Source organism: Dromiciops gliroides, chromosome 3 (genome assembly GCF_019393635.1).
Source record: "Dromiciops gliroides isolate mDroGli1 chromosome 3, mDroGli1.pri, whole genome shotgun sequence".
Taxonomy (NCBI): Eukaryota; Metazoa; Chordata; class Mammalia; order Microbiotheria; family Microbiotheriidae; genus Dromiciops; species Dromiciops gliroides.
In genome coordinates, this window is record NC_057863.1 from 573,400,395 (window position 1) to 573,530,828 (window position 130,434).

The 130,434-nt window shown below is 39.2% G+C and overlaps 2 protein-coding genes across 5 annotated transcripts; both read left to right on the plus strand.

The window, feature by feature from the left end:
• The first annotated feature begins 17,249 nt into the window (after nt 1-17,249).
• On the plus strand, nt 17,250-60,711 carry VPS36 (vacuolar protein sorting 36 homolog). The gene is given in 16 exon segments (XM_043996943.1): nt 17,250-17,559; nt 24,781-24,840; nt 24,842-24,850; nt 26,751-26,821; nt 30,466-30,580; nt 34,115-34,163; nt 34,166-34,203; nt 35,175-35,261; nt 47,667-47,699; nt 47,791-47,868; nt 49,021-49,155; nt 50,151-50,216; nt 52,579-52,643; nt 54,891-54,975; nt 56,228-56,304; nt 58,090-60,711. Coding segments are annotated over 16 exon segments (1,158 nt in total). The 5' UTR covers nt 17,250-17,463; the 3' UTR covers nt 58,184-60,711.
• A 998-nt stretch (nt 60,712-61,709) lies between these two features.
• Nucleotides 61,710-87,129, plus strand: THSD1 (thrombospondin type 1 domain containing 1). 4 transcript variants are annotated; one of them, XM_043995063.1, is made up of 5 exons: nt 61,710-61,989; nt 68,329-68,479; nt 73,189-74,148; nt 78,745-78,903; nt 85,551-87,129. In XM_043995063.1, exons 2-5 carry the CDS (start codon nt 68,422-68,424, stop codon nt 86,930-86,932), a joined length of 2,559 nt encoding a protein of 852 aa, XP_043850998.1. In that variant the 5' UTR covers nt 61,710-61,989; nt 68,329-68,421; the 3' UTR covers nt 86,933-87,129. The 4 variants fall into 4 exon arrangements, with proteins under 4 accessions (XP_043850998.1, XP_043850999.1, XP_043851000.1 ...); XM_043995064.1 differs by lacking the exon at nt 78,745-78,903; XM_043995065.1 differs by lacking the exon at nt 68,329-68,479.
• Nucleotides 87,130-130,434: the final 43,305 nt, after the last annotated feature.

The window sequence follows — 130,434 nt, forward strand, 5'->3', positions numbered from 1 at the left end:
ATTTGAACTCAGGTCCTCCTGACTCCAGGGCCGATGCTCTATCCACTGCGCCATCTAGCTGCCCCGAGAGCTCCCTTCTTGATGGATGAAGAGGGTTTAGAATAGGATCACAGATGTAGAAGGGACGTTAAAGATGTCTAGTCTACTCCAACCCTCTCATTTTCAGGATAAGAAACTTGGGGTCAGGTTCTCTGGCTGCAAACCTAATACTTTTACACTCTACGGTGTCACCTCTAAGGAAGAGATACTTCTTCCCCTCTAATTCCAATATAAAATACACACCAATAACAAGAATGAGGCAGAAGTGAGGCACTTCTTGAATGGGGATGAAAAATATACAAATTTTGGGGCAGCTAGGTGGTGCAGCGGATAGAGGACTGTCCCTGGGAGTCCAGGAGTACCTGAGTTCACATCCTGCCTCAGACACTAGCTGTGTGACCCTGGGCAAGTCATTTAACCCCAATTGCTTCAAGAAAGAAAGGAAAATACATCAAATTGAAGTCTATCACAAATATGTTGTGGGAAAGTCAATTTTGTCTCAAGCTAACAAAGCTCGGATTCAGTCTTTGTCTGGTGCCTTTATTAGATGTCACCAGGCCTGATGCCCTTGTTAAAGAAGGTGCTAGATTGGGTCCCTGTCATCTGAATTTGCAGGATCATTTGCTATTTGTCCAAATTCCTGTGGCATGTCTTTGTTTTTCACCTCCTAAATACTCAAATGGATCTGTGGATTTCACAGATGTGGATGTTCTCTCCAGCCATTCAGTTTGGAACCTATTCATTAGGAATGCCAACCCATTCTGGACTTCTTATTCATGTCATCCAAATTATCATTTAGTTCAGCTCACTTTACTGTCCCTCTCTCTCTCTGTCCTTCTACCTAAAGTCACACCACTCTCTTCACCTCCAGGAATTAACAGAAATTCCCAAACCATAAACACAAAAAATTCAGGTCCAAAGTCTTGTTGTTAATAACTTTCTCTTTTACCTTTTTTGTTCAAAGCACTTTACATTTGCTAATTGACTATTGATTTACTTTAAAGAGGTAGAATCCAGCCTGTTTCAAAATCTTGACTATACAATTAACCCATCCACATTGCAGGGGGGTTAGGATCCCCCCCCCAGTCCAGAAAATCCCTGTAAAAATTTTTTGGCTCTCCTTTCATACCAGAGAAGAAGTCTGAATTTTTCCTTTCTTTTTCTAAAACGGGGCATTTACAGTATTAAAATATAAAATACATTTATTGTACAAAATGACAAATATGGTAATATTTTATGTAATCATACATATAACCCATATCTGATTGTTTGCCACCTCGGGGAGGGGGGAGGGGAGGAAAGGAAAGAGGGATAAAAATTGGAACCCCAAACTATAAATAAAAATGTTCATTATTTAAAAAGATAAAAATAAATTAATATTATATAATACTATACATATATTTTATGCATTTCTAAATTTCTAAACTTTTTCTGTGTCATCTGCTGGCCTTGTGTATTGTTTATGTCTTCTGCAAAACTCTCCCCAAAATTCCCATTTAATTTCTTATGCCGAGCCTGGATATATCAACACTTTTGTTGGGAAAGTCACGATGTGAATTATAGATGTGACTCCACCCCTGCCCCTCTTCATATGTCCACTTCCCTAATTCTCTGGAATCCTCTCTTTATTTTCTATAGACCTGTGACCACCACAATACCTAACAGTCTTTCCCTACCAAAACTCCTTTCCCTGCTACCTACTTCTCATTTTTTCCTTCAAAACCAAAAAGAACATTATTTTATTGGCAAGGAAATCTGTGTCATCTCTTTTTGTATCTAAGCACAGGACTGGGCACATATTAGGTATTTCAATAAATGTTGGTTGATTGGTTGTAGACTAGGAACTTAGATCTTTCCCGGAGGGAGTGTAGGCTGTTTTTCAGGCTGAGGGTATGATATAGGCAAAGTAGCAAAATAACCCCAGGACAGCAACCCTCCCACAAATCAGAGGAAAGAACACTGGAAACTTGGAGTGTTCAACATGGAGTCACAGAACCTAAGTAAGAATCCCCCGCTCACTGCTGGGAAAACTGGAAGAGTAGTATGGCAGAAACTAGGCATAGACCAACATCTTATACCTTATACTAAAATAAGGTCAAAATGGGTACATTGATTTAGACATAAAAGATACTATCATAGGTAATGTAGGAGAGGAAGGAATAATTTACCTCTCAGATCTTTGAAAGAGAACAACAAGAGATAGAGAATATTATGGAAATGAAAAATGGATGATTTTTGATTACATTAAATTAAAAAGGTTTTGTACAAACAGAAGCAATGGCATCCAAATTAGAAGGGAGGCAGAAAGCTGGGAAACAATTTTTATAGCCAGTATTTTTGATAAAGGCCTTATTTCTAAAATATATTGGGAACTAAGTCAAATTTATATAAGAAACCAAGTCATTCCCCAAATTGAGAAATGGTCAAAGGATATGAACAGGCAGTTTTCTGATGAAGAAATCAAGCTATCTATTGCCATATGAAAAAATGCTCTAAATCACTACTGATTAGAGAAATGTAAATTAAAACAACTCTGAGGTACCACCTGACTGACACCTATAAAATTGGCTAATACGACAAAAAAGGAAAATAATAAATGTTGAAGAAGCTGTGGAAAAATTGGAACACTAATTCAATGTTGGTGGAGCTATGAACTGATCCAACCATTCTAGAGAGCAATTTGGAATTATGCCCAAAGGGCGATAAAACTGTGCATACCCTTTGACCCCAGCAATATCACTATTAGGTCTTTTTCCCAAAGAGATCATAAAAAAGGGAAAAGGACCCACATATACAAAAATATTTATATCTACTCTTTTTGTGGTGGCAAGGAATTGGAAATTGAAGAGTTGCCCATCAACTGGAAATGGCTAAACAAGTTGTGGCATATGAATGTAATGGCATACTATTGTGCTGTAAGAAATGAGGAGCAGGAGAATTTCAGAGAAACCTGGAAGGACTTACATGAACTGATACTAAGTGAGATGAGCAGAACCAGGAGAACATTGTACATAGTAACAGCAACACTGTATAATGATCAACTGTGATAGACTTGATTCTTCTCAGCAATGCAATGGTCTAAGATAGTTCCAAAGGACTCATGATGGAAACTGCTTTCCAAATCCAGAAAAAAAAGAACTGTGGAATCTAGATGCAGATTGAACCATACTATTTCTATTGTTTTGATTGTTGTTGTTTTTCTTTTATTAGGTTCTCCCCCTTTTGTTCTGATTCTTCTTTCACCGCATGACTAATGCAGAAATAGTTTAATGTGGTTGCACATATATATACCTATATCAGATACTTGCTGTCTTGGGAAGGGGGAGGGAGGGGAGGGAAAGAGAAAAATTTGAAACTAAAAATCTTATAAAACAAATATTGAAAACTATCTCTACATGTAACTGGAAAATAATAAAATCATTTTATGGAAAAAAAAGAAGTAATGAGCTTATCCTGGGAAAGGCATCTTGTTCCCAATAGTTTAACCAGGTCAGAGACACTGATACAAGTTGGATTAAAAACTCAAGGGATTGGGGCAGCTAGGTGGCACAGTGCATAGAGCACCAGCCCTGGATTCAGGAGAACCTGAGTTCAAAACTGGCCTCAGACACTTAACACTTACTAGCTGTGTGACCCTGGGCAAGTCACTTAACCCCAATTGCCTCACCAAAAAAACAAAACAAACAAAAAAAACTAAAGGATTAAAACTCAAAATACCTTGAAAAAAAAAGAATCCCAATTCAGTCTTTTTATTATTTGACCCTGGGCAAGTGACTTAACATCTCTAGACCTCAGTTTCCACAGCTATAAAATGAGACTAGATAATACATAGCTAGTATTTATATAGCACTTTAAAGTTAGGAAAGTACTTTACATTTATAACCTCTCATTTGATACAACTACTCTGTGCTATCTTATGCCCATTTTACAGATGAGAAAACTGAGGCATAGTGATTCAGTGCCTTGCCGAGGTCACATAACTAGTAAATATCTGAGATATGATTTGAACTCATGACTTCTTACTCAAAATCTTATGTCTTCTGGACAATAGACATTCTTCATGTACTTTGGTTTTTTCTGTGTGGATACTTAGGGTAAACTCTTGAATAATTACAGAAATCAATCAGCACAATGATTACAACCCAGAACCTAACAATATGGTTTGTTTTATAAGAAACATATTTTTAACCATGAGAAGATACACATGGAGTGAAAATAAAGGGCTGGAATAGAATTTATTATGCTTCAACTGGTGAAAAAAAGCAGGGGTAGCAATCATGATCTCAGACAAAGTTAAAGATAAAATAGATTTAATTAAAAGAGATAAGCAGGGAGGCAGCTAGATGGCACAGTGAATAGAGCACTGGCCCTGGATTCAGGAGGACCTGAATTCAAATCTGGCCTCAGACACTTAACACTTACTAGCTGTGTGACCTAGGCAAGTCACTTAACCCCAAACTGCCTCACAAAAAAAAGAGAGAGATAAGCAGGGAAATTACACTATGTTAAAAGGTATCATAGATAATGGAAGTTATATCAATACTAAATATATATGCACCAAAAGCTATTGCATTCAGACTTTTAAAGGAAAGCTAATAAATTACAGGTGGCAATAGAAAGCAAAACTATAATAGTGGTGAACTTCAACCTTCCCCTCTCTGAACTAGATAAATCCAAGCCAAAAAGAAATAAAGGAGATGAATAAAATCTTAGGATAAGCTAGATATATAGACATCTGGAGAGAATTGAATGGAAATAGGAAGGAATATCCCTTGCAGTAGAGGATACCTTTACAAAAAATTGGCCATAATTAGACCATGAAAGCCTTTTGTTTTTTCAGATCATAATGCAATAAAAATTAATGTAATAAATGACCAGAAACACAGATTAAAAATAATGGTAACTGGGGGCAGCTAGGTGGCACAGTGAATAAAGCACTGGCCCTGGATTCAGGAGGACCTCTGAGTTCAATCCGGCCTCAGACACTTGACACTTACTAGCTGTGTGACCCTGGGCAAGTCACTTAACCCCCCTTGCCCTGAAAAAAAATAATAATGGAAACTAATCTAATCTTAAAGAATGTCATGGAAACAATACTTTTATTAAGAGCAAAATGAGACAAAATATCAAAACTTATGGGATACAGTTAAAGTAGCAAGCCGAAGAAAATATATACATATATATATATACATCAGTGCTTACATTAATAAGATAAAGAGCAGATCAATGAATTGGGTATACAATTTTTAAAAACTAGAAAAAGAACAAATTACAAATCTCCAATTAAATACCAAAATGGAAGTCCTAAAGATTAAAGGTGAGATCATAAAAACTAAATGTAAGAAAACTATCAAAGTAATAAAACTAGGGGGAGGAAAACAGGAAACAATGGTCAATGTGATTTATTAAACATAGAAGAAAACCAAATGCTAGTATAAAAAATAAAAAGAGTGAAGATGAAATTAAAGCATTTATTAGGAGTAATTTTGCCAATTATATGCAAATTTGACAATCTAAGTGAAATGGAAAATACTTATAAAAGTATACATAATAATATATATATAATACTTATAAAAGTATAAGCTGGCCCTGTTTAACAGAAAAGGGAATAGAATATCAAAATAAACTCATATTAGAAAAAGAAATTGAACAGGCCATAAATGAGCTTCTTAAAAAAAAAGAGCATCAGGACCAGATGGATTTAAAAGTGAATTCTACCAAATGTTTAAAGATCAATTAATTCCAATATTAAGTAAATTTTTTGGAATAGTAGGCAAAAAAGGAGTCCCTCCAAACTCTTTTTATGAAACAATTATGGTGCTGATACCTAAATCAGGAAAACAGAAAGAAAATCATATACCAACATCAATAATGAATATGGATGAAAACAATCCTAAATAAAATATTAGCTAGAAAACCACAACAATATATCACAAAGATTATATATTGTGACCAAGTGAGATTCATACCAGGAATGCAGGACTGGTTCAATATAAGAAAAAACAACATAATTGATTTTATCAATAACAAAATCAAAAATCATCAATAGATACAGAAAGAGCTTGTGACAAAATACAACACTCATTCCTATTAAAAACACATAGGTATATGGGGGCAGCTAGGTGGCGCAGTGGATAGAGCACTGGCCCTGGAGTCAGGAGTACCTGAGTTCAAATTCGGCCTCAGACACTTAACAATTACTAGCTGTGTGATCCTGGGCAAGTCACTTAACCCCAATTGCCTTACTCAAAAAAAAGGAAAAAGAAAAAAAACCACATAGGTATAAATGAATTTTCCTCAAAATGATAAGAAACATTTACCTAAAACCAACAGCAAAGATTATTTGTAATGAGGATAAGCTAAAATCCTTCCCTGTAAGATCAAGAGTAAAGCAAGGATGCCCATTATCACCACTATTATTAAACATGGTACTAAAAATGTTAGCTATAGCAATGAAAGAAGAAAAAAATTTAAGGAATAAGAATGGGTAATAAAGAAATAAAACTATCTCTTTTTAATAGAAAGAGATTTAATAGAAGATATAATGGTGTACTTGGACAATCTTGGAGAGTCAAATAAAAAATTAGTCAAAGTGATATTTTTAGCAAAGTAGCAAGATATAAAATAACCCCACGTAAATCATCAACATTTTTCAGATATTGCCAACAAAGCTCTGCAAGAAGAGATAGTAAGAGATATTTCATTTGGTGGTTGTCTTTTGTGCTCAGAGAAAACAAAAATGACATCACTATGTTAGGGTCAAGGTGTAGTGTGTTCAACTGTGGCTGATCAGGCCAATGCAAGGTAAAAGGCTCTACCACAAGTTGGGCACAAATTGTTGATATGAACATTTGAAGTGGAGATGTCTCTAAATTTGCACATCTCTTGTTTCTTTTAAGCTACTGCAATTCAGCTTTGCTCATAGAGCACAGTGCCTTTTTTTATGTTGGCCCACTATAGTAGGCAGTCCTATTATAGTGTCTCCTATGTCTCACAATCAATTCCAAAGTTCTTCAGAGAGACCTTGAGAGTATCACTTCTTCTGACCTCCATGTAAGCACTTGCTTTGTGTGAGCTCTCCATAAACTAGTCTTTTAGGCAAACACATTTGACACTTGAACAATGTGGCTAGCCCATTGTAGTCATACTCTTCACAGTAGAGTTTGAATGCTTGGTACTTCAGCTCAAGAAAGTTGTCAGTAGCTCACCTTTCCAGGTGATCTTCAGAATCTTCCTAAGACAATTCAAGTGGAAGGGCTTCCGTTTCTGCCATGGCACCGGTATACTGTCCAAGTTTCACAGGCATACAATGAGGTCAGCACAACTGCTTTATAGACTTTCAGTTTGGTGGTCACCCTAATATCTCTTCTCTCCCACACTTTCCTTCAGAACCTCCCAAATGCTGAACTAACTCTGACAATGACTGTGTCAACCTTCTCATCCACATGTACATACCTGGAAAGTATATTGCCAAGGTAAGTAAGCTTATCCACAGCATTCAGAATTTCTCCATTTGCTGTAACCAGTGGTTCCATGTGTGGCTGGTGTAGTGATGGCTAGTGGAGAAGCTGTTTGTTCTTTCTGAAGTCACACTAGCTCTCAGGTAGATGACCATCTACCAGGATGAAGGATCAGTCTATTAAAGAGCAGTCTGGCAAGAATCTCTTACCAGTAATGACTACAATGACCCTTATGATTGTCACAGGACAACTTATTTCCCTTTCCTTTATAGATATGGATATTGGAGGTAGCCTTGAACTATTGTCTTTGTATGAGCAGTGGACTCACTGCCTTATACATCTCAGTTGGAATAGAATCAGCACTAGACACTTTGCCACATGAGAGGAGTCTAATGATATTAAAAATCTCTTCTTCACTTAGATGTTCTCTAGGATCATGTCCTTATCACTAATCCACGTGGCTCCATCAGCACTGAAGAGTTGAGATGTACCATAAGTATTTAGTCCATAAATAGTCTTCAAGGCATCATAAAAGCACTTTGGATTGTTACTATCAGCATAAAATGGATTTTCTTCTGCCTTCTTACTAAGCCAAGAATCCTGCATCTCTCTAAGCTTCACTTGTACTTTATTTTTGATGGAGTTAAATGCTGCCTTCTTAGAGATGGATAAACTATTCTGTTGGCAAACCCCTTTGGAGTTCTTACTTTCCATTTAAGGAGCTTCTGAGTTTCCCCATCATTTGCAGCAAACCAGTCTCGATGTTTGCAAGTGTTCTGGTCCAAGAAGGTAAATGAGGGGCTGTACATCAAATCTCTGAAAGCTGCCCACTCCTCTTCTGATACACTGTTGCCAGTCATATGTTGGCTCAGCTTTTCCTCTAAGTTAGAAACAAACTGTTCACACAGGGAGAAACGCACTAATCTATAGATAGTAAATCTTGCTTTGGGGGTACTACTTTTGTTGAATATGAATGTTTAGCTTGGAGAGGATAAGTCTGTGAAGACCTTAAGACCCTCATCATCACTGTGCTGAAGGAGGACAAGCTCATGATTCTGGGTGGCCCAGACTATCATACATGTCAGGGAGGCCTTGGGAGAAATGGCATCAGAAACAGCAATGGTGTGTGGAATCATTGTTGCAAAAGTTTTTTGTACTTTTTTGGGTGTGTTTCATTGCAGTGGAAGACTTTGGCATCTTCAAGGTCTAACTATCCTCTAAGCCCTCCATAGTCCCTGCTTAAGCTGACATGATAGCTGATGGAACAAATTGTTTTCATCAGCCCATTCCACCAGGGGATATCTTCACATGCTTGGGATAGACATACCCCTAACTCACCTATGGGTTCGAGGCACCTCAGTTACCTTCAACCTGGTTTAACCTGTTTGCCTAAACAGTTTACTAGAGTGTGCTACAGCTTCTTGAAGCCACAGGTGAGAGTTGGGTGGCAGGTGGGCACCAAAGGTGGAAAATAGTGCTAAAAAGGGTTTGGTAGCCCTCACACCAGAGGTACTAGTCTTCCCTGAATACCTACACACCCCAATAACAAATAAAATAACTATAGACAATGTAGAATACATGGGAGTATGCCTACTGACACAAACCCAGGAACTATATAAACATAGTTATAAAATACTTTTTTTAACAAAGTCATATTTATATAATTGGAGAAATATTAATTATTCATGGTGGGGTGAGCCAATATGATAAAAAGATAATTCTACTTACACTAATCTACTTATTCAGTGCCATCCCAATTAAACTACCAAAAATTTTTTTGAGTTAGAAAATATAACAAAATTCATTTGGAAGAACAAAAGGTCAAAAGTATCAAAGGAATTAATGAAAAAATGTAAACAAAGGAGGTCTAGCAGTACCAGATCTTAAACTGTACTACAAAGCAGTAATTATTAAAACTATTTTATATTGGTTAAGAAATAGAATGGTGGAACAGTAGAATAGAATTAGGAAATATAATACACAGTACTAAATGATTATAGTAACTTTGTTTTTGAAAAAGATAAGGATCTAAGCTTTTGGATAAGAACTTACTATTTAGTAAAAAAAAATTCTGGGAAACTGGAAAGCAGTCTGGAAACAAAAACTAGGTATAGACCAGTAGCTTACACTGTTTACCAAGATAAGGTCAAATACATACATGACATAGACATAAGGAAATTAGAAAAGCATGGAACATTACCTATCAGATTTATGGATAAGAGAAGAATTTTATGAATTAACAAAAGGTAGAAAGCATTGTGGGATATAAATAGATAATTTTGATTAATAAAAAAGGTTTTATTCAATAAAACTAATATATGTAGCCAAGATTAGAAGAAAAGCAGAAAATTTGGGAAAAAAAACACTTTTATACCCAGTTTTCTTTGGGAAAAAAGGCGTCTATCTCTATTACATACAGAACTAAGTCAAGTTCATATGAATAAGTCATTCCCCAATTGATGAATGGTCAGTTGTTTTAATTTACTTCTCTAATCAATAGGTGATTTAAAGCATCTTTTCATATTACATAAGAAAGCTTTAATTTCTTCGTCTGAAAATTGACTGTCCTTAACCTTTGACCACTTATCTTTTAAAATTAGATCTATTTTTGCTTTTGCTTTTTCTGAGATCATGATTGCTATCCCTGCCTGCCTTTTTTTTTTACTTCAGCTGAAGCATAATAGATTTTGCTCCATCCCTGTGTGTGTCCCTCTTCTTCAAGTATAGTTCTTGTAAACAATATATTGTAGGATTCTGGTTTTTACTCCTCTCTACTATTTGCTTTCATTTTATGGGTAAGTTCATCCTATTCACATTTACAGTTATTGTGTATTTCCCTCCATCCTATTTTTCCTCCAGTTTTTTCTTCTTTCTCTTCATTCACCTCTTCAATGTTTTACCTCTGATCGCCATCTACCTCAATCTGCCTTCCCTTCTGTCAGCCCAACCACTTACTCCTTCTCCTACTTCCCTATATGGTAAGATAAATTTCTACACCAACTAATTGTATATATTATTCCCTCTGTGAGCCAATTCCAGTGAGAGTAAGGTTCAAGCAATGCGCATTGCCCAATCTTTCATCTTCTCCTCCACTCTAATAGGTCTTTTGTACCTCTTCATGTAACATACTTTATCCCTTTCTCCCTCTCCCTTCCTTCTGCTCCCAACGTAATCTTCTTTCTCACCCCTTAATTTAAAAAAAAATCATCCCATCACAGTTACCTTATACCCACACCTTCTATTTATGTATACTTCTAACTGTACTAATAGTGATAACAGTTCTTAAGAATTAAAAATAACATTTTCCCATGTAGGGATGCAAATGGATTAGCTTTATTCCCTGGTGTTTTCTTTTTCCTTTTTACCTTCATACTTCTCTTGAGTCTTGTATTTGAGAATCCAATTTTCTATTCTGCTCTGGTCTTTTCATAAGGAAAGCTTGAAAGCCCTCTATTTCATTAAATATCCATTTCCCCCCTGAAGGATTAGACTAAGTTTTGCTGGGTAGGTGATTCTTGTAGCACTTGATCCTTTGCCTTCTGGTATATTATTTCCCATGCCCTGCAACCCTTTAATGTAGAAGCTGCTAAAAATTCTATGTAATCCTGACTGTGGTTCCCAGATATTTGAATTGTATCTTTCTAGCTGCTTACAATATTTTCTCCTTTGATCTGGGAGTTATGGAATTTGGCTGTAATATTTCTAGGAGTTTTCATTCTGGGTCTCTTTCAGAAGGTGATCAATGGATTCATTCGATGTCTATTTTATCCTCTGGTTCTAGTATATCATGGCGGTTTTCTTTGATAATTTCTTAAAGTATGATGTCCACATCCTTTTTTTTTATCATGGCTTTCAGGTAGGTCTGATAATTCTTAAATTATCTCTCCCTATTTTCCAAGGTCCAGCTGCTTTTTCCAGTGAGAATTTCATATTTTCTTCTAATTTTTCATTCTTTTGATTTTGTTTGATTGATTCTTGATGCCTCATGGAGTTATAATAACTTCCATGTGTCCAATTCTAATTTTTAAGAAGTTATTTTGTTCAATTAGCTTTTTTACCTCCTTTTCTATTTGGCCAATTCTACTTTTTAAGGAGTTGTTTTTCTTCAGTAAATTTTTTTATACCATCTTTTTCCATCTTCTAATCAAGCTGTTGACTCTTTTTTCATGATTTCTCTTGCATCACTCTATTTTGTTTCCCCAGTTTTTCTTCTACTTCTCTTATCTGATTTAAACAACCCTTTCTGAGTTCTTCTAGTTATTTTGGGCCTGAGATAAATTCACATTTTTCTTTGAGTCTTTTCATGTAGGCTTTTTGACATTGTCCTCTTTTGAGTTTGTGTTTTGATTTTCACTGTCACCAAAATAACTTTCTATGATTAAATTCTTTTTTTTTTGCTCATCTTTTCCAGCTTATTTATTTGCTTTTAAAGTTGAGCTCTGCTCTTGGGGTAAAAGGGGTACTGCCCCAAGCTTCTTATGCTAAGGCCTGCAGGTCCTAGCTGCTTACTTGGTATTGCACAGGTGCTATGAAGGGCCTGGCAGCTCACCTGATGCTGCATGGGGACTATAGGGGGTCTGGCTGCTTAATTGGTATTGTACTGAGGCCCTGGGGGTGAGGGGTTGGTGCTACATCAGGGCCCAGGGTGGGCCTAGTGCTGTCAACTGACTTGGTTACTTTTCTGGTGCTGCACCCAGATCCACAGAGGTGGCAGGGTGGGGCAGCACTTGTGCTGCACCAGGACTGTGGGGCCTTGGCCACTGACCTGGGCTAAGGTTCAGAGCCTCCTTCTGCCTGCCAGGATGCTGCCTGCCCTGGACTCTGCTCCCCTTTTACCTGAGTGAGACAGACCTTTCTTGCCAACATTCCAAGTCATCTTGGCCTGGAAAATTGCTTCACCTGGTCTTTTTGTTGGTTCTGCTGTTCTAGAATTCACCTTGAGGCATTATTTTTGTAGTTGTTTGGAGGTTAATTTGGGAGAATTCAGGTGATTTCATGCCTATTCTGCCATCTTGGCTCCCAGAAACTAGACTTTCCTTTTCTTGCACTCTGGTCTTTACCCTGGAAGAACTCTTCGTCCCCTATAGCTGTAAGCACCAGCCCTCCTCATGGAGGAACTATGACCAGGGTCCCTCCTCCCTTGTGATTGACCAGAAGTGCTCCTCTCTACCCTGGAACTGTGATCCAGAACTGTGTATGGGCAGTAGAGTTGCCAATCAGTGTTGGCACTGAGTGAATAGAATTTGATAGCATGGGATAAGGTGATGCTCCCTATAGTTAAGGGAATGAATAAACTGCAAGCAATTCAGTCATGTAAGTTTTGTTATAAATCTGCCAAGGACTCTAGTGATCATGTTTTGACCCCAATTTTGGTCTTCATACTATTACAAATTGTAGAAATTAAGGTTTGTCATTGAAAAATCTTCTTCTGATCAGATGATGAATTGGTTTTGCTGAGTAGCTTTAAGTGATGGCTTCTGCCCACCTCCCCTCCCAAAAGGGGTTATTTCTTTATATCCTGTCCTTCCTACTCCTCTTCAACTCCTTCCATCCAGCACACTTTTCATCCACTGTGGCTTCTCTCCTTCATGCGGCTTGTTATGCCAAAATCTGGCTGCTACAAAGTTTGTGTCATTATTGTGGATCAGCTGACTCTCTGGGTAAAAGATTTCCCTAGTTCAAAAGCCACTGCAGTTTTGTAGCTCAAATAATGCTCAAAGAAATTGTCCCCCAGTTTGGCCCTCTAATTTGCATTGACTCAGGGGATCTCATTTCACTCTCACAATCCTCTCCCAAATTTATTCCTGTCTAAGGGTAACTTAAATTTCATACCCCTTGTCATCCCCAGAGTTCTGGTCAAGTTGAACAACATATGAATAAAGAATTTGAGGTGATAATTTGCTAGCTGTGTTCTGAAACACATTTTAAATGGCCTGACATTTAACCCTTTGCATTGTTCCATCTCAGAAGCAGATCCAGAGGGGAATCACGTTTTTTCCTCTTGAAATGCTTTCTGGTTACCCTCCATAAGAAAAACCTTTCATTCCAATATATACACCATTATATTTTATACATTATATATACATTATACTTCTGTTGCCTCTTCCTTCCACACAGGAATTAGGGAACAGACTGAAAGAATCCCATGATACAGGAGCTGCAGGACAAACTGGCCCTTTGGATTTTTCACTGCCTGATTTCCATCCTGGAGATAAAGTCCACATTAAAAATTTCCAATGAACCAGCAGAACTCAGCCTGCCTGGGAAGGCCCATTCCAAAGTGTTGCTGACAACTCCTGCTACAATAAAGATTGGAGAAAAGGACTCTTGGATACACTGTTCTCATGTAAAACCTACTCCTTATTTAGAGTCATAATGCATTTTGTGATTTACTTTATTTTAATTTTGTCACCTGTTGTTTTTAGTTCTCCTGACAATTTTTCTGAGTCTCTTAACTTTTCCAAAGAGATTAGAAAAGCACTAAGCAATGATCTTCCTAGAAAGCCTATATATTTAGTAAGATGGAAGATTTTTGTTTTATCACTTGCTCTGTGCTTCACATTTTTAATCATTTTAGTAGTGACAAGAGGTATTGCTACTCCTTGCTATATTGTTTTGATTTTGATATTTTTTCCTATTGCTCTTTCCTCTCCAGTCAACTCTTCTCAGGAGGGTTTGAGAATGGAGAATCCTGGAAGTAGTCATTTGTCTGCTTCCTGAGAATTTTTGGCATATATAGCAGATTGGATTCTTTTTACCTGGTCTGCAATTGCTTTATGTCTGAGTACTATCATTATCCTATTGTGTAAAATCTAGGTTTTCTTGTAGTTGTTTAGTTTTACTATTATTATCTGTTGTATTCTCCTCCCCATCTACCCCTTCTAGGAAGACAGGAAAAGACTCAATGTTATTACTAAATTACACAGTGAAGGAGGGAAAAACTATATCACTTGAAAGTTATTGGGTGACATGGGTGTTAGGTATGTCATCATGTATACCAAGGGAAGGGGGTGGCTAACTCATCGGAAGCAGTCCCCCCATCACAGAGAATGATACTTTGCCACAGTCAAGATGTAGTTATGCCCCACAACTGATTGAAAGGTTTTCAGTTGTGGCTTTAGCACAGTGTAATTTGTATGCCCCTAATAGGAAGATGCTTAATTAGGCCAACCCCTGATTCATGACCTTTACTGCCCTAGGAAGTGATTACATTTCATTTAAGATCAGGATGGAGAGAGGGACATTAGGGCAGTATAGTAAGACCAGGACTGTCTCTTTTCTGTTATGGTTATTATGCCTGAGATTGTGGTCCCTATACTACCCTTCACTTTGGCAAAGTAATTAATTGTAACCATAGTATTGCCTTCCCTATATAAACAGGGAAGACTTTTTTCATTTGTGCCCAAACTTGTCTTTACAATAACTATGCAGGTTGTAAACCCAAGTACGTTTCCTTGTTGAATCTCACCAGAAACGGCTTAGGTTGGATGAGGTCTGACAACACTTTTGCTGAACAAAGGTTAGCTCCCACCAATCTTATATGGAGTTTAGCATCCCCAGGTCAATTTTTCATCTGTGGAAATAAGGCTTATGCCTCTCTTTTTCCCAAATTATTTTGAAACTTGTAGGATCACCTATTTAGCCCCACCAGTCTCAGTCTTTAAACATACTATTGGATTGGTGGGAAAAAGTGCTTCTAGAAATCTGGGTGCATGGTGGCATGGTTGTGAAAAAAGAGAAACATGAGTGAGTAACCCCGTGAAAGAAAATGAGCTAGGGATGAGGATTCTCTGATCCCTATTCCCATTGATCGCAGTGGCAGCATTAGAGCAGGCCACTTGAAACGTCACTTGAAATTGAGAAACTTGTCCAAGCTACTAGTGAATCTATTTCCTCCCTCCAAGTTGAGGGTGATTCCTTAGTGCCATTAGCCTTACAAAATCGAATGACCCTTGATCTTATTACAGCATCACAAGGAGGGCCTTGTGCTATCATCTATCCATCTTCTTGTTCCTTTATTAATTTTTCAGGTGACACTGTAAACCAGCCTTCATGAAATTCACCAGGTTATAGCAGAAACACAACTTCCTGACCCCAAAGACCCTTGCTGGAATCCCTCTTCTTGGTTTACTTAGTTACAGGGTAATGGGTTATTTGACTCCATATGCAAATGGCTCTTTAAGTTTGATTTTTATTTTTGCCCTCTGCATCAACTGTTGTCCTAAGCTGCGTGAGAGAGCAACACCTAGTGATCTTTTTTGTTACACAATTCTAATTCTGATTCTGAGGATATGATAAACTTGTTTTGATTTGGCTTATAATAAGTGATTAATGGGGGAGTGGGCAGGCCCCTCCCCCTTAATCAAAACAGGGGAATTGATGAGATAAAATAAAGACCAGTACAAAATGGAGTTGGTTTTTGGTGTGGGAATCAAGAGAAACCAATCAGATTCTATCTTATGAACACTGACTCCATCTTGTGTATTCTCTTCCATCTTGTTGTTTTTCTGTTATTCATCTATGGGAAGCTAGATTATATAGGTCATCTATTGTTTCATACATTCAGGTGGATGCAATTAATCAACATCTTTCGATTTGATAAATAGAAGATCCTGAAACCTACTGGTTCCCAACTCTTCCCCCTTCCAATTTAGAAAGCCTCTAAACTTTCCTTCCATTAAAAATTATATTACCTAATTTTGTATCCTGGTTAATTGTTTTTATTATAATTATTTTGTCTTATCTGACTGTTTCTTTTTTCTTTTTATTATTTTTGTGTGTGAGGCATTTGGGGTTAAGTGACTTGCCCAGGGTCACACAGCTAGTAAGTGTCAAGTGTCTGAGCCAGATTTTAACCCAGATCCTCCTGACTCCAAGGCCAGTGCTCTATCCACTGAGCCACCTAGCTACCCCTATTTGACTGTTTCTTATACATAAAATTTTGCTTCACTCTGTATTCAGGGTCTTTGGACTGACTGGGGAATCCACTGACCCATTCGTTCTGCTTGCCTGGCTAAAAAATTTCTTTTGCTCAGATTTTTTTCTTCAGTTATTATTAATTACCCGCCACACTCTCAAAGTTTTGGTTACAATCTCCAGAGTTAAAAACAAGCTTCTTTGTAAGTGAAATTAAGGCTTTGTTAACTATAAGCTATTACTGATATTCCTGCCAGTATCAATAATAGTCCCATGGTCACTTGTTAGAAATGCAACCTACAGAACACAGTATCAGATTTCCTTAATCTGAAAAATAACTGTATCCTGTAGCGGTGTGCACAAGTATTGCAAACTTTAAAGCATTATGTAAATGCCGGTTACTAGAAACCTGGAAGACTTGTATGGACTTGATGCAGAGGGACATGAGCAGAACCACAACAATCTTCACAATAAGAACATATAAAGACAAAGCATTTTGCACAACCTCAATGACCACCCGTGATTCCAGAGAACCAATGATGAAGCAGGTAACCAACCACCTGACATGAAGGTGATGGACTCAGGGTACAGATTTGAGGCATTTTTTGGACATGGCCAATTGGCACATTTTTTGCTTGAATATATATTTTTGGTATGAGAACTTTATTTGTGGGGGGGCGTGGGGTAGGAACTATATTTCTCTTGTGAACAAATAAATTTTAAAATGTCAACATGATTATTCTCCCCCATCCCCCCAAGTCTGCTATATGGAGGAGAACTGCCTTAGACGGGGCAAAGTCACGCAGTGGGCCAGCAGCTGGAGTGGAAGGCTAGCTCCTCCCTACCCCCTCACCTCCGGGACTCCCCGCAGCCAGCCCCGCCCCGTCCTCGGACCGCGGCTCCTGCGGAGCAGCCGGGCCACCAGGGGGCGCCACGCCCTCGCAGTGAGGGAGGCAGCCGGGGCTAGCTGGCGGATCCGCGGCCGGGGAGAGAGAGAGAGAAGGCAGAGGCTGGGCCGGGCCCGGAACTGCGGAGGCAGCGGCAGGTCATGGACCGGTTCGTGTGGACGAATGGCCTCCTGGAGATCAACGAGACGCTGGTGATCCAGCAGCGCGGGGTCCGCATCTACGACGGCGAGGAGAAGGTGAGGGGCGGGCGGGCGGCTCCGAGAGGCCCGGGCGGGCGGCGGGCCGGGGCTTTGCCTGCGGCTCGTCCCGGGGGTCTGCACTGCCGTGCTCACCTAGCTGCCTCGGTGGGAAGTGCTCGGGAAGCCCTGCCCTGCCCCCCCCCTCCCCCTAGCGGAGGAGCGGAGGGGAGGTACCGCCCCGTCCCGAGGTTTCTGGTGATTCCAAGACCCGCGCCCCCTGCGCGCCCCCGGAGTCCCCGGCGGCCCAGCCTGGTTCCGGGTCCTCTGCATCCTGGCTGCCGCTCTTCCGGCTCCAAGCCCCAGCTCCCCTGACCTTCCCCCTGCATGGCCCGTGCGGCCGCCGCTCCCCCCCCCCTTCTTTCTTCCTATTCTTCTTTCCCTGCCTCTCTTCCCCCCTCCTTCCTTTCTCTTTTCCCTTCCCTTTCTTTCTTGTTTCCCTTCCTTCCTTTTCTCCCCCCTCCTTTCTTCCTTCCTCTTCTTCCTTCGACTTCTTTCTTGTTTCCCCTCCTTCCTTTTCTCCCTCCCCTTCTGTCTTCCTTTCTTCTCTCTCCTCCCTTCTCTTTTCTTCCTCCTGCACCTCCTTCTTTTCCTATCCCCTCCTTAATTCTCTTTCCTTTTCTCTCTCCCCCCTTTCCTCCTTTCCCGTTCTTTCCCCTCTTCCCTTCTTTCTTTTCCCCCCTTCCTTTCCTTCCTTCTTTCCACCTCCCCCCCCCTCCCGTCTTATTTACCTCCCTCCCTTCTCCTTCCTTCCAACTCCTCCCATTTTTGCATCTTCTCCACTGGCTCTCCTCTCCAGTTCCCTCTGACTAGAGCAGAGAAGTGGAGATGAGGCTTGAGTGCCAAAGATGTGGTCAGTCATTTCCTTAAGGAGAACACACTTGAGTCTCTGGCTGCTGGTCCTTCCTGTTGCCTCTGGTTAATTACACTTGGGTTAACACACCTTAATATTTATGATTCTTGTGCCTCATCAGCCAAAGCTAGTTTCCTTACCTCTCCCCTTCCTCCTTTTGTTGGAACAAATCGGGTCCTTTAAACTTTTAAGTGCCTACTATGCCCAAGATAAAAAGATTTTTTTTAAAGGGTTCCCAATTCCAAGGAGTTCGTAATCTAGTGAAGGAGGAGGAGAGAAAAGTGCAGCATGTGCAAAAATATACAAGGTAGAATGTTATATGATTGTTTCAAGAAGGTGAGGGAAACGGCTTAATGAGTTTTTTCTGCTCTTTGAATACTTGGAAACATTCATTGGCCCCTGTACCCCACTGCACTTAGAATATTCCCCTAGGGGCTGGTTCTATACTAAAGCAGGTGGTTTTTTAGTGTAGTGTTCTGTTTTCAGCCTCCACTGATTATTGGTGCTTCCCCTCTACCTGGTGCTGCCATTCTTTTAAAATGTCAGTAATAATGGTGACATCATTTCATATACAGTAATTACATAGTAAGCCTATCCCTGTCTGCTTTTTGTTCTTATGAATGAGCAAAGAGTCATTATGGAGTCACCTGACCCAATGATTATTTAAAGTTGAGTTTATGGGGGGCAGCTAGGTGGAGTGAATAGAGCACTGTCCCTGGATTCAGGAGGACCTGAGTTCAAATCCGGCCTCAGACACTTAACACTAGCTGTATGACCCTGGGCACGTCACTTAACCCCAATTGCCTCACTTCAAAACAAACAAACAAAAAGTTGAGTTTATGATGGACTCAATGGATTGTGACTTATCCCTGGGACTATGTTTTTTATTTTAAAAAATTTAAATTTTATTTTTTAATAGTATTCTATTTTTTCCAATTACATGTAAAGACAAATTTTAACATTGATTTAAAATTTTTGAGTTCTAAATTTCACCAGCCCTCGCATCCCACCTCCCTAAAATGGTAAGCAATTTGATACAAGTTATGTGCAAACATGTGTTGTGAAAGAAGAAACAGACCAAAAGGGGGGAAAAACATAAAAAAATAAAGTGAAAGTAGTATGCTTCAATCTGCATTCAGACTCCATTAGTTCTCTGCATGTGAATAGCCTTTTTTCTTTATTAATCCTTTGGAATTGTCTTGAACTATTGTATTGCTGACAATAACTAAGTCATTCATAGTCAATCATCATACAGTGTTGCTATTACTGTGTACAACATTCTTCTGGTTCTGCTCACTTCACTTTGCATCAGTTTGTGTAAGTATAAAGACTGAAATCCACTTGCTCATCATTTCTTATAGCACAGTAGTATTCCATTACATTCATATACCACAAAATATTCAACCATTCCTTAGTTGACAGGCATCTGCTCAATTTCTAGTTCTTTGCCACCACAAAAAAGAGCTACTATAAATATTTTTGTACAAGTAGGTCCTTTCCCTTCTTTTTTGATCTCTTTGATATACAGACCTAGTAGTGGTATTGTTGGAACAAGGTATCACAGTTTGATTGTTCTTTGGGCATAGTTCCAAATTGCTCTCCAGAATGGTAGGATCGATTCACAATTTCACCAACAGTTCATTAGTGCTGGGACTATATTTTTTAAAGCAGAAAAAAAAAAGATTATTTGAAAAATTACTGTAAATCAATCATAAAATATCTACCTAGCTCAATGAAAGAGTGATGATTCACTTATATATTGTACTTTAAGATGTATACATCTCTTTCCTTATGAGTCTTATACCTTGCTAGTGACACTGGCTTCCTGGCTGATCAACAAAGAAGACACTCCCAACTCTCTGTTCTTGGCATTTTCTCTGGTTGTCCCCTATGCCTGGAACATTCTCCCATCTTATCTCCACCTACTGCCTTTCCTGGCTTCCTTTAAGTCTCAACTAATCCTATCTTCAACAGGAAGCCTTTCACAACCCTTCTTAATTCCAATGCCTTACTTCTGTTAATTATTTCCTATTTATCCTCTACATAGTTTTCATGTTTACTTGTTGTTTTCTCCATTAGACTCTGATCTCCTTGAAGGCAGGTACTGTCTTTTTTTTTTTTTTTTTGGTGGGGCAATGAGGGTTAAGTGACTTGCCCAGGGTCACACAGCTAGTATGTGTCAAGTGTCTGAGGCTGAATTTGAAGGTACTGTCTTTTAGCACTTTTTGTATCTCCAGTCCTTAGCACAGCACTTGGCACTTGGAAAGAGCTTAATAAATGTTTATTGACTGACAGGTATAGGTAGTATAGTATCCCCATTTTACGGAAAGGAAAATGAGGCTGAGAAAGATTAAGTGACTAGTCTGTAGTCATATAGCTTGTCAATATCAGAACCAAAATTTAAACCTGGGTTTCTCATTTGAAATCTCATGCTCTTTACACCATAGCAGCAGTTTCCATAAAGGAAGGGGAAGGAACAAGCATTTATAAAATGCTTTTTATGTATAAGATGTTTTTCAAATATCTTATCTGATCCTCACAACAACCCTGTAAAGTAGGTGCTATCATTATTATTTCCATTTTACAGTTGAGGAAACTGAGGCAAACAGAGGTTAGATAATTTCCTGAGGTTCACAAAGCTAGTAAGTGTCTGAGACCAGATTTGAACTTAGGTTCTTCCTGACTCCAGGCCCATTCATTGCTCTTGCCACCATGCTGCTTCATGTTCATTAGAAAATGACCTTTTAAATAGTTTTGCTACTCTTTTAAAGTCTACATTTTTATCATGGCCTCATAGATAGAAAGTCAAGAATAAATGAGTTCAAGTACGGCTTCTGACACTTGCTGACTATTCAGATTCTTGTCACTGTATTTCAGGGAAGTCTCTAACTGCAAATTATAGACAAGTTGCTCTCTGTGTTGGTGGGGGGGAGTTTCATTTGAGTGAAATCCTTAACATAAATTTTTGTTTTCTTAACATAAATTTTAGCATATTGCCATGGCATAAAAAATCTGAGCATGAACTGTAGAGAACCAGAAGCTTAGTTAGTTATATATTCTCAAAATTATCCTGAAATAAAGCCTAGGTAAAGTATTTGAACATTAAAATAAAGGAGTCTGGACAAACAAGGATTCAAACTTTCTGGAGGAAAACAATCTAAAATACGGGATAAATAGGAAATGATTAAGAAAGCACTCTCATTGAGAAGAGTTGGAAACAGCTTCCTGTAGTAGATGGCATTTTAGTTGGGTCTTTAAGGAAGCCAGGGTAGGCTAGAGGTAGAGATGAGACATGGGGGATAGCCAGAGAAAATGCCTGGAGCCTAGAGATGGAGCATCTTGGTTTGGTTTGGGTTTGGTTTTTTGGAAGTGTAACGATTGGAATGACGCCACCTGCTGGAGACTAACTGTAGAAGAGTTTCGCCCATGAAAGGAAGGTCTTTGAGGGCAAGACCAGGGGTCTTTTCTTTGGCGTCAGGAAGTGACTCGCACTAGTGGGAGGAGGGAGGAAGAGACTGGCGCTCACTCTTGCGCTCTTTCCGGAGGACTCTGGTGGAGAAGGGAGCTAGAAATGTGCTCTCCCTTTAATAGATAGGAATCTAGGCCTTTCTCTCTCTCTTTATCAAATTCTTATTCCCCTTAATAAATGCTTAAAAGTCTAACTCTTGCTAAAGCTTATAATTTATTGGCGACCACTCATTAGATGTTTTAGACAGACTAGCTAGAATTTTAGCCCTTAACAGAAGTAATAAATATGTTTATCCCTCCTTCCCTCCCTCCCCTCCCCTCTCCCTGAGGTGGTAAGCAATCAGATGTAGGTTACACATGTATGATTATGGAGCATCTTGTTAATGGATCAGCCAGGAGGAAATGTATAAAAGGCTATTAGCAAGTTTATAGTTATCTGGAAAACATTTTGCTTCCACCATTTTCATTTGTCAGAGTCCTTCCACCCACAAGGAGAGACTCCCTTTTATCAATGATCTCCAAATGACCGTTTCTCAATCTTCATCTTTCTTGAGCTTTCTGCCGCCTTTGACCCTTGATCACCTTTCTCCCTCATACTCTCGGCTGTCTAGATTTTCATGACTGCTCTCCTCTGCCTGGTTCTCTTCTTACCTGTTTGCCACTTCTCAGTCCCCTTTCCTGGTCCGTCATCGTGTCACACCCACTAATTGTGGGTGACCCTCAAGACTTTGTCCTGGGCCCTTTCTTCTTTATTTCTCTGTGTTATTTCACTTTGAGATGCCATCAGATCCCAGGGGTCAGTTGTCATCTCTATGCACATAGTTTCCAGATCTCTGTCTAGAGACCTAGTCTCTTTCTTGACTTCTAGCCCTTATATTACTAGCTGCCTTTGGGATAGTACAAAGTGCATGTCTCATGTACATGTCAAAATCAGCATGTCCAAAGTAATTCATTATCCTCCTCCCTCTCCCGCCCAATCTTCCCTTCTTCCATACTTCCCTATTGCTGTTGGGAGCCTTAGCATCCCTCCCAGTCACCCAGGCCTGCAACTGCAGGGTCATTCTTGCTCTTCCTTACTCCTTACTCTTCCACACTCCATATATTCAATCCATTGCCAAATTCTGTCATTCCTTTCTCCATAAAATCTCATGTCTACGTCCCCTTTCTTCACTTACACAGCCACAACATTATTTCAAGCCCTTCTTTATCACTTCTCCCCTGAACTATTGCTATCGCCTTCTAAGTGGTCACCCTGCCTCAAGTCTCTTCCTATTCTAATCCATCCTCCATGTAGTAGAGAACTTTATATTTGACACAAGAGGTAATAGGGAGTCACTGGAGTTTATTGAGTAGGAGAGTAACATGGGCCTATGTCCAGTTTAGGAAAATCACTTTGGCAGCTACATGGAGGATGGATTTTCCTAAACTGGACATAGGCCCATGTTACTCTCCTACTCAATAAACTCCAGTGACTCCCTATTACCTCTTGTGTCAAATATAAAGTTCTCTACTTGACATGTAAAGCTTATAGGTTACCTCCCCCTTTAGAATGTGAACAGGGACTACTTTTTCCTTTGTTTCTATCCTCATTGCTTATTAGCACAATGCCTAGCAAACAGTAAGGGTTTAATAAATGTGTATGGAATTGAATTATGAACTTTTCTCCAAAGCCTGTTCCTTTTCACTTTACCATTTCCCTCAGTGGCACCATTAGTTACCTAGTTTTCCATGTTTTAATCCTTTCTATTTTCTTTGACTCTTCCTTGTGACTCACTTCTTACCACTTTTAAAGTTCTGTTAGTCTTGCCTCTGTGATATTTCTCACATCCCTCCCCTCCTATACTCCCACAGTCACCACCACCTCAGTTCATACTCTCATCGTCACGAGTCTCAACTATTTTAGTCTATTGCTGGACTACTACTGTTATAATGCCTTTGCAGTACTTCTTGCAGACTTTGCTTTCTTGGTTCTAATCTGGCCTTCACAGTGCTGCCAAACTAATTTTCCTTATATTTAGGTCTGGGGCAGTTCATTGTGCTCTTCAAAAATCTGCCATAGCTTCTTCTTACTTGTTGAATAATGTTCATAGTTATTTAACTGGCACTTGAGTTTCCCCAGACTGGTACCATCCTCCTTCCTAATCATCTCATTCTTCTCTCCTCCATGTACTCTGTGATCCAGTCAAACCAGATTACTCAGTCTAACTAGACTACTCCATATCCTCCATACAGAATCAGTATTTTCCTGCCTCCTATGCACATTCTATTCTTTTTATTTTAAACGCCTCTTCTCTTCCCCCATTTGTCTTACTTGCTGTTGAGCATGTAACAGCATGTGAATCAACAGCACGTAAGCATGTTATTTGAATTACTTTTTAAAACGTTTTTATTGAATTTTGTTTTTGTTTGTTTGGGGGTTTTTTGACACTACAATCACTTTCTATGAAGGGACTTTCCAGTAGTATCTTCCTTTGTTTAAAGAGAAAAAACCCCAAAATTGTCTGATACAGGAATGGTGACTAACAGGAGAGTTTGTGTCTGTATATATGTATAGACATTTTTGTCTTTTTAAAAATCTTACTCCGTGGCTGTTAGTGCTTCCTATGCAGAACTTGTGCTAAAGCACTTACAGTATAGTAATAAAGCATAGTATTAATTCACTTTAATACAGAAATGGATAGCCATGGTCAAAAGTCTGTGGTAGGCACCCATGGTAAATTTTGGGGAGAACCTGGATAAGTGTTGTAGTTGTACAGGATGGGCAGGCATAGAAGGAGAGAACTCCAGAATTGATGAGATGACAGATCCAATTGAGTATTTGAGTATATTTGGGGGTAATTAGGTAGAAGAGAATTTTGAGAATTTTGAATGTCATCAGTGAATATCATGTTTCTCTCTAGATAAAATTTGATGCTGGAGTCCTCCTTCTCAGTACACATAGACTAATCTGGAGAGATCAGAAAAAATCATGTAAGTTACATTTTTTTGCATGTGCTCATATGTGACTTACCTGCCTGAAATTTTTTTTTCCCCAGTAGTTAAAGTATATAGAGATATATTACTATTTATTCATCTTTAACCTGTTGGGATCATATCTCATGTGGCATTCCTAAGGGAGTTGGATTAGAGAGAGGCAGATGCAGAATTTTGTTGCCTGCTCTTACTTCCTTTCATTCAACCCCAGAAGAGTCTGAACTAATTGAATCTTTTGGAGAAACTCGGAAGAATGATGGAAACCCTGCAATTTCTCCTAACTTGTTATAACCCTCTTTGGGAACTGCATTGCCTCTTACCATACATGTGATGAGAATGAGATAGAGAAAATCAGACCTTTCTTATAATAACCTTGAGGGATTGTCAACTGCATTCCTTCCCCCTACTGTAGGGACACCTACTAGTCTTAGAATTAGAATGTCCCTTGAGTTTGAGGTCTAATTCTAGGCCCGGTATAGAGGACGTGCTGAAACAATAGCTGTAGATTGATTGACACTTAACTGATGACAGAGACCAAGTCACTTATCTTCTCTGGCCCTCTGTTCCTTCATTTGTAAAACAATAATAATAGGGTAATTATGAGGAATATACTTAGTAAGCCTTAAAGTACTACATAAATTTGAGTTAACCCAACAAGATATTAAATTTTCCTATTTTTAAAGACTTTTGGACAAGGTGAGTCTGAGTTTTGTTTATGTACTACCTTAATTCTGAGGAGTTGAAAACGCTCCATGGACATTAGGCCCAGTCTTCCTTGTAAGATAAGCTCTTTTGTGGGAATATTACCAAGAATATGATCTTTTAAAGGCCTCTGATGCTATATAATGCTCTGGAATAGAAACAGGTGAGCAAGTACGATTTATGGTTATGGACTTTAAAAATTCTAATATTTTTTCAAACGGCCTTTGCATTCTTTTGGCAGAGAATGGTTTACCAATATCAATTAACCTTAGAGTAGTCTGTGAAGAACTTTGGGAAGCAGGGCTCTTCTATTCAAAGTCAGGATGGTAAGGGTACTTGAAGCCAGGCCACTTGAAAAGTCCACGCCATTTAAAAGAACCTGTTACGATTACCCTGAGGAAGAGAAGACCTAAGGTGGAATTTAAACAAGGGGGACAAATAGGTTGAAGTTAAAAGAGGCAAATTTTGGTTCTTGAGAGGAAAAAAATTCCTAATAATTAGAGTTGTTCTAAAGTTTAGAAGGCTGCTTTGGAGAGTAGGGAGTTTTCTATCAGTCATTCAATCAACAGGTTTTATTAAATATCAGGCACTGATTACAGGAGGCACTGGGGAGATGGATCCAAAGAATTACACTTACTCCCAAGGAGCTTGCAATCTCCCAGGCAGATAGCAATAACAGAAATAAATGTAAAAATAAACAGAAATAAATACCGACTAGTCAACCCAAGGTAGTTTGAGAGGGAAGGTCCTAGTGCTTGGAAAGATCAGGAAAGGCTTCATAGAGAAGACAGTGTTTGAGCTGCTCCTTGAAGGAAAAGAGATTCTGTGAGGCAGTGGTGAGGAGCACATTCCAGGCACAGGGAATGACCAGCGAAGACCAGAGAAGGGAGATGGAGAAGCCTCTATGAGGGACAGGGACAGAAATAAGGGTCCTTTTGGCTGGACTGCACAATTTAAGCAGGGAGACAGTTCTGAGGAAGGCTAGAAAGATAGGTGGAAGCCAAGTCGTGTAGGGCTTTCAAAACTAAATGGAGGAGTTTCTGTTTTATGCTAGAGGCAATAGGTAGCATGACATGTTGAGTTTAAAATATTTATGCTGCTGCATAAATGCTTATTGGACACTGAGTACTGAAAGCTGTAAAGCAAAGCACCCAGATGAATCTCACACTTATATTTTGTATTGATTGTACTGTAGGAATGTTGCATTGCTATTCCTCTTTCCCAAATTGTATTCATTGAAGAGCAAGCAGCTGGTATCGGAAAAAGGTAAGATTTTACATGATCCTGTTTGTTGAATATGTTTTTATTAAGCTTCTGGAGTGCAAATCCAGCTTCACACGCCTCTATCTGCCTCAGTTTCCTTATTTGTAAAATGGAGATTATAATAGCTCCTGTCTTCCAAGGGTTGTTTTTTTTTTTTTTTTTGGTGGGGCAATGAGGGTTAAGTGACTTGTCCAGGGTCACACAGCTAGTAAGTGTCAAGCGTCTGAGGCCAGATTTGAACTCAGGTTCTCCTGAGTCCAAGGCTAGTGCTTTATCCACTGTTCTACCTAGCTGCTCCCAAATATTATTTATGTGTTTTTGGGGTTTTTTTGGTGAGGCAGTTGGGGTTAAGTGACTTGTCTAGGGTCACACAGCTAGTAAGTGTTAAGTGTCTGAGGCCCGATTTGAACTCAGGTCTTCCTGACTCCAGGGCCAGTGCTCTATCCACTGCGCCACCTAGCTGCCCCTCTTCCAAGGTATTGTGAGGCTCAAATGAGATATGTGTAAAGTGCTTTGCAGACCTTAAAGCACTATGTAAATGCTATCCATTATTATCAATAGTATTATCATTATTTTATTATTGTTATAGCATTTTGGTCCTATATAAATTAGCTACCTGACATTGTTCAGGGGGTCTTGAATATGCTGTTTCTCTATGCTTACCTTCTTTTCTTTTTTTTTTCTTTTTTTTTTGTGGGACAATGAGGGTTAAGTGACTTGCCCAGGGTCACACAGCTAGTAAGTGTCAAGTGTCTGAGACCAGATTTGAACTCAGGTCCTCCTGAATCCAGGGCTAGTGCTTTATCCACTGTGCCACCTAGCTGCCCAACTATGCTTACCTTCTTGACATGAGATAATGTCTTAAAGTATCTTAAAGCATATATATGAGCTGTAAAAGAACAGAAGGAAAAATGATAAACCTAAATGTTTTCTCTTGTAGCTGATTCTAATGTTTACCTCTCAACTTCATTGGTTCAGATAACTTCAGATGACCCAATAATAATACCCAGTAATAATAAGTTTAGATTCTGGTTTTGAAAGCATGAGATTGAGAGACACCCTAATTTCCCAGTTTTTCAGTCTACTCATTTCCCATGACCTCCTTAACTCCATTCCACCTCAGCTAAATGAAGAGCTGGTCATATCCTTGTCTTGCACACAAGTATTCACTCCACTTACATGTTCGTGAACTTTAAAATTTCATTATTAGATCATAATCTTTTATCATTCTTTCTTTCTTTCTCTTGGCCTTACAGCCCTTAACTCTGTTCTTTGTCATCATTGGGACCTCTGTTCCCTTCATTCCTGTTCACATTCTGCAGAATGAAGCTGGAGGAAATCATGAAACTGCTAACTGGATCCACTGCCAATTTATGTTAGGTATTTTGGGTCCTCACTGTGGCAAGCAGCCTTTTATACCTCTGTAATGGAGTAACTCTCCCACTCGCTACAGTGGCTTCTCCAGACCTGTTCATCCCTCCTTAAACCTCATGTAGCTCCCTGTTCCTTCTCCCCTTTAAACTCCCTTGCCAAGCCTCACTCCCAGGAGCCTTTGCAAAGGAATCAAGTACTCCTGGTGCCTCTGAACACGGAGCCACGCGGGCCACTTATGTGTTTGTCCATCTTTGGTTGTGCTGAGAAGCTTCCCGGTCCTGACGTTGGCTTTGTTCATGACCCTTTTCCCTCTTGCCTTTCTGAGTGGTTCTTAGGTCAGAGAAATCACCGATTGTAGTTTGGTTTCTCTGTGGATTTCTTGATCACTTCCATCTGGTATGACAGTAGTACGACATATAGGGCAGCTGGGTACTTTGTCTCCTGTATTGGCCGCCATCTTGGCTAGAAGCCTTGCATCAATCCATGAGAAAGATTAAGTTTTAAAATAATTATAGACGTTGGACCTTTACCTTTCTATTATTCCTCCTGAGCACTTCTATCCTCATTTAATGATTGTACATGTTACAAGGAAATCCAAACCATGTAACATATACTTTTCTCTTTACTGTCAAATTATTGTTAAGTGCGAAGTGTCTGAAGCCAGATTTGAACTCAGGTACTCCTGAATCCAGGGCCGGTGCTTTTTCCATTGCGCTACCTAGCTTCCCCTGCAACATAGGGTTTTAAAAGTCGCAGTCTGCTTTGCATATGTTATCTTGTTTGATCCTTATGATAACTATGTGAGGTCATTGGTACAAATGGCATATTTCCATTTTACAGATGAGAAAACCAAAGATTGTAGAGTTTAAATAAATTGCCCAGGATCATATAGTTTCTGAGTGCCAGAATATTTTACATAATATTTTTTGACACCGCTAAAATTTTTGATACTACAAGTAGGCTCACAGTGTGATATTAACTCAATAAATTCATTTGCTTGGTATTATTCAAATAGCTTTATGGGCAATTGTGTAGATGGGATCTGATCTAGTTATCATTTCCAATAGAGAACCAGTTGCACAATTGGCCTGTTTTTAATCAACTGCTCTTTTGTTTTTTGTTTTTGTTTTTGTAGGCCAATGAGGGTTAAGTGACTTGCCCTGGGTCACACAGCTAGTTAAGTGTCAAGTGTCTGAGGCTGGATTTGAACTCAGGCCCTCCTTAATCCAAGGCCAGTGCTTTATCCATTGCGCCACCTAGCTGCCCCCTCAACTGCTCTTTTAAGAAAGGATTATACATCAGAGGACTACATCAAAAGATCTCTGATTTTTTCCATCGGGCATTCCTTCCACCAATGGAGATCACAGTTCCTCCATTCCTTAGGAGACAATTTCATGGATTGCCCTGGCTCAAAAAAATTCATCACCTTTTGGTAATATGTTTCTCCATGCTTTATTAGACTGGGAGCTAGGAGACATAAAGTCTTTTGAAAGGCTTACTTAAACTTGACATTTTCCCAGCTTGCCTGCAGGAAGGACCTGCCAGAGCTTGTTCTATTTTAGCCTAACCTTTGTCTCCATGAAGCATTGGAGTAGGACTTTATTGAAGGAAAAAGGAATTATGGGAGCCATAAACTAGGTGTGTGGATCATTTTCCTGATCATTATGAACCATTTTTGTGGTCTTTTTTAATAACAAAGAGCAATAATGTTATCAGAGTTGTTTTTGCTGTGAGGTATCTTTCTACATCATGTTGTTGGTGAAGTAGTGTTTTCCCATAAGTGATGGTGTAAAATATTAGTTTTGGATGTATTTTAATAAAATGTCAGCTGGTTGGCTTTAGACAGATAAGTTAATGCCCTATTAATGAAACCAGTTTATTTCCATTTAGCTATGGTAGTGTGCTTTGGCAGAAGTTAAAGGTAATTTTGTAATCTCTAGGGATGATTTTACAAAGGGAAAGCCTTGAATAAGTACCTCCTAAAGTATAGCAACCTCACTTTGACTTTATTTTCTAAAAATGTTTTATTTAATCTATAGATTACAGCCAGCTTCTTGGAATCTTTTGATTTTTATGCTATAAGTTTTAGTAAGAATGACATTCATATCTGCTCATTAATACTAAACTTCTAGACAAAGACCCCTTTTCTCCTGGAGTTTCCTTCTATTGAACTTTTGTAGGAGGTGATCTGAAATATACTCAGTGTTAAGTCAAAATGGAATTGGAGGTATTATTAAAGGCAATGGCGTATTTAATGTGTGTTCTTTCTTTAGTGCCAAAATAGTGATTCATCTTCACCCAGCTTCTTCCAACAAAGAGCCTGGCCCTTTCCAAAGCAGCAAGAGCTCCTACATCAAACTGTCTTTCAAAGAGCATGGCCAGATTGAGGTAAGTTCATGTAGATATCAATTTGATTAGAAGTATACATGTCAATGTCTTTGATATAAGTGCCTGTTACATATTAGAATTTTACGTTATACAGTATGCCTTTTCTGTCTCATGATTATTTTAAGGATTTTTTTTTGGGGGGGGGGGCAGGGCAATGAGGGTTAAGTGACTTGCCCAGAGTCACACAGCTAGTAAGTGTCAAGTGTCTGAAGCCATATTTGAACTCAGGTTCTCCTGAATCCAGGGCCGGTGCTCTATCCACTGTGCCACCTAGCTGCCCCATTTAAAGGATTTTTTAATATCATTTTTTTACACTACCAACAAGAATTACCCGTTTCTTTATACTGTAATGTCCAAAGAACTAATTGTGACAAAGACCAAACAATAATAATGGCCAATGCTTATATGTCATTTTAAGATTTAGAATAGCATTTCTTGAATATTTTTTGCTTGTGGCACATTCTTTTCTGTGCAGAATTGCAGCACTGCTACAGGTCTCTCTTGACTCCAATCCATTCTCCTCTCATCTATCAAAGTGATGTTGTTAAAGTACAGATCACCTTCCCTACCCAGTAAACTCCAGTGACACCTTGTTATCTTTAGGATCAAATATAAAAATCCTCTGTTTGGTGTTCAAAACTCTATATAACCTACTCCCCACTTCCCAACCTCTTCATTTTTATTATACTTTACACATACACCCACAGGTAGCTCAGTGGATAGTGTATCAGGCCAGGATTCAGGAAGATGAGTTTTCTTAAGTTCAAATCTGGCATCAGGTGATTAATAGCTGTGTGACCCTGGGGCAAGTCATTTAACACTGTTTGCCTCGGCTTTTTCATCTGTAAAATGAGCTGGAGAAGGAAATGGTAAACCAACAATATCTTTGCCAAGAAAACCCCATATGGCATCATGAAGAATCAGATGTGACTGAAATGACTGAACAACATACTCCCTCTTCCCTCCCCCCCAAAAAAGCAGCCACCCCATACTCTTTGATCCAATAACATTGGCCTCCTTGCTGTTCCTCAAACAAGACACTCTATCTGCTGACTCAAGACATGTTAGGGGGGTGGGGCAGGGCAGTGAGGGTTTAGTGACTCGTCCAGGGTCACACAGCTAGTAAGTGTCAAGTGTCTGAGGCCGGATTTGAGCTCAGGTCCTCTTGAATCCAGGGCCAGTGCTTTATCCACTACACCACTTAGCTGCACCCCCCCCCCCAACTCCCCCCCACCCCCATCCCCAACTCAGGACATTTTTACTGGCTGTCCCACATTCCTTGAACATTCTTCCCTTCTCATTTCTGCCCCCTGGCTTCCCTAGATTCCTGTAAGTCCTAGCTCAGTTCCTACCTTTGACAGGAAGCCTTTCCTGATCCCTCTTATTCTGGTGCCTTCCCTCTGTTAGTGAATTCCTATTTATTATGTATGTAGTTTGCACATACTTAGTTGCATGTTGTAGCTCCTTGAGAACTTGTCTTTTGCCTTTCTTTCTATCTTCACTGCTTAGTGTAGTGCCTGGCACCTAGTAGGTGCTTAATAAATGCTTACTGACAGGGAATTGGGAGACTTGGGCATGCAGTTGCAAGTGTGAGTTCTCTACAATGTGTGGCTTACCCAGCAACACAGCACCTATATGTGGTAGAGATAAGTTTGAACCTTGTTTTTTCCTCCTGCCAATTCTATCCTCTTTGGTATATTACACTCTAACCCAAGTATGTTCAGAGAATCATCTCTTGGTGGTGTCTTATTCTACTGTCCCTTCACCAGTCTGAAGGAGCCCAGGATAAATGACAGGACAGAACTAGATACAAGTGCATGTTCTTTATTCCCACCAGATTCCTGACAGAATATATTTAATCTGGTTAAGGTTATGGTGAAAGTGGGAGGCATGAAGCAGTGATGGTCATAAGGAGAGCTGGAGGCTGGTAATTTCTTTCAATTTTGCCTTTCCTTTACTGTTCACAAGTATTAAAAGTTATCAGTGGCACAATAAGTAGTTGAATTGAAGAGACACAAGGGAAGTACAGAGTGAGGAAAACCTTTATAATGCCTTGGTGAGAGGACCGTAAGTAGATATAGACACACATACTCATACATATATGGCTAGATAGATACACATGCATACTTGTCTGTGTGCATACTCACCTAGAGCTCATTGGCAGACTGATTCTCAAGAGCATAGTTCACAGATTCTGGAGAAGCAATTATTCTTTAGGGACTTTACCAAACACACTTATGCAAAGGCTTTCTTGATTAATCCCCACCCAGATGTCCTAATTTCTTTACTTTTTGTGCCCTCAGTGTTTAGTTTCTTTTACATTAATGTATAATTGGTTGCTTTAAAAGCATTAACAAGTCATTTTGCATTTGTTTTATTTCTCTAGCTTTCTTTTTCATCTTCCCCCTTCTTGTTATCTCTTTAGAATACCTAGTTCATAGTAGATACTAAATAAGTATTGCATGACTGAAGCTATTAGTGTATCTAAAGGTCACCATTTCCTTTTTTTTTTTTTTTGGTGGGATAATGAGGGTTAAGTGACTTGCCCAGGGTCACACAGCTAGTAAGTGTCAAGTGTCTGAGGCCAGATTTGAGCTCAGGTCCTCTTGAATCCAGGGCCAGTGCTATATCCACTATACCATTTAGCTGCCCCCTCACCATCTCCTTTTTGCAAAAATAGAGTCTTTGGTTCCTGATTTCTGCCTTCATATTTTAACTAGATACATTCTTTTTTTTTCTTTTTCTTTTTTTTTTTTGGTGAAGCACTTGGGATTAAGTGACATGCCCAGGGTTACACAGCTAGTGTCAAGTGTCTGAGGCTGGATTTGAACTCAGGTCCTCCTGAATCCAGGGCCATGCTCTATCCACTGCACCACCTAGCTGCCCCCATACATTATTTTTCAATTCCTTTTTTGAAAAATGGTTGTGGGGGCAGCTAGGTGGCGCAGTGGATAAAGTACTGGCCCTGGATTCAGGAGGACCTGAGTTCAAATCTGGCCTCAGACACTTGACACTTACTAGCTGTGTGACCCTGGGCAAGTCACTTAACCCTCATTGCTCCACCAAAAGGAAAGAAAGAAAGAAAAATGGTTGTACATTATTTCTGACATTACATTCACTTTAATATAAACTATATGATAGGCAAATGAAATATTATTTGTAAGTGATCTCTGTAACTTAGGACATTTTTGTTAAGAGTGGATCTCCTGGGGCAGCTAGGTGGCGCAGTGGATAGAGCACCAGCCCTGGAGTCAGGAGGACCTGAGTTCAAATCTGGCCTCAGACACTTAACACTTACTAGCTGTGTGACCCTGGGCAAGTCACTTAACCCCAATTGCCTCACTAAGAAAAAAAAAAAGTGGATCTCCTTATATAAGTAGCTAATTCCTCTTTCTACTGGTGCCCTCAGAATTGTTTATGAGAACACCATACAGAGTGACTGAAGTAGTATCTAGCTAATGTAACAGAGTAAAGAGATTTTAAGTAATGAAGGGTTCTACCAATTGATGATCTCAAATTTACTTATTTACACAGTTTTATAGGCGTTTATCAGAAGAAATGACTCACCGAAGATGGGAGAATATGCAGTGTCCCAACTAATGCAAAGGAAGAGTGGACAAGAGGTATTTTTTTTAAACCATTGACATTTTCTAATTTTATACTTTTCTATATAATCACAAAAGGAATATTATATATTATAAACAGAATTTTCCAGGAGCAAAGACATTTTTATTACCAATTAACTGTAAAGTAGCATTATTTCTTTTCTTCCAAATGATTCATGATAAAAAGTACACTATATTGCTTAATAGAAATAGGCAACGAAAACAGATTTTTATTGGTGCCTAGAATTCTATATAGAAGGGAACTTGTCAAGCTAGTCTAAATTAATCACTGTGGTTATATAGAGATATTGGCATTCTTGAAAATTGCTTGTATAATTACTGTAATGGCAAAAAATAGAGCTGACAATTTGAGACCTAGTAGAGACTTCATTAAATATCTTGTGTGTACTGTTACTATCAATTCATATAATGATAATAATAATAATAATAACAGTAATTACTGACATATTGTGCTTTTCCTTTAGTGTTTACAAAGCACTTTACATATATTACTTATTTTGATCTTCATGACAGTCTTGTGAGGTAGATATTACAGGTACTTTACAGGTGGGGAAACTGACTCAGAGGTTAGGTCTTGTCCATGATGACCATCAATTTTGGAGGTGGATTTTGAAGTCTTCCTGACTTCCATTCTAACATTCTTACGATACCACACTCAATGAAGAGTTAGAATAGAAACATGGGGGGAATGTTGGAAGTTTTTGATAATGTACTTAAAAATCTAGGGGTAAGTATGTACTTTTGTTTATGTTTAGTTTTTTCTCTATGGATTTAGAGAGCACTGCCAGTTAACCATCTGATAAGAGGATGTTTTGAAAGGAAGCTGGATGAAAGAGTACTGTTGACAGCCTCATTCACGGTTTTACTTTGGTTCTTTGTAGACCCTTTTCCTCTGCTGAAAACACAGTATGGTGGGTGAAAAAGGTCTGAAATTTCCTTCCTGAATCCTACATGTTTTTGTTTTTCAGCCAGGAAGAATAAGGGCCGTAGGAATTGTAGGAATTGAAAGGAAGCTAGAAGAAAAGAGAAAAGAAACTGACAAAAACATTTCCGAGGTAATTATTGCTCTGCTTCCAGGTCACCTTTTCCTCTGAGCCTCTATGCATTTATTGTTGTTTTTAGATACAAATGTGACTCATTTTATCCCATAAAGTCCATGTATGTAGGTGCATAAAGCCACCTCTGCTTCTAACACATCTCTTTATCTTAGGTAGGTACAATTTAACCAAACACTTTTTTCAGAAAGAAGTGAGAAGACAAATTTACTCCTTTTGAAGTTTTGGCTTAACCGGTTAGAGCTGTGCTTTTGAGTAGGTTCCAAGTGTTAATTCTTCTTTCAGGTCAATTGACTTAACTTACAGGAAAAAATCCATTTCATGAGGACTAACCCTGGCAGCACATCTCACAAGTTTGGGTTGTTGGTAATTTGGGTATACTAAACGAGATGTCTGAATCGAGCGTCATCATATAGAAGAAACCATAGAAACAAAATTTTTAAAAGAATCTTATTTAACAAAACTAAACATGTATTAAATGATATGCTTAGTTGTTACAGCTAAGCTTTTCCATGTAGTTTTTCATGCTTAATATAGATAAATGATCTTTGATTCCTGTGTGATACAGTTAAAATAAATCTTCTCTAATAATTTCTGAACAAATTAATTCCACTTTCAGCTGGTATTTTTGGAAGTCACCAAAAGTACACATCATTAAAATGTCAGAGTCCCCATAATTCTAAAGTTAGATGGTGGTTAGTGGTTACTTACCATATGGACAAAATTCAATTAGTGCGTGAGTCTGAGGAATGAGATTATCTATCTAATGCCTTTTTGTGCTTTGTTTTATATCTACTCTGCCTTGCAATCTTCAAAAATTGACAAATCAGATTCTGTTGTGACTGACTTCCTGGGACTATCCAAATTATCTTATTTTTTGGTAACTTTGTTGTGTTGAATATTAGGAATAAGTGAACCATTTGCTCAGACTTGGAAATCTAGTATTTGTTGTTATACTGATATTTGCTCTGTTTACTTATTTATGCTAGGTTTACTTTTTAGTCCTAATATTATTGCATACTTTTCAGACAAAAGGCATTATAATGAGGATTTTGTTGGCATCTGGGCTTACCAGATAGTTGCTCAGTTTGGTCCTCTTATCCTTAAATAGATTTTATACCTTTGACTCTTGAGGCCTACCACTGATCATCACCTTTGTGCACCACGTAATGGTTTTTCCACAGCACATCTACTCCTCCTTCTATGTTATTATTGCCCTATTGTTCCATTAATCCTCTGTAGGGAATCTACCAAAACTCAGCATTCTTCTTATCCTTTTATTGTCTTGGAGTTTTTATATACTGCGGGGCTTATCTTTCTGTTATTTTTCATTTCAGAATATGGTAAACCCACCTGCTCTACCTCAGTTATGAATATGCTCAATAGCAATAATAGTAATAGTAATAGCTTTTTAAGAGTGCTTTAAGGTTTGCAAAACACTTTACGTGTCTAAACTTGATTGTTACAATAATTTCATGGGGTAGGTACTGCTATTGTTTCCCCTATTTTACATGTTACATGGGTAGACTGAGACACAGTGCAATTAAGTGATTTTTCTTAGGCAGACAGCTAATAAATGTCTGAGGCTAGATTTGAACTTAGGTCCTGTGCTCTATTCTCTGTGTCACCTGGCTCCATAGTTTATATACATACATACATATATATATATATATAAAACATATGAATGAAAATGGCAATCCATCCTATGTCTTACTTTGTTTTAGAATTTGCCAGCTAGAAGAATTTCAGTTCAATTGTAGATAACATCGCTGCTTAATTACTATACCTGGACTCTTCATGACTTCTTTGAAATTTTTCATGGTGCTCTTAAAGGAAATTTTTAATAGTGAACAAATTGTAGAAATATAGATTTTATTTAATTCATGATGCTGTTACTAATTAACTTTTTGTGTCATAGGTTGGGAAGTCCATTCATTACAACATGTGTTTATTGAGCAAGTCCTATGTTGTGGAACTTGCTGGGGGGAAGTGAAAACACAATTCCTGCCCTGGTAGGAAGACTTAGACATATATACAAATAAATATGAGACAAATTAGAGTGTGAAAGTGAACCAGAGGTTCAAGGTGCCATGAGAATTTTTAGGAAGGAGGAATTTTAATTCACGGAGGACCGAGGAAGGCTAATTGGCATTTGAATTGAGCCTTGAAAAAGGGGTAGGATTATAACTGGCAGAGATGTAGGAGAAGGCATTCCAGGCACAGAGGAACTCTGTCACTCTGACACAGAAATTTAGATCTGAAAGTTGAAAAAAAGATGCTTTTTCATTAGCATATTCTTTATGTTGGCATCAATAGGCCCCTTGGCAGGCAAATCACTTTCAAACAGATTTTCTTCAAGCCCCTAGGAGCAGCTAGATTTCAGAATCAGATCATTGCTTGTAGAAACAGATTCGCTAAGAAGTCCTAGTAAAATTCCCTATTTCCAAGATTTCATTGAAGATCTTTTTGAATAGATCGAGGATGAGGATGATGGCAAAACATATGGTACTTAACTTTGCTGGGCTATTGTGAAGAAAATTCTTTGTCAAGTATAAGGTACTATATAAAAGTTATCTATTACTGTTGTTGCAATAATCAACCTCATGGGTTTATTGTAAGGAAATCTCTCTTTAAAGTACTATATAAATGTAGTTTACTATTAAAAAAAAATGATGAGCAAGATGCCAACAGAAAGACCTGGAAGGACCTGCATGAGCTGATGCAAAGTGAAATGTACTGTATACAAAATAACAGTCATATTGTGAGATGATCTGCTGTGAACAACTAGGTTATTTTCAGCAATGCAATGATCCAGGACAACTCTGAAGGTCTTATGAAAAATGCAGTCCATCTAGAGAGAAAGAATTGATGGTATTTGAATACAGATTGAAGCATAATTTTTTTGTGTTAATTCCTTTATCTGAAGCTTTGTTTTTGTCTGTTTTTTTTTTTTTCCGCAACCTGGCTAATGTGGAAATGTTGTGCATGACTGCTCATGTGTTGCTTATATTGAATTGCTTGAGTTCTTGGGGAGGGGTTTGGGGAGGGAGGGAGGAAGAGAATTTGAAGCACAAAGTTTAAAAACAAATTGATACCAAAATTTGTATTTTACATGTAATTTCAAAAATGAAATTCTAAATATAAATTTGAATAGATCAAAGATGAAGTTCCTGCTCTGTGCCTGGCTCTGTGCTAAAGGTTGGGGATGTGAGTACAGTGAATGAGAGGCTCTTTCTTTGCAAGGAATTCTACTGATAAAGACCTCGGCTCTCTAGAAACTCTTACACATAGGCTATCTAGGGCATTATATTACTTCATCTAGGACAGTATCTTCTGAAAAAGAAAGTATCCCACGGAACACAATTCCATGTTAGTATCCAGGTTGTAAAGATTCTCTTGTAGCCCAATTTTAAAAGTCAAACTAGAAAAGATTTTATTTAAATGACTTTGGTTTTGGACCATTTTTGTCTTCTATTGATGGTGGAATCTTTTGGATTCAATTATAAAATTAATAATAATGTAATTGTGATAATACTTTATTTGTACAAAATAAGCAGTTTATAGAGTGTGTTCAGGTACATGTTCTTATTAGGTCCTCACAATAACCCTAGAATGAGGGTGGAGCAGGTATCATGATTCATCTATTTATGGTTGAAGAAACTGAGGATTTCTTCACTTGAGGAAATCAGGAAAGTAAAAAGATAAGTGATTTGCCCAGAGTCACACAGCTAATGTAAATTTGAGACTAGGCCTCAGATCTTTTAGCTCTTATTTCAGCATTCATTTCACTACTCTGTGCTATCTTGGCTAGTTAACATGAATTCACGGTCATTGAGTCTGGCCACTGTAAATGCCAGAGAAATGATGTCCTGTTTAAGTGGAAAGAGGTGCTTGAATATCAGAGGGTCTGTTGTTTCTCAGTACAATCTCCTTCCACCAAGCAGATCACCTGAATATGCCTTCACAGGAGAGTTCTCTGAGACAGAGACAATGTTACATTACTTGCCCAAGGTGTCACAGCTACCAAGAAGCCAGAACTCCAACACAGGCATTCCTGACCCCTGGTATGCTGTGTCTACTTTGCCAGGGCTTTCCTCATACCACTTGCTTTGTATAGTTGTGTGCACTTGGTATCCTGCTCGGAATTTCAGGGGAAGCTTGGAACTGATGTGTGGTGATAGGAAAGTATAAAGGTGTCTGGGCTGGAAGACCTGATCCCGAGGCACAGTGGTCTGCAGGCAAGGACATTTTGTACTTGAAATCCATGTTCCTTTGACACTTGACCCTGGGCAAGTCACTTAATCTTGCAGTGTCCCCTTTGAAATGCCAAAGACTGCACATTCAAGATTAGTTACAAACCCGCATGTGTAAGAGGGCATTTTCCTCATCAGAACTGCCCTAAACCTATGAAATCATAGGTGCAGGCCAAACCTCTCCCCATTTCCTTCTACCCCCAAAAAAGATAAAACAAAAAAATAAATTAAAAAACTGGAAAATCAGATAACGGATAGTAAGCATGATTAAGTGGGTAAATTGCTTTTACTTGAATTGGGGGCAAAGTTCCCTCACTCACTTTACAGGATGGGTAGGTGACTTTAAATATTAAAGGAATGATAGAGGCTGAAACCAAGAAGCTTTGCTTTATATTTTCATAATCACTTTAAATAATTTACATATTTACTAAAATACCTTATAGCAACTTTGTATCTATTTTTAGTTTATAATGGCTGAGGGAAAGAGAACTGGACGCTGCCTCAGAGTAGCTCCAGTCAAGTTCTAGCTCAGCCATTTGCTGACTATGTGACCTTGGACAGGCCATTTCATCTTTGGGAGCCTTAATTCCCTCAGCTCTAAAATGGGGGGGGGGGGGGAGGGTTGAACTAGATTACCTCTCAGGGACCTTCTGACTTTAAATGTCTATAAATTAGAAGTGATCAACATTTACATGTATACTTTCCTTATGGATTTACTAGTATTTTGATAGAATAGATGGCATTTTTCCATGTGAAGATATAGCATATTATTATTATTATTTTTTAAATTATTATTTTTTTTTAGTGAGGCAGTTAGGGTTAAGTGACTTGCCCAGGGTCACACAGCTAGTAAGTGTTAAGTGTCTGAGGCCAGATTTGAACTCAGGTACTCCTGACTCCAGGGTCAGTGCTCTATCCACTGCGACATGTAGCTGCCCGATATAGCATATTATTAATAAAGTAATTTGATAAATATGTTATCTTGTTTATTTGCTTGCTTTGTTGCTGAGAAAAGAACCCTGTCACTACTTTATATTTCCAAAGTTTTTGTGTTAAATCTATTTGTGTGTGTGTATGTGTGTGTTGTATGTTCAAAGAAAAGGTATGGTTTTTAGTTTGCCCAAGGCTTTCAGTGTTAGAAATGACTTAATTTCAGAGCTGGTGCCCAGAGTTTCCCACAAAAGGTTTCCTGCATCTGCTGTTTGTTGCTGATAAGAATCCAGGGCTTTAGCCTTTGTTTATCTGAGGAAGTTCCTGTTAGGTGTGTGCATATTCCCCTTTGTTTCCATGGCTGCCCTTGGTGGTCAGAAGAATTTTACAGAATATACTATTCATTTAGCAAAATCCTTTTACAGATGGGCAATATTCTGCATACACAGAAATGGCCACAAGCTTACTGCAGTTGAATTATTTTTTAAAAATATACTCAGAACAATTATTTTAAACACCATGGTAGTTAGTCACGTGAGACATAACATTTGTGTGGGCTACACCTCCACTGAAGGCTATCCTAGAAGGGTTGTCAGATCAGAACTGGATTAGAGGACTCCAAAGGTGTCTTCTGATTTTTAGAACGTATGTGCCCTTCTATGCTTCATGCCCATTTTTCAGTATTTTTTGATGCTTTGATGAATTTGTGATCTCAGTGCTCTGGAGACTTCCTCCATCAGTGCCAGCTGTAACCCACCCATTCCTTCTCAGTCTCCATAACTGAAGTCTTCCTGGGGGGTTCCACCCCAAATGCTGGCATTCCTCTGGATCACTTGACAGTTCGTGGCTTTTAAACCTCTCATAACCTGGCCTCTTCCTCCCTTTCCAGGCTTCTTACACGTTATTCTCCTCCATGTGCTCTATGAGCTGGAGTCTCTGTGACACTGGCATCCTAACAGCCTCACACATGACGTTCCCCTCTCCCCGTTCTGTGCCTTTTCGCTGGACATCTCCCTGGTCTGCTTCTTTCTCCTTGCTCATCTCCACTCTGTCACTTCACAGGCTTCCTTCAAGTCTTGGTTACAGTCCCGCCTTCAACTAGAAGCTTTTCTGGCTCCCCTTTAATGCTATTATTATATTCCTTCTGAGATCTCCTCCAGTTTGTTGTTTATGTCTGGGTTATATCTGTGTATATCTTATTTGTGCATAGTTGTTTGCCTGTTGTTCCCCCATTAATGATTGTGAGCCCCTTGGGAATAGGGACTGTTTTTTGCCTTTCTTTGTATTGCCAGCACTCCTGCTATACTACTCAGCACTTAGTAGTGCTAGTTGCTTACTTTTTAAAAAAATAATAAACATTCTTACTTAAAGTTTTAAGTTTCAAATTTTATCCCTCCTTCCTTCTCTCCCCATGCACCTCCCAGTGTAAAACATTACCATATTAGTAATTTTGTATAAGAAAACTTGAATAAAAGAAAAAAATGAAAGAGTGGAAAATAGTATGCTTCAGTCTGTGTTCCATCAATAACAGTTCTTTCTTTGGAGGTGGAGAGTATGTTTCAGTAGTCCTTTGCAGTTATCATGGATCATTGTATTGCTGAGAATAGTTAAGTCATTCACAGTTCTTCATCAAACAGTATTGCTGTCACTGTGCACAGTATTCTCTTGGTTCTGCTCACTTCACTATACATCAGTTCATACAAGTCTTTCCAGGTTTTTCTGAAATCATCCTGCATGCCATTTCTTATAGCACAATAAGATTCAATCACCATCATATACCACAGCTTATTTAACCATTCCCCAATGGATGGGCATTCTTTTGATTTCCAATTCTTAGCCACCACAAAAAAAGGAGCTGCTATAAATATTTTTGAACAAATAGGTCTTTTTCTCTTTTTTGGAGATCAATCTTTGGGATATAAACCAAGTAGTGGTATTGCTGGATGAAAGGGTTTATACAGTTCTGTATCCCTTTGGGCATAGTTCCAAGTTGCCCTCCAGAATGGTTGGATCTTTTCACAACTCTGCCAACAGTGGATTAGCATCCCAGTTTTTACACATGCTCTCCAACATCCAATATTTTCCTTTTTTGTTATATGTGCTGCTCTGTTAGGTATGAAGTTGATACCTCAGAGTTTTAATTTGCATTTTTCTGATCAGTAGTGATCTAGAGCATTTTTCCATAAGATTATAGTTCGCTTTGATTTCTTTGTCTGAAAACTGCTTCCTTGTGCGCTTGATTTTTTCTGACCAGGAATGTGTGTTGTCCACTTATCCTTTGTTCTAGATGTACTAACAGTCTACCTCCTTTCTTTTCCTCTGTCTCTCTGGTAATATCCTTTAAGCCATTTGGTTGTAGCCTAGTTACAACTGCCATGTGCCTTTTCATTTCCTTTGTTTGGGTGACCCACAATTTAGATACTGGTTTTCCATGACTTGGCACACGACACACAGCAATCACTGAAAGAATGTTGATTTTTTTTTTAAAGATGGGTCTTTGTTTCCATTCAGCCTGATCTCTTCCTGTTTAATTCTGTGCCCAGTTCATTGTCCATCTCTACGTCTGAGACATATGTACTGATGGACCAGAGATATGGACCCCCTGCATCCAGCTGCATGCAGTAGCCTGGATAAAGCATTCTTCTTCCACTTTTTTTTTCCTGCATAGATTGTTAGCCCAAATTATTTTGAGTGATTGTGAGATTGTTCTGGGACTTACTTTTTTTAGTCAACAGATGACATCTACAAACAAAAACATCTAAAAGATCTTGTAGTCTTTTTATTGGAATTTTGCACAGAAGATTCTCTATAGCAGTGGTACACACCTTTAGTACACACACACACACACACACACACAGACACACACACACACACACACACATTTATCTTTCAAGGAATTGTAAATTGAATGGGATGCACTCTGTTGGTAGAGAGCCTTGAAGAAAGGGAGCGTTTTGGCCAACCAAATAAAATGTGGTGGTGGTGGTTTTTTCCATTTTAGAGCTAACAGTGAATTCAGGCACATCTAGTATTCTCTACACTTCTCAGTCAGTAGTACCATACTTTAGAAAAGCAGTTGTGAAAGCCTCCTTGTTTCCTTCTTCCACTTTCATCAATGAGGCATTCAATGCAAGTGTGGATTTATTATCTTCATACATTTTACAGGAGAAGAGGCATATCTATTTTTGGTATCACTCAGATCTGTGATTTTTCCAAATGTTTGGTACTTTTTCCTCCTTCAGATATCTTGGGAATCAGTCCTTCATTGCCCTGCAGGTCTGCCACCTGGGGGGGGGGGCATTGTGGGATGGTGCAGAACATGCTAGCTCTGGAATCAGAGGACCTGGGTTTAGATCTCACTTTTTACCTCTGTAATCTTGGGCAAGTCACTTAATCCCCTTGGAAATTGTCTTCCTCTGCTCTGAAGGGCCTTTGAGGTCCTTTTTAGCTCTAGGTTCACAATCCTTTAACTGCAACTTTGCAGATTTACTTTGCATAGAGGTGCTGCTCATCCCATCTTTGTCATCTTTAGTGTCCTTTCTCCTTTGTCATGCAGCACATCAAGGACTGTGATTTTAGAGTCCAGTTGTGGTGCCTTTACTGTCATTGATTGAGGAAAAGTTTTGTTATGAAAATCCTTAGAAATTGTTTCAACTTCTTGTCTGTTGTTTTCCTTCTAATGTCATCTTTAAACATCTGGCTCTTAGTTGGTTTTCTTTTTGGGGGAGGGTGTGTGTGTGTGGGGGGGCAATAAGGGTTAGGTGACTTGCCCAGGGTCACACAGCTAGTGTCAGGTGTCTGAGGCCGCATTTGAACTCAGGTCCTCCTGAATCCAGGGCTTATGCTTTGTCCACTGTGCCACCTAGCTGCCCCACTTGGTTCTCTTTTAAAGATTTCTGTAGACTCGTTTTTTTCTCTCTAATGGGTTTTGCTGTTTTTATGAGGTAGCAATCCTCATAAGCTTCCATCATCTTCCTCTATCAGATTCTACAGATGAATTTATATGCTAAATTAGTATTGCCCTTGGCTGCCTTATTTCTTTCCTTGGCAAGAAGATCAAGTGTTTGCTACCAGCGGAGGTTTCAAGACTTTTTTCAGTCTCTTCCTTATGGTGATTGCTTTATATGGGATAAACTTCCTTACGAATGGTCATATCTATGTTAATATCTGCCTTCTATCCTTTTTTTTTTTTTTTTGGCTTCAAGAACTTGTTTAAATAGGGTGGGTTGGAGTTGCCCCAATTGTGTCATATCTTTTTTTTTTCTAATTTAGCATCGATTTTGATTTTTGCTGTAACATGTCCATAGGTTGAGTATATAGTCAACTGACTCAGAAAGGACTCCCACCTCAATAAGTAGTCATTTCCTGTCAGAATATAAGTTTTATTTTCTTAAAAAAAAAAAAATATATATATATATATATATATAAAATTTGGTGCTTACTATGCCTGGCACCTTCTAAATTTCTTAAAATATCTAGGTGGTGTAGCAGATAAAATGCTGGGCCCAGAGTCAGAGAGGCCTTAATTCAAATCCAGCCTTAGATATTTACTAGCTTGTCTGATGCCTAGACACGTCAAAGCCTGTGTCTGCTTCAGTATCTTCAACTGTAAAATAGGGATAATACTGTACTTCCTTTCCAGAGTTGTTGTGAGGGTTGAATGAGATACTTGTAAAGCACAGTGAAGAACCTACACTAAGTAGGCACTTTATTTATCCCTTCTTCCCTCCTTTCTTAAGGCAGTCATGATTTGTAGGCATGCAAGACTTGTAGAATGTCCACCAGTATTTGTTTCTTACTTCTGAACCATGTTTTCAACCAGTTTTTTTTTTTGCTGCTCTCCCCTATGTTTACTTTGAGATTGAAGTCACCAGGTGTGAAAAAATATGTTAATTTACTTGAGAGGGTCTTACCAAATTCTTTTTAGAATGTTTCTTTTTGTTTTGTTGGTTTTTTTTTTTTGCAGGGCAGTGAGGGTTAAGTGATTTGCCCAGGGTCACACAGCTACTGTCAAGTATCTGAGGCTGGATTTGAACTCAGGTCCTCCTGAATCCAGGGCCGATGCTTTATCCACTGCACCACCTTGTTGCCCCTAGAATGTTTCTTTTCATCCCCTGCAACAGATATTAACCCACAAGCTGCAGTTATCTTCATGGAGGTCTTTTTGCAAAGGCTTCTCAGGAGCACTGCATTTCAGAGATAATTGTCTCATGAAATTTTGTTTCTTTTTGCCATTGGATACACAATGAAACCAGCCACCAACATTCCTTTCTTTTCATCTTCAATGAAAACCTGCAAAATATCTTGCCATTTAGCTGTACTTTCCTTTTGTCTTTTGGTTTCAATTAAGAATCTCAAGATGGATATCATTCTTTTTCTTTAATAGTACATCTAGGGAGGGCAGCTAGATGGTTCAGTAGATAAAGCACCAGCCCTGGATTCAGGAGAACCTGAGTTCAAATCCAGCCTCAGACACTTGACACTAGCTGTGTGACCCTGGGCAAGTCACTTAACCCTCATTGCCTTGCAAAAAAAAACCCAACCCCAAAACAAACAAACAAAAAATAGTACATCTACTCATTGGACACTGGACAAAGATTTCACGTTTAGAATTCTAACAGCCGAGTCAATGTTTGTGGTCTAAGAACTGACTCTTAGCATTTCTGCCTACTATTTCTGTTACCCTTCCACCATTACTACGGAAGGAAGTATGCACAGAGTTGAGGGCCATTTTAAATTTCCTTCATTTTATGGTTTCCCATGGCCAAAGAATTCATCACCAAGGAGTCATCTGGATGATGAACTGGTCTGTGCTTAGCTGGGCTGGACCTGGGGAGACCAATCTATCTGGTTCCTGGGACCTTAATCAAAATCTTACCATCACAGGAGAACCTGCAGAGTTTACATTTTGCTGACACAGTTATGATCAATAACAACAGCTCTATCCTTTTCACAGTGAAACTTCATGATGACTTTTTGAGGAAAAGTTCAGTAAATTAAGATAATTTATGTTCAACATTTAAATTAAATAATGAGATGTATGGGTCATGATGACATTGTTGGAGGTTTGTTGAAGTATACTGAGATATAATATTAAAGGTTGATTTAATCATTGAATCATTGAAACCGGTTTTAGCTGTAGATCTAGTAATACATTTTTGTCATCTCGTGTGTGTGTGTGTGTGTGTGTGTGTGTGTGTGTGTGTATGCTTGTTTGTTTTTGAATCTGACTACATCCATCATACCCAATACTACAGACATGTAGCCGGGTCTTGATTAATCACATGAACAATAAATTATACAAAATGGGCACATTGTTCAAATTTCTACTGCATATTTCCATTGGACTAGATCCAGTGATCATATTTTACATAATTGTAACTTCAACTAGTGCAAATTTGAATCCATGTAACCACTTCACTGGGATTCATAATTTGTACCAGGACCAAGAGATGCAAAGATACAAATCTCATAGACAAACACCACTATTCAAAGCACTTCAGTACAAAATCACACCTTCTATTAAAGTCAGAAGCGTACCCACTGAATGTTTCTGCCTCTGTACTAGCCATTTTTGGCCAGCAAAACAACCCCACCAAAACCACCTTTGTTTCTTAAATTCTTATCGAAGGAAATCAAGTGACAGCATTTTATTACTGACTTCATGGCAAAGTAAATTGTGTTTTCTGAAATCAACTTCATTCTTTATGGTATGCCATTTTGTTTTTTAAACCAATAGGAATTTTTTGTTATTGTTTAGTTGTTTCAGTTGTATCTGACTCTTTGTAACCCCATTTGGAGTTTTCTTGTTAAAGGTACTGGTGTGGTTTGCTATTTGCTTCTCCAGCTCATTTTACAGATGGGGAACTGATTGCCTAATCAGGGTTAAGTGACTTGCCCAAGATCACACAGCTAGTAAGTGACTGAGGCCAGATTTGAATTCAGGAAGATGAGTCTTCCTGATTTCAGGCCCAGTGCTTGTTTTTTGAGGAAAAAATTTTAGAATTATTCAGTTTAATTGAAATTAGCATATTTATATCCATCAATAGTGATTTTCCAGATTCCTTAAATGAAAATTTCATGTATTTCTTAGTTGGAGACCTTTCCATCTCCAATTTATATCATAATGAAACTATCAAAGGAACATTACTTTCATTGTTTTAAAATTTTTGAATCCTTTTATATCCATTCCATTAAAACTTAATTTTTTTTTTCATTTCAGGCTTTTGAAGACCTCAGCAAGCTCATGGTCAAGGTACATTGATTTATACTTGTTATATTCTCAACAGTTGTATTGTTTTTAAACATATTTTGTAAATAGAAAATATGGGTACTTTTTCTTACAGGCAAAGGAAATGGTCGAATTATCCAAATCTATAGCTAATAAAATTAAGGATAAGCAAGGTGACATCACAGAAGATGAAGTAAGTAATAGTTTTGCATTTTTTTAGGCAAAAGCAAAAAATAAATAAATATGTAAGCATGCATGCATATATCATAAGTAAATGTTTTGATGGTCTACCTTTTAACAGAGTTTTTGTTTTGGGGACTTGAAATTGAATGAAAATACTTCAAAAGTGCAAGATATTTGACTTAAAGTCATTGTGTTAGCTGTAACAGGTAATAGGTTGATTTTAAAAAAGTTTTTTCTTGAATTATGAATATTAGGGTGCTAAGAATATTATAAAAAGAGAGTAAAAGATGATTGTTTTCTACAGCCTTTTTGGGAGTCAATTTTTAGGCAAAAATTGTTTGAAGTCGAGGTTTTGAAGGTATTTATTCTAATGATAACCTTGTGATTGGTATTAAATGTAGTTGTTACCATATTTTTCTTAATTGCTAGACTGGTGAAGTGAAGAAACAGTAAGACGAGAAGATAAAGGAAGGGGAGTCTATATTATTAAATTTATCCAGAGTATTGCTAGAAATTCTTTCCCTATTACAAATAACGAGAGATTATAAATATCGTCTAGTCATTTGCAGAGGGGAAGATTGAGACTCTTCATTCAATGTTAAAAAAAAAATCCCTAACAATTAAAGCTAGCCCAGAGTGATAGACAGCTGGGTGGCTGTCCTGGAGTCAGGAAGACTCATCTGCTTGAGTTCAGATCTTATCCCAGACACGGACAAGCTGTGTGACCCTGGGCAAGTCACTTAACCCTGATTGCCTCAGTCTCCTCATCTGTAAAATGAGCTGGAGAAGCAAATGGCAAACTACTCCAGTATCTGCCTAGAAAACCCCAAATGTGGTAATGAAGAACCAAATATGACTGAAATGACTGAAAAACAAAAAGAATGATGGACTGCCTTGGAAAGATAATTACTTTCCCGCACTGAAGTTCATCAGATGGAGCTTAGATGGCTGTCTGTTGAGAATGTTATAAAGAGGATTCCCTATCATGTCCTGACTAGACTAGATGATTCCTAAGGTCCCTTGGAGGTTGGAGAGGAAAGAGTGAAGTATTTAATTGAACATCTCATTGATGGCCAGCAGAAAGAAAAGTCTTAAACATTAAAAGAAAAACAAATCTAACTGCCACGACATTGATGTATGTTTTTTCCTCTTTCCCATTTAGACCATCCGGTTCAAATCCTACTTGCTGAGCATGGGTATAGCTAATCCAGTTACCAGGGAAACACATGGCTCAGGCACACATTACCACATGCAGCTGGCAAAACAACTTGCTGGAATACTGCAGGTGCCTTTAGAGGTAAATACCAAGTATAAACCCCTTATTTTTGGCAGTGTTTCATTTCTTCACTATCAAGTCATCAGGAACCTTGATAGGAATGCCCCTTCTCGTATTTCGATTAACCTTCAGCTAATATTCTATTATCTTGTTTCTTTTGGGAATAAATATTCATTGGTTTGAATGAAACTGCTAATGGTTTTTCCTTTCTTGTATATTTAATTTCTACCATGGCTGTACTTTATAGATTATTATTAAATATATGACTTTCTTAGTTAAAAAGTACAATAGTATATCTTCTTAGAGCTCCTCTTGTTTCCTTTCTCTAACTCTAACACCTAACACAAAAGAGGCTTTAAGATAAATTAGTAGGCAATGTTCTATGATAGTTGTAGAGATTCTAACTCGACATACAGGAGCAGTTTACATTTTTTTCCCCATACATTCTCCAAAAGGTACTTAATGCTAAAGAAGAAGAATTTTAGGAAGGACATGATAGTGTTTTTCCAAGCCCTTCAAGCCTGCCGTTTGGAAAGAAAGATTAGATTTATTCTGTGTGATTCAAGGTGGGGTAGAACTAGCAACAGAGGGTGGAAGATGCAAAGAAGATGATTTCACTTATAGGAATGAGCAGGAATGTCTTCCAAGCAAAGGACTACTTGGAGAGGTGTTGAAAAAGTCTGGATGGCCACTTGTCAGGGCTCTTATAGAATGAATACAATCATGTTTCAAATAGGGTTGTCCCTCTTGGGTGACCCCTAATCTCCCTTGGACCTTATGATTGTAAAACTTTATAAGACCTTCTTAACCAGTTAGTAAATATTAAACAGTAATCGTAACACCATCTTTGAACTTGAAAAAGAATTTTTGAAATCCGAATATGGAATTTTTCTCAGTATTTTCTTGTGCGTCTTTATTTTCTGGTGTACTATGATTTAATACTATTATACAAGTTGCAGGGAGCTTTGCCGCCAACCGTATTGTGTAATAAATTTACTTGTTTCATATTTAAACAGGAACGGGGAGGAATAATGTCACTCACGGAGGTGTACTGTTTAGTGAACCGAGCTCGAGGAATGGAAGTAAGGAATCAGTTTTGACATTCTACTTCTAAATCTAGACATTGGTGATGTAATCCAGGGAAAATCTTGTTGTAATGAATACTGTTCAAGGATAGATTCTACTTATAAAAAAGGCATTTTCTTAACTTGAGGAGTTGCCTATAGGAGCAATATTTTGTTAAGTTAGTCATATCAAATTCTATGCATTGGATAGTGCTGTGTATAAAGTGCCTTGTCTGGTTCCTTTCTCTACCACAGATCTTGAGTATATGCTAATAGTAGGTAGCAGTGAAAAGAGAACTTCTTTTGTCCTGTTGTAAAATAGCAATTACACTTCAAGTTTCCCCATTCTTTTTGACTTCCCATCTTTTTCTATATCAAAAAATTTAACCACCTAAACAAAGGCACCACATACTAACAACACAAGGATGAGGATGAGGAAAGGGTTGTATGGCATAAATGTGATTGGATATCCTGAAGAGATCGCAAGTCCAAGACATATAGAAAACTGACCTCATTCTGTTTACCCCTAAACCCTTCCCTCTTCCAAATGTCCTTCCAAATGTCCCTGTTTCTCTTGAAGGTACAACCATGCTGCCATTCTCCCAGGTTTATAACTGTGGCATTATCCTCGATTCCTCAGTCTCCCCCACCCTACATATTTATTCAATGGCCGCATCTTGCCAATTCTGCCTTCACAATATATCTCACATCTCACTCCTTCTTTCTCTACTCACAGTGCTACCACCTTAGTTTAGGCTTTTAACACCTTTTGGCAACAGCCACCTAAATGACTTTCTTGGCTCAAGTCTCTCATCACTTCACTCCAGCTTCCCTGCTGCTGTTTGAGCACAAATCTGACCATCTGATTCCCCAACTCATTCAACTCCACAGCTTCCTCCTGCCTCAAGGATAAACGATAAACTCATCTGTTCAGCCTTCATAGCCTGGACCCAGCCTGTCTTTCCAGCCTCAATGGGCAGTATTCTCCCACACTCTCTGATGCAGCCAAACAGCTCTTCTAGAGGTTCTTCACACACAGTCCTCCCTCTCCCACCTCTGCTCCTTTGTACTGACTTTGTACTGACCCTGCTGCATGCCTGGATACTTTCTCTTTACCCTCTTGATAGAGTCCCTCTCTTCCTAAAAGATGCAGCCCAAGTACTGTCTTCTCCATAAAGCCTTTCCTGACCTCATTAACTGCTAGTGTTTTTTTTCCCTATCTTACATTTAACTACTTTATATTTATTTGTATTTATTCACATTATATTTAAACTGTATATATCTATATATGCACTTGCCTCATCCCTTAGAACACATGCTTCTTGTGGCTAGGGATTGTTTTATTCTTGGTACTCATGACCCCTTTACCTAGTCAGTGCCTGGCATATAGTAGGCATTTCATACATGTTTCTTGTTATTATTGTTATGATGCCTCCACCATTCACCTCCTGGCTCAAAGTACTTCTGGTGGGCTTTGACTTTTTTTCTTCAGCTCTTGCAATCTCGGAATGTGATTTCCTTTTTTCATCTGTCAGATGAAAGGGTTGGACTTAGATGACCTTTAGTATTTCTTTCAGCTCTGAATCTTGTGATCTAGCATTGTAACTTTTTAACAGAAGTGCATTAAAAATAAAACAATGTGGATCTCTTATAGCATTTGCTACAAAGGGATTTTGCTTCTATAAGTTTGGTGTGTTGGGTTTGGATTTTTTTTAAGTGTAAGCCAGCAATTGTTGGGCACCTCGTAAATGTCTTGCCTTTTTTTTTAATCCCATACCATTTAACATATAATAGGAAAGATGAAATTCCAACTTCACATACTTTCCTTTAATCAGTCAGTAAGCATTGTAATTCCTCCTATGGGTTAGGCACTGTTCTAGGCACAGAGGAAACAAGTATAATGAATGAAATAATCTCTATGGAATAAATACAAAGAAAATAAATACAAGGTCGTTTTATATGTAATGAATATCAGGTAGTTTGGAAGGGAGAAGGTGGCACTTGAGTTGCATCTTAAAGGAATTACTTCCTTGAAATTGACAAAAGGAAACTGCATGGAGGTACACCCAGGAACATGTCTCAGGTCTCACCACTGCCAAAGGGAATGGGGGTGGGCTCACATCCTCACTTCATGACAGGCATAGGACCAAGTCATGGGAGAGGGAAGCTGATGGTGAGTATTTAGGCCTCTTCTCCCAAGTAGAGTCCATTCATTTCTTTTTAGGCTTGTATTGTATTGTAATATCACCTAAAATCTTTGATAAATATACCTTTGGGTTATAGGCTTCTCTCTTGTTTGTGGTCCCCATCTTTGTTTAAATAACATCATATCTGTTTGTTTATAATATCAACAAGATTTTAATTTTTTTTTTTAAACTAGCTGCTCTCACCAGAGGACTTAGTAAATGCTTGTAAGATGTTGGAAGCGCTGAAATTACCTCTCAGGTAAGGGAATTTCTTAAGATGTGGATTTGATTTGAACAATAATTCCTTGCAGATTGAATGATAATAGTGCTTGCTAGGCCCATTTTGTTGGTGTGGTCATTGAAGGGAGTGTGAGCTTTATAGAGGTGTACAGTAAAGGCCCCCAATCATGCTCCATGCTGAAGACACTTTGAAAAGGCATGTTGACTGAACCTCAGTGTCAGCAGCATCTCTGTTAGTCTGTCTGACCTTCAGCTGCTGTCTCTGCATTCCCAGATTCTTCTGGATATATCTCATCCATGATACGGAAAGTCCTTGGCTATCTTCTTTGTGCCTATATTTTATTTATTTATTTTTATTTTTAAATTTTTTTGTGGGGCAACTGGGGTTAAGTGACTTGCCCAGGGTCACACAGCTAGTAAGTGTTAAGGGTTCTTAGGCCAGATTTGAACTCAGGTCCTACTGAATCCAGGACTGGTACTCTATCCACTGCACCACCTAGCTGCCCCCACGCCTATATTTTAAAGGGCATGATCTTGAGACCAGAAAAGGAATTCAAAGCCTATTACTGACCCTTTATGGGAACTGGGATAAAGAAAGCAAAAAACTGTGGCTTCTGCCCTCAGAGGGCAGGCACTAGAGGTGGGGGCAAGCATGGGGTTCCACCCGCAAAGACCTCTTGCAGAAGGGGCACTTGAGCTGAATGTTAAAGGGAACTAGGGCAATGTGAAGGCAGAGGTGAGGGGAGAACATTTCAGGCCGTTGACACTGGCTTGCACGTGATGCTGAGTGTCATGTGTGAGGAATAGCAAAAGGTCCAGTGCTCCTTCCTGGATCGTAGACTTTGTGCAGAGAAGAAAAGTGTAAGAAGACCGGGAAGGTAGGAAGTGCTTTTTATTAAGAAAACACCTGAGTTTGTTGAGTAGAAGTGGGGTAGAAGGGTCAGGCCTGTTCTTTCGAAAGATCACCTTGGCAGCTGAGTGCAGTATGGACTGGAGTAGGGGGAGACTTGGCCTTCATTCAGTTTAACTTTGCCAGCTTTAACAGCTGGACAGGGTCCAGGCTGCAGAACCAAATGCTTCCCCTACATAGATATTTTTCCTCTACTTCCCGAGTCTCCATTAAGAGAGTATGTGATATTCATGGCAGGAGTACAAAGATCTCTGATTTTCTTGGAAGATTCCTCCCACCAACTCAAGTTGTAGTCTCTTGATGCCTTTAGTTGAGGTTTTCCTAGTTGCTGCAGATGTTCATTATTTGATGTTTAACTCTCTGTGATGAATGTCTCTTGGTAAGGTTGAACCTCGGACAATATGTATACAGTACCATTTGTTGCAAGGCTCATAGTTGAAGCTTTTCTTGCTTTGGTAGGAGAAGTCTGCCAGAGCTTTCGGCCTCCTGGCACAGCCTTTAGTAACTTAGGGTCCCCTCCACATTAGACACAATAGTAATAGATTTTGGTGAAGGATGATGGGAATAGACACATAGTTAAAAATGTAATCAATCCTGTCATATGTCCCATCATTATCCCTGCTCCCATCTTTATGTTTATTTATTTAAAAAATTTGGGGGAGGGGGGCGGGGCAATGAGGGTTAAGTGACTTGCCCATGGTCACACAGCTAGTAAGTGTCAAGTGTCTGAGACTGGATTTGAATTCAGGTCCTCCTGAATCCAGGGCTGGTGCTTTATCTACTGTGCCACTTAGCTGCCCTCACTCCCATCTTTATTAGAATTATAGGTGGGCTAGGAGATGGGCAAATAAGCAGTCTTTGGCAGGAAGAATTTGCCGGTGAGGTAAGACATGAGGGCAAGATGGCCTGCTCCTCTCAAATGCTCTGTATAATCTGCAGGTAAGAAGGTCAGCCTTTGGGGCAGCTAGATGGTGCAGTGAATAGAGCACCAGCCCTGGATTCAAGAGGACCTGAGTTCAAATTCGGCCTCATATGCATCACTTGACACTTACTAGCTGTGTGACCCTGGGCAAGTCACTTAACCCCAATTGCCTCACACAAAAAAAAAGAAAAAGAAAAGAAAGTCAGCCTTCAGCTTGTCCCTTTTCTTCCATGGAAAATATATTAAGAGGGGAAATAATGAAGTAATCTGTGCTTCCCTGAGCAAAGATTTGCTCACAATTCCTTGACATATTAGGGTTTGAATGTTGTTTCTGCTGTGATCTCACTCCTATACACGGGGATAAAAACCCACAGTTCTTCAGCTGCTAAAGGGTCCAAATTATTTATTCTTTCATTCTCATCTTTGCTTTTCAGGCTCCGAATTTTTGACAGTGGTGTCATGGTCATTGAGCTCCAGTCCCACAATGAAGAGGAAATGCTTGCTTCAGCTTTAGAGACGGTATGTGACCTGGAAGTCCTTTAATAATTGGCAAGGATGATTGAAGCATGTTAGGTGTAAGGCTTAAAGAACAGGATTTCCTTTTGCCATATTTAAAAAGTTGTTTTCAGATATACAGGTTCTAATGTTTTAAATTGTTCTTAAGGAGTAAGACATCTTGGCATGGTAGGTAACACCACTTGGCATGAAGTCTTGTAAGCCTGTGTTTTGGTTTCACCCTTGACTCTTAGAGCTGCCAGGAGCTCAACACGGCTTCTCTGTCCCTCAGGCCTCAAATTCTGTGCCTCCTCACCCCTGCTCAGCTCAAGGACTCCCTGCTTCTTGAAGCCTTTCCTAATTCCCACAGTAGTCAGTGTATATATTTGTCTATCTATCCTGTGTTTTTACTTATGCATTAACATATTGTGTCACTCTTGTGAGGTCAGAGACTGTCTCACATTTGTATTTGACTTCCCCAGGGACATCATAGGCACTTAATTAATGCTGTCTGAGAGATGGGTTTATTACTAAGTCATTGATGGTTTTCAATCTGTGTTGGGATAAGATATTCCCAGTCTGGGAATTTCCCACAGAGACAAAATTACAGATTCTTTGTGCCTTGGCATATTAAGGAGTCAGTGTGGATGATTATGGGTTCATAATTAAGTGCTTCTCTGGCACGTTAGTTTACTGATCCCCTTTTACTCAGAAATAAGTGAAAAAATAGACTAATGTTATTAACTGTGGTGACCTTGAGCAAGTCTCTTTGTTCCAGTAGTCTCATCATGAAAAGGGAAAGTTGCACTAGATGCTTCACCGTGGTCCTTTTCCACTCTCTGATCTCTGGATTTCAAATGTTTCCATAATATACATTTTTTAAATTAAGTTGATTCATGAAGTTCTTTACCCACTTCCTTTTCAGAATCTTTAGCCCTGCCTTTTATGCTGCCACACAGACCTCCTGTCATATATATTATAGATATTACAATTTATACTGTTAGGTTTTGAAATATTTTCTTTTGAGTCCTCATCTTAGCAATAGCATTACCTCTTTAAGTTTTACATAATGCTTTACTCATAACACTGTGAGGTATGTGGAGTCAAGCACTGGTAAAGAAAATTTAATTCAGTTGCTAATATTGTTTGAATATGTGTAATACATTCAAGAACTTGTTTTATGTTTTAAAATGTCTTACTTGATCAGATATATAGGACTGTTGTGCTTTGCATATTAAATTCATAACACATTTAATGTTGATGTTCTTTGTTGTAGGTATCAGAAAAAGGATCTCTCACATCTGAAGAATTTGCCAAACTTGTAGGAATGTCTGTTCTTTTAGCCAAAGAAAGGTAAATTAGGTTGAGGTGGTGGTGCTCATTTTTGTTACTACTTATCGTTGGATTCTCTTAATTGCCAAATCTGATGGCTTTTTCTTAATCCCCTTCCATCTTGACCTTTCTCTAGCATTTGACACTGCTGACCACCCTCTCATGACATTGTTCTCTCTTGGTTCTTGCCAAATTGATTGTTCCTTCTTAATTTCTTTGGTTGGATTATTATCCATATCATGCTCTGTAACTCTGGGTGTACCCTAAAGTTCTGCCTCAGGCCTTCTTTTCTCTGTATATACTCTATCACTTGGTGACCTTGTTAACTCCTATGGATTTAATTATGGAAGCTTTGCAGATGACTACCAGATATATATATATATAGAGAGAGAGAGAGAGAGATCTCTCTGTACATATCTATATCTATATCTATATATCTCCAGCTCTAGTCTCTCTCCTGAACTCTGGTTCCTACATCACTGACCATTGGATATTTTGAACTGAAGCCCCACAAGCACCTCAAACTTAAACTATCAAAAATGTAACTCAGGACAGCTAGGTGGCGCAGTGGATAGAGCACCGGCCCTGGATTCAGGAGAACCTGAGTTCAAATCTGGCCTCAGACACTTAATACTTACTAGCTGTGTAACCCTGGGCAAGTCACTTAACCCCAATTGCCTCATCAAAAAAATAAATAAATTGTAACTCATTATTTGTTTTCCTAATCCCACCCTTCTCCCAAACTTAACCTATTACTCCCAAGAGAAGCAAGAGTCTTCTAGTCACCCAAGCTCACAATTTTAGTGTCTCCTCAATTAATTCTCACCTTACATATCCATTTGATTACCAAATCTTGCCATTTCTACCTCCATAGCATCTCTTGCATCTGTCCTGTTCTTGCAATTCACATAACCACCAACCCCTTATCACTTCTCACCTAGACTATTATAGTAGTTTCCTAATTGATCTCCCTTCCTTGGTTCTCCCTCTCACCACTCTCATACATCCATGACACAGCTGCGAAAGCGATTTTCTTGAAGGGCATTTCAAATTGTGTTTCAATCCTTTTCAATAAACTTCAGTAGTTCCCTATTACATTTTGTTCAATCATTTAGTTGTGTCTGACTCTTCATGACTCCATGGACCATGGCATGCCAGTGCTGTCCATAGGATTTTCTTGGCAAAGATACTTGAATTCCTTCTCCACTGGATTGAGGCAAACAGAGGTTAAGTGACTTGCCCAAGGTCACACAGCTAGTGAGTGTCTGAGGCCAGATTTGAACTCTGGTCTTCCTGACCCCAGGCTCAGCACTCTATCCACCGAGCCACCCAGCCATCTGTCTTTTACATCTAGGAACAAATACAAGCTCTTTCTTGTGGCATTTAAAGCCTTTAAAACCCTACTCCTGCCTACCTTTTCAGTCTTCTTATTTATCACTCCCCTTTGTGTATTCCATTGGTCATCTAAAACTGATCTTTTTACTACTCCATTTCCATTTCTGTGTGCCTTTGAGCTGGCTCTCCTTACTACCAGGATTGCATTTTTTCTTCCCTCTGCCTTATTAGACTCCCTACTTTCCTTCAGCCTAAGTGCCACCTTTTATGTGGTGCCTTTCCTGATTTCCCCAGATGCTAGTGCCCTCCCTTCCCTGTGTATCTCTCTCAACTATCCCCCATATGGTATTTAAGCTCTTTGAAGGATGACACTGTTTCCTTTTCCTCTTTATGTAGCATGGTGTACATTTAACAAATCCTTACGGATTGATTGTCTAAATGATTTTGTTTTCTTTTCATTTTTGTCTTTAGGTTGCTTCTTGCAGAAAAGATGGGCCATCTTTGCAGAGATGATTCAGTGGAAGGCTTACGGTTTTATCCAAATTTGTTCATGACCCAGAGTTAAATAGTTTGCAGTTGTAATATTCTGTACCCATATCCTTTCATCATGCAATGGCTGAGTGACAGACAACTAAGAGATAAACCTTTATCCAGTTAGGAATTTTGGTAGAACCCTGCAATACAGAACTGCTTTTCTAAGGTTTTCCCTAAATAGTATGTCCTAGGAAAGCTTATTTAGGACTAATATGGAAAAATACTAAAGGAAAAAATCAAAGCTGTCCTGAAAATTAAATCATGTTATGTTTATGTTGACACTTCCTAGGTCAATGTAAAATAAGAGTTTCTAACTGAATCCTTTTCAGCTGCTTTGAAAGAAGGGAATTTCGTTCATGAGAATAAGCCTGGGTTATCCCAGGTAATGGTTATGTTGATAATATGACTGAAATGGATTGAATCACAGTAGGATTCATGTTTGTGTCAAATGTTTACCCTTTGGGGTATGCCACGTCTGCAGTGATAGAACTGTAACCCCATTGGAATATAATGTGATACTGGATGATGCTGTTAGACACCTCCTCTGAGGGGATTTTGGAAGCAGTCATAGGCTGTGTCTCTTCCAGAGGCCTGATCAGGTATCCTTTTTAGTTTTTTATTTGGCTCACTTATGTAGAGACTTAATACAGTAATTTCCTTTTTTTACTAAGTGTTGAATTCATGACTGGCATTTAAAGAATGCACCTATGTCATTTTGCTTTTAAAATGCATTGGATTTTGAAATTGAATTAAGAAGATGTTTAGACATGTTTAGAGGGATGATTCCAAATTTGGGAATTAGCCGCCCTGGGGATTTTTTTAAGTCTGCTGTAAAAAACCTTGAACCAGCTATCAGGAACCTGGAAACTTGATTATCTTTTTTTCTTTGAAGTGGAAAAAGAGGAAAGTTAGAGAAAACACACACACACACACACACACACACACACACACACACACACGATCTCCATCCTTTCCTCCTTTTTAAAGGATTTCAACAACGAACAATTCTGGTGCACTACTAGCAAGTCATTCTACCATATTCCAGCAATATTTTTTTACTTTTGTTTACCCTGATTTACTTAAAAACATGCAAAAAAAAAAAAAGCCTGCTTCTTGATTTTATTGCTCTGTTCAGAAAAAATATTACTCAAATAAAAGTGGATTATCCTAAGACCAAAAAAATGCTGCCACTAATGAAAATAGTTAGGCTCCAATTTTACAGTTGTACAATAGATCATATAATGGCATAACTTAAAATTCAGGGCATATGGCTGTGGTCAGAATGGGGCCCCCTGCAGCAGTTGGCCAAGGAGATGGAGTAGGAGGGTCTTTGTAGTAGGTGTACACTTTTTTACAGGATGATCAGTACTCCAAGAACCAACCTTCAGTGATTGTATTTAGCCAGCCTAAGAGGAATCCCCAAGTTTATACTTGAGTCTCTCTAAGGAACTTCTGAGATGTGTGGGGTCCATCTGTGTGTCACTTGCTAGTAGCCATTCCAGGACCCTTGTGTGAAGAGCTCAAGAAATTTCCAACCTCACACTCAGAAAATACCTCCTACTAGGCCAGCTAGCCACTCTCTGTATGTAACTCTCAGTTCCTGGTATCAGCTTTAGCTATTTAGTATAGGTAGAGTGCCAACACAAGTGCTAATTTTGGAGAACCTTGTTCTAGGCACTGTTTTGCCAACCCACTTTGTTCTGCTAACATTTCACTGATCGGTGAACTCCCTGTTCTGCCTCCATCTTTCAAACCCTTAAGTCTGTCCCTAGGCATCTCTGTAGTTTTAGGACCTCCAGAGATGCAAAGAAATGCTTTTATACATGACACTCACAGAAAAGTCTCATTTGTCAAGTTTGTTTTCTTGTTTTAAATTACAAATCTATCAACCCTGTTCTCTTTTACTGCTGAATAGTAAGCTCTTCCACATGTTGTAGCTGTAATAGGCGGTGGTTCAAGCTCTAAGGGTTTTTTAGATCAGGGACAACAAATGAATGCTATCCAGCTATTCTGTTTACCTTCATATGACAGCAACAGAACATGAATGGGTACCACTAACTAACTGCAAATTGAGGGAGACTGGGAACAAGAGGGGAAGTCACGTGTGGACACCATGCTGGAGGCATCACCATCTTGTAAACCTCAGTGTTTAGATCCTTTAGGAATTTCTGGTTTTGAATTCTTTTTAATAGGATGTGTCGCCACTCTTCTTGTCCCAGCCCTTATTTTTTATGTCTCGTGGGGGCATCGTTCAGGTCTTGCTCTTAGTAGGCTTATGTTGAAATAAGAACTATTGGACTCTGACTCCCACCCAAAATGCCGTCTTGGTGCTTTTCATAATTGATATATTTATTATTTAGTGCTTTCATGACTTACCTCTTAGGAACATTAAGACACAGACCTGTATCCTTAGCTTTATTATAATGGCACTTCTTGAGCCACTTATTGTCAAGAGAAAACTTTATACTTTGTGTATGTAAAGATCTTTTCAGGGTTAAATTAAATGATTGATATATAATATATATTAATAAATCATCACAATAAAAAGATTTTTCCTAACTTGCTATTCTCATTATTATTATTATTATTATAGGGCATTGAGGGGTTAAGTGACTTGCCCAGGGTCACACAGCTAGTAAGTGTCAAGTGTCTGAGGTGGGATTTGAACTCAGGTCCTCCTGAATCCAAGGCGATGTTTTATCCACTGGGCCACCTACCTTCCCTGATGCCTTGTACTTTTAACCAAGATGTTGCTTAAGGTACATACTGGTTTTAAGTCTCTTCCTCCCCATCCTATGACATGATAACTGCATTTTAACCTTAAGGAGTTATTTCTGAACTTTTAAAAAAGATACAGAATTCGAAAATGATTGATGTTTTTCTTAGCCCTCCAACCACATCCGAGAATCTCCCTTCAATTGAGGGCCACTTCCCTGGTTTTCCTGCTGGGAAATCCCATTTCTTCTGCTTCATCAGGAAACCCTTACAAGCACAGGATGTCAGAGTTCCCGTGGTCGGATCAGACCAGTGCCCAGAAATTGGCATTCAGGCTTGGCAGCATTCTCCACTCAACAAGAGAAAAAAACACTCCCGCTAGATTTACTTTCCCGTCTTAAAAAAAGAAAAAGTTTTATGGAGAGAGGTAATTGTTAGAATTCGCAAAGGTCTTGATGGATCACTGCTGACTCCGATTGAAACTCCCAGGGATGGATAGAGTGGGGTCAAGTCTAAGGCTTCTGGCTCCGACTCGACTCGGGGAGTGCCCTTAACTGAAGAAGGGTAAAGTGCTGACTTTGGGCTTGGCTGCTCAGTACGTCTGGGAGGTGGGGAGACAGGAGGCAGAATTCTCTACGGTCCTGTATATTTCCTGTCCAGTTTCCTGCAGGGCAAGGGGGTGGGAGGAGGAAAGGATACGATGCACAGCAGAAAAAAAAAAAAAGAAACACACACATGAAGCTTCCCTATTTTGCGCGCCCGCCCTCTCCCTCTCTCCTTTCCTCCCACCCACGGCAGCCAGCTGCCGAGGGCAGTCTGCGGGCGGGGCGTGCCGGCCGGGCCGGGCCGGGGCTGAACAGGGCAGGGCGTTCCTCGCTCTCCTCTTTCCTGTTTGCTGGCTACCCAGTTAGCTTGAGCTCGGGGAGGTGCGGAGGGAGGAAGGACTGACTCCCAGATGCTCCGGGGGCAGCCGCAGGGCCAAGACGTCCCTCCAGGCGGAGCAAGCGGGGTTGGCTTCAGTGTCTGCTCTCAGGTCGCCCTGGCTAAGAACACCAAGCGCTTTTGCCCAGGAGAAGAGCCCAGACATCCCAGCAGAGTACTGAAAGGTTGCAGTTTGTGGAGGTAAGAGTCCTGGCTGTCTGCCTGCCTTTTTCTATGAAGTAATCCAGTGCAAGCGTAGCTCTCAGCCTCCTGGCACTTGGGGAGTTGTGCGCTTTCGCGTTGGGGTGCGTGGTGCCCACCTGGTTACGTGTGGATTTACTGGAACTTCCTTGCTGCGTTCAGAAATTTTATCTGAATCACAGCTGCCTTTTCCTCCAAAAGCGAATTTGCACATCAAAAACTTCAAGTGAGGTTTTTATCTTGATGATTTTCCCCTTTTTTTCTTTCCTTTCCCTGCTGCCCCGTTCCCATTCTCTTTATCTTCCCATGTGCCTTTTCCTGGAAGAGGACATATCTTACACAAACACACACACACACACACACACACACACACACACACACACACACACACCACATACGCACGAACAAGTGCATAAGATTCTACCTCCACATTCTCTTTGGCATGTGCAACGGGCAGTAGACCTTGGTTGAAATCAGAAATACCCAAACTCTATGTAGTTATCCAACTTTCGTAGCTGAGATTTAAAATTGTGTCTTGTAAGGGGCAATATAGGGTAGTGGGGTCGGATGACTTCCATTCAGGTTCTGTTCTGATACATACTAGGCTTTTGATCACTAGCAAGTCACACTTAAAATCTTCTAGTTCCCCATCTCTTCTCACACCTCTTCGAAGTTCTATAATGTTACTAGGAGGTGCTGATCTGCAACGGTATAAGGAGTTCCTAAACAGGGAGTTCCCTATATTGGTGAAATCACCAGTGTGGATGGGGATGAGGATGAGCATAATCCTGTGGAGACGTTGAGAGAATTTAATACTAGGTGACCTCCCCTAGTCTGGTGTTATGTTGTGCAGGTAACCTTGGGTTCTCCTAGGTAGGCTATGCCAGATAGGTCCAAACTTTGTGAGGCTTTTATCAAAGTAGGAAGGTATGGACAGACTACTGGTTTGTTCTCTGAGGACCACGCTAGCTCCATTTGGAGTGATTCATCACCAGGTGATGAACTTATTTGTTCACAACTCATGAAGACTTTCTCTACCAAAGTGGAGCTTTATCAATCAGCCCAGGGATTACCCAAACAGATGGAATCCTAGAGCTCTGAATACTGAAAAAGGAAACATCTTTGGGACATAAAGCATTGAATGGCTATATAAGAACTTCAGCCTATGTTAAGCACTATGTGGAAGGCAGATGAAAGTGATTTTAAGAGAACCTTGTGATAATGGATAAACATTTTAGAAGACATATAGCAAAGGATCACCCCTAAAATGTAGATTTGCCTTGTGTACCTTAAGAGTGAGGGGGTTGGATGGCTTGCTGTGTAGAGCACTGGGCCTAGAATCAGGAAGACCTGACTTCAAATTCAGCCTCAGACACTGATGTGACCCTGGGCAAGTCACTTAACCTCTGTTTGCCTTAATCCACTGGAGAAGGAAATGTCAAGCCACTCCAGTATCTTTGCCAAGAAAACTCCATGGGCAGCATTGGCATGCTACAGTTCATGGAGTTACAAAGAGCTGGACACAACTTAACAACAACCTTTAGGACATGGAGTAAAGGTGAACTGGCCTTATACAGAGCAGGTATACAAACCTGTCCACCAGGAATGCTCTTAAATGAAGGACAGCACATGGAAAGCAAACCAAATTTGACCATACAGAGCATGAAATAAGACCTCCATCAAGTAAGACTCTATGGGGCAACTTTCTTAAAATCTTCTAGTTCCCCATCCCTTCTCACCCCTCTCCAAAGTTCTATAATAAGTTACTAGGAGGTGCTGATCTGCAACGGTAGAAGGAGTTCCTAAACAGGGAGTTCCCTATATTGATGACATCACCAGTGTGGATGAGGATGAGGATGAGCATAATCCTGTGGAAACATTGGATTTAGACTTCCATCTCTGGAATTAGACTTTTTCTCCAATTCTGCCAATTTAAGTGTTTCTTTTCAGAAGGGGCAAAAATAATTTTTTCCTCTGTTGTAGATGTCACTGAAAAGGTCACATTATTTACATTTGTATTGTGGAAACTACTCAAGGATTAGTTTCTTCCCCCCAGTTAGAAGCCTGTGGGGTCTCTAACTTTTACTTTTGGTCCAAGCAGATTTTTTTTTTTGGCTTGATACTTTGGCCAGTCAGAGTATTTACAAACAGCTTCTTTCCCCATTCCCAACATATACATTTGGAATTACTTTTTCTGTAAATGTGAGTGTATATTTATACAAATAGTATACATAACAACATTCCCTTTTCCTTAAAAGAAATTTAAACATTCAAAAATGGCACAGTGGTGGGTATATACAGTAAGTTAGAAGAAATGCAGTAAGAATGAGCTAAAAAGGAAATGAATGAGAAAAAGCAATCAGCAAACTTCTTTTCTTCCTCTTAATAGTCCTTTCTTTTTTTCCGATGTCCTATTAGTTTTTGGTTGGTGTTCTAGTTAGCAGAATTTCCACATTTACTTCTAGAAGCCTGAACATACTCCTTCTCTTTTGTATATATCACAGAGGCTCTGACTGGAATTTCTCCAGGTTATACCACGTGATAGGCATAAACTACAAGCCTCAGAAAGACTTACATCATATGAAGAGGTGAGCAGGTTGGTCATCTGCTGTCATCACAGTCACCAGCATTCAATCCATCAGGGCATTCTTTTTAAATGGTCTTGACTAGGAAACTGGAGGTTTCTAGCAAAACTGCACAACTTTTGGGAATTGGATGATTTTCCCCAATCCACCTTGTTGAATATCAGATACACATCATCTTAATCCATGAAGCCTTATCCTGGCACATGATCGTAATGATGCTTTCTGTGAAGGTCCCATCTGCATCCTGTGGCAATGTTGCCCCATCCATGTTTCAGATGTGAAGGGGAGCAATTCTGTGGAGGATTCCACTGTTCTGGCTAGGAGAGCTTTTATTTCGCTCTAATTGCCCATCCAAATTTCTGCTACTTTGAGTGCTGGAAAATATCTGGGTTTTCTTTTAACCCACTATTGTTCAATGAAAAAGATAAATTTTGATGTCAATATCTCTTTTTTCCCCTAAAATAGGGAGTAATCCATTCCTGAGAAAAACTGGATTTACATATCATTTTGGAGATTGAAGTGTTTCTTGGCTCTAGGAGCTATGAAAGATACTTATGTATTATATACATACATATATATTTTAAATATCAAGTGCTAATAATAGGGGGCTTTAAAACCAGCTTATAAGTGTTTTAACAAATACACACACATACATATATATTTAAATGTCAAGTGCTAATAATGGGTGGGGGCTTTAAAACCAACCTTTAAAGGTTTTTTACATATATATGTATATGTATTTCAATGTCAAATGCATATATATACATATATATTTCAATGTCAAGTGCTAATAATGGGAAACTTTAAAACCAACCTATAAATGTTTTTTACAAAAATATACAAATACATTTTTAAAATGTCAAGTGCTAATAATGGGGAACTTTAAAAACCAACCTATAAATATTTTTATAAATATATACACACATGTACAATATATATGTATATAATATGTATTACATGCATATAATATGTGTATTATATACATATGTATAATTAACAGGCCAAAAGGCAGATTTTTTTTTCTCAGAAGTTATGGACCCCCAAACACCTTAGATCTTATGCTACAGTCAAATAGTCTGATCTGATTCTAGAAAGACAGCTTCTCATTCAGATCATTCTGAGCCACAGGTAGCCCAGACTTTACCTGCTTTCCCAGGTGGTCGGCAAAATAAATAAATAAACAGATAAATAGATAAACAAATGAATGAACAAATGAATGAATGGATGGATGGATGGATAGTGCATGAATCATCCATCTACTGTTATGCTTCAGTAACAGCAACTGACAAAAGAAAAACCAGTAAATATATTTCATTTTTAGATTATAAAATAATTGCTATTCATTTGTTCCTTCTTTAGATTATATCACCTTAAAGAAGTCTGGTTGTTTGGAACTACAAAAATGTCATCCATTCCTGTACCAAACCCAGATTGCAAGTCTATGTGTAAAGCACCAAGGGCAAGAAAAAGACAAGAGATCCAAATGCTCCTCAAAATAAACTAACAATCTAGCTTAATAATTATTTGTAAAATTGTTATTTTATCCAAAAAATCAGTAGCTATGGTTCAGTTTGGTTTGAATCCTGCCTCAGACACTTAGCTAGCCTGGGCAAGTCATTTGCCCTCAGCCTCAGTTTCTTCTTCTGTAAAATGGAGCTAATAATAGCAACTACCTCACAGAGGACTATTGTGAAGATTAAATGGGATAGTATATGCAAAGTGCTTTGCAAATTTTCTTTCTTTTTCTTTTTCTTCTTCTTCTTATTTTTGCTTTACAAACTTTCTATTGCTTTATAAATGTTGGCTATTCAGTTCTTGTTGTGGTGGCTGTGGCTAAGAAATGGAAATCAAGAGGATACCCATCAATTGGGGAATGGCTAAACAAGCTGTGATATATGAATGTGATGGAATATTACTCTGCTATAAGAAATGATGACCAGGCAGATTTCAGAAAAACCTAGAAAGACTTACATAAACTGATGCAAAGTGAAGTGAGCAGAACCAGGAGAACATTGTACACAGTAACAGCAACATTGTATTGTAACGATTGGAATGATGCCACCTGCTGGAGACTTACTGTAGAAAAGCTCCACCATGAGGTGAAGGTCTCTGAGGGCAAGACCATGCATCTTTTCTTTGGCATCAGGAAGTGACATTTGCTTGTGGGAGGAAGAAGGGGGAGCCTGGCACTCTGACTCTCTTTCTTGAGGACTCTGGTGGAGAAGGGAGCTAAAAATGCACTCTCCCTTTAATAGATAGATGAATGTAGGCCTTTCTCTCTTTCTTTACCAAATTCTTATTCTCCTTAATAAATGCTTAAAAGTCTAACTCTTGCTAAAGCTTATAATTTATTGGCGACCACTCATTAGATATTTTAGACAGTATAGCTAGAATTTTAGCCCTTACAGTATGATGAAGAACTGTGAATAATTTAGCTAATCCCAGCAATACAATGATCCAAGACAGTTCCAAAGGACTCATGATGAAGTATACTATCAATCTTCAGAGAAGGAACTGACACTATCTGAATACAGCCTGAAGCAGGCTATTTTTCCCTTCCTTCCTTCCTTTTTTCTTTCATACTCAAGTCTTCTCATACAAAATGATTAATATGGAAATATTTGACATGATTTGCACATGTATAAATTATATCAGATTGCTTACTGTCTCAGGAAGAGGTGGAGAGGGAGGGATAGAATTTGAACTCAATTTTTTTTTAAAAGCTAAAAAATTGTTTTAAAATGTAATTGGGTGGGGGGGCAGCTAGGTGGCACAGTGGATAGAGCACTGGCCCTGGAGTCAGGAGGACCTGAGTTCAAATCTGGCCTCAGATACTTAACACTTACTAGCTGTGTGACCCTGGGCAAGTCACTTAACCCCAATTGCCTCACTAAAATATATATATATATATATATATGTGTGTGTGTGTATGTATATATGTATGTATGTATATATATATATATAATTGGGGGAAAACAGAACATTACAAAATGAAAAAATTCTGGCCATTATTTTTTATCAGCAAAAACTATGTAGCAGATTAAATGTAATACTGATTCAGCTCTAATGGGCCAATGTATGAGGCCAGAAACATAAGACTAGAGTTTTACTTTTACAATCCATTAAGAAGTGGAGTTGGTTTTCCTTCTTGACCTCCCCAGTATTTGACACCAGTCATTTTGACTGGTCCTGCCACTAGACTTCTATAACTCAGGAAGATAGAATGAGGCTGATGACTGTGCAACTCTGCCTTACTTAAATCCAGTTAGCTCACAAGTCAAGATATCACTCACGATGTCATCAGTCTTCTTCGAAAATGAAGAACAAACAACAATAATCTTCTAGGTTTTTCTGCCAGGTTCTTAAGTTGTTGTTGTTCAGTTGTTTCAGTTGTGCCCAACTCTTCATGACCCCATTTGTGATTTTCTTGACAGAGATATCAGAGTGGTTTGTCATTTCCTTCTCCAGCTCATTTTATAGATGAAGAAACTAAGGCACACAAGATAAAGTGACTTGCTTAGGATCACACAGCTATTAAGTGTCTAAGGTTAGATTTGAACTCAGGAAGATGAGTCTTCCTGACTCCAGGCCCTGCTCTCTCTATTGTGCCACAGTTCTTAAATAGGTGACTTATTTATAATGAGATAAAAGGAAGGAAATGGAGTCACATTTATTTAAGAGAAAATGAATGTTTGACTGTTCATGGGACTTTAACTTTATGAACTGTACTCATTAAGGCTATCATTTTCTGAAGTTGTAATTGCAGGTATTCTTGAGAAAAGTACACGTGACTTGGGTGTGAGAAAGGACATGAGGAGTCCAAGGACTTGGGGTGCTGCTAATCAGAATGAAACAAATGTTGAAAGACTTTTCAAATCTACTATTAGTGGTACTCTGTGACTATGGTGAGTACAACATGCACATACATATGAAACTTTAAAAAAGGATTTAAATATAAAATTTACAAGCTTAGTTATACTGATTGATGAAACCTTTTGAAGCATGAGAGATCATGGCATTTAGGAGAAAACTTGTCTGCAACTTGAGAAGTAACAACTTAAAAAACCCCACGATTCTTTTGGTTCTTTTGGTGATTTCAAAATACCACGTAAATGTCTAAGTAATTGAAAGTAAAGGAGGAATTTATTTCAAAATTGGTTCAAAAAATAATTGAGCTACCATTGGGAGAAGAATGTAAATCATCCTGAATGTTAGTGACAGAATAAATGTGATTTGTTGGGACCCCCCCCTTTTTAGGTTCCATCTACTCCTATCACCCTTTTGAGCCTTTTAAAAAATTTTTAATTTTTAAAATTTCATTTTTTCCTTTTTAATCTTTTATCGTCATCGGGCAAATGGAGGATTTCCCTCCATTGTTGCCTTGCCTAAAATAAAAGAACAATGCAACTTTATCCTCTCATCATTTTCAATTAAATGATGACCAAGAGTCTATTTAGCATGTTGTATAGTGATGTTTCACATAACCTGAGAGTGTAAAAGGCTGATTCCCATTGAGTAAGATCAACTGTGTACATCCAGAGGTTACAGTCACAGATGTTAGGTGTTCACGACTGATTGTTGGGTGGCTTGATTTTGGAGTGGTTTTTTTTTTTCACATTTGAGGGTCACAATTAAGAATAGATCAGCCCCTTTGGGAGTACGGAAAAGTGTGAAATAGGAGACAACTGACACTAAAATCAGAAAGCTGATTTGTTGTTGTTTGTTATTCAGTCATATCTGACTCTTTGTGACCCCATTTGGGGTTTTCTTGGCAAAGATGCTGGAGTGGTTTGCCATTTCCTTCTCTGGTTCATTTTATACATGAAGAAACTGAGGCAAACAGGCTTAAGTGACTTGCCCAGGGTCACATGGCTAGTAAGTGTCTGAAGTCAAATGGGAACTCAGGAAGATGACTCTTGACTCCACCAGGGCTGGCATCCTATCCCACTGTACCACCTGCCACCTGGCTGCTTTACTTTAAAATAATAGTGCTTAGCACAGTACCTAGCACATGATAGGTATTTTTAAAATGCTAGTTGACTGACTCATTGATATAATGTGCTTGATTGACTTTTCACCTTGCCATTTCATCATCATTGATTTTCTAAGGACAGTATCATGAGACAGTTGGGAGAAAAATGAGCACAAAAAAACCCAAAACAAAACCAAAACAAAACCCCCCAAACCCTCCCAAACTATCTTAAAATACTTTTCAAATTGGAAAACAATACATGAAGAACATGAGAAAAGGAGGGTAAACTGAAGGCATAAAATCACACTGTTTTCCTGTTTCATCCTATGAATGATTTGAATAGTATGAGAAATCAGTTCATACATCTGCCTGGACCTTTTAGAACAGAATAAGTATTCTTTAGAAGCTGTAGAGTTCTCATTTCTAGAATGAAATCGCATCCCAGCAGGGTTACGGCTAATTGTTACCAAGCCAGATTTTGTCTCCTGTGATATGTGTTTGGATACATTTCAAAAGAGAAACAAGGATACTTGTGTGTTGTGGCAGTGGGTTCTCTTTCTACGATTTACTTTCAAGTCGAGTTAGATTAAAAAAAAAAAGATATGACTAAATCTTTGAGAGACTGTGTATCTGTCCTGTTTACAATAAGGCTGTTTACGATAAAGTCACCAACATCTTCAGAGGGAAGATTAGTTAACTTATACTTAAAAACATCACAGTACACATTCATTCCTTACTGGATTTTGTAAATGTCGCTTTTATTAGCCTGGCAGAACAAAGCACCAACGTTATATACCCATCCAAAATTCAGCACCACATCCAGCTAGCCTGATGCTAGTTTCTTTGCTGGCAAAAATTCCCAGCATAGCAGAATCCTTTGAACCATCTATTCAGGAAACTGAGTTTCAAATCAATTTTAGTTTTTTCTCCTTTTCATTTACAGTGATATAACACAGTTGATTCTTTTTTTAAAAAAAATTATAAAAGTATTTTATTATTTTTCAGTTACATGTAGAGATAGTTTTCAATATTTGTTTTTATAAGATTTCTAATTTCAAATTTTTCTCCCTCCCTCTCCCCCTCCCCAAGACACCAGGTAATCTGATATAGGTTATATCTATATATATACAATAACATTAAACATATTTCTGCATTAGTCATGTTATAAGAGAAGAATCAGAGCAAAAGCACCAAAAACAAAAGAAATAGTATGGTTCAATCTGCATCCATATTACACAGTTCTTTTTCTTTTTTCTGGATTTGGAGAGCCTTTTCCATCATGAGTCCTTTGGAATTTTCTTATACCATTGTATTGGTGAGAAGAATCAAGTCTATCACAGTTGATCAACACATAATGGTGATGATACTGTGTACAATGTTCTTCTGGTTCTGCTCATCTCACTCATCATCAGTTCATGCAAGTCCTTCCAGGTTTCTCTGAAATCCGCCTGCTCATCGTTTCTTACAGCACAATAGAATTCCATTACATTCATATGCCACAACTTGTTCAGCCATTCCTCAGTTGATTGGCAGCCCCTCAATTTCCAATTCCTTGCCACCACAAAAAGAGCAGCTATAAATATTTTTGTACATGTGGGTCCTTTTCCCTTTTTATGATCTCTTTGGGCAAAAGACCCAAAAGTGGTATTGCTGGGTCAAAGGGTATGCACAGCTTTATCGCCCTTTGGGCATAATTCCAAATTGCTCTCCAGAATGGTTGGATCAGTTCACAGCTCCATCATTAGTGTTCCAATTTTCCCACAGCTTCTCCAACATTTATTATTTTCCTTTTTTGTCATATTAGCCAATATGATAGGTGTCAGGTGGTACCTCAGAGTTGTTTTAATTTGCATTTCTCTAATCAATAGTGATTTAGAGAATTTTTTTTTTTTTTTAGTGAGGCAATTGGGGTTAAGTGGCTTGCCCAGGGTCACACAGCTAGTAAGTGTTAAGTGTCTGAGGCCGAATTTGAACCCAGGTACTCCTGACTCCAGGGCTAGTGCTCTATCCACTGCGCCACCTAGCTGCCCCTAGAGCATTTTTTCATATGGCAATAGATAGCTTTGATTTCTTCATCAGAAGACTGCCTGTTCATATCCTTTGACCATTTCTCAATTGGGGAATGACTTGCATTCTTATAAATTTGATTTAGTTCCCAATATATTTTAGAAATGAGGCCTTTATCAGAAGTACTGGCCATAAAAATTGTTTCCCATCTTTCTGCCTCCCTTCTAATTTTGGATGCATTACTTCTGTTTGTACAAAACCTTTTTAATTTAATGTAATCAAAATCATCCATTTTGTATTTCATAATATTCTCTCTCCCTTGTTTGGTCATAAATTGTTCTCCTTTCCAAAGATCTGAAAAGTAGACTATTCCTTCCTCTCCTAATTTACCTATGGTATCATCTTTTATGTTTAAATCATGTACCTATTTTGACCTTATTTTAGTATAAGGTGTAAGATTTTGGTCTATGCCTAATTTCTGCCATACTATCTTCCAGTTTTCCCAGCAGTTTTTGTCAAATACTGAGTTCCTATCCCAGAAGCTCGAGTCTTTGGGTTTATCAAACAGTACATTACTAATGTTATTTACTACTAACACAGTTGATTCTTTACAGACTTGCAGGAGACCTGAGCTATGCCACTGGGCCTCAGTTTTCTCATCTGTAAAATGATTAAATAACCTCTATTGTCCTTTCAAACCTCAAAAGTCTATGGTTTTATTACTTAAACAAATATCTTTCCTATACATAAATTATGGTTACCCAAGAAATCCCAAGCCCGAGTAATCAGCTAGATGGCACAGTGAATAGAGTGATGGGCCTCAAGTTAGGAAAACTCATCTTCCTGAGTTCCAATCTGGCCTCATATACTTCCTAGCTGTGTGACCCCAGATAAGTTACTTATCTCCATTTGCCTCAGTCCCTCATCTATAAAATGAGCTGGAAAAGGAAATAGCAAAGCACTCCAGTATCTTTGCCAAGAAAACCCCAAATAGGACCACGAGGAGTCAGACACAACTGAAACAACTGAACAATAACAAAGATGGTTAGTGCCAGAAATAATATTTGCCTTTTTTCCGTCTAAAATTTTAAATTATTTCCCCTGTTTCACATATGCTTATGTATTTGTGTGTCTCTACATATGTACATACATACATATATACATATATATGTACATGCATATGAAGGGAGATTACTTTATTGCATGCAATAATCTCATTGTTTTTTCCAATAAAGACTGAATGGAATGGGAGCACAGAAAGGTTAAACCAGAGAATCTCATGGTTAGAGTCTGTGGACCTCCCTCCCAAGGCAGCCCTTTTCTTCTTTGGATGCCTCTAAATCAGCTGGCCAGAGTCCAGCCTTTGATCCAATTCCACAGTGTTTAAGCTCTCAGTGTCGGCATCTGCACTGAACATCTTCATGCTTTGGCTGGTGCGTTTTCCCCTTTGCTTAGCCTGTGATGCCAATTATCTGTAGAGTTGAACTGAATCAAGTTGACTGAAGGTCATCAAACAATAGAGCTCTTAAAATGATTGTGAGTATTTTTCTCCCATTTATCTTTCTCACCCATGTACTGGTAGCTGTAAATATTCAATCTGGATTATTAAACACTTTCTTTGTCGCTTCCTTTCAGTCCTTGGTGAAGCTGAGTTCTTCCTCTTGGGGCAGCCAGGTCACGTAGCTTTAAGCAACAACACCGTGTCTGTAGATTTCCAGTATCCTGATGGAAATAATGCAACAATGAGGAATGTGTCTGTCCTGCTGCTGGATGCCAGCAAAAATCAGACCATCACCACCAAATACCTCCTGACCAACCAGTCCCAAGGCACACTGGAGTTTGAGTGTTTCTATTTCAGGGAGGCTGGTGACTATTGGTTCGTACCAAGTCCAGCAAAAATGGACAATAGCACCGGAGTCCCCTTGCAGGAGAAGCATGCCTTTCTGAAGGTGGAATGGCCTGTGTTCCACATTGATTTCAATCAGACATCAAAGGCAACAGGAGGCACCTTGCAGGTGGGACTTTTTACAAATCAGCCGCTGTGCACTTTCACTATGGACAGACCTGACATTTTGGTAGAAATCATCTTTACCAACAGCATTTCGGAGCTGAAAGAAAGCAGTCAACCGCTGGAAATAAGAATTAGCAAAAGGATTAGCCTTGCTCCAGTTCAGTGGGTAGACTTTGACTGTGCTCCCATTGGCTCACAAGCCTTTGCCACTGTGTTACTGAAACTGCATGATACTGAATCCGTCATTACCTCAATAGGACCCGTTGACTTGGTCCGAAGATTCGGCTACCAGCTGGTGACATTGCCAGAACTAACGTGCGAGTCCTTGGTGGATGTGATGATTGTGCCCCCTCCATGTACTTTTGCCCAAGGATCGGTCGTTGTATATAAGGACACTCCCAGACATTCTGGGGAAAGACCTACTTGGTTGGCTGAAAACATCGTGCCTCTAGGGGCCAGCAAAACAGCATTTAACTGTACTTTGTTTGCCATGGGGAAAAATAAATACTGTTTTGAGTTCAGCTTTTCAAGCAAAACCCATTTTTCCTCGAGGGAGGAGTGCATGGTGATCCAGAGAACTATAGGTTGGTATTGCAATCTCTTTTATTTCTCATAATGTCTTGAACTGGCACTTTCCCAGTAGTTGGCTTTATTGCTTAGCATTCCTTAAATTTCTAAGTGTGGCATATCCATTTTATCATTTATTCCTTCCAGGAACCCAATTTGCATTATTATTCTCCTTATTTTGGAAGGCAGGGAGATTGAATAAATAGTCAAGAAGCTCCACTAAAAGTGATTTACTTTGGAAAGTCTGTGGCAGAGCTGGGATTGAAACTCAGAGCTGAATCTTCATTCTCGGCACGTCTTGCTAAGCTTTATTGATCTCTCTTTTCCCTTATCTGAAAAGGCCATGCCTAATTCCCATCATAATTTAGAAAAATGCAGCCATTTTAATTGGATGTTTTCTTCTTGTAGATCCAAGACTTCAATGTATCAGTGATTTTATCAAATGGGCTTGTTCCTTCCGAGGTCATAGTCCTTCTGTGCCTTAGTGGATGATCTTTATTACTTCCTACAAACAAAAATTCTTTACCTGGTGGTTGGTCTTTTGGTGATTAACGCCCTTTGTACTTAGCTAGGATTGTAGTCAGATGACAGGCATCTATTACATCACCAGATCTATACTTGAATGAAAAAAGACCTTCCAGTTGGCATAGATCTTTAACTGGAAGGAAGCTCAGAGGCCTTTTAATTCAATCCCTTCATTTTACAGATGAGAAAAATGAGTAGAGACTAAGGACTCTAAAGACTAAGGAGTAGAGAAGTTAAGTCTTTTGTTGAAGGTCACACAGAAAGAAAGCATCAGAAGGGAGATTTGAACCCAGATCCTCTGACTTTAGAGTCAGATTCTTTCTACTACCCTCATGCTTCCAAAAACCTGTAATTAGTTATTACAAGGGAAGGTTGATATGTGTTTGGAGGCAGAGAAAGAGGCACCAGGTTAGTTGGGAAATAACTGTGGTATAAAAAACAAAAGGCATAAATGACAAAATTTAAAAACCAACAAAAAACAAGTCACCTTCACATCATAATGAGATATCAGAGTAGGAGTATAGTGAAGGTAGTTGGATCTTAGAAGCAATATTAAAAAAAAATGAATACAAGTACTCTATTATATAATGTTTTGCCTGGAGTTCAGTTATCTTCATCACAGCATACCACCAAACTCCTTAAATAAAACAGAACATAATTACATAATTAGGAGTGGTAAAAAGAACTAAAGACTAAGTGGATTTTACAGTCTTTTGTGCACCGTAAATTGCCCACCTTCGCAAATAAATATTAATTTAGAATCCACATGACTGAGCCATGAGTTTTCATTCCCAGTAGATCTAGGAACAGATTTTTTACAGTAATTTTAAGGCTTCCTTTTACTAAACCAGAAGTTCAAGGGTAACTGGACTGAATTCTTTTTTCTGCCCTTTTCCTTATTTATTTTAAAAATATAAACTAATGCTCTAGGCAGCCAGTCAATATGGCATCTCAGTTGAATTCTCCCCAGATACCACACTCCTCCGTAGCAGTAGACGAAAGGTGTTCCATAAACCACTAGCTCAGCAGTGACTCCAATTCTTAGATTCTTCTGGTAATGGGATGATTGTGTGTGTGTGTGTGTGCCTGTGCCTCCTTTTCTGTATACATCTTAGGCACTCCAGGCTGTAAGCTCCTTCAGGGCATAACTGAGGGTTTCTCATTCAGTTCACACTCAGTGGATGTATAGGAATAATCACAACCATTCTCCTTCCCCCCGAAAAAGTCTAAAAATGAGAATCAGACCTGGTTCTGGCCATTCTGTCTTCTGTCATCACATACACTCTTCCATTACTAGTATTCCCACAAGACTTCCCCATGTTAACCAAAAACAACATCACAAGTCTAGGAGACGCGGATTGTGACTGGATTTATTACTTGAGAGAGGCACATGTATGTGGGAACTCCTTAACAACCGGCACAGTAGATAAAGAAAAGGACTCTTTATCCCTAGCTTCAGATTGTACTAAATAATAATCACAGCCTTTCAGTAGGACTTTCCCATTTCCATTAGAATGTCTTATAAATATATCTTGTTTAGATGTTACTGGTCTCTGGAGCAAAAAAAAAAAAAATCATAGCATCAAACCTTTTCTGAGACTAATTCCTTTGTATTGTATGGGGGTGGAAGGGAATCTGCACTTCCCAATTTGCAGGCAGATTATGTGCACCCTTTTGTTTAGTGTTTTTTAAAAAAAAAAAATATTGGTGAGGCAATTGGGGTTAAGTGACTTGCCCAGGGTCACACAGCTAGTAAGTGTAAAGTGTCTGAGGCCGGATTTGAACTCAGGTTCTCCTGAATCCAGGGACAGTGCTCTATTCACTATGCCACCTTGCTGCCCCACGTGCGCCCTTTAAAAATGTTATTGCCAGGCCCAGTTCATGATTTTATATTCCTGTGGAAAGAGGGGGGATCGGAGTGGGAAGGAAGGGATTATTCTGCATAGGAACCTCTTATTTTGCAAGCACCTGCTAATTGAATCCTTACTTTTCAGTTTAAAATGCATCACCTGGGTTAACTGACCCATACTTAATGATTCCTGCATTTATATGCGGTTTTTAAAAGATTAAAGAAATAATATAAATGAGTCTTTTGCTTTTGCAGCTGGTTCAGAGTATAAAAAGCCAGCCCAACTTGTTTCACACATATGTATAGAGTGGCGTGACCAAAAACTAACCAGGCTGCTTTGTGTGTATGGCTTTTATGGAATTCGTTTTATTGTTCTGTAGTCAAAAGTTGAAAACACATAAGTATCAAGAGGACAAATATATGTTGGCTGAGGTTCCGCTTTACCTTTCACCGAAGCGGCATTTATTCTCTGAAGATTTAAAAAAAGAAGAAAGAAAACGCCAATAATAGTATATTATTTTAAAAGTATAGTGTAATAGCATATATTAGCATATCATATAATGTAATTATTATGTAATATAGCATAATATATTATAGCATAATAGTATATAATATAGTATAATAGAACACCAGTAATATGATACTGAACTTGCATAGAGCTTTTATATACAAGACACTTCATAAGAAATGGATTTTTAGTCACCTTTTGAAGGCAAGTATTGATATAATGCCAAAGCTCTTAGGATCCCTAGGGGCCTGGGAAAGAAGGAACATAGGGTGTTGAGCCTAAAGAAGACACCAGGAGTACACAAATGCTGTCTTCAATTATTTGACGGGTAGTTATGTGGAATATGGATTGCACTTGTTCAGTTTGGACCCAAAGAATAGAAGCAGGAGCACTGGGTAGAAGTTGCTAAGAGATATATTTAGGGTTGAGCTGAGGAAAAACTGCCAACAATCAAGGCTATACCAAAATGGTAGTGAGGGCGTCAATTCTCCTCTCAAGCAAAGGCTGGATGTCGTAGAGGGAATTCCTGCTTGGTTACAGGTTGGACTAGACTGCCTCTGAAGACCCTTTTCATTCTGAGATTTTGTAGGGGGAAAAAAAACACTAAACCACATTCCTTGGGTGTGTAGGGGCACACTCCAGAAATCCCTGCTGCTGGGGGGGAGAGAGGGAAGGCTGATGGATCACCTGAGTTGGGAGCTCTGAGCTGCAGTAGGGACCCATTCTAAATCCAGAACCAGTATGGTGGACCCCCAAGAATAGGGAGCCACCAGGCTGACTAAGTAGGGGCAAACCAGCTCAGGTCAGAAATGGAGCAATTCTGGGATCAATCCTGGGATCACTGGACTTGTGGGTGGCCATTGCACTTCAAGCCTGGGCAAAATAGAGACCAAATCCCAAAACAACAACAACAACGACAAAAGAAAAACTACATTTTCAGTTCTTCTCTGGCCCCACCGTGATACCCAGTAGGTAGAGCACAAAGCTGGGTTCTGTTGAAATGCTGGATGGAACATAATTACCACACCTGAGTTGGAGCCGGCCCAGGGAATTAGTTTGTAAATGCTCCAGCTCTTGTGAAAGTCCCCAGAGACTTTTAATTACCAGAAGGGGCCAAGAATTCAAGTTCCATGACTCATCCCAAAGAAAGTACCTCCTGGCTAGCTCAAGAGTGCATCTACCCAACACTGGGGGTTGCTATGGGATTCTCTGTAAGCTGATGAGCAGAAGTAAGGTCTGGCTGGATTGGCTAAGCTCTGGTAGGCAGTGTTGGTCTGTTTCCATGGGCCACAGGTGTTATAAGAGAGTTCTGGTTTGGTGGCTCTAGGGACTCATGGCTGGATTTTTCAAATTTTTTTGTCAATTGATTCCCACTGTCAGTGCACTGCAGTGTTGCCTGTTTATAGTTTGAAAGTGAACTTGTCAACAAGATGGTAGCCTTTTTTTGTCTTCCCAGAAGGCAGTGTGATATAGTAGATAGGACTCTGGACTCAGAGTAAGGAGCACTTAAATCCAAATTCTGCCTTGTGTGGCCTGGCCTTCTCTGTGTCTTAATTTCTTCATATAAAAAATTAAGGGGGTGGGGGTGGGGGGGGACTAAATCTATGATCCAGTGTGACAGTATTAGAATTTCCTCATAAGTCCCCCTTTATGCTTCTCCCCAGTAAAGGGGAGCTTCTTAACTTTACTGAGCGGACAGGGTGTCACATACTTGATCTTATGTATTCACAGAAGCATGGAGCCAATGGCAGGCCTGGAACCCATGCAGCGTAACATGTGGTGATGGCGTACGAGATCGGCAGCGGATCTGTCTCACCTCCTCCCCTTCCAAGCCCGGCTGTGTTGGAAAATCCACAGACACCTCCTTGTGCTCTTTGGAGGAATGCTTTAGTAGGTATACTTCCTGTGTGCCCAACACACCGGGCATGGCACTCATGGAGGTCTCGGGTGGGAACAGAGATCAGGCCCAGGCAGCACTGTGTCCTGAACTATTCTTTTTTTGTTTTTATTTTTTTTTCTATTTTTTTGCAGGGCAGTGGGGGTTAAGTGACTTGCCCAGGGTCACACAGCTAAGTGTCTGAGGCTGGATTTGAATTCAGGTCCTCCTGAATCCAGGGCCAGTGCTTTATCCACTGTGCCACCTAGCTGCCCTGTCCTGAACTATTCTAATACCTGAAGTGGCAATCAGACAGACCTGGTCCTAGTGACATTGTCCATAATCACCGTCATCTAATATGGCACACAGCTATGAAGAGTATCTGTCCAATCTGGTGCCAAGCAAAGAGTATAGGATACAAAAGAGAGCGAAATGACAAGGAGATGTAATTGAATTAAAGATGTGAAGGATTGCCCTGTGGTAGGTAGAAGGAAAGGGGTGGAAGGGAAAGCATGACAAATCTTTTTTCCTGGGGATTTTTGTTGTAGTTCTTTGGAAGATTTTCCCCCCTACTCCTTCATGTCACTAGTCTGAATATAGTGGTAAAGAGATACATAAACCAGAGTAGAGAGTCAAGACCACCACCGCGTCACAAAACAGGGCAAAGCACCCCATCTTGTCTCTAGGCAAATCATCTTAAATTCCCTCTTTTTCTGCAACAAAGCTAAGAAGAGAGACTATTTCTTACATTGAAGGCCAAACTCCTGTGTCCTGACCTTTTCCCAACTCTCTAGATTCTCTAACCATCCCAACCCACCTTCTTAAGTTTTATTAATGTCCATCACAGAATTTCCCAATATCCCCATCTTCCCCCCTTACACCATTACTGAACCCTGTCTTGTGACAAAAGAGAACAGTTAAGTAAATGCAGCCAACGTAGTCCTGTCATCTACTAACGTATGTGACATTATGTATCCATTGTTCTCCACCTTTCTACCAAGATGAGGGAAGAAAGTTTCATGGTCTTTTCTCTGGGGCCAAAATTGGTCCTTACAATTAGTCAGAGTTTGGCTGCCTTTCAGGGTTGTTTTCATTGATGTTATTATAGCCACTGTGTGTATTGCTCTTCTGGTTTTGCTTACTTCACCGCATATCAGTCCCAACAGGTCCGCGTGATCTGCTCTTGAGGAATCCATGCTGATCTTTTGTGGTCACTGCTTTCTTCTTGAAATGTTTGCTAAATATCCTGGTAGATTCTAGAATCTTGTCAATAATCGAAGTCAGGCTCACCTCCTTGTATTTTTGAAAATCAGGACATCATTAGGGCTTCTGCCATGCTGCCTCTCCCTTCCAGTTCTCTAAATTCTTTTAAAGATCACATCCTTTGAGCACCCAAGAATATAGCTCATCTGGAGCAAGTGACAAGAGGGACTAGACACTCTCCTACCTCACCTTATTTGTCTTGGTTATCAGCTTCCTAATAGCCATTTTTCTTTTGTCTCTTGTGGTCCAAAGACCAATCTTCTCGGCAGAGAAAACAAGTAAAATAAGCTTCAAGCAGGGGCAGCTAGGTGGCACAGGGGATAGAGCACTGGCCCTGCATTCAGGAGGATCTTAGTTCAAATCTGGCCTCAGACACTTGACACTTACTAGCTGTTTGACCCTGGGCAAGTCACTTAACTCTCATTGCCCTGAAAAACAAAAAATAGAATATTAGAGAAAATAAGCTTCAAGCAGTTCCTTCATTTGCTATGGTGCCATCGACTTTGAATAGAAGTCTTGTGCCTTCTATCTTTCTCCTTTTTCTGAGACAGCTTAAAAACAGGCCTCTTTTCCTTCCTCACCAGCCTTAGCTCATTCTCAGATTTAATACTTTTGACATTACTCTTGCTGGACAATGCCACACTTTTGGATTTATCTCCTGTTATTTATCTCTGCAGGGTAGCTAGGTGGCACAGTGGATAGAGTGTCAGGAAGATTCATCTTCCTGAGTTCAACTCTGTCCTTAGTCACTTATTTGCTGTGTGACCCTGGGCAAGTCACTTAACCCTCATTGCCCTGCTAAAAAAAAATCATAAACATAAGTTGGTTGGGGGATTCTCTATGCAGTCACACTTATCTCTTTTAAAAAACATTCTCCCTTTCCCTCCTCATCAGAATGTTCCTCTTTGTGCTGCTGTCTTCTTTTCTATCTTGTATCCTGCAATTCAGCACATATACATCCTCACAGAGTTTAAGAGTACAACTCAACTTAATATGAGAAAATTTCAGAAATGGAAATCAATAGGTACCAAGTAAATATTTTGCTGGTAATAAGAAGTTTCAAATACATATTTCTCAGTTAACTTTGCTTAGTTTGCATCAGATCTAAGTAGTCCCTTCCAAGTGTTCCTCTTTGTCATTCCTTTTTAGTCTATAAACTTCTCCTTTAGGCCCTTGGTTTTATAGTTCATCCTTTCAGAACCACTGTGATTCTATTCTCTAGTTCTAGATCAAAGGACCACCTTTGGCCTGACCCTCTTGTGTCTCAAGGAGTAGAGTTCTTTCCTGTTCTTTCTAGCTTTCACCCGGCCTTTCTCCAAAACTTTACTGACCTGACAGCCACTTTCCTCACTGACTCAACTGGTCTCCTTGTCCTTGGTGTCTTTAACTTTAGGAAATTCTTTCACTAGTTTCTCTTTCCAGTCTGTGACATAGGCCCTGCTCTCCTCATTCAATCACTGTATGTATACTGTTCTTTTGTATTTCCTCTTTTTTTTCTGTTACAGGCATCTCTAACAGGTCATGTTTCCCATTAAGCACTTTGGATCCAACATTTTAGCTCTCCTCCCTGTGTCTTCCCTTCTTGGTCTTTTTTCATGACCTTTGTGTGCCTCCCTCTACCTTCTTTCTCTTGTATGATACAGACTCTCTTCCCTTGATTTTTCTTTATGAGTTGCCTTAAATCTCCACAGCTCTTCACCCAGGTGCCACCTGGCCTCACTAAAGTTCCCCTTATCTTATTCTGGGATATCCCATTCTTTTGATGTATCCCTACTCAGGGCTTTGCAATACACAACTAACTTTTAAAGGTAGCTCTACATTTCAGACTTTATATTTATACTTTTAAATTTATTATTATTAGCAACAACAACAACAACAACAATAATAGCTAACATTATAGGACTTACTATGGGCCAGGCACTCTGCTAAGCACTTTACAAAACCCAGCTAAGCAAAACTAACCAATGCATCAATCAAATCCAACATTATGCGCAGCCTACAACACTCAGTCCTGTCTCCCACCTGGTATTTGCACTGTAATGCATAGACTTGCAACCATGTCTGGGGTATCTTCTCTATATTCACAATCTTCTTTTAGGAAATGGAATATCAGGGGCGGCTAGGTGGCGCAGTGGATAAAGCACCGGCCCTGGATTCAGGAGTTCCTGAGTTCAAATTCGGCCTCAGACATTTGACACTTACTAGCTGTGTGACCTTGGGCAAGTCACTTAACCCCCATTGCCCCGAAAAAAAAAAAAAAAAGAAAAGGAAATGGAATATCCTCCTGCATCCAGAGGTAGTAACTACATACACATTTTTAAATTTATAATGGGTGTGGGGCAGCTAGATGACACAGTAGATAGAGCACCAGCCCTGGAGTCAGGAGTACCTGAGTTCAAATCTGGCCTCAGACACTTAACACTTACTAGCTGTGTGACCCTAGGCAAGTCACTTAACCCCAATTGCCTCTCTAAAAAAATAATAATAGTAATTTATAATGGGTGTGAAGGACAAATGCTATAGATTATTTCTGGCACTAAGGCCCTTTGTTGTTGAATTCTGAGATGGACAAAAAAGCTCAGAAGTCCTTTGGAAAACATTTTTTTCCCTGCCTACCTTACTCCTCTGCTTTAGAAATGGACACACCAATGCCCAGGCCATCCATCACAGATCATCAAACAATCTCCTATATACTTCAAGCCCCAACTAAAATTCCACCCCATCTTTCTTAATTCTAGTGCCTTTCTTCCATTATGTCCTATTTATCTTATACATAGCTTGCTTATATTTATTTGCTTCTTGTCTCCTCCATTAGACTGTAAACTCCTTGAGGGCAGAGATTATCTTTTTTCCTAGGTATCCATAGCATTTATCATCATGCCTGGAACATAGTAGTCACCTAATAAATGCTTATTGCCCGGCTATAGCCAATGTAAGCCACAGATGGGCTATGACAATGTTTTCAGGAAAGTTTCAAGCTATAGGTTGTAAGGAAGTTGTCTTATAGATTTAAGTTGGAAAGGACTTTGGAAATAATTTCATCCAATTGCCCTCAGCTTTACAGATGAAGCAGCTAAGAGATGCTGAGGCCCAAGGTTAATGAGTGACAAAGACAGAGTCTGATCCCAGGTCTCTGACTCAAAAGAGGACACAACTAGCTAAGTCATACATTTGCCACAAGTTTCACTGAATTTGCTGTACAACTAACCTAGCAGCAAACATTTATAAACCACCTTTTATGTGTTAGCACTGTTCCAGGCACCGGGGATTCAAATGCAAAAGTGAGATAGTCCCTGCCCTCAAGAAATCTACATCCTGAAGAATCAATAATCCTAAAGTGTGACCATTCAGGGAAAAAAAAAAGTGTTATTAAGCTATCAACATTTGGTTAGGGGTTTAAAGTTTTGTTTAGCTTTTAAAATAATATTTCTCACTGCAGCCTGACTCCATTGGTTCTGAATGTTCTTTTGGCCACTTAGCACAATGCCTGGCTCATAGTAAGTACCTAATAACTACTTGTTGATTGACTGACTGGCTGGTCTAGTTCAGCAAGAGATTGTGCCAGCTTAGGGCTGCTGTATCAGTGCCCCATCTAGTGGAATATTGATTACTTCCCTTTTATTGATAAAGAATGTTTTGATTATGATAGCTGGGGCAGACAGCTTAATGGAATAGAGACCCTAAGATCACTAAGACTTATCGCTGCAGGGGACCTCAGATGCCATATAGTCTAGTTTCGTCCCAATGAGGAAAATGAGGTGCAAGGAAGTGATCTAACCTGCCCAAGGTCACACAGGTAAAAGGGCTAAAGCTAGTTCTTCTCAATCCAGAGTCATCCTTATTTTCACTGTCTCCAAAGTTGGGAACCAGAAGTAAGGGAAAAGTTGACAAAGATTTTAAAAATGAGAAGAATCAAAGGAGAACAAAAGTGCCCCAAAACATCCCCTATAAAATAAATTCTCTAAAAACAGTTGAGTAAAACCACCTGAGAGAGAAATTGTGACATTGTCACTTCCCGTTTTAAATTTGATTTGGGTAACCTTATTTTTTATCTCAAAATGGCATCCTAAAAAGCTATTCTCAGGGGAAGGGGGAAAGGATCAAACATATATTGAGTTCCTGGTATGTGCCTGGCATTGTACTAAGTGCTTAACAAGCACTTATTCTCTTTTGATTTGTGCTGTAGGAAGAGCAGAAATCCTGGTTTCTAAGCAGAGATGCTAGCCCAGCGTCCTTATCATGGCATCCTATCTTATTTCATTATTCTGGTAATCATGTGATCAGTCTATGGGACACTTTGTCTTTGAAATAAACTTCTCCTTTAGTGATGGACTTTTAGGTTGAATTATCCATATAGGAACAATTGCCGATTCCAAGAACCCTGGTTTGTATCTGTGATGAATAAAAATACGAGACATAGTTTCTGGGTGATTTAATAATTTTATTAATAAGGAAGGCAGGTTATTAATAAAAAGATGGTCAATGGAAGTCTCTCTCAGATCAAAGACTAAAATGGCAGTGGACTCACAGTTTATATACTCTTCAAATGGTGGTCCATCATATAGCAATCAAATCTTATTGGTTAATAGCAATCAAATCTAATAGGTTGACATGACTGAAGGTGGGCTATATTAAAATGAAGTCTTGGGATACTTGACTTAGCTCACTAAAATCTTTGTCAGTTGCTTGAGTTCTTGTGGGTGGGGGGTGCGAATGGAGGTGGGGGGGAAGAGAAGTTGGAACACAAAGTTTTTAAAAAATTGATGTTAAAAGTTAGTTTTTACATATATTTTGGAAAATAAAATTCTATTAAAAAAAAAAAAGACATTTAGAGGGGGCAGCTAGGTGGCGCAGTGGATAAAGCACCCGCCCTGGATTCAGGAGGACCTGAGTTAAAATCCGGCCTCAGACACTTGACACTTAAGTAGCTGTGTGTGACCCTGGGCAAGTCACTTAACCTCCATTGCCTCACAAAAAAACAAACAAAAAAAGACATTAGAGGATAGAGCACTGACCCTGGAGTCAGGAGGACCTGAGTTCAAATCTGGATTCAGATACTTGACACTTACTAGCTGTGTGACCCTGGGCAAGTCACTTAACCCCAATTGCCTCACCAAAAAAAAAGGCCACCCAAGTTGATTGGAACACAATAGTTTCTACCTAGGTGTGGTGTAATGCAAGAAAGTGAGTCTAAATCTTATTAGTAAAATCTTTCAGAATAAACCTGAAGGACTTAGAAAGAAGAGGGGAGTACTGAACCTTCCCAAGATGTCGATTATTAATAATTATTTCTCACATATCAATTTGACTTCTTTCTTAGCTGTCAGATATTTAATCAAAATCTCAGTCACTTAGAGCGTTGGTGAATAAAGCTTAATTTTTTTTTTTAATTTTTCAGCCTTCCAACCTTCCAGCCCATCTCCTGTCCAACCCAAGAGCCCCCTGAAAGCTAATAACATCGTGACTGTTACTGGGATCTCTCTGTGCTTGTTCATAATCATTGCCACTGTCCTCATTACCCTGTGGAGGAAGCTTGGCCGGGCTCCCAAGTGCAGCGCCCCGGCACGCCACAACTCAATCCACTCCCCCAACTTCCGGAAGAACTCAGATGAAGAGAACATCTGTCAGCTGAGTGAGCAGAGGGGCAGCTTCTCTGATGGGGGTGAAGGACCCTTGGGGAACCCTGCAGAGATCAATATCCCTTTGACCTACCGGAGGAGTGTGCAGCTGACTCCGGAGGAAGAAGTCTCTGGCAGTGAGAGTTTTCAGTCCAATGCCCAGAAGATAATCCCCCCTCTTTTTAGCTACCGCCTCGCACAAAAGCAGCTGAAGGAGATGAAAAAGAAGGGTCTGACGGAAACGACCAAAGTGTACCATGTGTCTCAGAGTCCTCTCACTGACACGGTTGTGGAGGGTGCCACCAGTGCTGCCTTAGACCCAGAAAGCCCAGAAGAAGCCACAGTGAACAAATTCAGAATCAAATCCCCTTTTTTGGACCAACCGTCCATCAGCCCTGGGGAAAGGCCTCACTCCAGGCTGGATTTTAATGCATCTCTGGCCAATCCTGCGCTGAGCCCCAGCCAGACCCTCATTCGCAGATCACAGCTGAAATACGTGGGCAGCAAAGGGGGCCAGTCTGAAAGGAGCTATCCCCGGCACTCCCATTTCAGGAGAACTGCAAGTTTCCATGAAGCCAAACAAGTCAGGCCCTTCAGGGAAAGGAGCATGTCCACTCTGACTCCACGACAAGCTCCAGCCTATAATTCCAGGACACGAACCTGGGACCATGGAGAAGATAGATTTCGGGCTCGGTCTCGGGGAGGCTACCCATGTCCTGAGAAGCTGGAGCATCCCCGGGGGACTGAGATGGCCAATGAGCCATTTAGCCCTCTCCCCAAGTCCCACCCCATGGGGCTTCCAGCTAGGAAACCTGACTTGATCAATGACCGTCTAGCAGGACTGGTCAATGGCACAGAGAGAGCTGAATCCCACAGACACAGGAGGGGACCATCCCCGAGTCACAAGAGCATTTCAAGGAAACAGCCCTCCCCAACTGTCCCCAAGGATAGCTACCAGAGGGTCAGCCCTTTGAGTCCCTCCCAGTACAGAAGAGACAAGTGTCAGAGCTTCCCAGCACACCCAGAATATGCTTTCTATGACAATACTTCTTTTGGCCTTACTGAGCTAGAGCAAAGGATGCTTGACTTGCCTGGATATTTTGGGTCAAATGAAGAAGATGAAACCACAAGCACACTGAGCATAGAGAAGTTGGTGATCTAAAAGAAGCATGAGAGTGAGGACAAAACTACGGAATCTCAGTCAATCTCCTAGTCTGTGTCCTCACTCCCTGCCTTCAACCCTTGGCCTGTTTTCATACCACTTTTTGTACCACTGAACAGAGTATCCACAGGGAAGAAATGATCTATGGGAAGTATGTTCTGTGTGTGTGTGTGTGTGTGTGTGTGTGTGTGTGTGTGTGTATGAAAAACAGAAGGAACAGAAGGAGAGAGGAAGGAGTGAATGAGAAAGAAAAAGCAAGAGAATGAAAGATAATGAGAGCAGAGGAAAAGAGAAAAAGAATGAGAGGAGAGAGAATGAAAGATAATGAGAGCAGAGGAAAAGAAAGAAAAAGAATGAGAGGAGAGAGAGAATGAAAGAATGAAAGATAATGAGAGCAGAGGAAAAGAAAGAAAAAGAATGAGAGGAGAGAGAGAGAGAGAGAATTAATTTGGAGAAAGGAGTTATTTATCCTAAACTTGTTTCCATTGTTATCCTATTACTATTGGTTAATGAATAATAAAGCAATAATAATGGTAACAAGAATTGATTTCTTTCGGGGTATGAAACATTTCAAGGTCTAACTCAAGAAGGTGAGCTTCTTGGAAAGCTTCATTGACAGCTTCCACCCTGAAGCTGACCGTTTGAGCCATACTTTAAGCCATCAGCCTTGGAGCAGGGTGACCTTGGCAATGGGAGGCTGAATCATAATGAGTAAATTGCAGATAGTTTAGGAATCTGGTAACTTCGGGGGAAGTTTTAACATGTTCCATATACATGACAAGTACAGTCAGGATAAAGGCATTTTGGGGAATCCAAGTGATTAGACTGGGACTAATTGGACATTTAATGAGCTGCTACAGAAACGTGATTCTTGGAGATCTACAAGAGGAATTAACAGAGTTTTTGTGTGGAGCCCAGAGCCCAGCTGGATAGACGCATTCATTTCTAGTCTGGAGACATAAAACCTCAGGACAGTTATCCAGAGGGGGAGCCAAATCAGAGTTTCTCCTACCATTCACCATTGTCTAGGTCATTTACAGTTAAATCTTAAAAAAAAAAAAATAAGCCTGCTTACTAGATGTGTGACCCTGGGCAAGTCACTTAACCCTCATTGCCTTGCAAAAACAAAAAACAAAAAAATAAGCCTGGTTCTCCTTGCCTACTGCAGAATCAGTGTACCATGCTATCAGAAGTAATCACTAGCATTTATATAGTGCCATAAGGTTTGCAAAGTGCTTTACATATATTATCTTAGTTAATCCTCACAGCAACCCTGTGAGGGAGGTGCTATTATTATCCCCATTTTTACAGATAAGGAAACTGAACCAAGAGAGGTTAAGTGATGTGCCCAGGGTTAATGCTATTATTGTAGGGCAGTCAGGTGGCGCAGTGGATAGAATACTGGCCCTGGAGTCAAGAGGACCTGAGTTCAAATCTGGCCCTAGATACTTACTATCTATGTGACCCTGGGCAAGTCACATCCCTGTTTGTCTCCGTTTCCTCATCTGTAAAATGAGCTAGAGAAGGAAATGGCAAATCACTCTGGTATTTTTGCCAAGAAAACCACAAATAGAGTCAAGAAGAGTTAGATAGACTAATCTTCTAAACAACAACACTGCTAGTAAGTGCCTGAGGTAAGATTTGAACTCAGTTCTTTCTGACTCAAAGTCCAACACTATCCATTGTGCTATCTAGATGCTTATATAATTATCGTCATCATCATGTGAGAATAGAATGACAAGATGATGGCCACGGGCTTCTGTGAAATTTAGTCCCTGCTAATTGGCGAGAAGCAGTAGGGGATGAGGTATGAGAAGGTCATTTTATTTTTGGCAGGGAGTTTTCCTGTCACTTTGCAAGGGTTTTCTTTTTACAGCAGGGCCAGAGACCCCACTAGGGTCTCATTGCCACGAGGACCGAGGGCTGCTTCACCTTTGGAAGGCAGACTTTCTGCTCTCTGAGGAAGGAATATTGAGGACAGTCTCAGTACTCATTCGGGTTCTCTGGGGTGGAGGCCAAGATATTAGCCTAAACTCTCCAAGTTCAGATGTAGTATCTTTATTGCAGTGGGCACCATATAACATTCCTCGTTCGTCTGAGTTGTTTCCTTTTAGTTTTACCATTACGTAGAGAGCTTGAACAAACCTTGTCCTTCTGACATTGACCTTGCTATTTTACCACACCCCACGGCTCTCAATCTCCCTCTTCCTTCCTCCTTTATCAAGAGTAAGCCTCCTTTGGGCGTTCTAAACCCCAAAGTCGCTCATTCAAAAACATATTTGGAAAATCAGTTTCAAATGTGCTTCTCTTTCCATCATTTGTACCATTCGGGAGGAAAGTTAAAAATAAGCCTCGCTTTGGCTCCTCAAGGGCAGGGCTGAGCTTTGTAACAGAAGTAGGAGGGGTCGGTTTTTCTGATCTTTTTGAAAAATAGTTATAAGCTGATCCCAAGAAGAGGAAACTGGGCCTTTTAATCTCCACTCTTTGTTTATCAATCTAGAAACCTTTGTTCCCTTTCCCAGTTCACAGGCTTGTGTGCCAACCCTGGAAGACAGAGGGCATACACTCACTCTTTCCAGACTTCTTAGTCAAGGCACCTTCCACAGGAGTAGTCTGAAGCAGTTGAAACAACTATTAGAAAAGGGAAAATCGGAGCAGCTAGGTGGCTCAGTGGATAGAGCACCGGCCCTGGAGTCAGGAGTACCTGAGTTCAAATCCGGCCTCAGACACTTAATACTTACTAGCTATGTGACCCTGGGCAAGTCACTTAACCCCAATTGCCTCACCAAAAATAAATAAATAAATAAATAAATAAATAAATAAATAAATAAATGAAGAAAGAAAGAAAGAAAGAAAAGGGAAAAGTTATAAAAAATAAAATTGTCAACAGGAGAAGTTTCAGGTAAATAATATATATCCATATTTGATCAGCTATCCAAGCTGATCCACAATGCACTGGAATTAGGGGTAGTTCAGTGGACACAGTCCCAGCTCTGAAATTGAAATGAAAATGAAAGAAGACATGGGTTCAAATCCTGTCTTGGATGCATACTCCTTGTGTGACCTTGGGCAAGAAATTTGGCTTGGCTGACCCTCAGTTTCTTCATCTATAAAATGAGAAAGTTGGACAAGATATACTCTGAAGTTCCTTCCAGCTTAAGATTTATGATGCTAAAATATAATTGTGTTGGTTGTTGCAATGGTTCAGATGATCAAGATGTTATCTAGCTCTGAAATTAAACAATGCCCTGTAGTTGACTTGCTGTGACTTTGGTTCAACCACCTCATTTCCCTCATCCTCCCCACTCCTGACGACTTCCACTTCAGTGGCATCATTAGTGTGGGAGAGTTCTGCTTACTAGGCTCCGTGACCACCAGCCTAGCAGGCAATCTTCTTGTAGCCTTGTGAAGGGTCCAGCCTTGGGCCTTAGGGCTTGCTAAACCACACTGGTATCTTGAGGGGCATCAGTTTCTCTTTTTAGAACCAGTCATACTAGGAGACTTTTGACTTTGGCCCCACAGATTTAACTTTTCTCTATTTTCTAAACTTCCCCAATTCCTGAACCCATGTGACATATAAAATTAAATGTGTGGTCACCTTATTTCTGTCCCAAATTTGGGGAAAATTAGCTGGGGTTTCTAATATATTTCTTACTTATAAATTAGAAGTTTTAGCACCAGTTTGAGGGCATTAAGCATTTATTAAAGCATACCAAGTATTAGTAAAAAGAGAACACCTGGGTCAGAAAGTTAAGAAAAAGCCTATTTAGCCTAGAGCTCCAGCCTGGCCTGCTTCTTCCTCCAAGTCCTCCACCATGAGCCTGTGGAAACTCTCTCTGTTTCTGGAGGAGAGGCAGTCCTTACACATTGCTTCAAGCTAATTGGCTAGCATCACTCAAACCCATTGGTTCACTAGATTTGAGGGTGGTCTATGAGCAGAATGTGCTGAGGTCAGAGAACTCACCCCCTGAGAGTCAGCATCTCAGGTAAATGTGGTTTCAATCAAGTCAACTTCAAGTGAGTCAATCAGAGTCAATCCAATCAATCCCCTTAAGCAGGGGCCTTTGGGAGCTGGGGCCTTTGGCCATTCCAATACCCATTATTTTCTCACACCCATATTTGAGGCTCTATGTTTTTCCTAATCATTCTTTTTTTTTTTTTTAGTGAGGCAATTGGGGTTAAGTGACTTGCCCAAGGTCACACAGCTAGTAAGTGTTAAGTGTCTGAGGCCGGATTTGAACTCAGGTACTCCTGACTCCAGGGCCGGTGCTCCATCCACTGCGCCACCTAGCTGCCCCTTTCCTAATCATTCTTTATCCTTGAGTTGGTTTCATCAACCTGGGAGCTGAGGTTCCCTGCACTCAGTCCCTAATTACCTGTATCCAGTGCTGGAGGGGCTGATGTTGGCTTGGAAAGCCAATTGTTAAACTTTCACTGTGTACATTTAGACCTCAGAAATCAGCAAACACTACAAAACAAGGCTTGATTTTTATTTTTTGGCTGATTGTCTTGATTTAAGAAAGTGATGGAGAAAAGCTTAATAATGCAAATTAAATTTAAAAGTGTGTCGTGCATACTTTTTAATTATTTATTTTTTTTACAGAGCTGGCTATTAAACATCCTGAAGGTCAGGAATTGTGTCTTCTATTTGTATCTGCCAGCGCCTCGCTTTGCATAAGGCAGGAACTTAATAACACATAGTAAATGCTTGCTGAATGAATGAATAAATAAAACCAAGGACCTAATTGGCTCCAGAAAAACAGTGAACTATGTAAAATTAAACACCAATGGCTATACTAATTCTTAGTTAAGACTCACTTTATTTCAGTGATTTGTCTGACTTGGACAGAATTTTCCTCATGTATAAACAGATAAAGTCATACCATATACCAAATGGGGACATGACCTGGATAGAAAAGGTCACATCATAAACAAATTAGAAGGGCAAGGAGGAAACTGACTTTTGGAACTATTCATAGGGGAACAGTTCATAACCATGTAAGGGATAAAGAAAGAATCACAGAAGATAAAATGGATGATTTTGATTACATAAAATTAAAAAGATTTTGCATTAGGAAAACCAACTCAGGTAAAATTAGAAAAGAAAATTAGCTGAGGAAAAAATTCTTTACAGCAAATTTCTTTAAGACACATCTAATTTATACAATATATAAGGTGTCCCAAAAGTTAGCACAGTTTTAAGCTTTCATAAGCTTTTGGAATGCCTGCATAAGGAAGGGATTTATGTTTATAAGAATGAGAGCCATCTCCCAATTAATAAAAGGTAAAAAGATATGAGTAGGAAATTCTCATGGGAAAAAATCCAAGCTATCTATAGCTACATGGGAAAAAATGTTCTAAATAACTAATAATTATAGAAATGCAAATTGTAGCAACTCCAAGGTTCTACCTTACACCCATATTGGCCAATCTGGCAAAAAAGGAAACTGACAAATGCTATAGAGGCTGGGGGAAAAGGGTACCTTAAGTAACTATTGATGTATTGATGGAGTTGTAGATTGGTAGAAGCATTATAGGAAAAAAAACCCCTTGGAATTATGCCACAAAAGTTACTCAACTATGCACACCTTTTGACCCAGTGATGGGCTAGTTGACATATGTCCCTAGAGAGAACAAAGAACAAGGATAAATACATTCTTGTTAATTGGAAAATTTAAAATTAAAAATAAAATATAAAAGATTTGATACTACATCTCTCCAAAAAAACAGGTAAAAAGTATTAGGGGGCACAGATGGTGTGTTTTTATTACTACTTCTAAGTGACTTTTGGGACTGTGGAGGGAAAAAGGATGTGGAAAATGAACAGCTGGCTACATTGATGGTGTAAAAGAATAGGATTTGCATTCCAGATTATGGCTTAAAATTCCAAAATGAGATGAGTTCTTGGCTAAAGTTGAAGTGTATCTCATGAGGACTGGGAAGAATGTGTTTGGCCAGAGACTCGCTGATCTAGTCAAGAGTGTTTTTAGATGAAATTAGAAGAGGAGGGAGAAAAATGTACAGACAAAATTGTAGATCTGGATATTATAAAATACATTAGCTAAGATACCCATAGGAAAAAAAACACAAGAAAGATGCTCTTTAATTCATAGGAGAAAATACAGAGAAGAGAGACAGCGTCAATAGGTATAGCCTCAGATATCTATATGTTAAGGCACAGGAAATTGATATTCAGCAAGGAAGGGGGAAGGAACAGAGCCTTCATTTGAAATATATTGTATACTGTTAATGGACATCAGAAAGGAAGAACTATCTTTCTTGTCTTCTTTGCCAAAGAGAGCAATCTTTAGACTTGAAAAAGGCAGGAGAGTTATGGTTAAGAGGAAAATTAAGCCAAAAGTACTTTTGGAGATAGTAAGGAAACTAGGGGTTGTAAATTAATTCAAGTCCCCTGGCTTGGACAAACCACATCCTAGGATGCTTGCTGTTAATGGTGATGTTAATAACAACTCACATAACAGATATCATTTATATAGTACTTAAAATTAGCAAAAAGCTTTCCTTATAAGAGCCCCCAAATAGAGGGAAGTATATGGGGAGGCAGTGTTCTGTCCACAAGCAACATTGGCTGGCTCTAAGCTTTTCCCTCCTCAAAGTTTATTCTCATTAGCTTACTTATGCAGTGAGTTAATTCCTCATGGACTGGAATCTGTTTCTTTGTCTGGACAACTAGCAAGTAATAATAACTGATAATAACTAACATTTATATAGTGCTTACTATGGTGCCAGGCAGGCAGCTAGGTAGTGCAGTGGATAGAGTGTGACACCTGGAATCAGAAGGATCTGAGTTCAAATCTGGTCTCCTTCAGACACTTACTAGCTGCATGACCCTGAGTAAGTCATTTAACCCTGTTTGTCTCAGTTTCCTCATCTGTAAAATGAGCTGAAGAAGGAAAGGGCAAACCACTTCAGTATCTTTGCCAAGAAAAACCCCCAGTGGGGTCATGAAGAGTCGGAATGACTGAAACAACTGAATAATAAATGTACCAGGCACTGTGCTAAGTGCTTTATAATGGAAACAGATTTTGGCTTAATTAACTTCCGCATCACCGCCTGGACTATTGCAATAGTCTACTGTGCTGGATGGTCTCCCTGATCCAAGTCTCTCCCTACTCCTTCCTCTGCTCCCAGTCCTTCCTCTGATCAGCTTTCAAAATGATTTTCCTAATGTGCAGGTCCACCCATGTCACACCCTATTCAATAAATTCCAGTGGATCCTTCTTGCTTCTAGGATCAAATATAAAATCTTCTTTTGGCTTTTACAGCCTTTTATAAACTGGCCCCTAACTCCCTTTCTAGCCTTCTTACCCTTCATGTTCTGATCCAGTGACACTGACCTCCTTGCCTATTTCTCACATGATGCTCTTTGTCCCACCTCCAAGCATTTTTGATGATTGTCACCCATGCCTGGAATTCTACTCCTCTTCATCTCCTCCGAATTTCCCTGACTTCTTTCAAGTCTCAGCTAAAATCCCACCTTTTGCAAGAAGCTTTTCCCAGTCCTCCTTAATCTTAGTGCTTTTCCTCTGAGATTATCTCCAATTTACCCTGAACATACCTAATATGGTTGTTTGCATATTATCTCTTCCATTAGACTATGAGCTCCTTGGGGGCACTTACACACCAGGCACATAATAAATAATTGTTGACTTCATTTGAATGGAAATTAGAACCCAAGGATGGGAAGTGACACCCCATGAAGCATATTTTTAGGGCCAGGCCAATATGGGACATTTCATGGAGTGTGTGCAGAAGGTCCCCAGGCAACTTTCAGGCTTATCTCCATAAAGACTTGGTGCTGTGAGGTGAGAAAACAAGTCTCTTATTGGCCATTGTCGTGCTGACTCAATGGACCTCTTAAAAGGCATGACCTCAACCTCTCTCTCTCTCTCTCCCTCCTCCTTCTTCTCCTCCTCCTTCTTTTCCTCCTCCTCTTCTTTCTTCTCCTTCTCCTTCTTCTCCTCCTTCTCCCCCTCCTCCTTTTCCTCCTCCTCCTCCTCTTTCTCCTCCTTCTTCTCTTCCTTCTTCTCCTCCTTCTCTTTCTTCTCCTCCTCCTCCTCCTTCTCCTCTTTCTTTTCCTCCTTCTCCTACTCCTTCTTTTCCTCCCCTCCTCCTTCTCTTTCTTCTCCTCCTTCTCCTCCTCCTCCTTCTCATTCTCTTTCTTTTTCCTCCTTCTCCTTCTCCTCCTCCCCCTCCTCCTTTTCCTCCTCCTCCTCTTTCTCCTCCTTCTTCTTCTCCTCCTCCTCCTTCTTCTCTTTCTTTTCCTCCTTCTCCTACTCCTTCTTCTTTTCCTCCCCTCCTCCTTCTCCTTCTCTTTCTTTTCCTCCTTCTCCTTCTCCTTCTCCTTCTCCTTCTCCTTCTTCTTCTTCTTCTTCTTCTTCTTCTTCTTCTTCTTCTCCTCCTCCTCCTCCTCCTCCTCCTCCTCCTCCTCCTTCTCCTTCTCCTCCTCCTCCTCCTTCTCCTTCTTCTACTCCTTCTCCTTCTCTTTCTTTTCCTCCTTCTCCTCCTTCTCTTATCTGTTAAATCAGTTAGGTTTTTTTAGAGTCTTTCTCTGGAGGGTGGGGGAGGACTAGAATGGCAATCAGTAACACATGGCAACCAAAACACACGTACTGTCTAAGTGATGCTGAGCACGAGTCCTGGTTTTGGATTGCCTCTTCTGTTGTGTCTCTCTCCTGAATATAGGTGACTGATATGTGATCCTGAGATAGGCATTTCCAGTCCTGTAGGCAACCATGTGAGTCTGAAAGGTCTGTAGATACTGGATCTCTCAGTCACCACTGAAGGAAATTCAGGTGGAGACTTCAGCAACTTCTCCCTGCTGTTATGTATCTGCAGCTGCTGTACTGCCAAGGTTGGAGAAGGGCACCAGCCCTACCCTCTCCACTCTCAGGAGAGTCTCTCAGAGTCCTGCTATGGGAAGTGAGAGTGGGAAGAGAGAGAAAGGCCAGGGGCAGGGTTACTCCTTTTTAAAGGTTCATCGAGTCATTAGCTCTTGTTTAGTGGCCAATCAGTTTCAATCATCTCAAAGTGCCAAACCCTTCCAGTCTTGAGCCATGTATAACCACGGAAGTTACCATGGGAGTTTCTGTACCCCATAGCATGATATGGCCCCTACTGGCTCACCCCTGTGCATACAACATGTGGTGCAACCCCCACTACCCCAGAATTGAATGAGCTGTTTTATGAAGTATTGAGTTCTCAGTCATTGGAAGTGGACTTATAGGATCGTGGGCTTTTAAGTTGGGAGGGAGCTTGAAGATCTTTAGTGAATTGGCTTTTCCAAGCTCATACAGAGAAAAAGTAGAAGAGCAAAGATTTGAATCTACATCTTTTGACACCCAAACCATAGGGTAGGAGTGGGACTAAACAACCATTAAGGTCCCCTTCCAGATCTAAGAAGGTATGATCAATAATACTTAAAAAGTCCACCTGTAACAACAACAGCTTGCATTTTTATAGAAAATGCTTTTTTTATATATGAGCTCATTTCATGCTTATTTCATGAAATCATAAATTTAGAGCTGAAAAGCCCCAGTGATCATCTATACAACTCCCTCCCTACTATAAATGGCTCAAACTGTGGGCCAGAGAGACTAAGCATTTTTGCCCATGGGTTTTTTTTTTAAACCTGACCTATGCTTTCATCATTCTAGAAACCCCTTTAACAATACAGATTGATCAACTTCTCTGTAACTTACATTCTTAGAGAATCTCTTGGGGGCATTGACAAGGTAAATAACTTGCCCAGGCTCACACCATCGATATGCAGCAGTCAAGACTGGAACCTCTGTAGGCAGCTCTTTATCTACCTTGGTGATGCTGCCCAAGGGTATACAGTTCATAAGAAGCAGAACTGGGATTCAAACCCAGGTTCTATGGCCCAAAATCCATTGTCTTTTGCAAGGGATGGAGTGGTTAGATTGAAGAACCCAATATGAATCCCTGAAGACTCAGACACTTATTAGCTGTTTAACTCTGGGCAAACCACTTCTATTTCCTCATCTGAAAAAGGGGGGGGGGTGTAATAATAACACATACCAGATAGCTAAATGTGAGGATCAGATGAGTTAACATATGTAAAGTGCTTTGCCAACCTTTGCTGTAGGCTAGCTACTTCATTTTAATTTAATTTCAATAAACCATGATAACATCAACCTTAACCCTGTGAAGGAGGTAGATAAGCTATTATCGTTCCTACTTTACATATGTAAAAAATGAGATATAGCTAGGTTAAATGATTTGTTTGGGTTACATCATGAGTTTGTTACATCATGAAACCGGGTCAAAACCCTATGTCTGTTTTTTCTTGAACTAGTAGGACTTTTTATACTGGGGATTTTGGATCTGTGACTCAATCTAAGATCATCTCATTGAATGACACAATGTTCGCCTTTATTGTTTCATCTCTAAATAAAGATAACAATATGGACCTGGTTTTTTGCAGGATGTGAGGAGTTACTAATTCTGAATACCAGAAGTGCTTGGCAAATACTGGGTAAATGCTTCAGAATAAGGAGGAAGGACAGAGAGTGAACCAACTGGTGCTTATAATGGAAATGTTACTTGTTACTTCATTAGCATATTCATTTTTACCTAAATGTTTATGTTTAAAAATGTTGCTGAGGCTCTTTTCCTTGGTGAATTAACCAGTTTGCAATTGTTCAATAAATAAAATGGAATTAAGTATAACAGGAAGCTAAATAGAATTGGACCCAAAGAACAGATATTAATGATTTGATGTCAATTCGATCTCCAGTGGAGGACCCCAGGGATCTATGCATGGCACTGGGCTGTTTCGCATTTTCATTTTATTTATTTATTTATTGTTCTTTCTTTTTTTTGGTTTTGTTTGTTTCACATTTTTATGAATGATGTGGAAGAACACATGGATGGCACCAAGCTCAAAGGGATAGCTAACACATTTCATGATAGAGTCAGGATACAAAAAGATCTTGACAGATTAGCACATCAGAACTAATCTAATAAAATGAAATTTAATAAGGATAAATGTGAAGCTTTACACTTTAAAAAAAATCAGCTTCATAAGCCAAAGATGGGAGAAGTATGGTGAGATAGCAGATCATCTGAAAAACATCTGGGTTTTTTAAAGGTTTGCAAGGTCAATCAGAGTCCATAGTAAGATATTTAAATGTAGCCTAATACACTGAACTTTAAGTTTACCAATTGCCTCATATACATTATCTCTTATGATCTTCACAACAACCATGTGGGATGGGTGCTATTATTATCCCCATATTACAGATAAAGAGACTGGGGCAGCTAGGTGGTACAGTGGATAGAGCACCGGCCCTGGATTCAGGAGGACCTGAGTTCATATCTGGCCTCAGACACTTGACACTTACTAGCTGTGTGACCTTGGGCAAGTCATTTAACCCTCATTGCCCTGCCCCCCCCAATTTTTTTTTTAAAAGAGGATGCTTATTCAGATGGGCATTGATGCAGATGGCCTTGGAGGTTCCTTTCAATGATGAGATTCTGTGATTATGATTCTTCAATAATACTGGATGGATGAACAGACTGGCCTTTGTTAAACTCTAGATCACATAAACATTTACTCAGTGTTTACATTGCAGAGCATCATGTTAGGCACTGGAGAAGACACAATGATAAATACTATTAGAAAATACACTGGGTCAGAGTAAGATGGCTGCTAATAGAATTTGGGAGAAGCAGAAATCATAGATACTCAGGTGCCAGATTGTACCTGAACAACATGATATAATGGAAAAAGTGCTGGTTATGAAGTCCCAGAACTTGTATTTGAATCCTAACTCTGATGCTTCCTTAAAAAATTTTTTTTTGTTTTTACACTGCCAAAATTTTTCCTTGTTTCTCTCCCCTACCTCTTCCCAGAGAGCCATCTCATGTACAAAAGATATTTTTTAAAAAAACAAAAAGAGGAAGGAGAGAAAAAATAATCACCAAAACAATAAATATACTAAAAAAATCTGAAAATATATATGATGTACCACACTATTGTACCTCCTACTTCATAAAGTAGTTGGGGGAGGTATCTTCTCATATCTTTTATTTGGCTCCCTCTGACTCATTATGGCTGATAGACCTCAGGCAGGTCATTTAAAATCTGTGGACCTTAGTCTCCTCATCTGTGGCAGGAAGGAACAGGAATAGATGGCATCTGTGACCCTTTCTAGGTCATATGAAAACAGTTTAAAACCTCCAAAATAGGTTTGACCTGGATTCTTGGATCCATAGACTTTTTTTTCCTACTCCAATTTATCTTAATCTCTAGGTTTATAGATACATTATATTTTATTTATTTATTTATTTATTTTTGTGAGGCAATTGGGGTTAAGTGACTTGCCCAGGGTCACACAGCTAGTAAGTATGGTGTCTGAACCCAGATTTGAACTCAGGTCCTCCTGAATCCAGGACCAGTGCTCTATCCACTGCGCCACCACCTAGCTGCCCCCTATAGATACATTATAAACAAATGTAAAAAAAAAAAAAATCACATCAAGCAATTTACCAGGGTGTTTTTATTTCTGATTTATGCATCCAAAAATGATTTCTTACAACATTTGAGTATCACAAAGAGTTTCGGTATTTTGATCATCTGAAATTAATCAGCCTGCAAAAGAGGTTGCTGCTCCAATAAAAGTAGGTTCTCTGAAAATGGAAGGAATCAAATCCCACTTGTTAGGGATATTGCAGAGGATTTTTCCATTGGACAGGTAGTGTGGGTGGATGGAAGGACTTGTTCCCTGTGATGCAACATCAGATATTGGAATGGTTAAGAGAACTGCCAAGGAAGCATGCTCCCCTCTTACAATTTCTAGCCCCTGCTGGAAGGAAGCCAATGCCACTTCCTCACCTGGCAGGACACATTAACAACAAAAACAACAAAAAAAGCATATGATAATAACAATAGATGCAGAAAAAGATTCCTACAAAATATAATGCCCATTTCAGTTTTAAAAAACACTAAGAAATAACTTTTATTAATAGATATAATTGTCTATTTTAAACCAAGAGCCAGAATTCTAAATATTGCAAATAAACGGGGGCAGCTAGGTGGCACAGTGGATAGAGCACCGGCCACTGGGTTACCTAGCTACCGCAAAAAAAATGGAACCCGTATTTATTTTAAATAATAATTATAACATTTATAGCAGCAATTTAAAAAATATATTTTCAGTTACAAATTCTCTTCTTTCCTTCACATCCTTCCCTACCCATCTAGAAGGCAAGAAATACAACACCCATAATATATATGAAGTCATGCAAAACTTATTTCCACATTAGCCATATTATTAAAAAGAAGAAGAAAAAGGGGAAAAAAGCTATCTCTCTAGAGGTGGATAACATTTTTCATCATGAGTCCTTTGGAATTGTCATGAATCACTACATTGATCAGAGTTACTAAATCTTTCACAGTTGCTTATTGTCATAATATTACTATGACTATTTATATTATTCTCCAGGTTCTGTTCATTTCACTTTGTATCAGTTCATATAAGACTTCCCAGGTTGTTCTGAAACCATCCCCTTCATCATTTCTTATGGCAGAATAGGATTCCATTACATTCATATACCATAGCTTGTTCAATCATTCCCCAATTGAGAGATCTTCCCTTGGTTTCCAGTTCTTTGACACCACAAAAAAAAAAAAAGGCTCTGTGTTTCAAAGAAACACAGGAAGACTTGTATAAACTTATGCAGGTTGACATAAATAGAACCAGTAGAAAAAATTATATACTAACAATAACATTTTAAAGACAAACAACTCTGACATATTTTAGAACTGTGATCACACAATGAGCAACTGTGCTACTTACCTCCTGCCAAAAAGATGATAGTCTCAGGGTACAAAGTGAGACATAAATTTTTTGGATTTGACTGACACTGGAATATGTTCTGGTTGGCTATGCATATTTGGTAAAAGAGTTTTCTTTTTCTTCAGTGGTTGGGGTAGATGTGGAAGGAATATTAAATAGATTTTTATTAATCAAAAAAAGGTAAAATTTCTATTTAAAAAGTATACCTTACATTTTGGGTGAAGGAAAATGAAAGCAACTTGTATGAAAAAGGCCAGAGTTTTGTTGGACTAAAAGCTCAGTCAGATTTTTTTTAAGGAAAGGACCTCAGAAGTTATCTAGCTCAGCTAGTCCCTGAAAGGATCTCCCAACCTCCAGTCTCACATCTCTAACTGCTTATTGAACATCTTCCTGTTGTGTAGACATCTTAAATGCAATAGGTCCCAAACTGAACTTATTATCTTTCCCCCTAAGCCCTCCTACCCTTCCTAACTTCTCTTTTACTGACAAGGGTGCCACCCTCCTTCCAGGGACCCAGGCTCACAACCTAGCTGTCATCATTGTTTTTTTTTTTCTTTCTCTCACCCTCCAAATCCAACTCACTGTCAAATCCCAATCATTTCTACCTTCATAACATCTCTTGAATCATCTATCTTCTCTCCTCTTGATACTGTCAACAATGTAGGTCTTAATCACTCTGTGCTTGGACAATTGCCATTGGCTGTTGATTGATCTTCATGCCTCAAATTACTCTCCACTTCAATCTATCCTCTCTATTCAGCTGCCAAATAGATCTTCCTAAAGTTCTGGTCTGACCATGTCATTCAAAAACCCCCAGTAGCTCCTTCCAGGATCAAATATAATATCCTCTGGCTTTTAATACCCTTCAGAACTTGACCTCTTCCTATCTAGATAGGTGGTACAGTGGATAGAGCACTGGTTCTGGAGTCAAATCCAGCCTCACTTACTAACTGTGTGACCTTGGGCAAGTCACTTACCCCCAGTCTGCCACAGTTTTCTCAACTATAAAATAGGAACAATGATAGCACCCAGCCTCCAAGATTCTTGAGAGGATTAAATGAGATATTTGTAAAGCACTTATCACAGTGACTGGCACTTAGTAGTAGCTTGCTTGCTTGTTTCTATCTGTTCTTCCTTTCTAGGTCTTCATACACTTTACTCTGCTTCCATTTTATAATCCAGTGACACTGACCTTCTAACTTCTTCCCACAAGAACTTCATGTCTCAGCCCTGGGCATTTTCACTGGCTGTCCCCTGTGCCTGGGACGAGCTCTCCTCCATCTTCTTCTCCTAGTTCCCCTAGATTCCTTCATTTCCCAGCCAAAATCCTACCTTCTATAAGAAACCTTTCCTGACATATGATATATGTAATCAAATAAATTTTATATATCACATTAAAATATGATTATATATTCATACATATGTTATTATAAGTTATTACATATATTGGTTACGTGACTGTATGATACATATTTTGTTACACATAATATATAATTGTTATATTAACAAAAATCTATGTTTTTATATTTCATACATATTTCTATCTTGTCTCCCCATTAGACTGTGACTCTCTCAGGGACTTGGGCTGTCTTTTGCCTCTTTTTGTATTCCCAGTGCTTAGCAAAGTGTGTGGCACATAGCAGACACTTAATACATGTTTATCGACTGACTATAACATAGCTAATTGTTTTAAATTTTATTTCTTTTTTTCTTTTCTTTTTTTTATACTTAATTGTAACATACACAACTGGATTGTTAATCCATCCTCTGCATGAAATCCCCAAAGAGGTAGAAGTCATTACCTCCTGAGGCAACCTATTCCACTTTCAGATAGCTCTACATTTTGGGAAATTTGGGGGGAATCTAATAAAAATCTTCCTCTTTGTAACTATACCCATTGCTTATGATCTTGGCTTCTGGGCCAAGCAGAGCAAATCTAATCCTTCTTCCTATAAATCTCTTCAAGATCCCTATCCTATCTTCTCCTTGTCTCCCCGCCCCCCAAGTCTTCTCCTCTCCAGGTTTAAATATCTCCAGTTCTCTCAACTAATTATCATATGCTGTGGACTCACGGTCCTTCATCAGCCTGTTTGCCTCTGAATACTCTCCAGCTTACTCATGACTGAAACAGTGATCCCCAGATCTGGGCACAGTATTCCAAGTGTGGTCTGCCCAGGATAGAGCACAGAGGACTTTCACACTATCCCATTCTTATCTCTGGACACAATGCCTTTCTTAATGCAGCCAAAGTGGCATCGATGTTTTTAGCTTCCACATCACATGGTTGATGTCCATGTAGCTCATAGTCCACTAAACCCATAGATCTATTTTGGACAAATATGAGGTGCATAGAGATATTCCCAGTATATTCTGAATTCATCAGATTGCCTTTCTAGTATTACATTCAGTTTGGGGTGCCACATTTTAGGACAAACACTGACAATTCCCTTTAGCAAGTATTCATTAACAATACCTACTATGGGGGGCAGCTAGGTGGTGCAGTGGATAAATCACCTGTCCTGGATTCAGGAGGACCTGAGTTCAAATCCGGCCTCAGACACTTGACACTTACTAGCTGTGTGACCCTGGGCAAGTCACTTAAACCTCATTGCCCTGAAAAAAACCAAAAGCAAAAAAACCCCCAAAGTATCTACTATATGCAAAGTATTTTGACATAAAGACAAAGCAAAAATCAGTGTTTTACCTCAAGGAGCTGACATTCTGTGGGAGGAACATAACATTTCTATAAATACAATGTAAACCAGTAGGGGAAGAATACTAACACTTAGGGAAAACAGGAAAAATTTCCTGAAGATAGTGGTATCGAATTCTGACCCTGGCCCCAACTACAAAAATAAAAATAATTAAAAAAAAAGAATCCCCCCAAACAAACTCCAGAGTACACAAGAATCAAATTAAAATATAATTGGGAAGTATTTAACAAAATAAATAAAAATATGATACAACATAGATAATGTTCATTTGTGGCTTCCTGAGTCAAAACGTGGCTGGCAGGATCTGTTCCTGTTTGAGTTTGATTGTTGTTGTTCAGTTGTTCCAGTCATGTTCAAATCTTCATGATTCCATTTGAGGTTTTCTTGGCAGATACTGGACTGGTTTGCCATTTTCTTCTCCAGCTCATTTGACAGATGAGGAAAATGAGGCAACTAGGGTTAAGCGACTTGCCTAGGGTTACATAGCTTGTAAGTGTCTGAGGCCAGATTTGAACTCAGAAAGATGTCTTCCTGACTTTAGGCACAGCACTATAATGCCACCTAGCTGCCCATATGAGTTTGATACCACTGCTATATGAGATGATACCTGAGATGATCCTTGAAGGACGTTATTTCTTTTTTTTTCTTTTTTTCTTTTTTTTTGCAGGGCAATGGGGCTTAAGTAACTTGCCCAAGGTCACACAGCTAGTAAGTGTCAAGTGTCTGAGGCCAGATTTGAACTCAGGAACTCCTGAATCCAGGGCCGGTGCTTTATCCACTGCGCCACCTAGCCGCCCCAAAGGACGTTATTTCTAAGAGACAGGCAAGAATGGAATAAATTCCAGACCTACACAGTGACTCTACAAAGGTATGAAGGAAGAACATACAATACTGAGCTTAGGGAAAGCCAAAGGCCAATTTGTCTGTAGCATAGAATTTGTGAATAGGAGTAATGTGAAATAAGCCTGGAAATGTAGTCTGGAGGCAGACTGTGAAGGGCCATGTAAGGAATTAATTGTGATTTGGGGTTTTCATAACCCTATCTTTGCTTCATTATGGTCAGACCGAAAAAATGTAAGCTTAAAAGCCTAAGAGAAGATGGGTGTGTACTTTGGGAGATAATTGAACAAACAAGAGGAACTCTGACCACAGGGAACATTTATTGAAACTAAGTAACTAAGAAAACTAAGCCTCCCCTAAAAGCTCCCCCCACACCCACACGGGCCTGGCCAGATTATAATGGGGACAGCCCATGTGGGTGTGCTGAGCCAATTGGAGACTCAGCATGGCTAAGAACCATCCCCTCCTGTGGGAGAGTCAGTTAGAGACACTTAGAGGAAATTAGGAGAAGAGGGAGAAGGGAATTTTTCTGAGGAGAGTTTTCTGAGAGAAATGGGGAAGGAAGGTAGACAGTTAGAGAAACTGCTGGTGTTTGACCTTCGGACCAAAACAGAAGAGACTGCAAGCTAATTCTCCTTAGAGCTACAGATTTCAGGTGGTAGTGAGTTTGTGTTTTTGAGGCAAAGCTAGCTCTTTGGAGCTAGCTGGGCTGGAGGCAGGTTTTGGGGTGCCTGGGGCCTTTTTACCCCAGAGATTTAGATTCTTTCTCATTGTCCCTAGTTCTATTGACCTTACCTGTGTTTAAAATTTTTCTCCTTAATAAACCTGTTTTGTTTTTGAAAGAGGCTATTTCTTTTCTTACCCCAATATTAAGGTGAGCCACCCAATTAACTCTTCTCATACTAAATTTGGCCTTTACAGCCATAAATGTCATGCTGAAGAGTTTATATTTCATTTTAAAGACAATAGTGAGCCCCTGAAGCTTCTAGAACAGGGTAGTGACATTGTCATACTTGTAGTTTAGGAAGGTTATTTTGGTACCTGTAGGGAGGTTGGGTTAGAAAATAGTAAAGAATGGAAGCAGGGAAAATAATTAGGAAGGTTTTATGATAGTTCAGGTGAGAGGTTGTGAATTAGGGTGGTTCTCAAGAGAATAGAAAGGAGAGAGATGCAAGAGATGTTGTGGAGGTTGAATCGCTGATTTTTGGCAAGTGATTGGATATGGGTGGTGAAGTAGAAAGAAGAGTAAAGGATGACTCTAAGGTTAAACCTGTGTAATTGGAAGGAGGGTGGTGTTCTCTAGTATGCATTTTTTTTATTGTGGGGCAATGAGGGTTAAGTGACTTGCCCAGGATCACACAGCTAGTAAGTGTCAAGTGTCTGAGGCAAGATTTGAACTCAGGTTCTCCTGAATCCAGGGCTGGTGCTTTATCCACTGTGCCACCTAGCTGCCCCCAAGGGCAGTGTTCTCAACAGACATAGGGAAATTTGGAGGAGAGAGCTCCTTAAAAGAGAAAATAATGAATTCTGTTTTGAATATGGAGTTTGAGCTCCCAATCCAGGTAGGAAATCTAGAGATGGTGATCTCTAGTAGGCAAGGCAGTTGGTGATTCCAGCCTTAGAGCCTGGGAGAGAGATAAGGGCTGAATATGTAGATTTGGGAGCCATCTGCAAGAAATAGTCATTGAATCCATAAAAGCAAATGGGACCAATAAGAGAGAAATATAGAGGGAAGAGTGTTCAGGACAGGATTTTGGGCAACAGCCATAGTTAGGATGGGAGACATGAATAAATGGTCTAGCAAAGGAGACTGAAGAGGTGGTCTGGCAGAAGGTCCAGAAGAGAGCAAATCCCCCAAACAGACACTGCAAGAGGAAGGGGTAATCAACAATATTTCTTTCCTTTTTAAGACAGGAATGATGTGGATTGAAAAGATGTCAGCAGGGGCAGCTGGGTAGCCAGTAGATGGAGCACCAGCCCTGGAGTCAGGAGTACCTGAGTTCAAATCTGGCCTCAGACATTTGACACTTACCGGCTGTGTGACCCTGGGCAGGTCACTTAACCCCAATTGCCTCACTAAAAAAAAAAAAAGAAAAGAAAAAAGAAAAGATGTCAGCAGCCATAGAAATTGAGATAGTGTTAGTAGCCTGGGAGAGAAGTTTCAGTAGAATAAATAAGGAGGTTGAAAGCCAGATTGTAAAGCTCAGACCAAGGAGGATGTACATTCCACTTGAGTTACAAAAGTAACATTTTTGGCAAAGACTATTTTATGACAGATTTGAAAAGTCCTATTGCTTTCAGTGTACCATAGTACAATATTCAGAAATAAGGATCACTGATTAATGCTAAGTGACTTGCCCATATTGACACAGCTAGTGTCAAAGGCAAGAACAGAGCTCAGGTGTTCCTGACTATGGAACCAAGGATATGCCTTGCTCCATCTTCTATGCCATGATGCTCCACTCTATGTCTTGTATATACTAGGCATGTAATAAAGGACTGTGGATTGTATTGACAATGAAAAGTGATTAAAAGAAGTGGAGGTGTTTAGTGTACAGGTCTAAGAGATCATGAACACTGACTTCAAGTATTTAGGAATCAGTATGGCAAAATGGAAATGATGCTGGATTGGGAGTCAGAGAAACTAGCTTCAAGACCTAGCTCTGACACATACTATCTGTGTGACCTCAGGCAAGTCACTTAGCCTCAGTTTACTCACCTGCAAAACAGAGGAGCTGGACTACATGACCTTGATAATGCATTCTATCCGTCAAGTGGCAATCATGGAGAAAGAGCTGCCATGCATAAAAGGCACTTATTCTCACAAAGAAGAACTAAGATCAATAACATGAAAGTACAAGAAGACAAATTTCTTCTCAATGTAAGGAAAAACTTAAAATTCAATTTTTTACTCAAAAAATTAAAAAAAAATTCTAGATGATCTATCATGAATAATCTTCAAGGGGAGGCTGGAAATCTTCAGGACCTGAGTGAATGTGAGCACTCTCAAAGGTCTCACCTAACTGTGATTCTTAGCACCAAGAATACCATTGACGCTGTATACTGGGTGTTTCTGTCACTCTCAATGAGATGCTTCCACATCTTCCTATTAGAAGAAGTGAGTTAGGGTCAAGAAACCTTTGGAGAGTTTAAGAAATTTTAAACATTGTTTAACATACTAGGTGGTACAGTGGATAGAACACCAAGCTTATAGTCAGGAAGATCTGAGTTCAAATCTAACCTCAGAAACCTACTAGCTATGGGACCCTGGACAAGTCACTTAACCCCTATTTGCCTCAGTTCCTCATCTGTAAAATGGGGGTACACTGGAGAAGGAAATGGCAAACCACACCAGTATCTTTGCCAAGAAAGCCCCATGGACAAAAATGCCTGAGGTCACTTGGAGTCAGACGCTACTAAATGACTGAACCACAACAAAGATACTCAGAAGGGAACATAATTCATTAATCAGACAGTTAACTGAGAACAAGTAAAGGACAAAGGCAGCTTTTGAGAGGTATGAGAGGCAGAAAGGAGAATTGCTGTCTGGCTTTCATGAAACTTCTGTGAAAACAGATGACTTTCTGCTTCATCCCATCTGAGCCCAACTCCAGATGTTCTTATCCTCTGAGGACACTATCCCTAGAATGACCACTCTCCAGCTGGAACTCCTCCTATGAGCAGAGTCAAAGGTTCAATGTTTTATGTTACTTGGACATAACAGTTCATTATTTTAATATGTTGCTAAGACATTCTTCTGTAGCTCTTGAGTTAGTTATCTCATACTCATAGGCTATTAGGGCTGGAAGGGACCTTAGAGAGATCCTCTGGTCCAAGGTCCTCATTTTACAGATGAGGAAATTGAAGTCCAGCAAGGATAAGTCCTCTGTCCAAGGTCATACTACAAGGGAGTGCTAGAACAGGAACTGGGACTTGAACCTTCTGGGCCCAACCATCTGCTCATGCCCCTACACCATGTGGCTAGCATTGGGGAAAATTCATTTATTGAAAACAATCTATGACTTGGACCTATTAGAAAAGGACCTTAAATTCTAAGCCTGCAATTCTAGAGGAGTAATTACTCCTAATACATGCTAGAAAGCCCAAACCAAACAGAATGTGCAAGCTGCTTGAGTTCTTTACTCATAGTTCTGAACATAAGAAACCTATTGGCAAGGACTATTTTTAAAATAATAAACATTTTTATTTAAAGTTTTAAGTTCCAAATTCTCTCTCCCCTCTCTCCTCTCCCTTCCCCCTTCCCTGAGGTGGTAAGCAATCAAATACAAGTTATACATGTACAATTATGAAAAACATTACCTTATTAGTAATTTTCTATAAGAAAACTTGAATGAAAGAAAATATATAGAAAGTGAAAAATAGCATTCTTCAGTCTCTGTTCAATCAACATCAGTTCTTTCTTTGAAGGTGGATTATATGCTTCATCATTAGTCCTTTGGGATTGTCTTGAATCTTTGTATTGCCAAAAATAGTTGTCATTCACAGTTCTTCATCAAGCAATGTTGCTGTCACTGTTCATAATGTTCTCCTGGTTCTGTTCACTTCACTATACATCAGTTCATATAAGTCTTTCCAGGTCACTATGAAATCATCCTGCTTGTCATTTCTTATAGCACAATAATATTCCATCATAATCATATATCGCAGCTTGTTCAGTCATTCCCCAATTGATGGGCATTCCTTTGATTTCCAATTCTTAGCCACCACAAAAAGAGCTGCTATAAATATTTTTGTACAAATAGGTCTTTTCCTTTTTTGGGGGATGCAAGGATTATTTTATGACAGGTATTGAATATGAATAGGGCAACTGGGTGGTGCAGTAGATAGAGTACCAGACCTGAAGTAAAGAAAACTCATTGTACAGAATTCAAATCAGGACACAGACACTTTCTACCTGTGCGACCCTGGGCAAGTCCCATAAGTGTTTGCTTCAGTTTTCTCATCTATAAAATGAGCTGGAGAAGGAAATGGCAAATCATTCTAATACCTTTACCAAGAAAATCCCAAATGAGGTTATAAAGAGTCAGACAGGACCAAACAACAACAATTTTATAACAATTTTGAAAAATTCCTTTGCTTTCAGTGTGTCCTAGTACAATATTCATAAATAATGATTTCTGATAGCTATATGGAAAATGTATCAATAACTAATTAACAGACACTATTGCAGACACTTTTGTGGTGCTAGAATGACATGTTCAAAGTTTTACATAAAGGGCAGAGGTTTTTATCGCTGGCTTCTTTTAACTTTGGAACATAAAGCACAATGTGAGCAAAAAAGTAACACTTTTAAAACTTAAAACTGTGAAACAAAAAATTCCAGGAAATTGGACTCTCATCTAGGTTACGAATTGCAAACAGCTGTTGGTGAATTTTTTATAGAATTTGCACAGGCTCGGCAAAGGAAAGACACCACATATCTGTGTGCTGCTGATGAGAATAGTACACTTATGGAACACTTTAAATTCACTGACTTACTTCATTCCCAAAATAATCTTGGGAGTTCAAATGTTATGAGCTCCCTTAAGTACATGCAAAATTTATTTCAGAAAGGATGAGTTCCTTGCTCAAGGTCACATAACTAAGGAATGGTGGCTGTTTACTTGGTCAGGACTTGAGATCAAATCTTCTGCCTCCTAGTCTTTACATTATGCCACATTGTCTCATGAGAAATAAGAGAAATAAGCTACAGCACCTAAGAAGCCATTTCATTCGATGAACAAAATAGCTTAGAACATAAGTTTCTTAAGAGCAATGATTATTTTCTGTCTTCCTAATCCCAGCATTTAGCACAATTTATGGTGCATTGTTATGGTAGGAATAATATTCCAAGTACCTACCTAGCTAGCCTAATTTTACTTTAAACTGTATTGTGCTAAAGACTTAATTGGCTCAGGGGACTAAGGCTAAGACTGTTGATATGGATTCTTGGTGGCCTAAGGTGGGAAAAAAGCACATGAAGCATCAACAGTTCCTCTCTTCTGACATCACTTCTGACCAGCAGACCAACAGGGACAATACAGAGAAAGAGAAGCTGTGTTGAGTTAAATGAAATCTAGTCTTGCTTAATATTCTTTCCCTGCTATGACTAAGTAAGCCCCCTTCTGTTAGCTATTAGGCATACAAGTGTCATTTCATTCCAATATCAAACCTGAACTGCCTGCTCAACTTGTATCTGGCCTGGCCTGCCATTGTAGTGGTCGTGGTGGTCATGATGCTAATCATGATGATAGTTAACATCTATATGGCACTTAATGTGTGCCAGGCACTGTGCTAATCACTGTACATTTGTTATCTCATTTTGATCCTGTGAGGGTTGTTATTATTATTCTCATTTTACAAATAAAGAAGCTGAGGCAAACAGGGGTTAAGTGATTTGCCCAAGGTTATATAGCTAGTAAGTATCTGAGGCTAGATTTGAACTCAGGTCTTCTTGATTCCAGGCCTGGTGATTAATAGATTTTTGTTGATTTATTTATTAAACATACAAAAATGTATCTATATTCATTCTTTTAAAAATATTTTATCAATTACATGTTAGAACAATTTTAACACTTAAAAAAGTTTTGAGTTACAAATTCTATCCCTCCTTCCCTTTTCTGCCTCCATCCCATCCAAACAGCAAGCAATCTGATATAGGTTATATGTGTGCAATCATGTAAAACATTTCCATATTATTCATTTTGTACAAGAAGATTTGAACAACAACAACAAAAAAAGAAAGTGAAAAATAGTATGCTTCAGTATATATTCAGACAACATCAGTCCTTTCTCTGGAGGCAGATAGCATTTTTCATCATAAGTCCTTTGGGGTTGTCTTGGATCATTGTATTTTTGAAAATAGCCAAGTCATTCACAGTTCATCATCATACAATATTACTGTTGCTGTGTACAATGTTCTTCTGGTTCTGCTCACTTCACCTTGCATCAGCTGCTCATGTAAGTCTACTTATATTCATTCTAACCAATCTTCTTTGAAATGAAAAAGTGAAATACCATATGATATTTTACTTTAGTACTAAAATGGATTCATGATCTCATTGATGTGTGAATGCTTCTGCCTCTGATGTTTCAGATTGTAACATGCTCAGCCATGCCTTCTCATCCAGAATGTTTCTTGTCCACTTCTCACCATAAAATTTTCATAAAGGAGCTATCCAATGTGCTGGAAATCATCTAAATCTTGCAAAAAATATGTAGGGAGACTACTAAATCACAAAGGTGTTTCCTCCTTACCTCTCATTTTCCTTAAGTGACCAGCCCCACCTCCTTTTCTGATCATACGTCTTTCTGCATAGTTTTATTTTAGGCCAGTTCTTTAATACAAATCATTATAGGTAATATGTTTTGGCCAGCCAACTTATTATATACCCCGTATGTCTTTCCGCTCTTCTTTGGTTCACTCACACAATTTTACTTCTCAGAGTGTAGTGTTTTATGATTCACAGCCATTTAATATTTTTTAAAATATTGGTATTAAAATATGGTTTTTGTTTCAGGAAGCAGAGGCTCACCTCCAACACAGAAATATCTTCACCACAAACCCTATAAAGACTCCACAGGTAGCTTATGTGGTGCAGTGGATAGAGTTCTAGGCCTGAAATTGGGAAGAACTAAGTTCAAATCCAGTCTCAGACATTTAATAGCTTCATGACCCTGGACAAGTCACTTAAGCTCTGTATGCCTCAGTTTCCTCCTCTGTAAAATGAGGATAACAATAGCACCTACCCCACAGGGTTGTTGTGAGGATGAAATGAGATAAATATTTGTAAAGTGCTTAGCACAGTGTTGTAGCACATAGGAGATGCTTAATTTTTTTTTTCTTCTTTTATAGACTGACAAGACTGTAGCAATCATTTGGACAGCAGCTATATGTTTATTTGGGCTTTTATGAACATTGAAGACATTCTCCAAAGTAAATGCTGAATGCTGAATGTCATGTTGGAATATGGAGAATGCTACATAATAGTTTGGGAATGCATTGGCATATAATAGGCAACTGATTATGATCTAGAGGCCAGCATGAGTTTTCTACTATAAATACTATACCATTTAACAGTTCTCAATTAGGACAAAAAAATATCTCCTGGAAAAAAAGAAGTGAAGCCCAGATCATGTCAAATATATGAATGTTTTGCTTGGTTATACTTATTTGTTACAAGAATTATATTTTACCTCTTTTATTGGAGGAAGAAGCTGTTCACAAATGTCCCAGCAAGGCTTGAATACTTAGCCTCTCATCTGGTAGTACATAGTCTATGATTCTGACTTGCTTAGAATTCCCTTTTCTGTGTGGAGGAATAAAACTGTCTGTTCTGCATCCGATTCATGTTTTATACTTCAGTCTTTTGTATGGATCCTTCATGTTTGTTTCTTCTTCTGACCCTTTTCCTTCCCACCCACCCCCATCCTATACTGAGCAGGACCTGTTAGACTAAATACAAAAATAGAATTATCCTTCTGAAATCTGAGGAATTGGAATTGGAGCTCTGGGAAGTCTACTTCTTTTATGGAGGAGGGAGGTAAGTCAAGAACAATGAGCCCTAGGCATTTATCAAAGGCAGATAGAGGACAAGGACTGGCAAAGAACATGAGTCCTCGTGGCTTGGTTTAGTAGTGTTTGACTAGACATATAAGAAAAGGTAGATGCTGTTAACTCCTGTCCATTGGGCACTGAATTGTCTGTGAGGTTTTTGAAGAAGGAAGAGAGCTTAGTGTAGTATATGGAGGCAGCAGGATATAGAGTGGAAAAGCTGGGGTCACATTCTAGTTCTGCCATTGACTAGATGTCTGACTGTAGGAATTATGGTACTACAATAATGTAAATGGAAACAATAATCATCACAGGACAATGGAAAACAAATGCAAGAAAATTACAAAGAATGAGACTCCAGGGGCAGCTAGGTGGCACAGTGGTTAGAGCACCGGCCCTGGATTCAGGAGGACCTGAGTTCAAATCTAGCCTCAGACACTTAACACTTACTAGCTATGTGACCCTGGGCAAGTCACTTAACCCCAATTGCCTCACTAAAAAAAAAAAAAAAGAATGAGACTCCAAAGAAGAGATATGAGATGATACCTTCCCCAACTTCTTTGTAAAGCTGTGTGGGGGTATCCATAGGATATATTTTCATATCAATCAGTTTTATTGATTTCCCCCCCACTTCTTCCTCTTTTAAAAAAAATTATGTGGAATAGCTCTCTGAGAGAGGGGAAAGATACAAGAGGGTTAGTCTGAATAATCTCTAAGATCTCCTCCATGTTGAACAGGTTTTGAATTGATCATAAGACTTTGAAAAGAGAAAGAAAAGGGGGCAGCTAAGTGGTGCAGTGGATAGAGCACTGGCCCTGAAGTCAGGAGTACCTGAGTTCAAATCCGGCTTCAGACACTTAACACTTCCTAGCTGTGTGACCCTGGGCAAGTCACTTAACCCCAATTGCCTCACTTTAAAAAAAAAAGAGAGAAAGAAAAAAAGAAAGTGATGGAGAGAGAGGAAGAGGGAGGGAAGGAGGCAGAGAGCAAGACAGTGAGAGAACAAGAGAATGAGAGAGAGCAGGAGCCAGCTATTATGGTAAGATACTGCTTGTTAGTGACCAAAAAAAAAAAACCTTGGAAGAGGAATAACATGTGGTCCCTGAAAGTCTGAGGCATTTGATCCTTGATCTAAGTTTCATGTATGAGTTTGAAGCCAATTGTTGATGCACAGAATGTAGGGCTTCTGAGAAGAATAAAAGAATGGAGGCGTTTAGTGGAGGAAGGAGAAGGGATGGAATGTGCATAGTGATCAAGAGAAACTCTTCTATGAGTGAGTGGGTGATTATCATGGGAAATAAACACAGCCAAATTGCCATTCCTTCACCACCAAAACATTCCTGGGGCTGTATCCCAAGTTGCAAATATCAGTAAGATGATCTGCTTCAACAATCTGTTTCCCTAATTTCAAAAATTCCTTTTTCCCACCTAGGCTGCTTTGGTGGAGGGTGGAACCTTTTGATATGGTATCTGCTGAAGCAGTTTACCCCATAAGACAGAAATGGTTAATGCTCACTCAGTAAGCTGAGGATAAACCAAAAGACTATAAAGAAAGAGCTAGGAGGTAATGGAAAAGAATAAGTATTTATATAATATGTGTTGGGGCAGCTAGGAGGCACAGTGGATAGAGCTCCAGCCCTGGAGTCAGGACGACCTGAGTTCAAATCTGGCCTCAGACACAACGCTTACCAGCTGTGTGACCCTGGGCAAGTCACTTAACCCCAATTGCCTCACTCCCTGCCAAAAAATAAGATATGTAATATGTGTCTATATGCATATATATTATAAGGGAAGGGAATAAAGATTTCTATTATAATAATATATAATATGATACTATTGTATCATACATTATAATAATATAATAAATATATATTGTTTATATAATAATATATTATAAGCTTCTATGGGCCAGGTACTGTGTTAAGTACTTTTTATAGATATCTCATTTGATCCTCACAATAACCGTAAGAGTCAAGTGCTATTATTATGCCCATTTTACAGTTGAGAAAACTGAGGCAAACAGAGGTTGATGTGTCAGGGTCACAGAGGCATTAAGTGTCTGAGGTCAGATTTGAATTTGGGTCTTCCTGACTAGAGGTCCAGCTGTGCCATCAGCTGCCTCAAAGGGTCCTCGAAGGCTTCCTTGTGCAATTTCCTCATTTTATAGATGAGGAAACTGGAGATCAGGGAGATGAATTGATTTGTCAAGGACTTGACTTTTGGTTGCCAGGGCTAACACTCTTCTTTGCTGCCAGACATCCCACTTTGCTGCCTTTTTGAGTCTGTGTCTATACTGTGTGTGTGTGTGTGTGGTCGCTGTTGGATACAGTGTCTAGCACTTCAAATGCCATGGCTTATGGTTAAGAAGGGAGGACAGAAAATCCCCTCCCTATCCCACCCTCTGGTATAGCTTGGTACATGGATTACACTCCACAAAGCTGCTTCTAGTCTGGACTATATCTCAAACTCTTCAACTACATTGACTGGTTCTAGGGCCAGAAGGCTTAATTATTTATTTAAAGGTCTCCAGTCAAGTGGCTATTTTTCAGCTACCAATCCTGAGCTCCCCTTTCAATTCAATCAGAGAAATGTTTTCACACTTCATAAGGAGACACTGAACTTAGATGCATCTTTACAGTTAAATAAATATATCATTAACATATTGTTACCTTGTTGCCTCTGTTATCTCCCCTTTGCTTTCTGTGACTACATCACCTGAGGAGCTAAGACCAAAATCCATTGGCAAAACACCACTCCCCACAACAAATGAATATGGCTTCCATTATCTGCACTAGTTCGTTCCTCCCATGGTATCTCTTGTAGCTCTCTGAGATGACTTATATGTCACTCCAGTCCTGCTGCTCATTAATCCTGAAAAGTTTCAGGTGGGTAATACTGTGTGTATGATTTTACTGATGGAGAGAATGATACTTACAGATATTTAGATTTGTCTACAAGATTGCAAGGCAGGGGCAGCTAGGTAGCGCAGTGGATAGAGCACCGGCTGTGGATTCAGGAGGAGCTGAGTTCAAATCTGACCTCAGACACTTAACACTTACTAGCTGTGTGACCCTGGGCAAGTCACTTAACCCCAATTGCCTCAACAACAACAACAACAAAAAATTAAATTAAAGATTTCAAAGCATGTATGAAGCCAGAATACTTCATTTCCAGACCAGTACATAAAATAATTCAGGGTTTCCCTCCAAATTTTAAGTTTTATCACTTAAAATTGCAAGGAGACTTGGGGGGTACCAATTATAGCATTTGAAAGGATCTTGAGAAAGCATCTGGTAAACCCCAATACCTCTAGGTGGACTTTGTAGAAATTATCCTTGACAGATGGGATTGGTTCATACCTTGTATACCTTCAGGGAACACTTTCCAAAGATTACTGTGATAATTCTATTCCTTCAGAATTTAATAAGAGTTTAGGAACTGAGGATACAACAATAAAAGTCTTCCTGATAACTAGAATGGGGAAAAGCATTTCTCAAGTCTTTTAAAAACTTCTTTTTAGGATAGAAATTTTCTTTTCTAGAAGAAAAGAATTCTGAACATATCATTCAGCTCTAGATCTGGTGCTCAATTCAATGCACCATGCCAGTTTTCACTTGATAGGAAATCCCTGCTATTACCCTGGATAGCTAGGTGGTGCAATGGAGTGCTGGGCCTGAAGTCAGGAAAACTCATCTTCATGAGTTTAAATCCAGTCTCAGACACTTACTAGCTGTGTGACCCTGGGCAAGTCACTTAACCCTTTTTGTCTCAGTTTCCTCATCTATCAAATGAGCTAGAGAAGGAAATGGCAACCCATTCCAGTATCTCTGCCAAGAAACCCCAGATGGGGCTACAAAGAGTTGGACATAACTAAAAAATGACTGAACAACAGTATTACCTTCCCTCTAGCATCAGAAGATGAGATAGTCTTTGTTCTTTCCAAGTCTACACAACCTGTGTCTTTTATCCCATCCTGCCCTATAGCCACCTTGACCTTATGCTGCTGATCACTCAATCTGTCTTTCATCTTCAAGATCTTTTTCTCTGTTTACTGGTCTATTGGCATGCTCAAGTCTCTTCTTCATACCAAAAAAAAAATTGTTGAATCCTTCTACCCCCTCAAGATATCATCCTATGTCTTCTCTTCTTTTCACTCCCATACTTGGTGGGAAAGGGGGGAAAATGTTTGTTCATTGAAAAAAAAATAATTTAAAAAAGAAAGAGCAGCCTATACTGGATGCTTTTTATCATTTTCATTTTCTCATCCTCATCCCTCTACAATTTAATTTCTGACCCCATACTCTATTGAAAATTATTTTTCCAAGGTAACCAGTGACTAGATAGGGGCCAAATCCAAAGGCCTTTTCTTAGTCCTCATCCATTTTGTCTTGTCTATGGCATTTGACATTGTCAGCTAGCCCATACTTGATTCTTTCTCCTTCCTCATCTTCTGTGAAATTTCTCTTTCCTGTTTTTTCTATATGTTCATTCTTTCTTAGTCTCTATAACTAATTCACCTTCTTCCTCCTATTCCTCAAGTGTAAAGGTCCTCCAAGGCTCTATATTCATTCATCTTCTCTTCTATTTCTGTACTCTCTCTTGGTGGTCTCATGCACAGACAGGGGTTTGAATCTCATCTCTATGTGGTTAACTCCCAGAGCTCTATTTCTACTCCAAATTACTCCCCACTCCAATTCTATATTTCCAATTGCCTTCTGGATATCTCCACTTGGATGTCCCACAAGTAGCTCCAAGTCGACACATCCAAGATGGAACTCATAATCTTTTCCCCAAAATCAGCCCTTATTCATGATTGCTAGTTCTGTTGATGTTACCACCACTGTCCCAGCAAATAAGGCTCCCAATAGTCATCTTTGACCTATTTCTCTCCTTTTTTCTTATCATATCCAATCAGTTGCCAAGTCCTATCAATTTTTTGAGGCAATTGGGGTTAAGTGACTTGCCCAGGGTCACACAGCTAGTAAGTGTTAAGTGTCTGAGGCCGCATTTGAACTCAGGTCCTCCTGAATCCAGGGCCGGTGCTCTATCCACTGCGCCACCTAGCTGCCCCCAAGTCAATCAGTTCTAACTCTTGTCATTTCTTTCCCATGAACTCTTTTTCTTCATTTAAATCACTACCACTATAATTTATGTCTAAATCACTTTCCAATTAGACAATATAATAGTTTACTAATTGGTTTTCCCTATCCCTAACCTCTCTCTTTACAAATCTATCCTTCATAGACCTGTCAAATAAGTTTTCCCAGTAAGTAGGCCTTACTATGTCATTTCCTCTACTCAAGAACTTTCTATGCCTCTATTACCTAGAGAATAAAATACAGAATCATAGGTTCATGGAGTTTGAATGATATAAAACTTCAAGGTAAATTTGTTGTTATTTTGTCATTTTCAGTCATGTGTGGCTCTTCACAATTCCTTTTGGGTTTTTCTTGTCAGAGATGCTAGAGTGATTTGCTATTTCCTTCTTCAGTTCATTTTATAGATGAAGAAACTGAGGCAACCAGGATTAAGTGACTTGCCCAGCTAGTAAGTGTTAGAGGCCAGATTTGGATTCAGGTTTTCCTGACTCTAGACCAAATACTAAGTGAAGTAAGCAGAACTAGGAGAACTGTGAGATCCTGGAGAAATTTGTCCATTTTTTTAGGCTCTAAATACACAGTCGATTTTTTTTCCAGTGTGTGCTCCCTCACAAATCAGTTCAGTTGGTGTATTTTTTTTTACAAACTTTTCTATTAAGTATTAATACTTTTTGCATTATTGAATTCTGTATAAGTATTGATATGTTAATGTATCATTATATTCATATGTATCATATGTTCTGTATCATTAAGTCCTGTAAAAGTACTGACATTAAGTTTAATGTGAGAAACCTGGGTTCACTGGATTTCTGCTGTCTAGTAGAAACGTTCATCTTCTTCTTTACATTTAAGCAGATCCAGACTACTTGCCTTTTGCAAAAACAACTTCTTAGGGTGAAACACACATGCTTAAAACCTACAAAGGGCTGACATGCTTTGCTATGCCTCTAACTATGCTCACTTTTCTTCTTGTCCTGATGGGTCTTTTGAAATTCCATCTGTTTTACACTTGCAGTAGCAAGGCTCCATTGGGAAATTTCAGTTGCCTTTTGGTATAAAGGACCCAGAGAGAGGTGCCTGGACCTCTATAGGGGTCACCTAAGATACAGAGGGATCCCTAGAGAATTGTAGTGTGCCCTGAGTTAAAAGAGACATGTTTTTGTTTAGACCCAAGTTGGACTGGCCTGATGTCCTGAGGAAATCATTGAAAGGAGGATGGTTTTCTCATTTGAGAAATGACTGATGCCAAGTCAACCCCAGGTCCCAAATCTCTGTGGGGAGAGCTCTATGGGGTTTGGGAAAGCTCAGTGTGGACCAGGCTTCTGTATGAGACAGAAACCAATTTTCTTTGTCTTTGTTCCTTGTTTTGCATATGGATTGAAAAAAAGTTCTGTAAAGATAAGCAAGTAGAAATATTTAATGAGTTTTGTGAAAGGTTCCTTGTTTTGTGAACCTGTGCAAAACTTTGGTTTGGGGGATAATGGTGGTTTTCATTGATACAGGCAGGATTGTACATGATCACGCAAAATTGCCTGTTTTGAGACCTTATTGTAAGGCACTGAGGAATCAACTGAAAAGACATTCTTGTGCTTCCTTAAAAACCATAGAGGAGTGTTGTTCTGAATTGGGGACAAGGGTCTTCATCAGAGACGAGGACTGTGTTTAAAAAAAAATACACCCCTGCCTCTTTGCCTGGAAGGCACACTTCAAACTGGGAAATGTATAGTATGGGGCTTGCCTGGGCATGTCCAGATCTCCTAACCTAGAGGCACCCTGCATCCCCTAATGTGTGGAGTGGGATAACTTACTTTGGCTATGTGACCAGAGAGACTGTGGCTGCATCTTTAGAACTGGCCAGACTAACCCAGCCTCTCTCTTTTTCCTGGGATCTTTCTTGTGGCTTTCAGAGGGTGCAGGTTTCATGAACTGAACTTATGAGAGGAGAAGGACTTCTTTCCCAATTCTCCTTTTACCCTGGCTCTGAGAAGTAGGCCTGGGGACATTTGTTTCTATCCTGGATCATTTGTTATCCAGGTTTCTGCATTCCAGGTGTTGGCAGTGATCCCCACTGGACCTTGGAATCAGGATTGCTGGTGGGATGCTATAGCCAATCTGGTAGGAAAGCCCCGTTAAGCCAGGGTGCTTGGGACTTGAACCAGAGTGGGTATTTATGTGCTTTGAACTGGGAGTGTGCTCTACAGAAAAAAAAGCTTCTTAGGCTGTGGGTCAGGGAACTGAATGTGGAGGTTGCAAAAAATTTGACAACAGCAAAAGGTCATACATACATGTTTTATATACTTACATACCCAGGGTTGCATAAAAATTTTTTCAAGTGAAAAGGGGTCATGAATGGAAAAAGTTTAAGAAGCCCTGCTCTATGGGAATGGAGGTAAGCTGTGAACTCTCCCTTGCCCACCCTCCGTAGGCTGAGGTGGTACAAATCGGGGGGATTTATGCTGCACATATTGGGGAGTCTGTCTGCATATTTGTTATTACACCTTTGAACTAAATATTCCTTTGAAAAAATGAATTGAGGGGCAGCTAGGTGGCGCAATAGATAGATCACCAGCCCTGGATTCAGGAGGACCTGAGTTCAAATCTGACCTCAGACACTTGACACTTACTAGCTGTGTGACCCTGGGCAAGTAACTTAACCCTAATTGCCCCACCAAAAAAAAAGAAAAGAAAAGAAAAAATGAATCCAACTGTTAGTGACTAAATGGAACTGGGGTACATCCCTACATTTGAGGGAACACCATAGATGGGAACTAGAGCCATTTGCAGAGAGCCTGAACATCCCCAAATTCCTTTAAGAGTACTGGAAAACCCTTGAGAGTGAGATGAAATCTATGTGGCCTTTGGGTAGCAGGGCCAGGGGTACTCATGTTACATCCATTGCAAAATATTTTTCTTTCTCTAGATTTTTTTTAAATTGGGGAGTGATAGGGGTAAAAGACTACCAGTAGGAAATACTGAAAAAGGGGCCACTGAAACTTAAAAAAAATTTTTTTTTGGCGCAGGACAATGAGGGTTAAGTGACTTGCCCAGGGTCACAAAACTAGTAAGTGTTACATGTCTGAATCTGGATTTGAACTCAGGTCCTCCTGAATCCAGGACCAGTACTTTATCTACTGTGCCACCTAGCTTCCCCCGAATTTTTTTTTTTATTAAAAAGAAGGAAGTTCAGATAAAAGCACAGATAAGCAGCACAATTTTGAAAATAACATGGAATGTACTATATCCTTTTCTTAAAAATTGTAAAATGGTGATTTGAAAATTTTCTAATGTATTTTCTAACAAGTAGAAATGTTATTGGCCCCTGTACTGAATATGGGAATTCCCTTTTCAAGGCCCTGGTAATTTTCTTGCCTCATTTCTCCATCTAGTGGAACAAATTGACACTGCAACGATTTAGAATTTTTCAGAAAACCACTATTAACAGGAATAGCAATTTCTTGTTTAAAAAAAAAAGCACTTTGGTGAAAAGTGAGATAGTTAATAGTTGAACCTCAGTCTTTTCCATCTGCAACTTTAGAAGGAGATACAAACACACAGCTTTGAAAATAGCATGTTGAAGTTATATACTTTTGTTTTTTAAAGCAAGGTGTACGTAGCAGAAATTCAATTTCAAATGCAGTCATCTTTTTTGGTTCTGCTTTATATATGGAGATGTTGATTTTTTTATTTGTGTTTTTTAAAAGTAGAATTTTTATTAAAATTTGCTCTCCTGAATTCAGTAAATTTTTCTTTGCTGAAATGACCTAGTTCATAAATATTTGGGTGGTACTATATTTGTGCTTCTTCTTTTTTTTTTTTTTTTTTTGCAGGCAGTGGGGGTTAAGTGACCTGCCCAGGGCCACACAGCCAGCAAGTGTCAAGTGTCTCAGACAGGATTTGAACTCAGGTACTCCTGAATCCAGGGCCGGTGCCCCCAACCACTGCGCCATCCAGCTGCCCCTATATTTGTGCTTCTTAAAGCCTACAGAAAAAAATTAGTAGACATCTATCTTTTTGGATTCTGGAGATCTATAGGCACCATTTTCTTTTCTTTTTTTTGCAGGGCAATGAGGGTTAAGTGACTTGCCCAGGGGTCACCCAGCTAGTAAGTGTCAAGTGTCTGAGGCTGGATTTGAACTCAGGTACTCCTGAATCCAGGGCCGGTGCTTTATCCACTATGCCACCTAGCTGCCCCGGCACCATTTTCTTAAAAAAAATATGTAAATATTAAAAATCATTTGGACATTTTTGAGTGTAACAGGGATTGATCAATGAGGGCAACAACAACAACAACCAGTCCCTACTCTCAAGGAGCTCAAAGTCCAAGGAGGAAGATAACATGCAAACAACTATGTATAAAAAAAATATCTACAGGATAATTTAGGGGTAGTCTCACAGGAAAGACACTAACATTAAGGAAGACAGAGAAAGACTTCTTGTAGAAGGTGGGACTTGAGTAAGTCTTGAAGGAAATCAGGGAAAGCCTATATAACCTGTCCTCAACATCCCTTTCCAGGTCCATTGGATGTTACCCTTCCTTTCATACTCTGTGATACAGATAAACTGGCCTTTTCTTTTCTTTTTTTTCCAAGTGGGGAAGGTAATATGGGAAGGAAATAAAATAAATACTTGTAAACTGGAAAAAAATGAAATTAATAGAATTAATAGCCCTTTCTTAGTCCTTAACTCTTCTTGATCTCTTTGTAGCATTTGTTATGAACAGCCTCCTCCTCCCCCTCCTCCTCCTCTTCCTCCTCTTCTTAGATACTCTTTCTCATGGGTTTTCATAAAAACTGGCTCTGTCCTGGTTCTTCTTCTACTGGTTTCTTCTTAATTTCCTTTCTGGACCATCATCTGTGTCCTACACCAAACCATGGGAGCCATACAATAATCTATCTTAGGCCCTCTTTCTTCTCTCTACATTCTCTTTCTTGGCTATCTCATCAGAGGTCATATATTTAATTATTATCTCTACAGAGATTAATATATGCATATACACATATTTATGTATATATGTACATATGTCATACAGATGCACATGTGTATATGCATATACATATGTGTGTATATGTATATATATATTCTATTTGTGGAGAGAGAGAGAGAAGCAGAGATACAGAGAGAGAGGGGGGTAGGGGTTCCAATTGATGCTAATAAAGTTATTCACTGAAGTGGTCTCGTTATTTGAATTTGTGGGGCAAATTTCCACTGGACTGGAACCAATTATCATATTTTACAGAATTATAATTTCTAATAGGTTGGGAGAGGCCTGGGAACGTTTGTAGTAGCAAGTAAGGTATAACCTAGGGAGAATTAGGAAATTAGAAAGAGGAGGAAAATTGAAGGGGCTATAAGCTCAATGAGATCAGAGGAAGTATAATCAAGGACACAAGTAAAGGAGCTGATCTTGGTGAAAAGGGCCACATGTCTGTCAGAGACTGGAGCTATGAAGGAGAGAATGAGGAACTATACCAAGGAGTTTTGAGACAGGGAATAAAGGCAAGAAGGGCCAGGTGGCGAATTGCTTCTATTTTCTCAGTAAAGTATGAGATAAAGTCCTCTACTGAGTAGAAGATGGACGGATGGTGTGGAAGGCTGATGAAGAAAAGAAAAGGTCTGAACCAGTCAATGAAGATTAAAATCAAGAGCTGATTAGAGAAAAATAAAGGGATTGCTGTGGACCATTGAGAGACCTGCTGAACTTTGATAATAAAAATTTGTAGTGGTCCTGGTAGGCCAAGGGGAGGGAGACTCTCTTCAGTAGCAGGTAGTGATGGGAACTCAGTGTTGGGGTGTGACAAGACGTGAATAGTGATACAGTAATGAGCCAACGGATTCTCAAGCACAGTACATAAGTGAAATTGCTTAGTATTATGCAAACTTTCCCTGTCTTCTAAATTTTTCTTTATAATCTTAAAAAGTATATTTACTAGCTCAAAAAAAAAGTATTTCCTGCTACATTCCCCTTTTATTTCTAGGTTCTTTGAATGATATGTCTGTTTCCTTTGTTACCTACTTTAACATAGGGTTAGTTCAATTTGACTTTGGATAGTAGATAGCAAATTACTTTAGAATAATATGTGCAACTCATAAGGTTTTCTCACAAATAGGCATATTTCTATTTGAGAGATGAGTAAACCGAGGCTCAGAGAGATTGTAACTTGCCCAATGCCATCCAACTAAAAAGTGTCAGATATGGGATTCAGATCTAGGCCTCCTGGGGGCAGCTAGGTGGCACAGTGGATAAAGCACCAACCCTGGATTCAGGAGGACCTGAGTTCAAATCCGGCCTTAAACACTTGACACTTAATAGCTGTGTGACACTGGGCAAGTCACTTAACCCCCATTGCCCCACAAAAAGAAAAGAGAAAAAAAATAGTCTCCCTGACATCATCTAATGTTAATTTTGTGGGGTTTTTACATTAATTCTTTTAAAACAAACTTTTCTGATGTCTTGTTTTTTGTATCTTCATACTTTTCCCCAATATGCCTCCTTTTTCCCCTCCCAGAGAGATACCCCATATAATAAATAGTATTTTTAAAGGCAAAAGAAAAAAAAAGAATAAAAATCAGCACGATTGATCAAATTTGATCAAGAAAAAGTCTGAAAACATGCGTAATGTGTAATACCTGTGGGCCTCTCACCTCCAGAAAGGGGTGAGTTAGGGAGTCCTCTAATATATCTTATTTTGAGTCATACTTGATTTTTATAATTTCACTACATTCACATTTACTTTTTTAATGTGTGGGTTGTTCTTTCCATTTATATTGTTGTATTCATTGTGTATATTGGTGGGGTTTTTTTGCAGGGAGGGTGCTCTGCTTACTTTACTCTGCATCATTTGTGTAGATTTTTCCATGCTTCTCTGTTCATCATATACATAATTTCTTATAGCATAGTAATATTCCATCATGTTCATTTATTTAGCCATTCTCCAATCAATGGGCATCTACTTTGTTTTCAGTTCTTTGCCATCACACAAAAAAAATGCTGTTATAAATATTTTAGTGTATAGGAGAACTTTCTTCTTCTTCCTGACTTCTTCTCCATTACTAGCTCAGTAATGGAATATCTGGTTCAAAGAGTATGGACATTTTAGTCATTTTATGTGCAGAATTCCAATTTCCTTTCCAAAATGGTTGTATCATTTCACAGCTCCACAGAAAATACATTGGCATGCCTATTGTCCCACAGTTCCTTTTAAGACTGACTATTGCCATTTTTTGTCTACTTTGCTTATTTTCAAGATGTGAGATAAAATCTCAGGGTTGTTCTGATTTGCATTTCTCTTATTATTAGTGATTTGGAGCCTTCTTTCATGTGGTTATGAATATTTTGTAATTTTTCTTTTGAGAACTATTTGTTCATATATTTTTACTACTTTTTATTAGGGAATGGCTAATAATCATATATATATGTGTGTGTATATATGCATATATAGTTGTTTATATATTTTAGATACCAAACCTTAATCAGAGAAATTTGACATATTTATTTACCCATTCAACCATTTCCCTTCTTATCCTAGACACATTAATAATGTCTTTATAAAAGCTTTTCATTTTCATGTAATCAAATTTATGTATTTTATCTTTTGTAATTGCCTCTATCTCTTGTTTTGTAAAGAACAAATATCTTTCCCAAAGTGGTGAGAGGTACATGATCTGCTTCTCTTCTAATTTTTTTATTGTGGGATCTTTAATATTAAAATCATATATCCATTTAGAATGTACTGTAGAATATGGTGTAAGACAGAAGAGTCAACCATGTGACGCATAGGTTACATGCAGCCCACAACATTCTGGAGTGTGGCCTGAACCAGATTAAATTGTAATTGGGAAATATTTAGCAAAATAAAATAGAAAACAATAAAACATAGATGACTTTACATTTTTTTTTTAAGTGAGGCAACTGGGGTTAAGTGACTTGCCCAGGGTCACACAGCTAGTAAGTGTTAAGTATCTGAGGCCGGATTTGAACTCAGGTACTCCTGACTCCAGAGCCAGTGCTCTATCCACTGCGCCACCTAGCTGCCCCGACTTTACATTTTAAAATGAAGTCAATGTGCAACTCAGAGGGCTCCTTAATGTACAGTTTTGTTGTTGTTGAGTCATTTCAGTTGTTTCTGACTCTTCATGACTCCATTTGGAGTTTTCTTAGCAAAGATAATTGGAGGGGTTTGCCATTTCCTTCTCCAGCTCATTTTATAGATGAGGAAACTGAGGCAAACAAGGTTAAGTGACTTGCTCAACTGGTACAAGTGTCAGAGACTGGATTTGAATTCAGGTCTTCCTAACTACAGGCCCAATTTAAAGTAAAGTGAGAAGAACCGGGAGAACATTGTACACAGTTAACAGCAATATTGAATGATGATCAACTGTCAATGACTTAGCTACTCTGATCAAAACAATGGTCCAAGACAATTCCAAAGGACTTATGATGAAAAATACTATACATCTTCAGAAAAAGAATTAATGGAGTCTTGATGTATATTGAAGCGTGCTTTTAAAAAACTTTATTATTCCTGTGATTTTTGGTCTGTTTTCTTTTGTAATACAGCTAATATGGAAATATGTTTTACATGACAGCACATGTACAATCTATATCGAACTGCTTGCCTTCTCAAAAAAGGGGGTAGGGAGGGAAAGAGGGAGAGAATATGAAAGTCAAATTTTTTTTAAAAAATGAATTTTATCCTCCTCCTTCTGTCCTCCCTTTTGCACACCCTTGGGTTTTGTAATTTCATCCCACAAAAGATCTCTAGGCAGGATTGTAGTGAGGTTCAGTCACTGAAGCCTCAGGCCTACCTCTTCACCATCACCTCCACCTGACTTCTGCCTTCACTCATCTCCTTGTGTACATTTAGAAAGAAGTTTCTTCATGGTTTCTCCCTTATTACTCTGTTTCTGTTGCTTACCTTGGTTGCTACATTTGCTTCCATATTTCTGTTGTCTGGGGTGTTTGAGAAACAAATAATCTCTTCAGGTTTGGTTTTCTTTCTAAGGATGTGTCAAATGTCTCTTATTGAATGTCCATCTTTCTTCATTTATGGTTAAGCTCAGATTTGCAGGGTAGATCACCTTGGGCTGCATTTTGAGCTCCATTATTTTTTGGAAAGCATTATTCCATTCCCTCCTGTGTTTTCTGGTTGCAGCAGATTACTCCAGTGTTATTTAAATTTATTTTCCTTTGTTTTTGAAGATCTTTCTCCTGGCGAAATTTTTGATTCTGAATTGAATTGTTGAATTTAACTACTATATGTCTTAGAATTTGCAGCCTTAGGAATTTTTTTTTTTCTGGAGGTGATGTATGCATTCTTTCAATTGGCATTTTTGTGTGTGTGTGTGTGTTCAGAATTCTGGGTAGTTTTCTTCTGTTTATTGTTGTTTAGTCATTTTTCAGTTGTGTCCAATTCTTTGTGACCCCATTTGGGATTTTCTTGGCAAAGATACTGGAGTAGTTTACCATTTCCTTCTCTAGCTCACTTTACAAATAAGGAAACTGAGGGAAACAGCATCAAGTGACTTGCTTAGAGTCACACAGCTGGTAAATATCTGAGACTGGATTTGAATTCAGGTCTTACTGACTCCAGGTCCAGCACTTTATCTACTGCACCACCTGGTATTCAGTTTTTTTGACTTGTCACATTCTTCTTGGAAACCTATAATCTTTAGGTTGTCTCTACATATCCTGTCTTTTTTGTTTGTTTATTTTTGTTTTGTTTTGTTTTCATATCCTGTCTTTAAGATCACTACAGTTTGCTTGAATTGAGGATGTGTTCTTTTAATGTTATTGTCTTTTTTCTTCTTCAATTGTCTTTCACTTCTGTATATTTTCATGTCCAACCAATTGTCCTCTCTTTTGCTTCTTTATTGAGACTTGCCAATTCAAATTATTTTATTTTGCCAATTATTTATGCTGTGTGGGTCGCAAATTCTGTTCTCACAATTCTCATTTATCTTTTAAACCACTCAGGCAAATGTTGCGGTTCCATGTTCTCCCCCTAATCCACAGGGTCCTCTGCCTTATCAAATATTTAATTAATTTTCCTTTGTTTTGTAATATTCATTCAAAGATGACTGAAGTTATTTACTACATCTGGAAGCCATATTTCCTTTTGATGTTAAAATCTTCTATGTTGGTTTATCTGCTTATACTAAAAGTCTTTAATTTTTCTTCCTTCTGAGGTCTTTGGTATTTTTTTTTTTTTGCAGGGCAATGAGGGTTAAGTGACCTGCCCAGGGTCATACAGCTAGTAAGTGTCAAGTGTCTGAGACTGGATTTGAACTCAGATCCTTCTGAATCCAGGGCTAGTGCTTTATCAGCTGAACCCCCTAGGGCCCCCCCCCCCACATTTTTTTTTTGCCTTATTTTCCTTTATTGCCCACTTTCTGACTTACTCTCCTCTGATGGTGATTTCTTTGGAAATTGGATCTTAAAGTATCTCAGCCTCTTCCTGGGCAATTCATAGTATACTAGTCCAGGAGACTTTTGAGGGGACAGACTGACCCTAGCTACATTCTGGGCTCTTTTCTTTAGGCTTAGTGGAGTGCCATACACCACTCCTCCACCACCACCCCTCTTTCTCTCTCTCTCTCTCTCTCTCTCTCTCTCTCTCTCTCTCTCTCTCTCACACACACACACACACACACACACACACAAACATACTCACAAATTGTCCTGCCCTGTTGTCTCTCTTCCTCAGTTCTCTGGCCCAGTGATAGATACAGAGCACTTACCAATTCTGCTGCTATCATGGCCTGGGCAAAATCTCCTTAACACTGGGAAGAAGCAGGAGTAAGGTAGGCTTGAGCTTTATAGCTCAGACATGAGTACCACTCCATCCCCTTGTTCCTCCACCCCCTGAAGAACTCTGTTGCAGCACAGAATGCTACTGTGGTGTTCTCTATTCAAATCTCAGGAAACTTTTCCAATTTTGAGTTTGGATCTCCACGGCACTAGAAAGACGGAGGGAGGGTCAAGGTGTGAATTTGTGTTTTGTGACAGTCTTCCATAGTGTGAGATGCATAAACAATCTGTTCAATTAGTGGACTCTTCTCAGTTAGGGAAAAGCATGCCCATATAAGGAATAGCAGGCAATATTATCTAATGAATTATGTCAACTCAAGAATTTGAGAAAAGTAAGTTTTTCAAGGTTAAAGGGAGAACTGGTAAAAACCAGTTTGAAGTGACTCTTGCCAGTGTTCTGGTAAAAGTAGGCAAAAGTTCAAACCTAGTCACTATTGTGATTGCTTAATAGACTTATTAATATTAACTTTTCCACCTATGCCTAAAATCTCCAGGCCATTTTCAATCATGCATTGCATGAAGGTGTATATGGTTGGGAGAGGTAACACATTAAGGGGAATTTAGTTAGAACTCTTCTGGGAAGATTGTAAACCTGAAGTAACCAACATATGGTGACTTGGGGGAGGGACTTACCTTGTTAGGGCTTAGGATAAATATAGGCTACGCACTCTTAGCACTCGCACTCACTGATTATTTTTACTGTGGGTGTCCATTCTCATGAGAATGTAATAAAAAGCTTTCATCATACCAAAGTTGCCTCTGAAAGAACTTATTTTGAGAAGGTAGTCAGCACCCATGTCTCACAATAGGACTTGTGAATAAGAATGGTACTCCTGGGGCAGCTAGGTGGCACAGTGGATAAAGCACCAGCCCTGGATTCAGGAGGACCTGAGTTCAAATCCAGCCTCAGACACTTGACACTTAACTAGCTGTGTGACCCTGGGCAAGTCACTTATCCCTCATTGCCCCGCCCCCCCAAAAAAACCCAATGGTACTCCCATCCTGATAGAGAGGTGATGGACTCAGCATCCTTCTTGGGGGCAGTTAGGTGGCACAGTGGATAAAGCACCGGCCCTGGATTCAGGAGGATCTGAGGTCAAACCTGGCCTCAGACACTTGACATTTACTAGCTGTGTGACCCTGGGCAAGTCACTTAACCCTCATTACCCCTCAAAAAATAAAAAACCAAGCAGCCTTCTTGAAGGGACCATGATGGAAGGAGGGAGAAGAAGTGCTGAGTGAATGTCAATTAAGTGTTAATTCATGGAGTCTTTATCTTCTGTTAGTTCTTGGTATTCTAGACAAACGCGTATTTAACTGTGGGTTGTAACCCCATATGGGGTTGCATAACTGAATGTGGAGGTCTCGAAAAATTTGGCAACAGTAAAATGTTATGTATACCTATCTTATGTACATAAGCAAAAAGGGGTCTTGAGTAGAAAAAGTTTAAAAAGCCCTGTTCTAGACCACAGAGATACCTGAAGTTGCTTTATCTCTGGTGCATAATTTCTATTTGGGAGAGGTCTGAGAGGTTCTGAGAATCAGAGAAAATGTCTAGTCCTCCAGCTCTTTGTGTTGTGATTTTATGCTTCTGGAGCCTTTAAGCCTTGGAACCTAAATCTTCAGAGAATTTTGTGTGTGTGT

Coding starts and splice junctions, on each gene's coding strand:
- THSD1 (XM_043995063.1), top strand. CDS start 68,422: ATGAAACAAATGTTGAAAGACTTTTCAAATCTACTATTAGTGGTACTC. Junction 68,480..73,188: donor AGTGGTACTCTGTGACTATG/GTGAGTACAACA, acceptor GCTTCCTTTCAG/TCCTTGGTGAAGCTGAGTTC. Junction 78,904..85,550: donor CTCTTTGGAGGAATGCTTTA/GTAGGTATACTT, acceptor TTAATTTTTCAG/CCTTCCAACCTTCCAGCCCA.